Consider the following 136,040-nt stretch of genomic DNA (forward strand, 5'->3'; position numbering starts at 1 on the left):
TCCGGTTTATATCCCAGTAGGTCTGGTCATAAAGCACCGGGTGATTCCCTACCGCTAATTTCTCCTCCATGTTTTGGAATATGAGGAAATGACCTGCGGTATGTCTCTCCCAGCATACACGCCGTTTGATTGGCTAGAGCTTGAACTGTCAGATTTGCGTACACAGGATTTGATTGGCTGACGCTTCCACCTCAGCCTCAAAAGTTGAACATTGCTCAACTTTGAATCCTCAAAATCGAATGTGTCGAATAATCGATTAATATTCGCCAGGGCTGTCCGATTTTGATCATGGTCAGTTTCTGGCATCCCTAGTTGTTACCAGTTTGTGACCGGGCAACTGTCGGTCAGAGATAGTTATTGTTGTGGGACACCTGGAGCATCCTTCTCGGGGTGTAGATACCGTAAGCGACAACAACTGTGATCCAGTGTCCCTCAGCTGTTTAGTGTATCTATTGAAGAATGTTGATTATTACACTCTGAACTAGTTCAAACCTGGAGCTACAGGAGGGGTCTTCAGAATGTGGCATCTCATCCGTGTGGTCAGATCGTGGCCCGTGACGTGTCTTGTGAATTCTCCGGCCGAAGCTCCAAATAAACCGTCAGTGTTTGCCATCAAAGCTCCAGCTCTCCATCGTGTCTCTCTGAGTCCTGACTCCTATTGCTTCAGAAGTTTCCCCCCCACACTATTTAATATCTTGATTCGGCCCCGACAACTGTTTCTGATTTGGTGTGGCAGCTTTGTCCAAAAGAGAAAGCAAATACTATAAATAAATATATATACTTTTGGACTGGTGATGAAAGAGAAGAGGAGAGTCTGCAGATTCGCTTCCAGGTGCAACTTGTATCAAAGTAGAACGACAGATTGGAGGAAGGCGGAAAGCTAGAATACAGCCAGACAGACGGAGAGTTCATCTCCAAACGCAATAAAGAAAACGATCCGGTTGTGTTAGCGGATTCTGCCAGAAATCGGTCCGTTTCTGGACCAGATGTTCCGATGGGCCTCCTTCCCATCATAGTGGAAACATACAGTGGTGAAGACGGTCAGATTTTTAAAGAAGCTATTTCAATTGGGGGAAAGCGCATTTCATCGTAATTAATCTACAGATAAGAATAAATCTGAGTTTAAATGAAGCGTTCTTTCCACGAAATCACTAATAATCCTGTAATCAGACCCACATTATGCACTCCTTACTAGGAAAATAGCCAGAAATCAAGACCCATTAGACAAAAAGCAATCCACAGTATCTGATAAAGATAATAACTCATGTGTTTGGAGGATTTTCTCTAACTTCTTCTGACTTTTATTACATTATATGTCCCAAGTGTCCGGGGTTTTTTGCACCGCAGCTTTGATATATAACTCTGAAATCCTGCTTGTGTCTCTTAATACAAATGACACTCCACAAAACCCCTGGAATGTTTCAGCATCAGGACGGCACGCTCCGATAGCTCTGCTGTGTGGCGTACTGCTGTCTTTAGCCAAAGAAAAATAACAAAAAAAAAAAGATTCTTGGCTGCAGCAGAGGCTTTGACTGAAGAGCGAAAAAAAAAAGCCAACGCTACATACCAGTCAAACTCCACGTCTGAATTCCTACACTTTTTTTTTTACGTGAGTCAGGGTTTGAAAGGAAATGCTGGAAAGGTTCCCTACTTGCACTGAGGCATCATCACATGCTACCAGGATGTCAGACTGTTGTTTCTACGCCATGTTTCTCCTGTCATCGTGTCAGAGGAGAGCAGATGGTTTTATAGCAGGAGTCTCAGCAGAGCCCGACAACTTTATTAGTTATTATTAGTTATATTATTAGTTAGTTATTAGTTATTAGCAGATTATATCTGCTATTTAGAAAGTACTTGTTAGAGCCAGTATTTTTGTTTTTATAAGAAAGGCCACCTAATTGTGACGTCTGTAGTCAACACACTATAAAAGGACTACAATTCCCACGGCGCCTCCTTTAAACCTCAGGAGAAATCACTAAAACTGTGACACAACTTGACCAAATCCAGCTTTTAAAACACAAACACATTTTTATTAAACCCCTTCTCCTGCACTGTTTTATCTCCTATATATATATATTGTTAAAGCCAGTATTTAGTTTTTATAAGAAATGCCACCTAATCGTGACGTCTGTAGTCAACACACTATAAAAGGACTACAATTCCCACGGCACCTACTCTAAACAGTGATGGGCAACCTGCTAGAAAGACCCCGTCGAGACACAGTTTTTAACCGTTCAATTCCCCTTTAAGCTATCAAGTAATATAAGCCGTATCAAGCCAGAAAGAATACCTAAGTTGTTTGTTATTTTATTTTAGCTTTGCCTATTTGTTTTGACTATTGTAAAGGCTTCTTTTCTTTGTTGCATGTATAAAAGTTTGTGTTTTTTATTTCGAGCAAACACATCGCATAATGTCATCCAAACCATCGGAGGCCAAGCAACTCAAGCAACTGTGAGTAATATAATCAGGGTATATGCAGGAATCCTGAAGTCAAATGTAATCCCTTTTAAGACCTTTTTTAAGACCCTTTCCATACATTTTAAGACCTCATCACCACTTTGAGTTCTAACCGGTTACATTGGCGACACACTTTACCTCACATTGACTATATACAGTATTGATTGTCCTTCCTCCTTATCTTCCAACCATTTGGACGCAGACTTGCATTTCCCCATAACGATGTTGCTTAACAACCGGCGTAAACGGACCTTTGCGCGCTATCAAGCAGTGAGCGTGCGATGTCCTGTTCAGATGACGTCAAACCCAACGGGATGCCATAAATAAACTACACAGAATCACACTACACACCTACGCAATGATTACATTCAGGCAGACTGTAGAATACAACCTGTTTGGACAATTCATATACTTATTGAAAACAAGCTACAAAATGTAATACCTTGGAAAATGCCCTTTAATACTTTTTAATAGCCTTCATTTTCGCTACATTTATTTATCAACTTTTAATACTTTTTAAGACCCCGCGGACACCCTGTATCAAGGAAAGAAAACGAGTTAGAAATGTCTGTTTAAGGCGTCTAGTGGCTTGATAGAAAAACAAGGAAGGAAGCCACGACAGTACTTCTCAACTGAAAGGCAGTTACAAAATACCAAGAGTTGTCGTAGCAAAGGAGGTAGGTGTAGAAGTAAATGAGGTAGAAGAAGACGTGGTAGAAGTAGAAGAACATATGTCATTACAGGGAGAACTGAAGCTTTGATTGAGGGGGGAAATATGCCAGAAAAAGAGTACATACATTATTCTAATTCCAGATTTTACCCACAATGCTTCAGGCTTTGCTTCATCTGCTTATGAACACTTTGATCCACCCTCATGCTTCTGTGATTATATCCTGATTGATAAACCATATTTATCCTATTATTATTATTATTATTATTAAGCAAACGTTCAGGTATCTCGATCCGCCGATTGAAGGAAATCCAGATGTATTTTCGGGCTGATGCGTGAGTTTTTAAGGCTTCAAATTCAATGTAAAGTTATGCCGATGCTTATTTTTAAACACATGCGGTTGTGGAGAAGAAAGAGGAAGTGTTTCTCTCACCTCTACGATGTCGTCGTCGAACAGCAGCCAGAAGCCGTGGCTCTTCACGATCGTGATGTAGTGTCCGCGGTTTGGACCGCTGCAGAGAGGAAGAGGAGGAGAGAGGAAGAGGAGGAGAGAGGAACATCGTGAGAATAAACCCTGGAATACAGCGCTGTCACTTTGTTTGAGAAGTATGAATAAACTATTGTGTCTTGGAGTGGAGAGGACTTTGTTTTTTTAAATAAATGAATGAATTACAGCAACTATGCTTTCTGGCATTTTAGCAAAACGGAAAAAATAAATAAAAATATCAATGCTATAAGTGTAAAGCTAGATGAATGTACTTTTAGAAAAGTCAGACATCAAGTCACATGACAGTGTGACTGATGGGATAACTTCATAAAGGCAAATAGTTAACACATTCAATTATAAGAAGGCAATCTGACATGTAACTATTTTTATAGAAATGACTGAAAAATGGTTTTAAGGGATGTGATTTTTGGTAAAATTCGTCAAGTAAAATGATTTATATAATTTTAATATAGCATTATTTTCATTTACCAAGTGACTTGCTGATAAATTGATTGACAAATATATATCAGATTATCCTGGCTGACTAATGGTTGTATTCAAATAAAAAAATGTCTGTTTACTAAATAACAAAGTTAATCATTTTTTTACTGTTAAATAAGGTTCAAGGTTCAAGGTTCTTTATTGTCAAACTAATATAGCTACAGAGTAATTATGTCGTTGAAAATCTTAGGTCACAGGCTTCTCCAACAATGCAACATAATAATACAGATATACAAATAAATATAGTTATTTATTTATATTTATATAAATAAACCAAATTGTCAATTAAAAAATCAAATTGAAATCTGATAAATTGAGCAAATGTACACAAGCCACTACAGGTTCAGGTTTGACGGCAGAGGATCAGTGACAGTGATCAGGTTTTATGCTTCCACACATAATAAAGTCTGTTATGCATCTAACCCTAACCCTAACCCACAATGTCCAAGACCATTTAAGTCCATAACAATGTATACATGACTCCTTCAAAAGCAAACTGAAAACCCATTTCTTCGTATCTGTCTTCCTTGTAAACTAATTTCCATCACCGAGTTTCATCATTAGCATCACTTCAGTCACATGCTTTCATCACATGGCAATACGTATGTTGATGTATAATGTTTTTATCATTTGTATATACAGTAAAACATGGACAATGATAGTAGTGAGAATTGAAAGTTAACCCAAACTAAAAGTCATATTACAAATATTTTTTTTTTTGCTTTTAAAAATGTTCAGGGCATTTCTTATGATTTGGGGCTATAATACATTTTGATTTGATTTGATAAATAAAGTTAAAAAGAAGACCCCCCATTACCTGCCGCAGTGCACCACGACGGCCACCAGGTCGTACATGCGGTCGGGGTTGGTGGCGTCCCCCGAGGTGTTGAAGAGGCGGAGCTCCAGAGGGAAGACGACCCGATAGGACAGCTTGGTGTAGCGGTGCAGCTGGTCCATGTACTTGAAGCGCTTCAGGTGGAGGGCGAGGATCATCGGGAGCTTCTTCACCCTCATCCTGACGAAGAGGCGGAGATATGGAGAGACCATTAATGTCAAACACACTCACAAGAAGTTGTATGGAACATTTAAGTCAGTTGAAATGAACAGGAGGGTTTCACACAAAGGTTATTTTAAATCGGTGCTAAATCTGTGAACACTTGTGTGGTTAAAGCAAGAACAACCCAGTCAAACAGTTGGTGTGTGCTCCCCCCTTTTGATCAGCGTCGCAAACCAAACACCCACAAAACAAAAAGACATGATTGCATTTCTAAAAGGACAGGACTACATTTATAATACTGCAATTACTGTATTAGTTGATAATGAAAAGTTAACATTATGTAATCAAACAAGCGAGTAGATTAATTTTTTTTTTTTAATAGGATGTTTTTAGGTATTTTAGTAAACTCCCTGATCAATTTGAGCAACTTGAACCAATTATGAATTTTGACGGGACATTTTTACAGTATATGAATATAAAAATGTTGTAATAATAAAGAAACCCACCTCTTCTGGGCTTCCTGTTTGCTGCGACACTGCTCACAGTAGTATTTGTATTCACTGCATAACGTCTCTGTGTTGCTGAAGCCTCTGTTAGGAAAACAAAAAACACACATTTACCACCAGGGTGTAAAAAGTCAAAGTTATTACAGGGTATATGCAGGAATCCTGAAGTCAAATGTAAGACCTTTTAAGACCTTTTTTAAGACCCTTTCCATACATTTGAAGACCTCATCGCCACTTGGAGTTCTAACCGGTTACCTTGGCGACACACTTTACCTCACATTGACTATACACAGTATTGATTGTCCTTCCTCCTTATCTTCCAACCATTTGGACGCAGACTTGCATTTCCCCATAACGATGTTGTTTAACAACCGGCGTAAACGGACCTTCGCACGCTATCAAGCAGTGAGCGTGCGATGTCCTGTTCAGATGACGTCAAATCCAACGGGATGCCATAAATAAACTACACAGAATCACACTACACACCTACGCAATGATTACATTCAGGCAGACTGTAGAATACAACCTCTTTGGACCATTTATATACTTATTGAAAACAAGCTACAGAATGTAATACCTTGGGAAATGCCGTTTAATACTTTTTAATACCCTTCATTTTCGCTTAATTGATTTATCAACGTTTAATACTTTTTAAGACCCCGGGGACACCCTGTATTATACTTTCCATATCAGGTGAGGATAATAATAAAGGGTTAACAGGAGCAGTGTATACCTGAGACAGTGTGTGATGGAGGTGTTCTGCTCCACGTCTACAGACAGATCCAGGAAGTCTTCGTCTTTACTGCTCACCTGAAGCGTGGAAAGATACCCAATTTAAAATGGTTTCTCGTAATCAAAAGCACAAAAAGACAGTTTTTTGCAAAGCAGCATCTCCAGCCAGGTAAACATGTAATCTTGAGGTCTTACGAAAGTGTTTCCCATCTTTGTTTTAATGTCATAATGTCAGTATATCTTGAGTCTGGGTTCAGAAGTTAATTTAATGATACCATGTGTCACCTGAAGCGTGGGAAGACACCCAATTATTTCTCGTAATCAAAAGCAGAAAAAGTCAGTTTTTTGCAAAGCAGCAACTCCAGCTAGGTAAACATGTAAAATAAGTATTCTTAAAGTCTTATAAAAGTGTTTCCGGTCTTTGCTATAATGTCAAAATGTCAGTAAATCTTGAGTCTGGGTGAAGCTGTTGATTAATGAAACCATGTGTCATGTGTAGTTATTACATTATGGACAATTATAACTACATTTAAGGTGTTTTCAACTCTTTAAAAATACCACTTTAAGCCAAGTTTAAAACCAACGTGCTCTTGTTTTTGTGCACTAATCGATCCTAAAGTGAGATGCAGAGTTAATCCCGGGTCAAAAGCACTTTAAAAAGTATTGATTATATAATCTTCACTGATTGTTATATCATGTAAAATGTCTGTTTTCTTGTTTCTTGTCTTAAAAATACCTGTTTTTTTAAGTTGCTGGAAGAAAAAAGTCAGACTTGATCCGACAAAGTATTTTATAGTATCAGAAAAACTAATAAATGTGCACTAACTTCTATAAATACGCAATACAAATCATGATAAAAGTAACTTTTGAGGTGTTATATTGTGTGTTCCTCATAGTAGTTAAGAATTGAAAACCTCAAGGTAAAAAGATCATTATTTAAATCCCGAAGTTTTAAATCAACACATTTTTCAGTTTTCTTGCCTTAAATATCAGTGTTTTTTTTAAGTTGCTGCAAGAAAAAAGTCAGACTTGATCCGACAATGTATTTTATCGTATCAGAAAAACAAATACATAACCAAATATGCACTAACTTCTATAAATACGCAATACAAATCATGGTAAAGACATTTTTCTGTTTTCTTGCCTTAAAGTGGACCTATCATGCTATATTTGAATAATATAGTGTAGGACCATACCTATATAAGGCATATTTATACTTTTTTTTTTTCAAAATACCAAACAGATCATGCATTTTAGCCATGCCTCATCTCGCTCAATTTGACATTTTTTAGCTCTGCTCTGCAAGGGCTGATTCAGTGAGAACAGCACCATCTAGAGGCCTGGCATATGTACTACAGCGTCTCCAGCGCTTTCGAACGGCAATGGCCGTGGCTGTGTCCTCCTGATTGGTGGAGTTGGCCCAATAGCCGTAGCGCCACCGTCCTGACGTCAGGACAGTGTTCAAATCTGGATCAGTTTTTATCAGATCCGTTGCAGCCCCTTTTTTAGAGATTTGGGTATGGAGGAAAATAGAGAGGGTTGTGTTTTCTGACACTTGGTGAGTTCCCTGGAACACCGGGGACACATATTCATGTATAAAAGACGTACCAAAGTGCATTTTGCATGATAGGTCCCCTTTAAATATTAGTGGGTTTTTTAAGTTTCTGCAAAAAAAAAAGTCAGACTTGATCCGACAGAGTTAAATAACAAATAAATGTGCACTAACTTCTATAAATACACAATAAAAATCACGATAAAAGTCACTTTTTAGGTCTTAGGGTGTGTTCCTCATAGTCGCTTAGAATTGAAAACCTCAAGGTAAAAAGATCATTATTTAAACCCCCAAATAGTTTGAAAATCACACATTTCTTCCAGCGTGTCACTCACAGCTTCACAGTTGAGGCAGCGCGTCTCATTGGTCAGCGTTCCCTGGAAGATCTCGTGAACCCAGGTCTGTTGTGTTTCCTTGACTCCTTCCCCCTCTCCTCCTCCTCCTCCCTCACTTCCTCCTCCCCCTCCTCCATTCTGCACCAGTTTCCCGTTCTGCTGCCTCTCCTGGCTCTTCTCCTCCTGCAGCAGGTCGGCGATGGTGTTGAGGAGGTAGTTGAGGAACTCGTGGGCGTCCTGCTGCATGTAGTTATCAAACAGCTCTGAGGAGGCAGAGATACAGACAAAAAGGTAAGAGAAATAAAAAAAAATTGTCAATTTATGGAACATGTCAGAAACAAAACGTAGATGAGAGTAACACCTACGTCACTTCCGGGCAAAAATGACGGCTCCGCCCACTTTTGGGGGAAAACAACGCTGCCATTTGAATGGCGGTCAAAACTAATTCTGAAGTTTTTGTCAATCCGATCAGACATTTTTGAAAACCGTGGATTTTTGGATCTTCAAAGAGCCCGATTGCATTCCCAAACAATGACATGAAATCATTTGAAATCGACAATCGGGCTTTTTAAAAAACGTTCAAGGTGCAAAAAAACATTCAAGGTACAAAAAAATAAAAATTCTCAAATAGTCTCTGGGTGTTTCTCAATCTCGAGGACGCTTCCTTGGTAGGACATGTCTTCCGAGTCAGGTCCTTCAGAAGCGAGGCAAGAATCCTTCCTAGCCTCGGAAAACGAAGAATGGTGGAACAGGCTAACAGGTGTGCGTCCTATGCGAGGGCCACGCCTTAAATGGAGTGCGATTTCCGCCAAAGATTTTGGAAATTGGTCCGTGCGCAAAGCATTGTGGGGGATTTTAAGACCGTGGAGGATATACATGTGCAGTCTCGAAATTTCATGCAACGAAGTACGCCGGTCTCTGTAGAATTCCAAGTATGCTTGACATTGGAACAGTCCTTCGGCGGGACTCGATGAACAGAGAGTGGAGAAAGAGAAGACAGAAAATAATCAGCATGTGTTGGCCGGAGAAATCGCTCCAATTAAGACCGGTTTTTATCTTCCCTCCGCAGGATTTGGCGACAGCTTTATTTCCTCAGCTGTGAGATTAACGTGTCAGCTCAGATATGCCCTCCCTCTCTTCCTCTACTTCTCCTTCTTTCCGGCTCATCCCTTTCTCTCTCACTCATTTCAGATTTGAGAGCCTAACCCCCCGGTGGTGGATTGATGTTGAACACCCGGTGAGGAAATGGGGTTTGAGTTCCTGAAAGAAGCGACAGCTGCACATCCTGGCATCGCTGTGAAGCCGAAACCTTCCCCAAAATGCTTATTATTAGTCATTTAAAAAAAGCTGGAAGATATTTTTCTACTTTACTTGCAGTGCAATATCATACTGTAAAGATATCGAGAATTAACATGGTATTAATATGAAATATGCAGGGTTATATTGTAATTTACATGGAATATATACAGCATTTTTTTATTACATTTTTAATTGCACATTTTACTCTAACCTCTTATATAAATATCTGTATATTATGTAATCTTTGTATTGCACATTTGTACTATTATTTAAACAAATATTTTGATTATATTACATTTTTTAATGTTCATTTAACTTTTAAAATGTATTTAAATATCTTTATTTTATTTAATCTTGTATCTATATATAGCACAATTACTTAAACATATATACATATTTGTAATATATATATTTTCTTATTTATATGTTTGCTTTATTTCATTCTTAATTCAAGCAGCTCTCACAAAACCCAATTATAATTCTGATATTTACCATTTTCTTTTCTCAGTCTGGAGATGAATTTCTTGGGAGGGATGACCCCGACTTTCTTCTTCTGCGTGGCGATGCTGTTGAAGAGGTCGGAGAGGCAGGTGAGGAGAGACTCCTTACGACGAGGCTGCACCTGGAGGAACAACAACTTTATTTATAATGCTTCCATACAAGTCCTAACGTCAGAGATGGCAAAAGTACACACATCCTTTCCTCAAGTAGAAGTACAGATACTCGTGTTTAAAAATACTCTGGTAAAAGTAGAAGTACTGACTAAACTTCTTTACTCAAGTAAAAGTAAAGACTTTGAAATGTACTTCAGTAAAAAGTACCCATAACTAGCAGCTGTTTTAAAGAGTACCTGACCTCCCTTTATATTAATAGAACAATAATGTCATTGTTAGCTAATGAATGTTTCCATGCTGAACAACGGCAACATGACAACGTTTTCATTGGTCCCTCTTCTTTAGAGAAGACCAGGAAATGATGGATACACGGATCGTGTTCAAATCAATAGGCACGCAATGACTCTAAATAATAATGATCACGCCACCAAACACACATTCAGACTAAAGGAACCAGCCTGTTTGGAAAATGTGAGAAGTAGAAAGTACAGGTATTAGTGTTCAACATGTAAGAAGTAGAAAGTACAGGTATTTGTGTTCAACATGTAAGAAGTAGAAAGTACAGGTATTTGTGTTCAAAATGTAAGAAGTAGAAAGTACAGGTATTTGTGTTCAACATGTAACAAGTAGAAAGTACAGGTATTTGTGTTCAACATGTAAGAAGTAGAAAGTACAGGTATTTGTGTTCAACATGTAAGAAGTAGAAAGTACAGGTATTTGGGTTCAACATGTAAGAAGTAGAAAGTACAGGTATTTGGGTTCAACATGTAAGAAGTAGAAAGTACAGGTATTTGTGTTCAACATGTAAGAAGTAGAAAGTACAGGTATTTGGGTTCAACATGTAAGAAGTAGAAAGTACAGGTATTTGTGTTCAACATGTAAGAAGTAGAAAGTACAGGTATTTGGGTTCAACATGTAAGAAGTAGAAAGTACAGGTATTTGTGTTCAAAATGTAAGAAGTAAAAAGTCTTCAGAAAAATAAGTAGTGGAGTAAAGTACTGATACCAGGAAAATGTACTTAAGTACAGTAACAAAGTATTTGTACTCCACTACTTCCCACCTCTTGTCCTATATCATTGAAGAAGGATTGCATTCTTTAAGTGTGTGAACCCAGCACACCAACAACAATATATATTGTATATTAAGAATATCAGCAAAATATAACTCATATTCTGGATTTTTTAACACTTTTTTGTTTACTAGATAATTCCATGTGTTATTTTATAGTTTTGATGTCTTCAGTATTCATCTACAATGTAGAACACATTAAAATAAACTTCGAATGAGAAGGTGTGTCCAAGACTGGTAGTGTATATACATACTTAAATATATTTACATGTATGTGTGCCGGTAAAAAGCTAAATTGTGATACAGCTATGGTATCAGAATAACTTTATTAGTCCCACAGAGGGGACATTTGTTACAGCAGAAAAGAGCCAAAGACAGCTTAGTGTTACCTAAGAAGCATGCATAAAAATCTCACCTTGTACGCCAACACCTTCTCTCTGAACGGCCGACAGAAATACAGCGCCTGCAGCACTGAGTTACAGTAGCAGGTGTTTCCAAACTGGAGAACGAAACACACAGATTCAGGATTTAAAGAACTACATGTTACAGTTTACATCACGGGTGTCCAAACTGTTTTCACCGAGGGCCACATACAGACAAATATACGAAGGGCTGGGCCGCTCACTAAAGTCAAAGTCAGCTTTATTGTCAACATGTCTAACGTGTGTTATACATACAGACATCTTGAAAGACCGTTTCTCGCAGTCCCACAGTGTGACACATATACATTAAACAAGATACATAGATAAACGGGGTATAAGACTGAGTAATAGTGGTAATAAGTACTAAAAAAACACAATCCACAGAACATTAATTGACGTTAATGCAAGTATTTTTTTGTGCAAATGAGAAAATGATGTTTAAAGTACAGTTTCAATTCAGCAGCAGCGGAGATGGGGAGAAAAGTGACTGGTGCTGGATGAGGGAAGGCTGTGTGTGTGAGAGGTATGTTGCCTCAGTTCAGTTAGAAGTTAGCTAAACCAATCAGATGTAGGTGAATGATGCTGCAGCCTACATGACAGCTCTCCAGAGGGTTTCATTTATTTTGTTGGCAGCTCATTCCTTAAAACAAAAGCCTCAGTTTGATTATAATAAGAGGAAATGTGAAGGGTCTATTTCAAGGTTGTTATGTAAATAAGTTATTGGGCTTTTTTCTAATCAACTTAGATTTGTTAGAACATATTTTCAACTTGAATTGACTGACAGTGGTCTTATGAACACATGAACACTACTGTGTAATATATGTTTACAGATGTATTTAAGAAGTACAAGACAAGCTCAAGTTTCATTTGTGGGTCGTATTCCATTTTACTCTTTGAAATAGCTGATGGCCGACTCAAAATGGCCGTAGCTTGGACACCCCTGGTTTACGTCATCCACGAGCTGTTGATTAACACTTACGTTGACCAATCCAAAGTAGTGTTCATTAACGGGAAACTGTTCCGGTCCGATCTCCTTTTCCAAGGCAGAGGCATTGGCGCCCTGAAAGGAAGAAGAAGAAGAAGAAGAAGAACTATCATATGCTGTGTTTTCAAAGCAAAATGGCACAGCACAGCAACACTTATTTTACATAAAACGATCCGTCTGAATCGCTCCTTTGTCCCGATGTTTCCTCCTCATTGTTTCCTGTTCTCTCTGTTGAATTCAACCGTGTGTTTGGTGCAGCTGTGCTTCCTGCTTTATTTCCTCCATTTGGAGATTTACAGGCATCTTTGTGATAAAAACGTTAGATATTTTATCATCAAAGTTTTACCAGATTTAGTCGAGAAATCTTCCAAGTCTCTCTTTTTTTAGCAATATTCACCTTGATGAACAGTGACTGGTGGTCTATGTCTTTCTTCTTTATACATACACATCATTATGCAAACATAAATAACATACAATATGCCAGATATATCCCAGGACATGTGACAGAGTTTGTTACTAAAAAGGTCACTTCCTGATTTTGCAATGCAGAAAAAAAAGATACCGCCCGCAGCTCAGCTATGAAAATAAGTTTAAAAACAACAACAACAAGCTGTAGGGGCATTGTTTGATACGAGTGCAAACACATGAATATTCCATCCCTCACATACTTGTGTATATATAATACCTTGCTTTATATCTTGTTATTGTTCATTTGTAAATTCAACATGTATCTTTTCTACTTTCTTGTTTATTTCTAGTCTTTTTTATTTGTATTGTACAGTGCCATGTCTTTTTATGCTGCTGCAACACAAACATTAGGCGCTTTCACACCAAGTGCTTTGCCGTACTTAGTTCATCAGAACTCTTTAGTTCTGATGAACTAAAGCAGATCGCGTTCACACCGGAATAAGTCCCTGAGGGAGGATTAGTCAAATGAAGCCGCTGACGTCACTTCTTCTTCTTCTGCTTTGGGTTTACTGGCAGGCCGCAAACAACTTCACGGCGTATACTGCCACCCGGAGTCCCCGGCTGGAAGTCCCCGTAGTTGGGGACTGGCTTCAGTCGAAGCTGCTGGGACTCCCAGCAGCTTCGACTGAAGCCTTCCGAGTAAATCGCCAGAACGCCGACACCTCCTCATCTCCACCGCTCCCATGTTTTCTTTTGTGTTGCCATAAGTTAGTCTCTCTACGTTGGTGCGCGGGGCTAATGCTAATGCTAATAATGCTAATGCGAGCAAATAAAATGGCGGCTTCACAAAACTTTTTGGGAGTTTTACGTGGTTTGCAATCCGCCCAGCCAATCAGAAATGGGAACCTTTTGTCTCCCATGAAAGTACCTGCTCTCTAGCAGGGACTGAAAAGGGGGTGGAAAGGTTTTCATGAACTAAGTTCTAGTTCCGGATTTTTTTGGTGTGAACGAACATTTTCTGAACTATATCGGAACTATACTGGGAAAAGTACTCCAGTGTGAAAGCGCCTATTGTCTCTTGTTTTTAAGAATGTGACTCTTAGTGGCACTTTGTGATTTTGACGCTATTTAAGTGAAACAATGCCGTTTCGTCAACTTAAAGGATTTTTGCTTGTTTCTTGTACACCACACTTATCATAAATAAACTTTAATACATGAAACACTTGGAAGACAACTGGTAGAATATGAAGCAGTATGTAAGGAATTTGTTTTCTTTCATGGCAGTTTGTGTTTTTAAGACTGGAGACAATGCAGTTTTGAAAATTTTACAGATTTGTGCTTAATTCTCTCAAAAAGTTACTGAAAGATAGACTTTTATGAATAAAATCTTAAAACTGGAAAATGTAATATCTTATTTTATGTATGGTACCTATATGTGTGAATAAGTGTGTGTTTTCAAGTCTCTTAGTCATCATAAAACGTTAGTATTCTGGGTCATTTATGATACGAGTGCACATCAGTATAATAGCATGCATGGTAGGGCTGTGCGATTATGGCAAAAATCCTAATCACGATTATTTTGGTCAATAATTGATATCACGATTATTAAAAACGATTATCCATTTACTTTGAAAACATCTATTTATTGAAACAAAAATGTGAACAGTATGTTTTTAACAGTTGATTACCCTGAACTTTAAGTATAATTCAACTGAAAAACCACAAAAAAAAAAAAAAAAATTAAATAATAATTACATTTTTTTTTTTTTAATAAAAATAATAATCGTTTTATTTCGATTACGTTGTTTTCGTAATCGTTGTAAGCCAAAATCGTAATCGAGATTAAAATACGATTAATTGCACAGCCCTAATGCATGGTACCTACATGTGTGAATAAGTATGCGTTTATAGGTCTTTTAGTCGTCATAAAACGTTGAGCTTCTGGGTGTCATTCAGTCTAAGCTTCTAGAAATCTAATCCTGTATAAAAGGCAGGACTGAGAGGAAGAAGATGATGATGAAGATGATTCAGCTTTTCCTCCAGGCGTGAATGACTACACACTCAGATGTTACTCATCAGCACACTGCAGTCCATGTAAAGTCAACAAGACGAGAGCAAATGAGGCTCGGCTCGGGTTATTTCTCTTAACAACACGACGTCCACTCCGAACACCACATCGTTGTAAACAAATACCAAGGCAAGCTTTCTAATGTCGGAAACAGAGAGGGAAGCAAATCATCTGTCTGGGAAAAGAGATTTGTTGAACGTGTAAACACAAACGCTTGAAGTGATTTTCAGGTTTGTAGTGACAGCTTTGAAAAGACTGAACTGATGGAAATGAAAGTGCCAGCTGTGCAGCTTTAGAGGAAATAGACTTCAGACAGAAGGGCGACACGACTGGATTGTTATATTTATTGATGATGACTATCAATCTATTCTAGAGCAAGTCATGATGAAAAGGACTTGATTGATGTACATCTCAACATATTTGCTTCCAAATTACCTTTTCTTTCTGATTTGAAGAAGGCACATCCTTGTATCTTTAAGAAAATAAGCCGTACAACAATGTAAAATCTGTATGAAATGAGAAGAATTATGAATACTGAAAGCTTGTGGTGAGACAGTTGTGTAAACTGTTGTTTTTAATATCAATAACTAACAGGGAACTACCTTTAAGTGCTCATAAAATGTTTAAATTGAAGTTTAACAATGATATGAGAACGGCGCAATTCCTTACGACTTCCTACAAATCCTTTAATACTTAATGAGACTTTTTGTAGTTTAAAATGTGGCCTATAAACAGTAAGTTAGCCTAATTTGAACATAAAGAAAATTGGATAAATGTACTTTTAATTAGGAATATCCTGCGCACAACCACCTGACAGTTTTTGATACCCAAGGCTACAAACCCATATAAGTTGATATAAAAAAAGTATTCAGGATCAATACTTAATAGAAGCTCAATTCAAGTATTTTTGCATCATCATCTGTGATACTGGCTACCGTGATATAACTATAGCGTATGCTGTCTTTGATGCAGAATTGCTGTAAACTGATAAGACTACACTTTCACAAGACAGTCAAAAGTGGAATAAAAACTGCGTGTCTCTATTTTTCTTGTCTAAAAACATCAGCATTATTCCCCTGAATGCTGCTACATTATTAAAGCTGTCCAGTTGTAGTTTGTGCCGCCCTAACAAGGACTTTCACAGCTTCAACAGTGGAATTGATTTTGTGAAATACTTTCCGGGCAGTACCTGGTCGACTGCCAGAAACAGAGTGAACAAAGCCACCAGGGACAGCTAATATTTAGCTTTGATACTGTTTGTCTAGTAGCTGCTGGTAATCTGCCACAATGATGCTGGCCTTCACACTAAAAGGGTAACAAGGCCTGGGTTGCAGTCGAATAGTCCAAAAATCAGCTCCTAAGTTCTAACCCTATCGTCTATTCCTTGACCTCAGAGTGAAACGTCACGGGGTTAAGGGATAGTGGATAGGAGAATTCAAAAGGACTTAGGAGAAGAGACTGCGGTACTTTAGAGAATCCGACTGCACTTTCACTATCCGACGTGTTTATGATGCGCCAGCAGAGGTCATAAATGTGCGTCTGCTGCTGTGGGGAAACTATGGAAACTACAGTTTTCTATACAGCGGACTACAACATGGATGTTTAATAAGAACGAGGGACTACTGTAAACTCATCTAGAGACTCTGCACCGTGCTCTGATGCTGTTGTGCTTTATGAACGGGGACAACAGAGAAACATATTCTTCATGACCAAAGTTGGAATTGAAATAAAAAAGGAAAGTGAAACTTATGCTCGTCACCCTCTCCCTCCGGTCCACATTAATACAAATGATCCCAATACGTATGATTGTATGAAAAGATCTTAAAATCAATACAAATGTATTTATTATAAACGTTAGTCCTTAACATCTAGCACTGTGTATATCACCATTCAAACATTGCTGCAGCCGCAAGGCATTGTGGGGCTGCATGTTCTCCTCTCCTTTCGTAAAGTGATTTTAAAGTGTACCATGCATGCTATTATACTGGTGTTCACTCGTATCATAAATGACCCAGAATACTAACGTTTTATGATGACTAAGAGACTTGAAAACACCCACTTATTCACACATATAGGTACCATACATAAGATAAGATATTACATTTCACAGTTTTAAGATTTTTAAAGTGGTTCCTAAGCTAAAGGAAGTTTGAAACCTCCTTTCCTATCATCTAGACTTGGAACGGCACTTATCATGGCTGCCACTGACGTACTTCCGGGTCATTTCACTCCGTTAGGACGGTTCCTAAGCAAAACGGACTATTCGACCGCAACCCTGGTGTGTGGTCTTTAAAAACCTGCATGTAGAAACCACACTGGCTAAGTAAAAGCTTTCCGTTTCCAGCATATATATCAGTAGCAGACTGCAAATTAAACCTGAACTTTTGAAAGAACATCCATAACATTCATCTGTTTGCAACTCATATATATCAATATTCCAATGACTTTATACAGACTATTCTGCACTGTTTCTATTTTATTGTATTTACTTGTACTATTTCATCTGTTGTATTGTGTTGCACTGTTGGAGGAGACTGTGACCTAAGATTTTCATTGTCATAACTACACTGTAGCTATATGCACACATGACAATAAAAGCCTTGAAACTTGAAACTTAAAAGACTGCAGTAGTATGTATACTGTGAAAGGTGCAGCGGCAGGAAACAGGATAAATTACAGTCAGAAGTTAATCTCAGGGATTTAAGCTCACCTGCGTGTTTGTGTGTGTGTGTGTGTGTGTCTTAACTACGCTTCAAAATAAACAAACACTGGGCGGTCACATTAAGAGCTAATGAAGCCGTGTTTTGACCTGTTTCACCTTGACCCTATATGCCTAACAGGTTGTCCTTTAAACTGAAGAATCTGTGCTAAAGCTGAATGTTTACAAGCGTCTATCAGCTGATGGTGTTTTTGAGCAAAGCTGACCGTCACCTCCTAGTTTCTGTTCAGGGATCAATACTTTTAAACATCATTAAAGCCTTTTAAAATGCCATTTAGAGGCAGAAGACGGCTAAAGAGCGCCTTCTTTAAAAGCGTGTGCAGAGCTTAATACACAGGTGAACTAAAGGAACTAATATCTTAGGTTTAAATTAACCATCTTGTATTTACTGTAAGTTTATATTAACACCATATAGGCTTTTATAAATGAAAGGGTTTGTTGTTATTAGAGAAGCAAAACTACAACAACAGCCATTATTTACAGAGGCAACATCAGGGTGTAACCCATGACAGGAAATGCTGGGTTTCTCCATCAGTTACAGATAATTGACAGATAATGTCCGCTGAGGAAGTACTCAGATGTTGTACTTAAGTCAAATATCATCATCATTAACATATATTTAAAGTACCAAAAGTAAAAATACTCATTATGCAGATTGTCTAATATATATGATATGTTCTTATTATAGTAATAGATGCATTAAAGTGTTATCAAAGCTGCAGCTAGTTTTAATTACTTTGTATACTGCAGGGTAGCTTGTGAATTTACACCAGAACTAAAGTCTGATTTAAGAGTTGATTATATTTCACATCATTCATCCAAATCTGGAAAGTAACTAAAGGTATTCAATACATGTAAAGGAGTAAAAAGTACACCATTTACCTCGGAATTTTAGTGGAGTAGAAGTACAGAGTAGCATAAAATGGAAATACTCAAGTACTTAAATGTACTCATTTACTTTACACCACTACACCTGATAATTTAACTATGCAGATGATAACCTATTAATTCCTCTTGTATGTGCAAAAGGTATATACACGTAGCTTTTACAATAAAGGGAATACAAGTTAGGATTAGCATACAACAGTAGAAAACAACTTTGTCTTTTCAGCTAGCATGCTAAGCTAGCTAGTTTCGCCCTTCTTGCATAAACAAACTACAAGCTGGCTAATAATTAACAGTCAAACAAGCTGTGTTTTTACTCTGTTTTCAAACTAAACCAGTGGAGTTAGGAGCTGACTGTTAACAGGCTACAACTTTCTGGAAAACCCTGAATGTTATTATTATCATGTTAGCAGAGACGCTAGCTTTAGCTCAGCCATGGTTGTATAAAGAGAGAGAGGTGGATTCACCATTCATTCCTATGAGAGTTGCTCAGTGGCGGTTGAAGCCTAGATTAAAACTGTAGATTCAGAAAGTACCCGGATGCAGGCCCACAGAGCATGCGCAGTAGAGTTTTCCCTTAAGCCCCGCCTTCTATCCTCCTGCTCTCGGCTCAGTCAAACGAATGGATGTAAAATGTGTACACTATTATACATTTTCTTAAACCTAAAGATGTTCATACAGCCCTTGAAATTATCCTTATTAAATCAAAAATGACTCTGAATTCGGCTTTTCAGCACATTTTGCAACTGTTAAACCCCAATGATGCAAATAATATCTGTAAAATCTCAACAAAATAAAAATACGCTGATTTACAGATGTCACTTTCCTCAATGTAAGTCAATGGGGAAAAGTGTTTTAGGGCCAGAATGACGTCACGGGTGTGGTAGTGACACATTTTCGCCACCACGGCCATTCATAAAAAAATCTGCTTCAACGGCCGGCCACTTCCTGGAGGTTTGGGGCTAACAGGCGAACAAACACTAACATTAAGGCCGAAAATCAGCTCCTTACCATCGTACAAATCGAGGCGATCTTTCGGACTGTCATCAGTATTTCCATCCGTAAGCCGCCATGCTGGACCGAACCCCGATGTTGAAATTAAGAGAGCCGTGAAGGCTGCAGAGTTTCTGGAGAACCGTTTGCTTTCTGCCCGGTCTGTTACCATTACAGAGTAGTAACCACCACTTCCGCTTTTGGGATTTCAAAATAAGACACCAACTGGAGAAAGAAAATGAATGTGAATTTTTGTTTTGTTATTAATCTTATTCATTTATATATAAACGCTCATGTTAATTGTATTACTGATATACTTAACAACGATAACATATGTTAAGAAGGCGTTCAATTAACAAGACTAATACAGGCAGGATGAATTTCGAAGAAAACTGATGTGGGGACTGCTAAGTATATACATATCTTTTTCAAATTTGGCTATTTGGGTCTATACATTTCCTATTATAATTGTAACAAAAGAAAGGTGAACAAGATCAAAGTAAGGAACAGACACAATAACAGAAAAAACAAAAAAATAACCTTTAAAAAAAGCTTACCAATGTCTGTAATAAAGTCATAATTTAATTTGAGTGTCATATTTTGAAGGTAAACACTCAGCTTCCGGTATTTCTCCCGTCCGAGGGAGTGTCGCGGACGCACCACTCAGAAGCTCTTTGGTTCGCTCGATTCTTCTCACGGGGGCTAGACTCGGGGGCGGTGCATTGGTTAGCATTTCCCACTATTCCTTTATTAGGTTACACTTTGTGGGGTTAGGGAAAGGAGAGAATTCCTCATTACTAAAGATATGTAATTACTAAAAGTGCTGTATGAAACTAAACTGGACGTTCATTGTCATCAAGTAGACAAGAAAACATCAAGTTGACCTATGGATAGAGATAGACAGACAGACAGACAGATAGACAGATAGACAGATAGACGGCAGCTTCATTATTTTAAAGCTTAATTTCCTTGTTTATTGGCCCTTGTGATATCTGAGGCCAGGCTGGAAAAAGGAGCCCAGTTTAGACAGGTCTCGTGGGAATATTAGGGGACGGTTCAAAGTCTCCCTCCCTCCCTCCCTCTCTCTCCCTGATATCTGTCCGCAGTCAGAAGCATCTGGAATCTGTGCGAAAGGGGCTACTTTTTATCATATTATGTTCGCATTTTACATTTAAAACGGTGCTTTTGACACTATTTCAGTTTTTAGATGACTTCCTATTGCTGAAAGATCCTCGGAGGGATTAACACTTTTTTTCTCACTGGAGGAAACTCAACTGGAGAAATACTTGGAATATACTTGGGGAATGTTGCACCACTAAGGAAAACCTACTTTTTTCTGCATAAACGTCCAAGAATAAACAACCAGCAGTGTCTGTGGGATCATTATGGGAATATTGGAGTGATTTTCCTCGGTGTGGAGGGGGGGTTGTTGCAGGACTGTTATTCCCCCACATAGAGCAGATCTGATCCGGGGTGCAGAGGGGGTTTAAATGCGGCTGATTGGAGACCTTTCACCGGGAAACATGAACAGCAGCGGCGGGTCTGGAAACTTTCTGCTGGTTCCCATCCCGGAGTATCCCCTGCTGGACTGCGTGCCCAACAGGACCGCGAAGATCGTGGTGCTGGGGGCCAGCAACGTCGGGAAAACCGGTATGCATGTGTGTATGGAAGAACTGGGGAAAGAAAAAAACAACATTTAAGAGAATTATGAGTTTTTCCAAGCATTTAATGCAACTGTAATTCAGCTGTTTCCTTATAGGGATTACATATGCATGCATGGGTTTCATGTCGCTTCATAATAACACATGATAATAACCATAAGTTTAACCTCTTAACATGCAGCGTGTTATTGTTAGGAATGTCTCTGTGATATAGTTGTCTAAAAGAGGAGGAATATAAAAGGAAAAATCGATATTTTTAAATAAATACCAACCCTGAACGACAGGGGGCGAGATGTTGCATTCTGTGTAGCCTTTTAGGGTTTTCAAATATACTTTAATTTGTGTGGTGAAAGAAAGTATTCAATAACAATATAAAAAGACCCACAACTAAAAGCCCTGCATGCATACTGGTACTGTAATTAAATAACAAGAGATGTACTTAAATGATCATGTGTTTGCAGAATGAGATCTTTTAGAGTGTATAGTGTGGATTATTATTACTATCATTGATGGGTCAGCTGTATTTAAGTCACGTTGTGGAGTGCATTTAAACAATGTTACACCTTTAACACATTATACTTTAAAAGTTGATCATATGTCTGGTATGTTCACTGAAATACAAGTTGTGAAGTACAAATATACCTCAAATAATTTACCTTAAACACTATAAAAGTACAACAGAAGTAATTGTAGTTGCACCAAAGTTTTACGGTCAGTATGTTGTCATAATGATGTCATAATGATGTCATTAGGGTTAAGTCGGCCTAGGCTCAGAGAGTAAACATTTGATAGCAGAAAGTCTGCATTTCAATCTGGAGGTGGAGAGTTATTAAGAGTTAGCAGGCAGAGAAGGGTTTACTAAAAGAGAGTACCAAGTTGCATTATGGGAAATGTAGGATTCAGGGTTTTTTTCAAAGATCTTGACCCATATGGATTAAAAAGGTAAACATATCTCGGCCACTGTCTCATGTGATTCCCACTATTTTATGAAAATGGGAATCTTTACTGTGTAAAATTCACTAATGGGAATCAAAACCTTCTAAAATGAAACCGGCCTCACAAAAGGAGTCAGAAAACGTCGTCCAAAATCCCCAAAAAACAAGAGATGCATGAGACAATCATTTACCAGGACACAGATGACGCATGAGGGATTACAACATCACATTCAGAGTATTGGTGAATCAGTTTCTTGCTTCAGACTTTGGGCTTTCTGTTTGTTTAAATCATCTCTCTGCTACAAATGTCCATCAAATATGTGTCACAGAAAAGGGAAATTCCTGCAACACCTGCCAACGTTTAAAGGCCCCATGTCATGCTTTTCTGGTTATTGCCCGTCCCCTTGTGTGTTATGAAGGTTTTTCTGCATGTAAACGGTCTGCAGAGTCACAAACCCTCAAAGTACACCCTGTAGCGAGTAAAACTCTAACACAGAAAAGACCTGTCTATGCTGCCCCAGAACGCCTCGTTGGACATTTCTCTTTTTCCATTGTTTACTTATTGGGTATAGTGACGTATTTCGGGTATAGTGACGTAACGTAACGGCTCCGCAGATTGGTCCAAATGGATCGTTACGTTTGGACCAATCCGCGGACTTCCTCACACACACACACTCGGCGGGACGTTGCGAGGCTCGCTGCTGCGAGGAGCGGGACACTGTGAGCTGGCTCACTGGTGTGGGGTCGGCGAGACACCGCGGAACTCAGCCTGGGCACACACACAAACTCCCAGCCAGGCTGCGGGTGTGTGTGTGTTTCGCGGTGTCTCGCTGTCTCGGGCTCACAGGGAGGGGGGGGGGGCAGGAGCTCCAACAAGCCGTTTAGGACAGAGAGTGAATACACATGCTATACAGAGATGCTGTATGAGAAACCAATGTGAGTTTGGAAAATTGCACAATACAAATGTATTTTAGTAGACCTCAGCAATGGAATTATGATCAGTAGAAATGGCCGTGACATGGGACCTTTAAGTGTTATAAAGGTCAGCAGGTTGTCGTAGGGTCGTGCATTTTCCATATCTGTCTTTTTATTCCATGTCCATGACGTTTGGATGGCACATTTTAGAAAATCTCCTTACGTTTTCTTGTTTCTTTCCAGCTCTGATTGTCAGGTTTCTCACCAAGAGGTTCATCGGGGATTATGAAGCAAACACTGGTAAGTTTCCACACATCTGTCTGCAATAAAACGAGCATCATTTGTCACAATAAGCGGCAGAAACTAATCCTCCTGCTCTCTGGAAAACCCCCACCTATTGATCCTTTCATTCATCCGTCTCTTTTGCTCTCTGCAGGAGCGCTCTACTCCAGAAAGGTCACCCTGGATGGAGAGGAAGTGTCGCTTCAGATCCAGGACACTCCCTGTGTGGCGCTGCAGGTCACACACTCATTCAAATACAGCGTGTGCATCAAAACAAATACATGTTTATGAAGATTTTATGGGCTTTTTTAGTGATGGAAACACATTTGTCACAAGAAAAGGTCACTAAACGTATCACCTGTTTCCGGGATATACCTACAATGCACCTTATGAAAGTAATATTTCCCGGAAGAGTAGTTTTTCTCCTCATAGAAGATGTTCATACAGGCCTTATACCTTCTTACACTGTTGAAGTGGTTGAAAACGTATTTAGATTTAAGTAAAAGTACTAATACCAGAGTCTAAACATACTCCTTTACAAGTATAAGTCCTGATTTCAACCTATTTCTTAAGTTAAAGAACAGAAGTATTATCAAAAGTAAAAGTATTCATTGTGCAGAATGGCTCAAACGTGTTAACTTATAGTATATTATTCTATTTTTATCATCAGAAAAGACCTATACGAGTTTTTAATGTTGTAATTTGTCCATGTGGGGCAGGTTTTTGATAGTACTGAATACATTTGTGGTACATATTTATAGTCATATAAACACAGGTTTAAGTAAAAGTACTAATACCACAGTTTAAAGTATAATTCCTGAGTCAAACAGAAGTATAATGAGCTACGTGTACTCAAGTATCAAAAGTAAAAGTACTCATTGTGCAGAAAGGCTCTCCTAAAAGTGTTATCTTATTATAGGATAGTATATTATCCTATATAAGAGTTTTTAATGTTGTAATTTGTCCATGTTTGGCAGGTTTTTGATAGTACTGAATACATTTGTGGTAAATATTGATAGTATATCATATAAAACAACATTTTATGTATGTAAAAAGTAACTACCAGTGTCAAATATAGGAAGTGGAATAGAAGTACATGGTAGCAGAAGATATAAATACTCAAGTGAAGTACAAGTACCTGAAAATCATACTTAATCACTTGAGTAAATGTACTTAGTTACAGTCCACCACTGCACTGTTGGCGTCCAATATGAATCAGAAAAGCTACAAAATAAACCAGGTGGTATTTGCTGAAGTAAGCTTTTCTGTCAAACTATTATTGAGAGTTAAAATTCATTGCATTCTTCGTTTGTTTTGGCTAGCAAAAATATTTCTCTTACTAGCTCTGTAAGTATTTGTATTGCACCATCTACGGTTGATTCATCCAAATCCAACATCTGCCACACCAGCTGTCTGTGCTAACACTGCTGAGTCACTTGTTGATGCCAATAAGGCACAAACATTCCCCCAAAATGCCCATATTTCATGTAAAATATTTTAGTTTTGAGTTATTGGTTGACTCAACAATATAAACTAAGCTTAAGTTTCTATTTACAGTGAAATATATATGTCTAAATATGCTTATATCTTGAATTGAGTTGAGTTAAAAGGTTCCAAAAGTCGAGGTCTTTCTTCGATGCCATTGCCTGAAGATGAACTCATCAAAAGATGTTAGGAGAACTCTTCATTTTATCATAAAAGCCATTTGAGGAATGCATTTGAAGCAATAGGAAGTGGACCATATCCTGGAGGATAATTGGTGCAACGTGCCACTCCGGCGGTCTGTTTACAAAACCTCAGAGCCGCTCATTTCCTCCCTCCATTTGGGGAGATAAGGGAGGGTGAGGAAGTCTCTCCACTTCCAGAGATTAGACCGGAATAATTGGTGTGGAGGCAAAGAGGTGGAGAAGTTACTGAGGATCTGGAAGGTTGTTGAGATTTCTTTAAGTGTCAATAAAGTAAGGTTAATCCAGCACTAAAGGGGCACATTATCCCAAAAAACGGACTCATCTTCACCTCATGATAACAGAAAATGTTTTTCTCGGTAATAATGAGTGAAAGGAACGGCCCATCCTGAGCTGAGGACTGGGTGGTCTGGAGGGTCTGGAGTCAAAATGTCAAACCAGCTGCTGTGTGTCCATAAACACACATTTGTCAGTAAAGTCTGAAAACCACCTGTTAACTCACTTTAAAGGGAACTCTGGAATGTTCCACCTGGACACAAGAGATTTATGGTGACATACATTTTTGACTTTTGGTCTAGTGTCCATCCAGCTAAATATAAACATAATTAGACAAAACTGGCACTTTCCACCAAGAATTCAGAACACATGTTTCCCCTTCAAACAAGACTTTTTGAAAAAAACACATCAGATCAAGCTAAAGGGTACAGAAAACTAAATATATTTTCTCTGTAAGGTCCTTTTTCACACACTTAAAATAACAATTTCACCCGCTAAATGGCAAAAACCAGCAGCTTTTAATGAGACTTTTCCCCTTATCTTTGTGTTTTTAAGAGATTAATGGTGACATACATTTTTGAGTTTGTTTCAGCGTCCATCCAGCTAAATATTCAGACATAATTAGACAAAACCGGCACTTTCCACCAAGACTTTTAGAACAATTTCTCCCCTTGAAACAAGACTTGTGTTCAGATCAAGCTAAAGGGTACAGAAAAAGGTACTTTCCTATCTTTTTTCACACACTTAAACCAACAATTTGAACCGCTAAATGGCAAAAACCAGCAGCTTTTAATGAGGACATACACTGACGGTGCAGAATTAGGATTAAAATGCAGCCATTTCTGCGACTGCTGGAACCAATTTCAAGAATTGTTGTCCCCTTTTGTCACTTAGTCCCTTAACATGGGGATGAAAAGGGTCTAAGTTGGATAATATGGACGTTCAAGCTGCTTGGGTTGATGCATTTCGATGAATTTGGATAGTTGTGCACACTTCAGCAGTCTTTTTTAAATACAGGCCACTAAAAAAGTAGTTGTTTGAGGTTGGGAAAAGATCGTTTAGTGGTGTAATGTCTGGAGGAGACACTATGCTTATACTCTGCCAGTTAAACAGTGATTGATTGTTTGTGCTGAGCTCAGTCCGCTTTAGCTCAGAGGAATGAGGAAGTGTTTAAAAACAGGAAGTCAGTGTCCATCCCCAAGAGTAGTTTTTAAATCTTTTTCATTTCTTCAGGATGATGCTGAAGGCCTTTACTGTCAGGAGCAGATCAACAGGTACGATTCATTACTATAAACATTCAATAAACAACTAAATTAAGTGACTTCTGTGATAAATGTACAATACCTGTACTTTTTAAAGAACATCCATAAAGATTCATCTGTACATTTACTTGTATATTGACTCTTCTTGCACTATTGCTATTTTATTTGTATTTACTTGCACGTCTCAAAACATTCTCTTGCACTATTTTATCTGTTTTATTTGTTCTATGTCCTATATAACTTAACACAAAAAGTAAGGCAATTTGTGTTTATGATTTCTATGTTGTAACAATGCTTCTTGGCAATAAATCTTATACCGTAGGAAAGCCTGTTTTCTTACCTTTCCAATGGTACCACATTTGTGAAGAACAAGCATTTGATGGATGAGCAGCAGAGCTGAGTATGTGGGGTGCGCCCATGAAACATGTGAATCAAATCTCCTCTGCCAATGCCAAACAGCTTTTTGTTGCTGCTTCTGTTGTTTGGTGTTGTTTGGTGGATTGGATGATTGAAGTCTGATAAATACAGACATATTGGCAACAATTGGAAAGGTAAGAAAACAGGCTTTCCAACGGTATAAGATTTATTGTCAAAAAGCATTGTTACAACATAGTCATCTACCAAACAAATTGCCTTACTTGTTGTGTTAAAGTGGACCTATCATGCTATATTTGAATAATATAGTGTAGGACCATACCTATATAAGGCATATTTATACTTTTTTTTTTCAAAATAACAAACAGATCATGCATTTTAGCCATGCCTCATTTCGCTCAATTTGAAAAATGTTAGCTCTGTTTTTGCAAGGGCTGATTCTGTAAGAACAGCACCACCTACAGGCCTGGCATATGTACTACAGCGTCTCCAGCGCTTTCGAACGGCAATGGCCGTGGCTGTCTCCTCCTGATTGGTGGAGTTGGCCCAATAGCCGTAGCGCCACCGTCCTGACGTCAGGACAGTGTTCAAATCTGGATCAGTTTTTATCAGATCCGTTGCAGCCCCTTTTTTAGAGATTTGGGTATGGAGGAAAATAGAGAGGGTTGTGTTTTCTGACACTTGGTGAGTTCCCTGGAACACCGGGGACACATATTCATGTATAAAAGACGTACAAAAGTGCATTTTGCATGATAGGTCCCCTTTAAGTTGATATTCATGTTACGTGTTAGAGGAGCCTGTGACTTCAGTCTTTCTTTGCCATATCTACACTGTAATGTGCTAATGACAATAAAGCCTTGCATTGAAATTCCAGGTCTATTTACTGGGCGGATGGATACGTGCTGGTGTTCTCCATCACGGATCACAACAGCTACCGCACCATTCAGCCGCTTTACCAACACGTCAGACGCATACACCCCTCTGGAAATATCCCCGTTATACTGGTCAGTGCACCTGCCAAAAAGCATGTAAAAGAATGCAAAATATATCTAAAATGTTGGTGAACTTGTACAGGAAGTCTGTTTATTGTTGCTGTTTGGATTTACTGCTGGTAGACAGTTGCTTCACTCAGGTCTTAAACTGATAATAAGTGTTACCTCCTGACCCTAATCCCCTCTATCTGCTCTGTCCTGTAATCTGTAATCAGGTTGGAAACAAGAGCGATCTACTCAGAGCCAGACAAGTGCCGGCAGACGAAGGCGAGACGTTAGCTTCTTCGCTAGGTGGGAACAAATAATGTTTTATGTACTTTGCCTCTTTTTGTTTTTATGATATGTGGTCACTCTTCTCTCATCTTTTCTCATTCCTCTAGTAGTGGTTTTCCCAAAGACATCACACCATTTCTAATGTGTTAAACGCAGTATCATATTTACACAGATAACCTTTAGTAAAAGTATTTTTGGTACAGTTACAAGTTATGCAAAATCTTCATACACTTTTGAAGAGTTTCTTATGCGAGTGATGGTATTGCATTACATTACATTACATTACATTACATTACATTACATTGCATTACATTACATTACATTACATTACATTACATTGCATTACATTACATTACATTACATTACATTACATTACATTGCATTACATTGCATTACATTTAGCTGAGGCTTGTATCCAAAGCGACTTACAATAAGTGCATTCGACCAACAAGATACAAACTAGAAGAAAACAGAATCATATAAGTACATCAGGTTTCATGGAGCCGAAACATTTCAAGTGCTACTCAACTAGCTTTAGATAAGCCGGTCCTTTGTTAGTTTATAAGTGCTTTGTTAGTATTGTTATTGCTCGAAGTGGAGTTGAAAGAGATGAGTTTTCAGTCTGCGCCGGAAGATGTGTAGGCTTTCTGCTGTCCTGATGTCAATGGGGAGCTCATTCCACCATGTTGGAGCCAGGATAGCAAACCAACATGTTTTTGCTGATGGGAACTTGGTATCAAAACTAAGTACATTTTTTTCAATTACTGTGTTTAAGTACTTTGACTTTATTATTTTACTTTAATGCTACATTATACTACTATCTTTTTTAGAAAAAGAGATCTCTATGTACATCGTATGACTTTAAATTATTTGAGGGATGTATTAAATCCAGTTGACTAATGGATAAGGATAATCTAAATTGAACAATCTATACAATTCCTTTTGCATTACGAGCCATTTTGCGTTTGATATTTTGAGTACACGTTGCTGGTGGTGATACTCAAAAGACAAAATCACCTAAAGCAACCAATTTGTAGAAAAGTAATTCAAAAAGCAAGGACAAACTTACAGTGGGACACACACACACACACACACACACACACACACACACACACACACACACACACACCTCTATACATGTGAACTATATCCTGCATGCTGCCTAATGAAGCAGGAATGTTATCTGAGATAAACTCTGCTCACAGGAGGAGTTTACTTCGAGGCGTCGGCGAGAGAAAACCACGAGGGAGTTCACGCTGCCTTCCTGCATCTCTGTCAGGAGGTGAGAACTTTTTACTGTCGTTTATTAGTCAGCTTTAAAGAGTCCTCTCCTGCTGATGTTCAGGTGTATATCAGTATGTAGTGTCTCTACTTTAAAGAGTCCTCTCCTGCTGATGTTCAGGTGTATATCAGTATGTAGTGTCTCTACTTTAAAGAGTCCTCTCCTGCTGATGTTCAGGTGTATATCAGTATGTAGTGTCTCTACTTTAAAGAGTCCTCTCCTGCTGATGTTCAGGTGTATATCAGTATGTAGTGTCTCTACTTTAAAGAGTCCTCTCCTGCTGATGTTCAGGTGTATATCAGTATGTAGTGTATCTACTTTAAAGAGTCCTCTCCTGCTGATGTTCAGGTGTATATCAGTATGTAGTGTCTCTACTTTAAAGAGTCCTCTCCTGCTGATGTTCAGGTGTATATCAGTATGTAGTGTCTCTACTTTAAAGAGTCCTCTCCTGCTGATGTTCAGGTGTATATCAGTATGTAGTGTCTCTACTTTAAAGAGTCCTCTCCTGCTGATGTTCAGGTGTATATCAGTATGTAGTGTCTCTACTTTAAAGAGTCCTCTCCTGCTGATGTTCAGGTGTATATCAGTATGTAGTGTCTCTACTTTAAAGAGTCCTCTCCTGCTGATGTTCAGGTGTATATCAGTATGTAGTGTCTCTACTTTAAAGAGTCCTCTCCTGCTGATGTTCAGGTGTATATCAGTATGTAGTGTCTCTGCTGTGACATGTCTCCATGCTTTAACGTTCAAAAAGCTCTTTATTTTTCTCATCTGATTGGTTAGCTGACCGGCTCTGTTGTGATTGGTCAACGGCTTAGAGATGTCCCGCCCCTTAGCCCATCATGTACAATGTGTTGGTGTTTACATGCACTAAAACCTATAGAACACACTACATAGAAGAGAAAACCCCAAACAGCATAACAGGGCCTCTTTAAGGTTAAGAAAGGACAGCTTTATTTGGGTCTGCAGAAATCTTTTTTCACTTTCACTTTAAAGTCACTGAACTTTAGGGAATTTTCCCTTCCTGTGGGAATTATGATTACAGACATTTTCCCACTGATGCCCAGTGTCACCAGAAAATGCTATGTTTGTTATGTTTGGGTCAGAAAGCTGAAATGAGTCTGTGCGGTATATTTGTTTTTCTGATACAAGTCTCATTACATGCAACTGTGTTTGGTCTCTTTCCTTTTCTGGTGTGCAGGTTCTCAAACCAAGCTCAACTGATTAGGTGCTTTAAAGCTGCAACAATCAATCATTGTTAAATTAACATATATATTCAGTTCTACTTATTAGCATCTTGTCACTCAGTGTTTAGTTTTTTCGGCTCTGGTTTCCAACGGCTGCCTGCAAGAAAAAAGTCCAATATGCTAACTAAATGCTACCCTACTAGCATTAAACATAGGCACATACAAGGCTTGTGAACACAATGGAGCAACTAAAGAGACAGATATTCTCTGGAAGAGATGGAGGAGACCAACAATGCAGCTAAAAGGAGATTTTAAATTGGAGATATGTTCATTTGGTGGCATAACAATGACTCAAAATGAATGAAAATGTTGGTTATTGGTTGTTTTTGTTAGAAATGTTGTGTGATGAGTCTAAAAAAGGATTAAATGCAGCTTTAAAATGTACTTTTTAACAATTGTTTCTCGAGTAGATTGAGTTGTATTGACAGTGGAGTTTACAAATGAAATAAGTACAAAAACATACAACATAATTTAAAATAAGAGTACGTTTTGAACTTCTTATGCATGTTGTTTCCAGGGTGTGAGAAAACTACACATACTATCATTGCTGTGTAGAGTCCAATAAACATCTGATGCAGCTTTAAAGTTGAGTTTTAATACAAACGAAGAAAAATAAGAAAGAAAACAGAAATTAAATAGATATTTAAAGGTGAAAAAGCAGGTTTGGAGCTGCTTATGCAAAATAAACAATATATTTTCTTCAAGTCACTGGTCTCTCTGTTTTCTAGGTGATTCGAGGAGGGGGTAACGGTGAGAAACGAAGAGGAGGCCTTCATCTAGCCAGACCTAAATCTCCCAACATGCAGGAGCTGAAGAGGAGGTTCAGGCAGGTCCTCTCCTCCAAAGTCAAATCATCATCCTCCGCCCTCTGATCGAACAGAAACATCACGAAGATAAGAGCTTCTATGGAAATACAAAGACCTCCGTTTGAGAACTGAAGAGCCTCTGTGGTGATCGAAGCGTTTTAAAGAGTCCTCGTGAGAGAGATGAAGACACAGCTTTCTGCAGACTCAGCTGCTCTCTGTGTTTTGGACAAAGGGTCAACGGGACCTTCTGATGCAGCTCAGAGGGAACCGACTGATACAAAAACCGATGTATTGTGTCAGAAACTTTACCAACAAAGGACAGTGAGTGTGTCAGAAATACGGGTTTACTGCAAACTGACCCATGCCTCCGTTTTCTTGAGGCTGAAAAATCACTCTTAATACATCAACGGTAAAGAATTAACGAGACAATTAAAAGGACAGAACACGTTGTTTGTTATGTCCTGCTTGTAATTGACGTTTTTGCAAATAGACACGTTTTTTAATTGGGTTGAAAGTTGTTCATTCATGTGAGAACAATGGCAGATTTCAACTTGGCTGATACCAAATAAATGCACAGCGAGTCTCCATCTTCTCTCTTGCTGACTTGGTAAGAAAATAGTCTGAACCAAAACAGGAAACGACCCCAAATCGAACTCGTTCAAGGCTCTTCCCCCGAGAAAAATGCTGCCTTTTGACAGCCGGAAGGGAAGCCTCTAGTAACAAAACAAAGCAAGGACAAGTGGAAGTGAGCTGTACTATTTTTAAATTGGGTTTTAATAAAGTGACCAGAATCTTTTTTTATATTTCGTCTTCATTTTCATTCAAAATGTGCTTAAATCAGGACTTTCTATGATGCCTATTGTTTTATTTTATTTGTGTCACCCATGCACACACCAGCAAGAAGAGGGGTTTTTTATTCACATAATTAGAGTTACTACCTTCCATTTTCACCATTTATTTGTGTGTTTTATCTGGTATGATTATGAACACCAGAGACCATTAAAGTTCTCCTAAATGAACAGAAGCTCTGGTTAAATGGGTTTTAAATCCCTTCATTCAAATTCTCCATCACATAACATACTTTTGAAGCCATGTCACAATGAGACTCATTTACTAGCCTTACATTGCCTGTAATTGTGAAAATGTTTCCACTTAATCTCAGCACAAATAATGAAACTAAGGTGTAAAAGCAGCTTTAATGGCTCTCAGACTGAGGGGTATGTCATTTCAATTGTTTAATGTGTGGAAAATGTTAGTATTTTGTGGAGTTAATGTTGATCCAGAGGTCTTTTTCCCAACAATAATGATTTTGTGGGCGAGTCACAGCTCCAAGAGATGATGGACTTGCAGGAAAGAAAGTAACCAGTAAACCCAACATATACTGGTTTATAATCATGGGTCAACATCTAAAAACGTGTGTGTGTGTGTGTGTGTGTGTGTGTGTGTGTGTTTTTTCTGCTGTTCTCATGACCTCTCCTCTCAGTGACCCACTCAAAAATTCCCAGTAAAGACAAAATTCCTCGGCATCTGGCATTTGTTTCTCGGTCACTGAACCGCCACTCTAACCCTTTTTAAAACACACACACACACACACACACACACACACACACACACACACACACACACACACACACACACACACACACACACACACACACACACACACACACGCACACACACTAAATATTGTGTGCTGACCCTGACCCGTGACCTTTGTGACCCTTTGACCTTTAAAAGCAGCAGGGCTCCATCAAAGGTCTGGAAAAAGATGGGAGATAAAAACTCGGCTCGCTGTGTGACGAAAATTGAGATTTTTCCCACAATTTCCAGCTACTTTAGGTCTAATTTCCTCTTGTGTTTTCTTTCAAACTTCCCACACATGTCGCTCCTAAAGACCTGCTTCCTGTGTGACGCTGGATAAACTGCACTCTCTGATGCATGAATGCTGCTTTTCCTCCCCTTTTTTTCATTGAAAAGCAGCCAGAAATCTGGACGTTTATTGTCAGTTGTGTTTTATTGAGAGTTAATGTGACATTTATAAGGCCAGATTTAGAAAATGAACTCCACTAAATGTTCCCTTTTTTGGTTAGAAGGAGCGCACAAGGGAACTTCTGGATTAAGGTTTGAAAGTACGTTGATTTAAATGGCATTGACGTTGCTCCATAATGTCAAATCCTGCAGCATATTGTTATTTAATAATATATGTCATGCAGTCGAGACATGACATTATGCACAGATAAAAAAAAAGGCTAAAAACATCTAATAATGAGAAAGAAATTCACTGCAAGTCAGGAAGGTATTACGCTTTTTGACTTATCAGGTCAAATGTCAGACCAAAAGGGAAACGTCAGAACTTAAAATGACACAAAATAGTGCTCAATTTTGCTTATTCATGCACATGGGAAGTGTAGTTCACAACATAGCACGCTTCACAGGTAAAACTGAGGAAAAGTCAATAAAAAAAGCAATCCGTAAATCAGAAAAAAACACTATTAAGTCAATGTTTTCTAATCAAAATGTACATTTAGTGCTCCCTGTCCTTTTTAAAGACAAAAATGTGTAACCGGTGTGACTGCAAGACTACACTAGGATAAGTAGATAAATATAACATTTTATAAAACGGACAAGTCAAATCAAGCAATCTGATTGGTCCTTACCCGTGATATAATGAGCGTATATCACGGGTAGAATTGTAGTTACTTTTCACAACAAGTAAGTATCCCTCCGCGTCTGAGAAACAGCTACAACCGTTGCAGCTGTTACATTACGTCCGTTACGAAACTAACTAACAAACAAAGCTTAAGATGGAAGCATTTAAGGTTAACTTCGACCTCCGGGGTGGCCTTACTATGGAGGAGTGGATTGAGCAGTGCCTATCTCCAGAGAGCACCTAAGTGACGACATGCAGAGCGACGTGAAGAGCAGGTAGACCAACTGGAAAAGTACCCCCATTCAAAAGCTTTCTGATGCGGGTCTTGAAACAAAGCAGAGAAATGATGACCGTTAGTGGCCACAGGTGCGAAAGCTCTCTCCAGAACTACTTGCTTAAATATATCATAATATATGAACCAAGGAGTAATATCTCAGCTTGCAGTTCAAAGGATTCTCTCATCTGTTATCCAGACGCCTCTTCTTTAACGTGTGCTTCAGTAAACCTTCCCTTTGTATAAAAGACGACACCTTTAAAAACAAAACAGACGAGGACATGTTTTAACAAGCTAATGATGGAGCAGAGGAGGTCATCTTATCAACAGAGAACCACCCTGAGCAATGTGTGGAGGACAGAAACCAGCTGTGTGTGTGTGTGTGTGTGTGTGTGTGTGTGTGTGTGTGTGTGTGTGTGTGTGTGTGTGTGTGTGTGTGTGTGTGTGTGTGTGTGTGTGTGTGTGTGTGTGTGTGTGTGTGTGTGTGTGTGTGTGTGTGTGTGTGTGTGTGTGTGTGTGTGTGTGTGTGTGTGTGTTGTGTGTGCTTCAGTCTTTTATCTGTAGGAGGCAACAGGAAGTTAACATCTCGTCTGGGATTAAGTCAAGACCTTTGAAACTGGAGAGAGACACAAAAGGTTTCAAGAAGAATTAGGACTTTACGATGTAAAACAAAACGTAAAATAAATGTAACAGAAGACAGAGAATGAATGTCAACTGTCTCCGTGTTGAAGTGTTGACAGAAAAGTGTGTGTGACAGTCAGACAGATGAGAGATTATCAGTGTGTGTCCAGACGTAAAACAAATGTCTGCTTTCAGCTCAAGACCAGATACTAAACGCTGCTGTTAACGGACAACGCTGCGTATTGATGATAAAAATCAAATATATTAGGGCTTGATGGTTCGAATCTGCAAAGAAAACACTTTTTATGACATTGAAAGGGACATTAAGAGCTCCAGAAACATGTTGTTTTCATGACTGTACATTGCACATATTGTCTATCCCTTCATACGGTGAACTTTTGCACATTTCTTGCTCAATATTTCACACATTTAAGCTACAAACTGGTCAACTTGTTCATTTAAAAGCAGATATAAGACTATTTTATACGTATTTTTATTTAATTATTTCTACCTTGTTTGACATATTTCATTGATTCTCTCACCTAAACAATATGTATGTTTCTTGACACGGCTTTTATTTTGTATTTTCTCCTCTCGTGTGTATTGTAAAGCACCAAACAGCAGGACAAATTGCTCCAAAACCAACTCTGATGCCTAACCAAAAACAACAATTTAAATATACCCAAGAAGAGCCCAACTAAATACAGCCTGGTTCACAAGCTAGCTGGGAAACACAACTAAATATGGGCCGAAAAATATTTCCCTTAAACTGCACACAGAGCCATTAATAGTGCTTAAATACAAAGTGACATTACATACCGAGGATGCAAGGGACGTGTGCAGATGTTGATGAGTCAGGTGATTCCCTGTGACAGATAAAGAGGCCACTAGAGGGCATTCATGTTAGTAGAGCAGCGGTTCCGAACCTGTGGGCCGCGGCCCCCTAGTGGTCTGCAAAGGCATCGCAAGTGGGCCGCCAATTTTTTTTTTTTTTTGTACAGGCTGAAGACACAAACATGGACATAACAATAACATAATAGGAGATGACATTCCCATCTCAGACAATAACTAAACAAAAACAGAAGAAATAAAGATAGGTAGGATCACTTCAACATTTCACAAACAAAAATAGGTTGACAATCAAACACCACCAAAAACACAACATGGCAAGCATATGTATTGTTCCTTTCATCCCACTCTTCGGTAGAGCTCATTATTTCCCATGTCATGGCGTGTTGAGCCACCCTTTGATTTTATTGTGGCAATAATGTTTTCCAAAAGAAATTGTATTTTTAATCTACTCTTCAAACACCTTAAATTAAGATTACTCCTTGATTGACTTTTAAAAATATGTATATTAGCCAGAAGAATAGTTATATTTATTAACTGTGTGCGTCTTGTGTCTTCATCTAAAAGCCCAAATAAAATATTAAAGGGTGTAAATGTAAATTCAATATTTGCCGGCAATTCATTTGCAAAACATTATGATTTGTGTGAAAACATTTTCATTATTAAGATTTTCTTTATTTGAACCTCTTTTCCTTTCTCTTTCTCGATCCTCCTTAGCAACGGTTTTTACAGTCCTCGACAGCGGTCTGTTCTACTGGATTGACAACGTGTCACATGATCTGAATTGACCAATCAGAACTTTGTTTAGCCTCCGTATTGTTTATGGTTGAATGTGGGCTGCGAAAACATTTTTGATTCTTACTGTAAGTGGGCCCTGAGTCGAAAAAGGTTGGGAACCGCTGTAGGCTTTAGTAGAGGATTTAAAAATAGCAAACAAATTAGAAGCTCTAAGTTCAAGTCTTTCAAAAAGATTTCAAAGAACCACTGACACATCTAGCAGTATGGAAAACACTGTTTAACCCACTTTAAGTCAATTTAAATGACTTCAGTCCATGTGAGAACTCAATTCAAAAGTGTAGTTTCTTAAGACTTTACAATGGCAGAAAGGACATTTAAAGCCAGGTTTTTTTAATATTTAATTCAGCAATCAGAGGCTTGAATTACTTCCTATTGTGTTGCATTTAGCTTATAAAGACTTCCTCAACTCTATAAGACAAAAACAACCCATGTGACTTCTTTACAATCCCCCAAATGTACTTGGTAAAGTTTGTTTGGTCAGGATTATGGTCAAAAAACGAATTGTTGACGTGGGAATTTCACCAGGAAGTCCCTATATTATGTGTTCTGTAGCCATTATCTTTATCAGATGACAATTGCAGGTTTTCATAGGATAAATAAGAGGTATGCTCTCCACCTTTAATCTTAATCTCAATAATGGAGTTATTTAAGACTGTACGATGGCAAGAAGGACATTTAAAGCTAGGTGTTTTGATATTGAACGCAGCAATCAGAGGCTTGAAAGACTTCCTATTGTGTTGCATTTAGATAATAAAGACTTCCACGACTCGATAAGACAAAAACAAGCTTTCAAATCACCCAAATGTACTTGGTAAAGTTTGTTTGGTCAGGTTTATGGTCAAAAAACGAATTGTTGACATGACAAGAAGTCCATTTAATAGTGTTCTGTAACCATCATCTTCATCAGTAGATGACAATTGCCATAGGATAAAGAAGAGGTGTTACTAATCTGGAGCAGAAAACAATAATAGTAAGAATTGTTGTGTCTTCAGAGCTCTTTCATACATCATATTTAACTGCTTCCTGTCTCGCTCTCCACCTTTAATCTTACTTTTGGCCTTTTAGCCTCTTCCTCTCATTTCCCACTAAAGGTCTGGCAGCACAGAGTTAAGCATGAAGAATATCTGAGGTCTATTTTTGGCCTCAGGGCTCCCAGTGGATCACCCTTTTAGCCTCCCTCTCCTCTCCCTCCCTTTTCCCTCACTCCTCTCCGCCTCTACTACTATAGTACTTTACTCCACTACTTATTTTTCTGACGACTTTTTACTTTGACTTCTTACAAATACCTGTACTTTCTACTTCTTACATTTTGAACCCAAATACCTGTACTTTCTACTTCTTACATTTTGAACACAAATACCTGTACTTTCTACTTCTTACATTTTGAACACAAATACCTGTACTTTCTACTTCTTACATGTTGAACACAAATACCTGTACTTTCTACTTCTTACATGTTGAACACAAACACCTGTACTTTCTACTTCTTACATGTTGAACACAAATACCTGTACTTTCTACTTCTTACATTTTGAAGACAAATACCTGTACTTTCTACTTCTTACATGTTGAACACAAATACCTGTACTTTCTACTTCTTACATTTTGAACCCAAATACCTGTACTTTCTACTTCTTACATTTGAACACAAATACCTGTACTTTGCTACTTCTTCATGTTGAACACAATACCTGTACTTCTACTCTTACATGTTGAACACAAACACCTGTACTTTCTACTTCTTACATGTTGAACACAACACCTTTACCTGTTGAACTTACTTCTTATTTTGAAGACAAATCCTGTACTTTCTACTTCTACATGTTGAACACAAATACCTGTACTTTCTACTTCTTACATGTTGAACAGAAATACCTGTACTTTCTACTTCTCACATTTTGAACACAAATACCTGTACTTTCTACTTCTTACATGTTGAACACAATTACCTGTACTTTCTACTTCTTACATGTTGAAGACAAATACCTGTACTTTCTACTTCTTACATGTTGAACACAAATACCTGTACTTTCTACTTCTTACATGTTGAACAGAAATACCTGTACTTTCTACTTCTTACATGTTGAACACAAATACCTGTACTTTCTACTTCTTACATGTTGAACCCAAATACCTGTACTTTCTACTTCTTACATTTTGAACCCAAATACCTGTACTTTCTACTTCTTCCATGTTGAACACAAATACCTGTACTTTCTACTTCTTACATGTTGAACACAAATACCTGTACTTTCTACTTCTTCCATGTTGAACACAAATACCTGTACTTTCTACTTCTTACATGTTGAACACAAATACCTGTACTTTCTACTTCTTACATTGTGAACCCAAATACCTGTACTTTCTACTTCTTACATGTTGAACCCAAATACCTGTACTTTCTACTTCTTACATGTTGAACCCAAATACCTGTACTTTCTACTTCTTACATGTTGAACACAAATACCTGTACTTTCTACTTCTTACATTTTGAACCCAAATACCTGTACTTTCTACTTCTTACATTTTGAACACAAATACCTGTACTTTCTACTTCTTACATGTTGAACCCAAATACCTGTACTTTCTACTTCTTACATTTTGAACCCAAATACCTGTACTTTCTACTTCTTACATGTTGAACACAAATACCTGTACTTTCTACTTCTTACATTTTGAACACAATACCTGTACTTTCTACTTCTTACATTTTGAACCCAAATACCTGTACTTTTCTACTTCTTACATGTTGAACACAAATACCTGTACTTTCTACTTCTTACATGTTGAACCCAAATACCTGTACTTTCTACTTCTTACATTTTGAACACAAATACCTGTACTTTCTACTTCTTACATTTTGAACACAAATACCTGTACTTTCTACTTCTTACATTTTGAACCCAATACCTGGACTTTCTACTTCTTACATGTTGAACACAAATACCTGTACTTTCTACTTCTTACATGTTGAACACAAATACCTGTACTTTCTACTTCTTACATGTTGAACCCAAATACCTGTACTTTCTACTTCTTACATGTTGAACACAAATACCTGTACTTTCTACTTCTTACATGTTGAACACAAATACCTGTACTTTCTACTTCTTACATGTTGAACACAAATACCTGTACTTTCTACTTCTTACATGTTGAACACAAATACCTGTACTTTCTACTTCTTACATGTTGAACCCAAATACTGTACTTTCTACTTCTTACATGTTGAACACAAATACCTGTACTTTCTACTTCTTACATGTTGAACACAAATACCTGTACTTTCTACTTCTTACATGTTGAACACAAATACCTGTACTTTCTACTTCTTACATGTTGAACCCAAATACCTGTACTTTCTACTTCTTACATGTTGAACCCAAATACCTGTACTTTCTACTTCTTACATGTTGAACACAAATACCTGTACTTTCTACTTCTTACATGTTGAACCCAAATACCTGTACTTTCTACTTCTTACATTTTGAACACAAATACCTGTACTTTCTACTTCTTACATTTTGAACACAAATACCTGTACTTTCTACTTCTTACATTTTGAACCCAAATACCTGTACTTTCTACTTCTTACATGTTGAACACAAATACCTGTACTTTCTACTTCTTACATGTTGAACACAAATACCTGTACTTTCTACTTCTTACATGTTGAACACAAATACTGTACTTTCTACTTCTTACATGTTGAACCCAAATACCTGTACTTTCTACTTCTTACATGTTGAACACAAATACCTGTACTTTCTACTTCTTACATGTTGAACACAAATACCTGTACTTTCTACTTCTTACATGTTGAACACAAATACCTGTACTTTCTACTTCTCACATGTTGAACCCAAATACCTGTACTTTCTACTTCTTACATGTTGAACCCAAATACCTGTACTTTCTACTTCTTACATGTTGAACACAAATACCTGTACTTTCTACTTCTCACATTTCCCAAACAGGCTGGTTCCTTTAGTTTGAATGTGTGTTTGGTGGCGTGATCATTATTATTTAGAGTCATTGCGTGCCTATTGATTTGAACACGATCCGTGTATCCATCATTTCCTGGTCTTCTCTAAAGAAGAGGGACCAATGAAAACGTTGTCATGTTGCCGTTGTTCAGCATGGAAACATTCATTAGCTAACAATGACATTATTGTTCTATTAATATAAAGGGAGGTCAGGTACTCTTTAAAACAGCTGCTAGTTATGGGTACTTTTTACTTAAGTACATTTCAAAGTCTTGTCAGTACTTCTACTTTTACCAGAGTATTTTTAAACACGAGTATCTGTACTTCTACTTGAGTAAAGGATGTGTGTACTTTTGCCATCTCTGCTTGTTGCTGCATTTCTTGAGACTTCACAGGACCTTCATACCAAGGACTTATCAACATATCTTCACCACACAGATGCTCTTACATCGTTTTGATGTGGAAACTCTGGTCACAATCCAATCTCTAACTCTTCACTTCTTTATCAGTTTATTTAATCATTTGCTCTCTGTACTCCTCTTCCTTTATTTGGGCTTGCATCATGTTTTAAAAGATAAGCTAATGATTTTTGTAAATGCTCATTTCATCATAAAAGAAATTGTGTTGAAACCCACTGGAACATTTCAAGATAATCCACACACACTGCAATTTAAAAGCTTATATAGAAAGCCATTATGATTTGGATGACTCACATTTGAATCAAGGCTAATCAATAACATTATTTACATGTGTATTTATAATGTGTAGGGTGTCTTAATTTCAAAATCCTCAAAATCCACATCAAGGTGTTTAGTTGCAGTGTTTTCTTAAGTTTTAGACACTCATATCAATCTGACTTCCTAGAAAAAAATGCTTGTTTCAGGTTTTAATAAAAATGTATTTGCCCTCTTGAGCATTAAACATCTGTAGATCATGTGACATACTTCACTTTATCATACTCTGATCCAAAAGATTTTACATTTGAATCAAAGCTAATCAATTACATTATTTACTATGACCACTGAAATCCACATCAAGCTGTTTAGTTGCAGTGTTTTCAATTGTTTTAAGGCCCGGACACACCAAGCTGACACCAAAGAACTCACACAGACGGACCCCCGACTGTTGTGTCGCCTCACGTCTCCTATCGTCTTGGCCATGTGTTGCACTGGAACACACCGCAAAGACTTCAGCCGACGGCCAAGTAGAACGTACGAACTGCGCATGCGTGAGTGGCAATAACTCTCCTTACCAGCAGGCGGCGGTAGTGTGTATTCGTCATTCAAAAGAGGCAACAACCGGAAGACAGACTGCGTGATACACCGAGAGAAGAAGAACAGACTGCGTGATATAAACAAACAACACATAGCGTGTGCGTTCCATTTTCACTCTACAGCGAGAAGCTCATGGGGCTTTCCCCAACCTGTGTCGAGAGCTGGAGTTAAATGAAATCTCAGATTTGCCTTCTTAATAGTTTGTTTGGGTCCCTCACTTCCGTTTCGCTTCTCATGCACTGATTCGCTAGCTGAACAGCCAATCAGAGTGATTTCTTTTGCCGACTGCCTTTGGCCGAAAAGGCGTCGGCACGGCTGAAAAGACACGACGGTGCGGGACACACCAATCTGAGTAGGGCGTGTCGACGCTCATCGTCGGCCTGACGCCCACCGACGGCCAAAATCGGCTTGGTGTGTCCGGGCCTTTAGTCCCTCATATCAATCTCAACATGCTTGTTTCGGGTTTTAATCATACACATATTTAGCATGAACCCTCTGTAGATAATGTGATGTAGCTACACTTTATCATACTCTGATCCAAAAGATCTTTCACATACTGTACATGTCATGTTTTTACATAATAGCAAAGGTTGCATGTTTCAGTGCAGTGTTATGGGAGGAGTGAGATTAGAGAACAGTTTTAGGGATCTTCTAGTTGCCATAACAAATAAACAGCAACCACAGCAACAAAGTCAGCCACTTAAACTCGCTGCCTCCCGGACGCTATCTGATCCAAAAGTCATCTTAATAAGCCAAAAGGAAAGTCAAACATGAGGAAATTGGTTGTAAAAAAAAACAGGATTTGTGCGTGTGTTTGGAGAAAGTCTCAGTTTGTGTGTGCTAATAAATGTCTCCTCCAAAGAGGTGCAGGTTAGAAACATTACAGTAAGAGGGTTCTATATCTTTGTGTCTCTGCAAGATAAACAGGCAGAAAGGAGTCAGAGGATGAGTCACGATTACTCATTTATTTACTTTACAAACACATCCAGCACAGAACAGGAGATTCTGTGAGAGATGTTGACTTAAAACACGACAGATGTGTGTGTGTGTGTGTGTGTGTGTGTGTGTGTGTCTGTGTCTGTCTGTCTCTCTGTCTGTGTGTGTCTGTGTGTGTCTGTGTGTGTGTGTGTGTGTGTGTGTGTGTGTGTGTGTGTGTGTGTGTGTGTGTGTGTGTGTGTGTGTGTGTGTGTGTGTGTGTGTGTGTGTGTGTGTGTGTGTGTGTGTGTGTGTGTGGCCTTGCATTACTATCCTCGTGGGGACCTAAATCTGTTTACACAATCACGTGAGGGGACTCGCCTCGCCTTATGGGGACATATTGGAGGTCCCCATGAGGGGAATCATTAATTTTAGGGTGAAGACTTGGTTAGGGTTAGGTTAGTGGTTGTTTCTAGGTGGCAGGGTCATTTTCTTCATCCATTTTCATTCTTGTCACTCCGCTTTTTATGCATTTCTGACTTTTCAGCGTCCCTCCTTTCATGTGCGGTCAGATTACAGTCCTCATCAGATAAGGGAGATTTTCAAACTGGCTGAGGTTGAAAGAAGAAAGGCTCTGAATGGATGTTTCAACACAAGTCAATGTGGAATCGACTGCTATTAACACACATTATGTACTGTACTGTCAAAGAAGAAAACTAGGAGAGTAATTGTTGTAGTGTTGCAGTGTGTAACTTAAAAACTGACCTACTCATGAATCAAAATGAGTTGCAAAGAGATTTATTCACATGTTATTATCTTTCTAGTAGCCTATGATGAGTTTGGATTGGTGAGAATAACAAGTATAACCAAACGTTTGACTGAAATACTGCAAAAACCTGCATTATTATATTTTTGTCCCACCCTCAGAGCTTAAAGGGTCCCTATTATGCTGATTTTTGGGGGGGATTTGAACCTTTCAACCAACATTTTGACTGTAATGTTGCATAAACTTGTATTTAATATATTTTTCAGCGCCTCCTCTGGTGCCGGTCAGTCTTGGGAACGAGGGGCCCCTCCATCAGTGACCGCTAAGTGGCCGTTTCATAAAGATGAGCGCCATTGAGAAAAGAACGAGCTTGTGATCAATTCAAAGAGTCGCTTATAGAGACTGTCAACGCCTGGATATAAGAGGACGCTCCACATGTGTACAGTAACCTGCGGATGAACTCTGTGCGAGGAAGAAAAACTGACTTTGATGTAAAAAATTAAACGTACTAACAGTTGGAGTAGTCAGAAACTTTGTAAAGTATAACCTACTTTAAAAGACCTTAAGTTAAGGTTGTTTCTACTTTGATAATGCAAAGATTTTATGACTTAAAGGGTCATGGTAGAGGTTTAATGCCCCAAAAACTGCAATGTTTCCCCATCTTTTAGTCTCATGATTCTTAAAATAAAGCAGTCTTTTGGTGGCATAGTTTACACCAAAGTGTACATATAGTTTACACCAAAACAAACACAAAGAATAGTCGTTTTTGGTATTTTTTAGTGGCTTAGAGAGTGACATTTAAATCAGGTTAAACCAGGGGTGTCAAACTCAATTTCATCACGGGCCTTATCAGCATTATGGTTGCACTCAAAGGGCCGGTTGTAACTTTAAGACTATATAAAAATACATATACAAATATTTAATATATATTAAATAATGTATTATATTACATTATTGTCTCTGCATTGGATTATTATCAGATAGGGTAATAACTTCATAATTATCTACGTCTGAAAGCAGAAGTCCAGGGCAAATAATTGCAAGTCTCGTCAGTAAGAATGTCACAAAATGGTTTAAAAAGAAAAGCCAAATTCTGAAAAAAAAGTGAACATTTGAAGAAAAAAAAAGTGATTTTTTTGGGGGAAAAGTAACATTTTGAAGAAAAAAGTAACATTTTGAAGAAAACATTTTTAATTCTGAGAAAAAAAGCATATTTTGAAGATAAAAAGTCAAATTCTGAGAAAAAAGTCAAATTCCAGATGCATTGTGGGACATGTAGTTTATGGGCAACGTGCTTCTGTAAAGTAGCATGTAGCCGTATAATAAACATATTATATTCTTTGCAAGCTCTTATGGGGCCACAGAAAAGGAAGTCGCAGGCTGGATTTGGCCCCCGGGCCTTGAGTTTGACCCCCCTGGGTTAAACCATCTCAAACATCTCCATGACTTTGGTCAAACATCCTTATCCTAAGCAAACATTTTGTCACACAAAAGTGTTTTTAAATGTGCATATGTTAAAGATTTAAAGAGTGTTAAAGCATGTATCTAAATGTGAACTACAGAAATAATGGAGAGGTCAGGACTGCACATCTGGACTGATTCGTTATGGTTTTTATATAATGTTGGTAGGGTCAAGTTACAGCTTTCTCATACAAACAGTAATCCAAAAGTCACCTTTGGCCTCCTTATAGAAATGCATAACACACAGCAGTAGTTTAATCTCATGTATATGCTTTGAGAAAATCACATTATTGATACCTTTACTTTTCTTGACACTGTGATAATCTCATTGAATGTGAAGCATGTTTGAGTCACAGGAACCCCAAAGGAGAGGGTGAGCCTGATGAAATAAAAATAGCTAAAAGTGACGTTTCCTCTGCACGAATGCCACAATGTCACATTGTGCAACGCCTTGTAACTTTTTATCACCCTGCAGAGAGGGAAACATATCTGCTTTTTTTTTTTTAGATTCATGCTTTTCCAGAGAGCTCCACACACTTCAACAGAGGACAGACTGAAGTTTCTGTGTCATGCTGCCCTCTAGCTTTCAGAGAAGAACTGTCCTGTGTTTCATAGAAGGAAATATGAGGAAACGGACATACTTGCAACCGATGCATGACCAAGTGAAGCGATGACAAAGACACCATTTTCTACGTTTCTTTTCCCTCATAAATGTGTGATTCTTGTCTCAGAGATTTCAGATATTCTTTCCCCTCACAAATCTATGACTTGATCAACTTAAAGCAAATTCAACTTTTTTCTAGAAAGCCTACATTAACCCTCCTGTTGTCTTCGGGTCCAATCTGACCGATTTACTACTTTCATCAATCATAACTTTTTTGTTTTAGATTCGATTGCATCAAGGCTTTATGATATCCTTCACAGGAGACATTTGAACATATACAATTGCTGATCACCACTTTCATTGAGTTTTGGATGATTTAGTCAACTTTGTGACACCCATGGTGTTCCCGCCATAAAGAAAAGGAATTAGTCACCATCCGGATCAGATACAACATGCACACAAACACACACACACACACACACACACACACACACACACACACACACACACAAACACCCACCCACACCCACACCCACCCACACACACACACACACACACACACACACACACACACACACACACACACACACACACACAAACACCCACCCACACCCACACCCACACCCACACACACACACACACACACACACACACGTGTTCCCCCCTTATGTGCCCAATCCCCCCATGTGAATCACACCTGGCACACACACACACACACACACACACACACACACACACACATACATACTCTAGATGTGTTCCCCCCCCTTATGTGCCCAATCCCCCCATGTGAATCACACCTGGCACACACACACACACACACACACACACACACACACACACACACACACACACAGATCAATTTGACACATTTCCCGCTCTTATGTGCCCATCCCCCCACATGGATCACACCTGGCACACACAATACATGTTCAGTGTCTATTCTTTGTATATTAACTGCAGTTTTTCATGTATACCAGTAGTCTGATACAATATGTACAGTTTGAAAGGGTGTTAAATGAAATTTGGTGATGATTAATGGTTTTTGTGTTAATGTAATAGCAGTCAAAACAGGACCGGTCACATTTGACCGAGAACACTAAAGCAAGGGGGAAACAAAGACAATAGGAGGGTCAAAGTCAAAGTCAACTTTATTGTCAATCTCAAAATATGTTTGTACACACAGAAAGATCTAAATACTGTTTCCCACAGTCCTGAGGTATAAAACACTCACACATTAAAATGCAAGAACACTCAATAATTACAAAAAAAAACACAAAATAACCGTTTACTTCAAGTAAGCAGGATATATATAAATAATATGATGTACATAGTGCAAATGAGAGTGCAAAAAAGTGACTGGTAAAGAGTGTATTTCTCTTATATGTACCTTTTTAATTTCAGAGAATTTCCAAGTTTGTTTTCTTGTCTTATGCGCGAACATTGTGAGACATTATTATTATTATTATTTTGTTATTTCGAAGATTCAAAGTACTTGAAAGATAGTGATATCCAGAGATCAGCCTGATAACATGTTCCTTGAGTTATTCAAAAGTGATTCTGTTTCTTACAGTAAAAACTGATATAAATACCATGTGTTCATATAAACCGCAGTGTACCGCTGCTGCTGCTGCATTCCTCTCTGACCATGAGGCTGTCAAAATATAACATAAATCAAACATGTTCAAGTCTAACTGGACTGATCTGGCAGTTAAAACCTGTGTTTTCAACGTTGTACAACACACACACACACATCTGATATTATTATTATACACATCATCATTTTCACTTCACCTCAGACAGTGTGGCTTATATCGACAGAGGTCCTGATTGGATTAGATATAATCTGACAGGACAGGTCACACGCTTGTTGTAGGTCGTCTCTCACACACACATACACACACACACACACACACACACACACACACACACACACACACACACACACACACACACACACACACACACACACACTCATTCATCCTGATAGTGCAGTAACACTCACTTGCTTCCTGCTGCACAACTTTTCTACCTTTTGGATGTAAACACAAGAGGATGATCGCCTCCAATTTTCCTCGGAAAGAAACAAGACCTGTTCGTCTCATTGATGCACGGTAAGAGTCCTCAAAAAAGATAATCGACAGATGCATAATTAGAATTAAAAATGTAGGAATAAGACTATAGTTTCATTGAGTTTTAGAAGTACTTCCAAATAGACTTTCTTGGCTTCTTCTTCCACCTCTGACTTCTTGACAATAGCTTCTGATTTATAAACTCTAAAAAAGCTAAACTCACTTCCACTTTTCTCCACATCCTTCACATTTCCAGGGAAGCAGCATCTTCACATCATCTTCCTACAAAATCCTGTGAGCTCTGGAGGTTTTAAACTTTAAAATGCAAACACAGCGTTGTGCCTCCATCTTCTCCTCACCTCCTGACATTGACTTCCACCATTTAGCTTCTGTTTCCTCTCCTCTGCTCCCTCCTTTCCTCCTGAGGTTCCTCCTGCTCCTCCTTTGTTTCCTTCCTTGCCCAGTGCATGCATCCTTTTTCCGGGTAGGGATTGTGGGGCCATGGGGGTGCGACCCTCTCTTTGCAAAGGCTCTTCCTAATGTGGCAGCACAACTCGCCGTAAACCGCATCAACAAGGACCGCTCCCTGTCCTACGCTGCCACCTTCGACTTCACCGTGCTGCAGGTACGACGCTTAAATCAGCATCTGACAGAAAGTCATGTGCATTAAAGGTGTCCTATCATGCAAAATGCACTTTTTGATGTCTTTTATATATGAATACGTGTCCCCGGTGTGTCAGGAGACTCACAAAGTGTTAGAAAACGAAACCCTCTCTCTTTTCCTCCGTACCCAAATCTCTAAAAACGGGGCTACAACGGAGCTGATCCAGATTTGCGTCCGATATGACGTAATATCTGAAATGTGGCCCTATCAGAAACGTTGCTATCAGAAAAAATGCCTGACGTGTTTGGACGTAATATGGTCTTTGTTTACATTAGCATCGCTAACACTCAGAGCTAACCTGTACTGGAGAGAGCATGTGTAAAAAAGCAGGACATTAAAAAAAGGAACTCACCTTGTGGTAAACCCGTAAGAGAAAAAGCCTTTGAGCTCCATACTGTTTCAGAAATAATCCTTGATGTGGTTTGGAACATGATGGCGTTTAATCAGAATTTTGCTGAATCTGCCGTGTAATTCTGAGCAGGCATTAGCTCCGCCTCCTCCAAAATCCGCGTTTTTCTAACAGGGCTGAAATAGAGGGATATGAGGGATTTCTAAAATGCATGATCTGTTTGGTATTTTGAGAAAAACACATCATAGACATGTTTTTTATATATTTTTATATATCTGAGACCCATAATATAAGCCTAAAAATAGCATGATAGGTGACCTTTAAACTGCCTAATTCAGGGGTGTCAAACTCAATTTCATCGCGGGCCACATTGGCATTATGGTTGCACTCAAAGGGGCGGTTGTTACTTTAAGACTATATAAATATATAATATACATTAAATAATGTATTATATTACATTATTGGCTCTACATTGGATTATTATCAGTTCTGAAAATAACTTCATAAATAACTACGTCTGAAAGCAGAAGTATAGGGCAAATAATTGAAAGCAAATATTCAACAATTGTATTGTATATTATATTATTTTCAAGCTCTTGCGGGCCACATATATTGAGGTCCTTGAGTTTGACACCCCTGGCCTAATTGATGTATTGATTGTAACATTGTAGGAGCCATGTGAGACATCAAAGGCGTTGGAAAAGTTCCTGGGTTTCCACACTAAGGCTTCAGCGTATATTGGACCATCAAATCCAGGATACTGTGATGCTGCTTCGATGCTGAGCAAAGGCTGGAACAAAGTAGGTGTTTTAGAGGAACTTAAGGTGTAAATGTGAGTGTTTTCCAGACATGGCAAAAGTACACACATCCTTTACTCAAGTAGAAGTACAGATACTCGTGTTTAAAAATACTCTGGTAAAAGTAGAAGTACTGATTAAACTTCTTTACTCAAGTAAAAGTAAAGAGGCTTTGAAATGTACTTCAGTAAAAAGTACCCATAACTAGCAGCTGTTTTAAAGAGTACCTGACCTCCCTTTATATTAATAGAACAATAATGTCATTGTTAGCTAATGAATGTTTCCATGCTGAACAACGGCAACATGACAACGTTTTCATTGGTCCCTCTTCTTTAGAGAAGACCAGGAAATGATGGATACACGGATCGTGTTCAAATCAATAGGCACGCAATGACTCTAAATAATAATGATCACGCCACCAAACACACATTCAAACTAAAGGAACCAGCCAGTTTGGGAAATGTAAGAAGTAGAAAGTACAGGTATTTGTGTTCAACATGTAAGAAGTAGAAAGTACAGGTATTTGGGTTCAACATGTAAGAAGTAGAAAGTACAGGTATTTGTGTTCAACATGTAAGAAGTAGAAAGTACAGGTATTTGGGTTCAACATGTAAGAAGTAGAAAGTACAGGTATTTGGGTTCAACATGTAAGAAGTAGAAAGTACAGGTATTTGGGTTCAACATGTAAGAAGTAGAAAGTACAGGTATTTGTGTTCAACATGTAAGAAGTAGAAAGTACAGGTATTTGTGTTCAACATGTAAGAAGTAGAAAGTACAGGTATTTGGGTTCAACATGTAAGAAGTAGAAAGTACAGGTATTTGTGTTCAACATGTAAGAAGTAGAAAGTACAGGTATTTGTGTTCAACATGTAAGAAGTAGAAAGTACAGGTATTTGGGTTCAAAATGTAAGAAGTCAAAGTAAAAAGTCGTCAGAAAAATAAGTAGTGGAGTATAGTACTGATACCAGAAAAATGTACTTAAGTACAGTAACGAAGTATTTGTACTCCACTACTTCCCCCCTCCTCTCCTCTCCTCCTGCAGGCCTTGTTCTCTTGGGGTTGTGTTGGATACGAACTGGACGATGTTCGGAGCCACCCAACGTTTTCCCGCTCGATGCCGAGGCCCAGCTGGGTTCTGCTCAGCGTCTTCAACTACTTCAGGTGGGCCAACGTCGCCATCATCGCTTCCTCAGAGGACATCTGGGTGGAGACGGCCATCAAGGTGTGAATATCTCATTTTCAGTACAGTAGATAAATGCAATCCAATTAAAGTGTTAGATGGAAGAGGAAGCAACACTAAAGCTTTATTGATATAGTACTTTTCATACAACACGTGCAGCTCAATTTACAAAATGACACAAGTTCAAATCAAACAACAAGAAATTCCCCTCAGATTATTTGTTAAGAACTTTTAAAGGTACATGCAGCAACATATAACATTGTATCAGGTTAATAGACACAAGGAGGTAAAAGGTATGATAATACAAATACAATAAATAATGGTTTCTCACTGACAGATAAGACACAAGACAACTGAGTCGATGCAACAATATAAAACCCCATAAAACAAAGTGAACATATAGGTGCAACAGAAATACATATAAAAAGTGATGGGACATAAGATATCTAATTGTAAAGCCACGACCAACGTTTTTACTCGAACATGTAGGCTAAAATGCAGCTATCTTTTTTTAAATCTGCTCTCTTTTTCTGCTTTTCTCTTGTTTGATTTGATGGTTTTCATCTAGTCAGCGTGTGTTTTCTCTACTGTACAGGTATCTGATTCCTTGGGGAGTCATGGTCTTCTAATCTAATAAAAGTGTTAGATGGCAGAGGAACCAACAATGTGAAGGGACATTGAAGTCTCATTTAAAATTGTGCCAGTTTTTAATGTGTTATAATAGTTTCTTTTACTTGCATATTGACCGGTTAAAGGTAGGGTAGGTAAGTTTGAGAAACCGGCTCGAGATACACTTTTTGTTATATTCCATGGAATGCTCTTAACATCCCGATAGCAATGAATATCTGAAGTGCTTTGACAAAAAATATCCATAAATAAATGTCATCTGTGGAAGCCGTAGTACTGTAAAAAGCACGACCAATCATCTGAGCCAGCCCGGCTAAAATAACTGGATGGCCTACCTGCCTGTCAGCCTTCCATCTGTGCACAAACTTATCTCGTGCCCTCATTGGTCATGTGCGCGTTCGTGTGTGTTGGAGGAGGGGCTCTGTAAGGAAGTGGCAGATTTTCTCCGGTTGTGTATTTTCAAATTCTAGCGATCTCGAGCCCCACCTTTAATGTGCCATTTCATTTGTGTTTTACAGCTGTATTCCTCTGTCTGTATTGTTTTGTGTTCATTTGTTCTAACTTTGTTCATGTTGCCCTTCTTGGCTGTTTTCTTCATGGTTTTCATCTAGTCAGCGTGTTTTTTCTGTACCGTACAGGTATCTGATTCCTTGGGGAGTCACGGTTTTCCGGTTAGGTTGGTCAGTATTTTGGAAAACACGCCTCACAGCATCCGACGAACTCTGAGCAAGCTTAGAAAGATGAGAGAAATTCGAGGTGAGTTCAAATGTTTTACTGGTGACGAGACTCTCAAAAAGGAACCCAAGTTGTTCCTTTTTGAATGTGTTTACTTACTTGTTGTTTTAAATAAATAAACCTTGATTAAACATGTCAGTTATTCAGTGTTGAAGGTCACCTATTATGCAAAATCCACTTCTTCATGTCTCTTCTACATCAACATGTGTCCCCTCTTCTTCATGTCTCTTCTACATCAACATGTGTCCCCTCTTCTTCATGTCTCTTCTACATCAACATGTGTCCCCTCTTCTTCATGTCTCTTCTACATCAACATGTGTCCCCTCTTCTTCATGTCTCTTCTACATCAACATGTGTCCCCTCTTCTTCATGTCTCTTCTACATCAACATGTGTCCCCTCTTCTTCATGTCTCTTCTACATCACCATGTGTCCCCTCTTCTTCATGTCTCTTCTTCATCACCATGTGTCCCCTCTGTGGAAAGAGACTCTGAAAGTTTCAGGAACAAAGATTCTCTCTCTTTTTGTCCTGATCCATTTCTATAAAAACCTGTCTGAAAATGAGCTGATCAGATTTTGGCCACTTTATGATGTCATAACGATTTTTTTGTCTTGTGTAACCATTAGCCAATCACCAACCAAGGTAACCCCCCCCACACCTTATCACCTGAATCTCCTCCTAGAGCACCATTGAGTTCTTTGTAACCAAATCTCTCTCAGAGGGGCGTGGGGAGGGGCTCCTTATTTTCATCTAAAGTAACAGACAGAGAATCAGCACTTTTGAAACAGGGCTGAAACAGAGGGGATTATGGGATGCTGCAATGATCTGTTTGGTGTTTCAGCCAATCAGAGAGAGGTTCTGTATATATCTGAGACCTGTAATATATTGATGAAAAACAGTATCATAGGGGACCTTTAAAGACCCCCTGTTGTGTTGTAGTTGTGGTCCTCTGCATGCACTCTGCTCTGATGGGCGGTGGCGTCCAGAAGCAGCTCCTGGAGACGGCCTTTGACCTCCAGCTGACCGACGGCTCGCTAGTGTTTGTTCCCTACGACACCCTGCTCTACAGCCTGCCGTACAGAAACATCACCTACCCCGCTCTGAGGAGGAACAGCAAACTACTGAGGGCCTACGACGCTGTGCTGACCATCACCATCAACTCTCAGCAGGGGTCTTTCTACGAGGCGTACAGGGAGGCAATGGAGAGAGGAGAGGTGGCGAAGACGCTGAAACCTGAACAGGTGATTGTTGGGGAAATATTTTCCTGGGCCCATAACTTTGACCCAGTGTTACGCCCCCGGTCTAGGGGAACCTAGGCGTAGCATACAATTCACACTCTGCCCACTCTTCCCACTCCCAAGAAAAAGTAGGTACACAGAAAAATGTGTGTGTGTGTGTGTGTGTGTGTGTGTGTGTGTGTGTGTGTGTGTGTGTGTGTGTGTGTGTGTGTGTGTGTGTGTGTGTGTGTGTGTGTCCTGCAGGTTTCTCCTCTGTTCGGCACCGTGTACAGCTCCGTCCTCTTCGTGGCTCACGCAGTGCATCGTGTTCGGGAATCTGGAGTCTGGATGTCAGGAAGAAACCTGGCAACACACACCCGAAACCTGGACTTCCAGGTACGAAAAGGAGCGGGAATAACACACACGATATTGAAAATATACAGGAAGTTACAGGAAAAATAGCTATCATCTCATTCAATTTGATTATGTATGTTGGAATTGTCCATTAGGAGTCCAACACAGGGTTTATATTTTATAACAACGATATATGTAAGAATGAACAAAGCGACTTACATACTCAATACTGTGGGAAATCCCCACAGGAGCAATTTTGGGTGAAGTGTCTCAGGGACATAACGACATGCAGTGGGGTTTGAACCTGTGCGCCCCTTATCCCAACACCAACGCACTATCCCACTGCGCCACACGCCTCCTTGGCAGTTATTTTCAAACAAAACATGTACACTTATACTGTTTATTCTTTTATAGCGCATGGTGGAAAGGAGCAGGGAGAAGAACATCTTATTTTACCTGCCCCTTCTTACAAAACAATAACAACATCAAAAAATGAAATAACCATAAAAAAGTTAAATAAAATCTTTCTTATTTTCTTTATACATTTTCTTATTTTGTATTTTCTTTTCTTATTGTTTTGATTTAACTCACATGTTTTGTATCCAAACAGAACACTCCAAGCTTGATTACATGATTAAATTACCAAACATCATAATATCAAAATGATAGCTCTTACTACATATCTTACTTTTCTTTGCAGGGCTTCAGTCATCCGATAAAAACCGATGCGTCCGGAGCAGTTCTGCTGGAATACGTCATCCTGGATACTGACGGACTATCCTGGGAATTAAAGCCTACGTACAGGTATATTAGCACTGAGGACAGAGAGAGAAAAGCAAATAGATTTATGAGGTGAGGTAAAAGAAAGTCAAAACAGGCTTTTATTTAAACTTCAAATATACTCAAGTTTTGTTGAGAAATATCACAATGTTGAGTTTAAAGACCACACCATGACGTTTTTAATGCTGTAGTTTGAGTTTGTGTTGTATTTTAAGGTTTGTATATATTTTTAACTCAAAGAATGGGTTGTATTATTGTTGCCATAGTAACTTCTTTGCATTGATTACTGTCAGCATCGACATGGAGGCCGGTATGGTGCGTTTCCTGGGTCGAGAAATCCACTTTCCTCGAGGATACAGACCCAGAAAAGACGCCTCGTGCTGGTTTACTCCTGGAGTCATCTGCTCTGGAGGTCAGACACACACACACACACACACACACACACACACACTCAGAAACACACATCGCACTGTGCATACAGGCGTTCATGCCGTTTAGACTTTGAATGGCTCTAAAACAAATAAATATATTACTGCATGTGCATTCCATACAACACACACACACACACACATACACACACACACACACACACACACACACATACACAAACACATATTGTGTATACTGTACAGGCGTTTATGCTGGTTTGTGTTTACCATTTAGACTTTTAATGCCTCTAAAACAAATAAATATATTCCTGAATGTGTATTTCCCCCAAAAATGTTTATGTCTTTGTGTATAAATATATTCCTTTAGGTGCAGAGTGCAGAGTTTTCATAAGAAAAATTCTTTCATTTCCTTTTAAAACACTTAAAAATGTCATGCATTCAATCAGAAATTAAGGAAATGTTTTTCTTGTTCAAGGCGTGGATCTGTTCCCGACCATCGACATGTTTTTGGGAATGATGGCCGCCTCTGTGTTTGGAGTGGCTTTAATTTACTGCATCAGGTACACACTGGATTATCTGAATCATCATCAACATTCAAATGCACTATATCCATGTGAACAGTTTTAATAAGAACACTTTCAAATATGGTGTTGCTTGCAGTCTGGACATACAGCCTTATTATATAGATTAAAAATACAATGTTTATGCCACTTATAGAAAAGAACTTTAGTTAAAGTCAAATGCACATTTTAAAGACAAGGTTTGCATGTTGTATTCCTTGTTTAAAAAAAATGCTCATTGGCAAATATTGACTAATAGTTGACCGACTGATTGATTGGCTGATTGGTTGATTCATTGATTGATTTGCGTGTCATGTGCCAAACTATAATGGGTTACCAAGACACCAACAATACATTTTTAAGGTAAGAAATCACAGGTTATCTGCTGCTTATAAGCTCCTTTCTGTATAACGGTACGTCCACACGGTTCCGTCGCGTTGAAGCTTGCCTGGTGGGCGTGTCTGGCGTGCGACCAACAACCAATCACATTAATCTCCCGCCCCGGACACACAAGCACGCGGTTTGATTGGCTAGCGCTTGTACTGGCATATTACATTACATGTCACTTTTTAGACGCTTTTATCCAAAGCGACTTACATACTCAATACTGTGGACAATCCCCACAGGAGCAATTTGGGGTGAAGTGTCTCAGGGACACAACGACATGCTGACTGCAGTGGGGTTTGAACCTGTGACCCCCTGATCCCAACACCTACGGACAACCCACTGCACCACACGCCTCGCCATATGATTTGATTGGCTGGCACTAACGTCGACGCTTGAAAAGTTGAACTTTCGAAGCGAGCAACGCGAGCAAAGCGATGCGACGGAACCACAATGCAGTTCGGCAAAGCGTGACGTCACCCCATTCAAAGTGAATGGGAAGCGTCTCCGTTGAAGCACGCAACGCTGCCGTGTGGACGTACCGTTAATGTTAACTGAATAGACTAAGAAACCATCCAAATCAATGCCAAATAAAAATGAAGTAACCTTTGAATCTTAATTTTAACCTAAAATATTTTGTATATATTATTAGTTAGTTAGTTTGTGACTCCATTAAACTCTAGCACCTGATCCTGATGTCTCTTGTTGCCTAGGCGACGCCTCAACCAGATCCGATTGGTTAAAGGTCCGAACAGGATTCTGCTGACTCAGGCTGACGTCACATTCATCAACCCGTCACTAAGCACCAAGGTCAGACAATATCAATATATTCTGTACGAATGAAAAACGCTTTGATTTGAGTTCGTTAAAAATAAAACTCCAAGAGGAAATTGTGATGTAGTTATTTAAATTAAATAAATACATTGTTCTCTGTTCGTTGATATGTTTCTTAAAAATTAGATATTGTTCCTGAGGTACTAGTTGAATATAAAAAGCACACTTAGTACTGTACTTAAATACAATTTTAGGTTACTTTTTTAGGGTTTTGTTACTTTTATATTCACTTCACATTACATTTACTTAATAAAAATGACAGAAAATGTTAATAAATATTGTACTTTTACACAGTTTTCGATACTTTTACAGAATAAATTGCCAACAAAGAAATATTCATTTTAATATTACATTTTTAGCTGTATTTTATATAAAGAAGTTAAACTGAGCCCCAACTTTAGTGAGCACCAAGGTCAGACACTCTACTACTGTACGACTGAAATACTCTTTAATTTGAGTTTGTAAAAAACAAAACTGCAAGAGGAAATTATTATGTTATTATTTAAATTTAAATCTATACATATGTCTCTATCTGTGAAGACGACCAGAGGTACTTGTTGAATATAAAAAGGACATTTAGTACTGTACATTTCTTTAGTAGTGATGCTCTTCTTGAGTATTTCTACAGTATTTTATGTTTTGCTTAATGCTTTATTCACTTTGCAGTTTCACTTTATTATGACCAATAAAGAAATATATAATGTAATAGTATAGGTTTAGTTGCATTGTATACAAATGTGTTAAATTGAGCTCCTACCTTTAGTGATAAACATGTTATTGCATCAATTTATAATAAAATGGTCCATTGATAATGAGTACTATACCTTGATGCTTATGGACATTTAGTATATTAAGTATCATTTTGAATACAGGAGTAATTTATGTTGCATTTAAAGCTAGTTCCCCCCCCCTGACCTCTGACCTTACAGAAGCTGAGTCAGGACGACAGCAAGGCGAGTCTCATGAGGAGCAACTCGCCCGTCTCCTCCCAAACACCGGCCACCTACGAGAACTCCAACATCGTCATTTTCCAGGTGAGACACTCACTTTAAAGGTCCCCTCAATATATCACAGGTCTCAGATATATAGAAAACATGTCTCTGAAGTGTTTTGCTCCAAACACCAAACAGATCATTGCAGCATCCCATAATCCCCTCTGTTTCAGCCCTGTTTCAAAAGTGATGATTCTGTCTGTTACTTTAGATGAAAATAAGGAGCCCCTCCCCACGCCCCTCTGAGAGATATTTGGTTAAAAAGAACTCAATGGTGCTCTAGGAGGAGATTCAGGTGATAAGGTGGGGGGGGGGGATTACCTTGGTTGGTGGTTGGCTAATGGTTACACAAGACAAAACATCGTTATGACATCACAAAGTGGCCAAAATCTGATCAGCTCATTTTCAGACAGGTTTTTATAGAAATGGATCAGGACAAAAAGAGAGAGAATCTTTGTTCCTGAAACTTTCAGAGTCTCTTTACACAGAGGGGACACATGTTGATGTAGAAGAGACATGAAGAAGAGGGGACACATGTTGATGTAGAAGAGACATGAAGAAGAGGGGACACATGTTGATGAAGAAGAGACATGAAGAAGAGGGGACACATGTTGATGTAGAAGAGACATGAAGAAGAGGGGACACATGTTGATGTAGAAGAGACATGAAGAAGAGGGGACACATGTTGATGTAGAAGAGACATGAAGAAGTGGATTTAGCATAGTAGGTGACCTTTAAAGGTGGGTTTGGTAAGTTTGAGAAACCGGCTCGAGATACACTTTTTGTTATATTCCATGGAATGCTCTTAACATCCCGATAGCAATGAATATCTGAAGTGCTTTGACAAAAAATCCATTAAAAAATATCATCTGTGGAAGCCGTGGTACTGTAAAAAGCACGACCAATCATCTGAGCCGGCCCGGCTAAAATAACTGGATGGCCTACCTGCCTGTCAGCCTTCCATCTGTGCACAAACTTATCTCGTGCCCTCATTGGTCATGTGCGCGTTCGTGTGTGTTGGAGGAGGGGCTCTGTAAGGAAGTGGCAGATTTTTTTCCGGTTGTGTATTTTCAAATTCTAGCGATCTCGAGCTGGTTTCTCCAAAATTACCTACCCTACCTTTAAGTGGCAGCATCATTTTAGTTTTATTGAAAGTTAAAAACACTTTCTTTAATCTCTCCTGCAGGGTGACTGGGCCTGGCTGAAGAGACTTCCTGATGGTTCCTTCAGCCGCATCAACCCCAAAACCAGTTATGTGTTTGAACTGGTACGTGGCTTTATTTTGTTAAACAAAGAAAAGCCCAGCTAACAGAAACCAGTGTCTTAAAGCACCTTATTTGTTCAACAGATGAGGGACATGCGTCATGAAAACGTGAATACGTTCCTGGGATACTTCCACGATTGCGGCGTCTTCGCCATCGTGACAGAGTTTTGCTCCAGAGGAAGTTTGGAGGACCTGCTGTTCAACGAAGACGTGAAACTGGACTGGATGTTCAAGTCCTCGCTGCTGCTGGATCTCATTAAAGTCAGTTTGGGGGGAAGAGGAAGAGGGACTGAAAAAACTGAAACGTTGACTTTAATTAAATGTATTTTGTCAACAGATTCCACATAACGGTATTAGGTTAATTGAAGCCAATAATTTCAGGTTTAAATAGGTTTAACTTAATATTATTGCTCTCCATTAACATAATACAGTTATGTGAAATAATTAAAGTCAACGTTGCAGTTTTTTCAGTAGGCGGATTTGACATATTTAGGATAGCAAGGATGTCATACATGGACGCATGCTGGTTGGTGTTTACCGTTTAGACTTTTAATGGCTCTAATACAAATACATATATTCCTCCATTTGTCTTCCCAAACATTTTTTATATCTGTGTTTGTAAATATATTTATTTAGCTGCACAGTCCAGAGATTTTCATTAAAAAGTCTCAAAAAGAGTTTAAGCATGCACTGATTTTTTTACTGAAGCAAAGGTTGAGCAATTTAAAGTCATGGGAAATGTTGACAACTCATTTGTATTCTTTCATTTCCTATAAAAACACATTAAAAATGTAATGTTTTCAATCAGAAATCGACATACTTCTGAAACTCAAGTTTGGCCTTTTAAAAGTGGAAACTGCAACCAGTGTTGAAGGAAGTATTTCGATTTGTTGACTGTATAGATATTATTTTACAAGTACTGTATTGAGATGTAGTATAGGCAGGAAATGCAACTAAACTATTGAAAGTACAAAAGTCCCCTTTGACTGTTATACTATATGTTATATCATTAGCAAACATTTCCCAAATTGGGATCAATAAAGTAGAAGAAGTAGAAAACATGGCTGCTGTTTTTGTATATTTTCTGTCTCAGGGTATGAAGTACCTCCATCATCGGGGGGTGTCTCACTCTCGTCTGAAGTCTCGTAACTGTGTGGTGGACGGACGGTTCTTACTAAAAGTCACAGACTTCGGTTACAGGGAAGTTCTGGAGGCTCAGAGGTTCCCCTACACAGAACAACCTGCAGAGGGTGAGAGAACATCTGAGTATCAGCAATAGATTCAAGATTCAAAGCTTTATTGTCATGTGCACATTAGCTACAGCTTAGATATGGCAATGAAAAACTTCACTCCTCTAACAGTGCAACATGAATATATATAGGACAAATTAAGCAAATAAAATAGTGCAAGAGAATGTTTTGAGATGTGCTAGTAAATCCAAATAAAATAGAAATAGTGCCAGAAGAGAGTACATTTACTCAGAGGTGGGAAGTAGTGGAGTGCAAATATTTCGTTGCTGTACTTAAGTACATTTTTCTGGTATCAGTACTTTACTCCACTACTTATTTTTCTGACGACTTTTTACGTTTACTTCTTACGTTTTGAACACAAATACCTGTACTTTCTACTTCTTACATGTTGAACCCAAATACCTGTACTTTCTACTTCTTACATTTTGAACACAAATACCTGTACTTTCTACTTCTTACATGTTGAACCCAAATACCTGTACTTTCTACTTCTTACATGTTGAACCCAAATACCTGTACTTTCTACTTCTTACATGTTGAACACATATACCTGTACTTTCTACTTCTTACATGTTGAACACAAATACCTGTACTTTCTACTTCTTACATGTTGAACACAAATACCTGTACTTTCTACTTCTTACATGTTGAACCCAAATACCTGTACTTTCTACTTCTTACATTTCCCAAACAGGCTGGTTCCTTTAGTTTGAATGTGTGTTTGGTGGCGTGATCATTATTATTTAGAGTCATTGCGTGCCTATTGATTTGAACACGATCCGTGTATCCATCATTTCCTGGTCTTCTCTAAAGAAGAGGGACCAATGAAAACGTTGTCATGTTGCCGTTGTTCAGCATGGAAACATTCATTAGCTAACAATGACATTATTGTTCTATTAATATAAAGGGAGGTCAGGTACTCTTTAAAACAGCTGCTAGCTATGGGTACTTTTTACTGAAGTACATTTCAAAGCCATCTTTACTTTTACTTGAGTAAAGAAGTTTAGTCAGTACTTCTACTTTCACCAGAGTATTTTTAAACACGAGTATCTGTACTTCTACTTGAGTAAAGCATGTGTGTGTTCTCTGTATTATTCTCCTCAGAGCTGCTGTGGACGGCTCCAGAGATCCTGAGGAGCGCTCAGCCGGCGCTCAATGGGACTCCATCAGGAGACGTGTACAGTTTCGCCATCATCATGCAGGAGGTGGTGGTCCGAGGACCCCCGTACTGCATGATGGACCTGCCCGCCACAGGCAAGATAACACACACACACACACACCTAAAAGAAGCACACACACGATACAATACTAATAATGAATAATAACAGATTACATTTGTATAGCGCCTTTCAAGGGACCCAAGGCCGCTTTACATGGTGAACAAACAAACAAACAAACAAACAAACAAAAGGGGCAAATAATAAAGTGAAACATGTAATACTGATGCTATACGTTTCGATACAATGCGAATGATACGATAAGTTACTATAAGAGAAAAATAATGATACGATGTGATACGATGCAATACGAAAGGATAAGGTACCATACTATACGATACATTTATGATGCGATGCAATACGTTACGATACGTTACCTTACATCATGTTACGTAACGTTAGATTACATTGTGATACGATACAATATGTTACGATACAAGATGATACTATACGTTCCTGATGCGATAGTAATGAGAAATAATACGAAACGATATGTTATGATATGTTACGATACGATACAATATTTTGCAATATGTTACAATATGTTAAGATATGTTATAATATTTTAAGATATGTTACGATACGATATGTTACGATACGATATGTTACGATACGATATGTTACTATAAGTTCCTGATGCGATGCGATAGTAATGACAAATAATACAAAACGATATGTTACGATACGATACAATATGTTACAATATGTTAAGAATAAGATATGTTAAGATATGTTACAATATGTTGCGATATGCTACGATATGTTACGATACGTTACGATATGTTACAATACAATACGTTGCAATAGAATACAGTTCGATACGAGCCACATGATACTAAATGATACAAGATAATATGCAATAACATTAGATTCAACTTCATTGTCCGTTAATGTCTGACATTTTTCTTGCATCCCAGCAGCTCCATTTGCAACATCAACAAGGACAAATATTAAGACAAGAAACAACTTAAAATGTCACATTTACCAAATCAATTTAAAGGGGACCTATCATGCAAAATGCACTTTTTTATGTCTTTTATACATAAATATGTGTCCCCGGTGTGTCGGGGAACTCACGCAGCGTCAGAAAATAAAACCCTCTCTCTTTTCCTCCGTACCCAAATCTCTAAAAACGGGGGTACAACGGAGCTGATCCAGATTTGCGTCCGATATGACGTAATATCGGAAATGTAGGCTGGCTTTACACCCCCGGCCCTATCAGAAACGTTGCTATCAGAAACAATGCCCGACTGTTTTGGACGTAATATGGTCGGTGTTTACATTAGCATCGCTAACACTCAGAGCTAACCTGTACTGGAGAGCATGTGTGTGAAGAAGCAGGAAATAAAAAGGAACTCACCTTGTGGTATAACCGGCAAGAGAGAAAGCCTTTGAGCTCCATACTGTTTCAGAAATAATCCTTGATAATCCATGGTATGGCGTTTCATCACGGCAGCATTTAGTTTAGACAGTAGCTGCCGGGTCCCGCATGAGCTCAGACCCCTACTTTTTTATTTTGTATCAATTTTTTAAAGCTTTATACCCAAAATCAGCACTTTTGTAACAGGAAGTGAAATAGAGGGATACGAGGCATGGCTAGAATGGGTGATCTGTTTGGTATTTTGAGCAAAACACTTCATAGACATGTTTTTTATATTTCATATAATAAACAATATATACATATCGTATATATTTTTATATATCTGAGACCTATGCTATTGCCTAAAAATAGCATGATAGGTGACCTTTAAGCTGTTCTAGGTCACTAGAGAGGCCTATCATTGTAGCTAATAGATGTCTAACTATGTGTGTTTCCCTCACTGATCAACACTGCCATCCCTACACTAAACTCTGTAATATTTCTGTGTGTTTCAGAGATATTAGAGAAGCTGCGTAACCCCCCTCCTCTGTTTCGCCCGGTGGTCAGTCCAGATTACGCTCCGTTAGAGTGCATCCAGCTGATGAAGCAGTGCTGGAAGGAACAGCCAATCAACAGACTGGGATTTGAGGAGATCTTCGACCAGGTTTTAACTACATTTTGCTTAATTTTGCACAAAAGAACTCAGAGTAAATGCTGTAAAACACTTTAACAGCCGGTATTGAACTGATATATGGAATTTTCTCTTAAACAGTGTTGATCTGTTGGTGCTGGTGACTATTATTAGTGGATTAAATCATAATTTAAAGCCCTATTTTAGTGTATAAAATCAACCAACTGCTGTCCCTTTTACTTAATAAACTGCTCACATTTTTTAAATGGCATTTGTCATGAAGATTTTAAGTATTCTTCATGATGTTGTTACATGGTTTTCATATCCTAAAATAACCAAATAACATCTTAGATTAAAAATGTTGAGTTTTTTCCTCGGTAAACTCTATTTTAAGATCAATATTTTTGGGGGAATTAAAAGAGTTTAAGTTTTCTTCATGCTGTTTTAAATGGTTTTCTAATTCTAAATAATACAATAATCAACCAATGAGCATCTTAGATTCAAAATGGTGAGCTTTTTCTTTGGTAAAAAAAAATCATTTTGAGAGTCAATTTTGTTCAGGAATTAATACATTCTGATGATTTTGGTGAGGAAATACCATTAGGCTCTTATACTGGATTGATGTGTTGAACTTCAACTTGTTATATATTTTCTTTTTCCTCAGTTTAAGAACATCAACAAGGGGAAGAAGACGAACATCATCGACTCGATGCTGCGGATGTTGGAGCAGTACTCCTCGAACCTGGAGGAGCTGATCCGAGAGAGGACGGAGGAACTGGAGATCGAGAAGCAGAAGACGGAGAAGCTGCTCACCCAGATGCTTCCTCCGTGAGTCCACGAGAAGAAACGTCTTCTAGCAGTTATTCTGGCAGTCGTATTTTGACCTAGTAATAATAATAATAAGTTAAATATATATATATGTTTAATTTAAAACACACACACGCCTACAGATTAAAAACACAGATGGTTTGACTCTTTCTCTATTGTATAGGTACAACAGAAATAAAAATAAAAAGATAATAGTTATAAAAACGTCATAATTCTAATAAATGTTAGACGATTAAAATATTTTAAAAAACGAACTTAAAAAGAAATTTTGCTATTGAAACTGTTAAATAAATAGTTTCAGTTAACCTACAGAAAACACACCTACAGATGCTTTGACTGTGTCTCTCTGCTGCAGGTCTGTGGCTGAGGTTTTGAAGGTTGGAGGCACAGTGGAGCCGGAGCACTTTGACAAAGTGACGCTTTACTTCAGCGACATCGTGGGCTTCACCACCATCTCCGCCAACAGCGAGCCCATCGAGGTGGTGGACCTGCTCAACGACCTCTACACAGTGTTTGACGCCATCATAGGAAACCACGACGTCTACAAGGTGCTCAGCTTCAATCTGTTCATATGAATACAGGAAATCAGTCAAGGCAATAACACTGGCAGAGAACACAAATATGCTCCCAGAAATATTCAACACCATTAACTTTCAAAGTAATTATTGGGGTATTTAAGCCTTAATTTGGTTAGTACAAATATAAAGATGATGGTAAATGAAACATAATGTAAACTACAGACTGGTTTGTAAAGTTCTCCCAACACCTAAAATACACTTTCATTAAGGAGAAGAAAGGAAACAAAATATGTGAGGACACTAGAGAAAAAGGAGATGTCAATAAACATAAAACACAAGTGCATGCTGGACAGTAAACAATATAGAGATGACTTAAAGTGGACCTATCATGCTATATTTGAATAATATAGTGTAGGACCATACCTATATAAGGCATATTTATACTTTTTTTTTTTCAAAATACCAAACAGATCATGCATTTTAGCCATGCCTCATTTTGCTCAATTTGACATTTTTTAGCTCTGTTTTTGCAAGGGCAGATTCTGTGAGAACAGCACCATCTACAGGCCTGGCATATGTACTACAGCGTCTCCAGCGCTTTCGAACGGCAATGGCCGTGGCTGTCTCCTCCTGATTGGTGGAGTTGGCCCAATAGCCGTAGCGCCACCGTCCTGACGTCAGGACAGTGTTCAAATCTGGATCAGTTTTTATCAGATCCGTTGCAGCCCCTTTTTTAGAGATTTGGGTATGGAGGAAAATAGAGAGGGTTGTGTTTTCTGACACTTGGTGAGTTCCCTGGAACACCGGGGACACATATTCATGTATAAAAGACGTACAAAAGTGCATTTTGCATGATAGGTCCCCTTTAAAATGCACCGAATATAAAGCAGTGACTGTAGTTTCCTTTAAGGAGAAGGAAAGGAAACAACAGAGGACAGGAAATGAGAAAAGGATCTACAAGAACTCACTCAGGTTCCACCTTTCTATAATCATGAATCATGAACAATCTCTTCTAGGTGGAGACTATCGGCGATGCGTACATGGTGGCGTCGGGACTTCCTGTCCGTAACGACGACCGCCACGCAGCAGAGATCGCCAACATGGCGCTGGACATCCTGAGTGCCGTGGGAACTTTCAAAATGAGACACATGCCCGACGTTCCTGTCAGGATCCGGATAGGACTGCACACAGGTAAGGCAGGAAGTAGGGAAAGAAAGAAATGCAAAAATGACTGGGGGTGTTTCTCAATGTCGAGTACGCTTGCTTGGTAGCACATGTCTGCCGAGCATCTTGCTTCAGAAGCGAGGCAAGAATACTTCCTGCCATTCGGAAAACAAAGAGTGGAACAGGCTAGCAAGTGTGCAGGTGTGCGTCATATGAGAGGCCCCGCCTTACATCTTCCGCCACAGATTTGGGGAAATTGGTCCGTGCGCAAAGCATTGTGGGGATTTTAAGAACGCGGAGTCTACTCATGTGCAGACTCGATATTTCTCCAAACGGAGTACGCCGGGCTCGGTAGATTTCCAAGTATGCTGGAGATTGGAACAGTACTTCGGCGGCACTCGATGACGTAGTATGCTTGAAATAGTGGCTCTGCAGCAGCTTTACTCGCGATTGAGAAACACCCTGGGTCAAAAAAATATAAAGCCTATATATGTTTAATTGAATTAATTTGGATTTAATTATGAATGTCATATTTAGATGTATATATCTGTTGGGTGTGTGTTACAGGTCCCTGTGTAGCAGGGGTTGTGGGTCTCACTATGCCTCGCTACTGTCTGTTTGGAGACACCGTCACCACTGCGTCTCGTATGGAGTCCACAGGGCTGCGTAAGTACAAAATAACACAGTTTATGAGTTAAAATCAAGCAGCTATTTCATAATCATGTCACTTATTTGTCAGCCTACAGGATCCACATCCACCAGAGCACAGCCAAGGTGCTGCGGGATTTAGATGTCGGCTACAAGATCGAATTGAGAGGAAAGAGTGAAATAAAGGTACAGTATAGACCAGCGGTTCCCAACCTGTGGGCCGCGGACCCCTAGTGGTCTGCGAAGGCATTGCAAGTGGGCCACCAAATCATTTTCAAAATATTATGATTTGTGTGAAAACATTTCATTATTACGATTTCTTTTTATTTGAACCTCCTGTCCTTTCTCTTTCTTGGTCCTCCTTAGCAACGGTCATTACAGTCCTTGACAGCGGTCTGTTCTACTGGATTAACAACGTGTCACATGTTCTAAATTGACCAATCAGAATCGAGTATTCAACTAAACCGTGTAATACAAATGTCTGTTTGTTACTGATGGCCAGCTCCTTTTCTAATTGAAATAAAAAGTACCCTGAGAACTTTATGTATCTTCCATATTGTTTATGGTTGAATGTGGGGCGCGAAAAACAATCACAAAGCATACATAACAAAAATAAACACATAGGTACATATTTTAACTACATAACAGATGACAAATACGAAAATAAATAGTAATAATAATATTACAAATAAAAGAATGGATACATTATTAATACTCAGGTATACATTCATTATATTGTTCTATACTTGACCCATGTTTCCCACCTTTCCTCAAAGATGTGCCTTTGGTTTCTAATCTAGTTGTTTTCTCCATTACATAGATTTCATTTACTAAGTTACTCCATTGTGAGTTTATTAAGTTATTATCTTTTAGCCAATTCCTTTTCATTTGTTTGCTATTCTAATGACCAGAAATAGATAGGAATCTTTTTTTTGTATTTCCTCTGGTGTTTTCCCCATGGGGATAATGGGTTTTTGTTGAGAGAAATGCCAAAGATATTGGACATTTCTCTTAAAACAATAGTCTGTTAAAACCTCTATGTGTCTCTTTTTGTCAGGGTAAAGGAGTCGAGGAGACGTACTGGCTCGTAGGGAAAGAAGGATTCAACAAACCTCTACCTGTTCCTCCAGAGGTCAAGAGCAGGTAGGAATAAAGTCAATTTCTCTTAAATGTTCTTAATATTTTTCCCTCTTTCCTACCATAACACATCATCTACTTTACTGTCCTGCAAGATTACAAATCATCCCCAAGAAATTCTCCTTGTTAAGCAATCTCATCTCAATCTCATCTGCTAGACCAGCGGTTCCCAACCTTTTTCAACTCAGGGCCCACTTAAGAATCAAAATGCGTGGCCCACATTCAACCATAAACAACACGGAGGCTAAATAAAGTTCTCAGGGTACTTTTTATTTTAATTAGAAAAGGAGCTGGCTATCAGTAACAAACAGACATTTGTATTACACAGTTCAGTTGAATGCTCGATTCTGATTGGTCAATTCAGAACATGTGACACGTTGTTAATCCAGTAGAACAGACCGCTGTCAAGGACTGTAATGACCGTTGCTAAGGAGGATCAAGAAAGCAAAAGGAAAGGAGGTTCAAATAATTAAAAAAAACATAATAATGAAATGTTTCGACACAAATCATAATGTTTTGCAAATTATTTGGCGGCCCACTTGCAATGCCTTCGTGGACCACTAGGGGGCCGCGGCCCACAGGTTGGGAACCGCTGCACTAGACGTTTGAGCAGTGGCGGATATGTATAATCAAAATAACTACACAAATTAATCAACAATATCACAAAATATACATGAATATAAAAATAGTAGGAAACATACATCAAAAAATGAAAAGACATATGAGCTATAGAATGAAAATACTAAATTGCACAAATCTTTCAACACACAAACCGAACAGAACACACGTTAAATAACTTATTTACAGACTTAGGCATCTCTATAGTTAAACTCCCAAACTGCCCTCTAAAGTCTGACCTTCCTTGCCTTCTTTGATGCAGTTAAATAAAGCTTTCATTTCAGTATGCACAGTATAGGCCTATTACTTTTTCAGAATAGGAACTGTTAGAACAATAACACAACTTCCTACACTAATTATTTCTTGGCATAACATCTGAGTATTGACTGCGTTCAAACGTTGGTAGAAAACAGTCCCTGGCTTCTTATTATATTGCTTATCTACAGTATATGGTCTGATGGTGCATTTGTCTTATTGCTGCAAAAACAGATCAGTAAATATCAGGCTTTGGTGTCAGAATCAAAGAAGCGAGTTATTTTTAAAGTTGTCATTTGCACAGACTTTTAAAAAGGCAGAGAGACCATATATTTGTATACTGAAATATAAGAAAAAAGACTTGTCGGTGTCAAAAACAGAATAAGAAAAGCGAGGTATTGCTAAAGTTAGCATTTGCACAGACTCTCAAAACTTGCATTGAGATTATTTCTTTGAAAAAAGGCAGATACACCAAATATTTTGATGCTCAAATATAAAAACAAAGACTTTCATCCTTTTACATCTCTACAGGGAAATGGCCCAGAGTCTGCAGATGGCTGAAATCGCTCTGAACAAGAAACGGAAAGCCGAGAAACTAAAACAGGAACAGCTGGCAAAGAAGAAATAATGAGGTTATGATACAGTGTGCATTTGAAGATATATCTTAAAGGGGACCTATCATGCAAAATGCACTTTTGTACGTCTTTTATACATGAATATGTGTCCCCGGTGTTCCAGGGAACTCACCAAGTGTCAGAAAACACAACCCTCTCTATTTTCCTCCATACCCAAATCTCTAAAAAAGGGGCTGCAACGGATCTGATAAAAACTGATCCAGATTTGAACACTGTCCTGACGTCAGGACGGTGGCGCTACGGCTATTGGGCCAACTCCACCAATCAGGAGGAGACAACCACGGACATTGCCGTTCGAAAGCGCTGGAGACGCTGTAGTACATATGCCAGGCCTGTAGGTGGTGCTGTTCTCACAGAATCTGCCCTTGCAAAAACAGGGCTAACAAATGTCAAATTGAGCAAAATGAGGCATGGCTAAAATGCATGAAAAAAAAAGTATAAATATGCCTTATATAGGTATGGTCCTACACTATATTATTCAAATATAGCATGATAGGTCCACTTTAAGTTCGAGTCATGACTCTATAAACCCCAAAAGACATGATCGACGAGGGCCATCATGAACGACAGAGGCTATTGAAAGTGTTAATTCAGATTATCCCAGTGTGTGTGTGTGTGTGTGTGTGTGTGTGTGTGTGTGTGTGTGTGTGTGTGTGTGTGTGTGTGTGTGTGTGTGTGTGTGTGTGTGTGTGTGTGTGTGTGTGTGTGTGTGTGTGTGTGTGTGTGTGTGTGTGTGTGTGTGTGTGTGTGTGTGTGTGTGTGGTGACTCAGCAGAGCAGGGATCTACAGAAAGTGTCTGTCAGCAGCAGATAATCTCTCTCCTTCATTTCCTCCTCCGTCGCTTCACCGTGTCTCCGTTTGACGAGGAGAGGAAATTAAGAAGGGAAGGAGGCGAGGAGGAGAGTATGGATGAATCTGGGATGTTTGTTTTGTGGTGCTACGGTTTCAATATTGGAAAAACCCAAATATTCTCCCAGAAATAATCAACACCACTTACTTTAAGAAGTACTTATTGGGGTATTTAAGCTTTAATTTGGTTAGATAAACTACAAAGAGGATGCTAAATGAAACCAAATGTAAACTAGAGACTGGTTTGTAAAGTACACCAAACATACATTATTATTAAAGGTGGGGTAGGTAAGTTTGAGAAACCGGCTTGAGATACACTTTTTGTTATATTCCATGGAATGCTCTTAACATCCCGATAGCAATGAATATTTTAAGTGCTTTGACAAAAAATCCATAAAAAAATGTCATCTGTGGAAGCCGTAGTACTGTAAAAAGTACGACCAATCATCTGAGCCGGCCCGGCTAAAATAACTGGATGGCCTACCTGCCTGTCAGCCTTCCATCGGGGCACAAACTTATCTCGTGCCATCATTGGTCATGTGCGCGTTCGTGTGTGTTGGAGGAGGGGCTCTATAAGGAAGTGGCAGATTTTCTCCGGTTGTGTATTTTCAAATTCTAGCGATCTCGAGCTGGTTTCTCCGAAATTACCTACCCCACCTTTAAGGAGAGGAAAGGAAACAAAAGACGTGAGGAAACTAGAGAAAACAGAGATGTCAATAAACATAAAAACAAGTGCATGCTGAATAGTAAACAATAGAGAGGTGACTCAAAATACACCAAATATAAAGCAGTGACTCAAGTTTTCTTTCAGGAGAAGGAAAGGAAACAACAGAGGACAGGAAACGAGAGAAGGATCTTAAAGTGTGTGACTGATAATAACAGATTGTGGTCACTTTGAACCGGGTGACTCCTTTGAGAGTCTGTTGCTATTTTGTTTACAAAGTTGGATTTGGGGACTTCCTCTTACTGTCTGTTGTCAATAACAACATCTTGTTTAATCTTACTTTTTAAAATGATTGAGTTATCTTCAACTCTTCAAATCATCTTGATGTGCAACATAACTTTTCTTCTAAAAATGTTCCCCCTTTGTTGTAGTGTTTTCTTTAATTATAAATAAAGTTTATTTTGTGCATACAGTTGGAATAATCCTTGTACTGTACATGTCGCTGTGTGTGTCTCACATTAAAGTGAATCAATGATGTGATTTGTAAACTAACCCACAGCGCCCCCTAGCGATGTAACAGAAAATAAACTTTGTTCAAACTACAGATGGCACCCTGGAAGATCTGCAGGATTATCCCTTCTGATCGTGTGTGTGTGTGTGTGTGTGTGTGTGTGTGTGTGTGTGTGTGTGTGTGTGTGTGTGTGTGTGTGTGTGTGTGTGTGTGTGTGTGTGTGTGTGTACACTATAAACTGTAGTTTACAGTACCGCACTTTCATATATGTTCAAACTGACTCCCACTCACACACACTGTCGATTCTATCAAGGAATAAAAGGCTAAAACTCCTTCCTTAGAGAAAACTCCCCTCACATTAAAAAATGCACAAAATGCATTAACGTGCTTTAACCACTAGGCGGTGCGGGTTAAAAAAACAGTGGTCTAGTTAATAAAACATAATAATATCAGCGATTGAAATTCTGATTCCATAGATGTGTCTCCCATCACCCAAAACCCCTGACTATTCTCTCAACTCAGTATTTACATTCTTATATTCAAAGAAAATCAGTAATATCTTTAAAAACTAGTCCCTAGTCCCTTTCTATCAGCTGTGCACCGTTATGGTGTAAATATAACCTATCTACCAATTGGATCAAATATAAAAGTCAGCCGAATAAGTGTTGATACTGCAAGGAGACGTATTGTGTGAAAAGAAATGTAAGATGTTGTTTAATTGCTGATATATTTATGATCCACGTCAAGTTTTCAGTTTCGGCGGCAGTGCTTCCAGTTTGTCCAGAAGTCTTCTCATCAGGGCTCTATAAATACAGAACTACGGCAGATATGTAATATTTAATGCAGCCGAACCGTGTATTACAATGCCGTTATGTGATGACTTCCAAAGAGAAAAGCAAGAACACTCGGAATAAAGTATTATTTTTTTATGTTTTCCGATTTCATATCGCATAAACACCAAATCCCGACGTGCATTGCGGCTAAAACATCCAGGATTATGGGTAGTTCGATGTTTTAGCCTATCAAAACCTCTGAAAAAAGAAATGTGCCTCTCAGAATCTAAAGGGAAAAACCTATGGGAAAAACACAAAAGCATTGTACACAATTTAAACCAATTAATGTCGTGTAATTAACAAGGATAAACTGATGGTTTTTACACCAACGCACTACTCCACTGCGCCACACGCCACGTCTTCTTCCTCTGTTCTCTTTAGTGTTTACTTCCTGTCTATCTTCTTCTGTTCATTTCTCTGATGTCTTTTGAAATCTTTCCTTCTCATGCGCTCTTTTTTTATTTTCTTTACTAGGGGCAGTTCAGCCATCATGAATCCAACGTTTTGTGCTGTACACAAATATAAAAATGATGCATGGTGTATCTGATGGAGAAAAAAGATTGTTGTGCACATCTGGCGATAAATTGACCGGACTTCTTTCTGTGGATTGATATGACTGCACATAGTCCCCTGATCCTCTTGTAGCTACGGTCTGTTCTCATTAGCAGCGGTCTCTTAGACAAACATCAACAACCTCTGGTTGACCAATGAAAATTGAGTATTCAACTAAGCTGTTTGTTGATACAAGTTTATACGATTGTTTAAGAACAATTACCGTTTATTCAGTCTACTGTAGACCATTTCACTTTTATTTTTAATCAAAGTGTTTATAGACATTAGAGCATCAAGAGTTCCAAGCATAAAAAGACAAAATGACTCTTTAGAACAATTGTGTAAATAGGTTCGATCAAAACGAAAAAACAACAACAAAAACAGCTGATTTAAAAGAAAATATTTTTCTTTTTGAGGTGTTTCTCTTCTCTGGTGGAGATATTTCAAATGCTTCAAACTGTGCTTCAGTTTTGAATCCGGCCCTCTGATTGGCATCCAATCTGGAAAGGCACAGACAAAAGGTATTAATTCAATAATGTAAAACTGATCAAATATAGTTAAAATAATGAGCCGTCCGAGAATAGCACTTACATAACGATGATCATAGCTCGTACAACCTAGAAAGAATCCAATAACAACAGAACAGCAGTGAATATTTCAGAACATAATCTTTTTCACACAAACTGCTCTAATTGAATTCTCATTCACTAAAGTTTGCATGTCTACCCTAGTGTTAAAGAAGTCCAAGAAAATGTGTAAAAATCTGTATTTTTACAAGTTATTAAGGTCGGGCTACAGTACACATTATTTGCCAACTTTAAGACCCAAAAAATAGAGATAATTTTAAAATATTTTTTTACCAACTCTGTTTCCTGCTTTCTGGTGAATTTTATTTAACACAAATATCAAAATAAGTGAAGTGTAACAGTATTGACATTACAATACATGTTCTTAAGTTTGAATTCTTGTTCTGTGTGAAAATGACTCCGTATACTTACAGGCGGAAGAATACATTCTTCCATGAATGCATTGAACACGGCGGGTCCTATCAATCCAAATACACGGAATAAACTTCTGCAGTCCTTCCTTTATGTATTCAACTGCAGATAGTTTAATATCGTACATAGTCGTTTGAGCAGGATCTATGACACAGAAAGCCGCTGCACAGAAAGAAAAACGTATGTATAATTACTCTGGTAATATTTGTTGGTGATATATTTTTAGGAACAAAAACTTGTCGTTATGACTTGTGTATACCTTTGCAGGATGGTGGTTCTGTCCACGTGCCATTGCTTTGACACGTCACAATGTCTGGACCCTCGAGTGTGTACAATTCATTACATCGGTATTTCAAAGATATTCCGTTCACTTGCACAACATCTCCGTTTGGAACACTTGGGTAGTCTCCACAGTTGGCATCTAAAATCAAAAAGTGGCTTTTTAATATTGTCATTTAATTTTAAAAACAGGCCGGTCAACATTAACGTGTTAACGCTTGAGATTTATCTGGAAACCTAAACGTTGCTAGTGGAGCCTCGCAGCGGCGAAACTGTGGCGCGCTTACACTGTAGGAAGTGCGCTCCAAAATATTTGTTGCTCTTGTTTATTGGTATTTATTATTTTGATATTATTTATTTAAAGTTTTTCAGTTGAATTATACGTTCAGGGTAATCAACAGTTAAAAAGATACTGTTCAAATTATTATTTGTATTTGTTTTAAAGTTCAATAAATGGATGTTTTCAAAGTCAATGAATAATCGTATTTAATAATCGTGATATCAATTATTGACCAAAATAATCGTGATTATGATTTTTGCCATAATCGCACAGCCCTAATTCATAGTGCTCAGAGCAGCAACATTACAATTTGTTGGTATAAAATAAACATTGTGAAATCAGAAAGAAAAAAATGCTGCAAACAGGCAATCTGACCTCTCAAAGCCTATTAGTACTACTGTTTTAACTTAAATGGAATTAATTGTTCAATGATTATCAAATAGTTTTAATTCAATCTATATCTTGGGAATTAATTGTGCTGTTGTTGGAGACATTCAGAGCTTGACCTGCCATGCCTAGTTGGTTTGTTATGCTCTCTTTGGACAGTTGCTGTCAAGGGAGGTGTTAAGAGAGAGGTCAACTGTTTCCTTCTGCATTTCATAAAAAGTATTTTAATCTCAGAAAATGGTCTACTCACTGCACGTTGGGCCTTCAGTCCAGTTGCCTGAGATGCAAGTGATTGTTTTGGTGTCTGATCCCTCTGCAGTATATCCATCTTCACATTGATACTGAACCGTTGAATCATTTACAAACACCTCCTGGTATTCCCGATTAATGATGACTGCATGGGGGATTTTAGGGGGCTCAGCACATGATTGAGTAATCTCTGTGAAAATAAGATCATATGTTATTAAAAAAGAAGAGGTTAGGAATGAGTGGTTGAAATGATTGGTGTAGCGTGTGAGAACCCAAACGTCATAATTGTGTATTCACTTTACAGCTAGATAGAGACTGACTTTCTCTGACAGACTGGAACAGAGGACCATTTTCTATTTACACACTGGCCTGTTTTTGGATTCATATCCTTCATCACATGTTATCCTGATTGTTTGTGTGTCTTTATACCAACTACTTTGGTTTTCGATATAATTTGCATTGGGTATATCTGGCAGGCTTGTTCATCTGAGGATGAAAAAGAAACAAAAAAGTAGGAGAAAAAGTGCCCAAAAGGCTCAATATTGAATTAAAAAAAACTATTTTATTATCATGTCAGTCTATAAACTATTTATATTTGTAAGTGTAATTGTTTTAGATATGTTCAACTTTTAGCTTTCTAACTTATTTTAGTAACTTATTAAGCTGTGCCTTCTCTAAACTTTCTTATTGGGAGAGATTTTGTTAGTTTATTTCACCCTTGAGTTCTGCTATTTGCATTCAAGCCACCGCTGCGCAGCAACCGCACGTGCCTTGTTTACATAAGGGAGAAGCCAATCGTCCTAACGCTAGCTAGCATGGTGGCTATCCCCACTAAAATCCGTAGAACGACAAAGAGGATGCTTGGTAAACTGAAGAGACGAAGGAGGCGAGCTGGGACCAGATTTATAGAAAACATTTGATATAAACTGCGTCTCCCCCCTCTCCTCATGGTCAAAATAAAATCACTGGCTAATAGTGGACAAGCTACCAGCGGCAGCCAGGGGTCAGACAGAATATCTGGAGTGTAGTTTAATGTGCTTAACAGAAACATGGCTGCACCAGGATATATCTGAGGGCTGCGTTTCCATTGAAAGCTTCCGGACTGTTTGGGCTTCACAATAACTTCACCATGTCTTCATCTTGAGAGGGACTCTGTGCTGTGGAAGACGTCCTGCCTCGTTCCTGTGGCTGAGACGCTGTGTCCCAGGCTACAAGAACTCTAATGCACATTTTACTTCAACTTATGTTAATATATCAAATGTTTTTTATGGTGCAACTTTCACGAAACTTAATTCACCCCCTGGGATATATAAAGTATTTTGATAGATTAAATGACTGATTGATTATTTCCAAAGATTTATTAAAGCAACTAACATCTTAAAGCTAAATCAGAATTTTCATGTATTTTTTATTGTTTGAAAAAATACCTGAAAGGTGACAGACACCAACCAGTGTCTCAATCAAACAAACAAGGGGACGTAATATAGAAAACGTACCTATACATTGGGGTTTAGGAGACCAATTGCCATTTTGACACCTGCTGGTCCCCCACCAGCCCTTCCCTGCTGGTTTAAGTCCGTCATGACAGGCATAACTGAGCGTGGCTTCATGATTATAAGCTGATTGTCCAGGGGAAAAAAACCCGCCATTCAGACTGGGAGCAGGACAAGGCTGAGCTGCACTTTGTGCTGAAATATAACGACAAACATAACTGTCAAATAATATATATCCAGACAAATTAAGAAGTTTTTAAGTAACAGAGTTGAATTTCCTTACCATGCAGCACTTGTGGATTCCAAACCAGGAGAAGAAAAACAAGATATCTCACGCACATTTCGTCAGGAATGAAATAATGAAGCCAAACGGGTTTTCAGTTAAGATCAGGACCAGTTAATAATTGTTGAGGGCAATCAGCCAAAAAGCAAAGAAGTTAAGAAATAGTAAACATTCAGCTGAGTTACAGTCATCATGCTGTACACACAAACAGCCTCCGTGGACTTCAGTATCCAATATTGATGCTGAATATCATTTGGAATCATACCCTTACTTATTTTGTGAACAATTATTAGAAGTGAGCACCAGTACTCTGTAATTTCCTGTTCAAGGACACATTTTATGATGAGAAACATTCTGTATCTCATATATTTTTATCTACATCTGAAAGTTAGGATTCCATTACCGACTGTATCTGAGTGTTGAATGCAGCGCTTGTTAAGTCAATAAAAGCAATTTGGCTATAACTTCATTATCAGAATATAACATAATAATATACATTTTCCATTATCGATGAAGCCATTAGAACCACATCATCTGCAAAAAGCAGTGGTGCAATCCTTAGCCCACCGAACTGCAGACCCCCTCCCCCACGACTACGCCTCAAAATCCTATCCATGAATATTACAAACAGGATTGGTGACAAAGCGCAGCCCTGGCGGAGGCCAACCCTCACCGGAAATGTGACTTACTGCCGAGGACCCGGACACAGCTCTCGCTTTGGGAGTACAGAGATTGGATGGCCCTGAGTAGAGACACCCTCACCCCATACTCATACAGGGGGGCCGTTCCTCCCAATCACGCCCCTCCAAGTGTCTCCATCATTGCCCACATGTGCGTTGAAGTCTCCCAGCAAGACTAAGGAGTCCCCTTCAAGAGCCCCATACAGGACTCTTTTCAGGGTCTCCAAGAAGGCTGAATACTCTGAACTGCTGTTTGGTGCATAAGCACACACAACAGTCAGAGTTTTCCCCCCCATAACCCGTAGGCGTAGGGAGGCGACCCTATCGTCCACTGGGGTAAACTCCAACAAAGAGGCACCCAACCGGGGGCTTGTGAGTATCCCCACACCCGCCGGGCGCCTCACACCTTGGGCAACTCCGGAGAAGAATAGAGTCCAACCCCTATCCAGAAGTAAGGTTCCAGAGCCGACGCTGTGCATAGAGGTGAGCCCAACCAGATCCAACTGGTAACGCTCCACCTCCCGCACAAGCTCCGACTCCTTCCCCCCCAGAGAGTTGACGTTCCACGTCCCCAAGGCAAGACCCTCTGCTTTCACTGCCACCCTTCTGGCAGCGCACCCGACCCCATCGCGGTTTCCCGTAGGTGGTGGGCCCGCGGGACGGAGACGCGGAGGTGTTGCCCACGTTGCCTTTTCGGGCTGTGCCCGGCCACCAGACGCTCGCTGACGAGTCCCCTTCTGGGCCTGGCTCCAGAAGGGGACCCCGGGCTTCCTCCGGGCCAGGTCTTTGAACCAATTTTAGTCTGGCCCCTTGCCTGAGACCAATTTGCCATGGGAGACCCTACCAGGAACACAAGGTTCCAGACAACACAGCCCCCAGGTTCATCAGGGCACACAAACCTCTCTACCACGGTAAGGTGCTGGTTCTTCAGAGAGGACCCTGACTTGCTTAATAAGAATTTTGTTTTCTTCTAACAATTTAAGTGTTTTGTGTTCAGTAACATTTCTACATAAAGTGTATTTTTAATGTATTTAAATATTTTCATAGTCTAGTAGAGACATTTTCTAATGCTTTTCACTATTTGAAATGGCCATGCATCAAGTTTATTTTATTATTATTTCTAATTATTGTTGAATCAGTAGTTGACTTCACCTTAAATTCTGCCATATTTGGTTAGACCATGGAAGCCATTTCATTTTGGACAAGGGTCATTTGTAACATCTTATAATTCACCAATCCATAATGACACAGAACTAATAAAAAGTATTCTTATTGGCGCATTTCTCAGTAAATTGTCAACTTACTGCACGTTGGGCCTTCAGTCCAGTTTCCTGAGATGCAAATGATTGTTTTGGTGTCTGGTCCCTCTGCAGAATATCCATCTTCACAATTATACTGCAGTTGTGAGTTTACAGCAAACACCTCCTGGTATCCCTTACCAATGATAACTGCATGGGGGATTTTAGGGGGATCACCACATGATTCGGTACTCTCTGAAAATGAGAAAATAAATAAGAGATAGCAAGGAAAAAGTGTCTCGATGTAGAGTTCTATGATTCTTAGAGTTGGTGACATTGATTTTAAGATTTAGACAAGGATTTGATTCTGACAACTGTTGTTTTTTTGTTTTTTTTGACTGACTTACTTACTTTCACAGATTGGGACAGAGGACCATGCTCCGTTTATACACTGCGCTGTGGCGTCACGGCCTTTGTGTTCATATCCTTCGTCACATCTTACCCAGATTCTGTCTCTCTCCCCATACCAACCATCTGTGCTTGCATCATAGTTTCCATTTGGGATAGTCAGTGGCACACAGGCTTTTTCATCTGAGTTGAAAAATAAATTAATAACATTTGAAATAAAGTGCAGCACACGACAGCTCCTATGCATTGTCCTTTATTCAGTGGACGTTAGGACCCCCAAATACTTTTTCAAGATCAACAATGAAGAAAAAATGATACCATCTTGACAGTCTTTTCATTTTTAAAAAGCCATTATTTGAGTGAACAATATCTCTACGGTTGTATTAACCCTTATGTTGTGTTATGGGTCTCCCGTGACCCGTTTCAAGTTAAAATTATATAATAACTACGCTCTAGTTTTTTTTATCGGAACAAGGCTTCATGATATCCTCCACAACAGATATATAAACAATACAAAACTACGGTGGCCCGGAAGTGCAAGACACCACAGCATTTCAGAAAACACCACAGCATTTCAGAAAACACTACAGCATTTCAGAAAACACTACAGCATTTCAGAAAACACCACAGCATTTCAGAAAACACAACAGCATTTCACAAAACACAACAGCATTTCAGAAAACGCCGCAGCATTTCAGAAAACACAACAGCATTTCACAAACACAACAGCATTTCACAACAGCATTTCACAAAACACAACAGCATTTCACAAAACACAACAGCATTTCACAAAACACAACAGCATTTCACAAAACACAACAGCATTTCACAAAACGCCGCGGCATTTCACAAAACACAACAGCATTTCACAAAACACAACAGCATTTCACAAAACACAACAGCATTTCACAAAACGCCGCGGCATTTCACAAAACACAACAGCATTTCACAAAACACAACAGCATTTCACAAAACGCCGCGGCATTTCACAAAACACAACAGCATTTCACAAAACACAACAGCATTTCACAAAACACAACAGCATTTCAGAAAACACCACAGCATTTCACAAAACACAACAGCATTTCACATTGGACGGAAAGGGTATTCCTTTAGGGAGAACACTTCTTGTTTGTGATTGGACAGAGCCAGCCAGAGAAGCACTGCTGTGATTGGTTGTTTTTGCTGCCAGTCAAGAAATGACGCTTCGTGATCGGTCAGCAGCCGACAGCGCAACATGTCCGAACACATCAACCGTTAGCTGTTAGCACTCAGAGCTCACAGCTCCTCATATCTGTTCAGAAACTGGACAAAAGTTAAACAAGTACAAACCACAGACTGTCTATGTCATGGCGAATACAGTCGCTGCTTTATTTATGTCTGTATGACGCTGTTGTGAGTGTGGACGGAGCAGCTACAGGTTAGTTTAGCCTGATCGATCCGCCCCCTCTCCAGCACGTCTTGTTTGAATGACAGGAGTAAACACTGACAGCTGCAGTGAAACTCGAGCGATTAGAGCGATGCAAAAAAAACATGAATTAATGCTTTATTAATTCATGGTTTTTAAGGGGCTTATCTCCATGTAAATACTATGGTAGACTACCCAATATTCGCATCGCTCTAATCGCTCGAGTTTCACGGCGGCTGTCAGCTGTGTTTGCTCCTGTCATTCAAACAAGACGCGCTGGAGAGGGGGCGGGGCGTATCTCCATGTAAATCCTATGGGAGATACCAACTACAACAAAATGAACATATTGACCGTGATTTAATTGTAATACACGTTTCAAAGTGATGCCGAAGTAACTACATACTGATACCGGTTAGTAAAAACCATGAATTAATGCTTTGACAAGTCTGCAGACAAGACGGCAGGCGAAAAGCTTTTAAAATGCTTGTTTTCTGAATGGAATCGGATCGATCAGGCTAAACTAACCTGTAGCTGCTCCGTCCACACTCACAACAGCGTCATACAGACATAAATAAAGCAGCGACTGTATTCACCATGACATAGACAGTCTGTGGTTTGTACATGTTTAACTTTTGTCCAGTTTCTGAACAGATATGAGGAGCTGTGAGCTCTGAGTGTGTGCTAACAGCTATATGTCCCAACACATCAGCCGTTAGCTGTGAGCACACACTCAGAGCTCACAGCTCCTCATATCTGTTCAGAAACGGGACAAAAGTTAAACAAGTACAAACCATAGACTGTATATGTCATGGCGAATACAGTCGCTGCTTTATTTATGTCTGTATGACGCTGTTGTGAGTGTGGACGGAGCAGCTACAGGTTCGTTTAGCCTGATGGATCCGATTCCATTCAGAAAACACGCATTTTAAAAGCTTTTCGCCTGCCGTCTTGTCTGCAGACTTGTCAAAGCATTAATTCATGGTTTTTACTAACCGGTATCAGTATTTAGTTACTTCGGCATCACTTTGAAACGTGTATTACAATTAAATCATGGTCAATATGTTCATTTTGTTGTCGAGTTTCACCGCAGCTGTCAGTGTTTACTCCTGTCATTCAAACAAGACGTGCTGGAGAGGGGGCGGATCGATCAGGCTAAACTAACCTGTAGCTGCTCCGTCCACACTCAACAGCGTCATACAGACATAAATAAAGCAGCGACTGTATTCGCCATGACATAGTCAGTCTGTGGTTTGTACTTGTTTAACTTTTGTCCAGTTTCTGAACAGATATGAGGAGCTGTGAGCTCTGAGTGTGTGCTAACAGCTAACGGTTGATGTGTTCGGACATGTTGCGCTCGGGTGCTGACCAATCACGAAGCGTCATTTCTTGACTGGCAGCAAAAACAACCAATCACAGCAGTGCTTCTCTGGCTGGCTCTGTCCAATCGCAAACAAGAAGTGTTCTCCCTAAAGGAATACCCTTTCCGTCCAATGTGAAATGCTGTGGTGTTTTGTGAAATGCTGTTGTGTTTTGTGAAATGCTGTTGTGTTTTGTGAAATGCTGTTGTGTTTTGTGAAATGCTGTTGTGTTTTCTGAAATGGTGTAGCGTTTTCTGAAATGTTGTTGTGTTTTGTGAAATGCTGTGGTGTTTTCTGAAATGCTGTTGTGTTTTCTGAAATGCTGTTGTGTTTTGTGAAATGCTGTTGTGTTTTGTGAAATGCTGTTGTGTTTTGTGAAATGCTGTGGTGTTTTCTGAAATGCTGCGGCGTTTTGTGAAATGCTGTTGTGTTTTGTGAAATGCTGCGGCGTTTTGTGAAATGCTGCGGCGTTTTCTGAAATGCTGCGGCGTTTTGTGAAATGCTGTTGTGTTTTCTGAAATGCTGTTGTGTTTTCTGAAATGGTGTGGCGTTTTCTGAAATGCTGTTGTGTTTTCTGAAATGCTGTTGTGTTTTCTGAAATGCTGTTGTGTTTTCTGAAATGCTGTGGCGTTTTCTGAAATGCTGTGGCGTTTTCTGAAATGCTGTTGTGTTTTCTGAAATGGTGTAGTGTTTTCTGAAATGCTGTTGCGTTTTCTGAAATGCTGTTGCGTTTTCTGAAATGCTGTTGCGTTTTCTGAAATGCTGCGGTGTTTTCTGAAATGCTGTGGTGTTTTGTGAAATGCTGTGGTGTCTTGCACTTCCGGGCCACCGTACAAAACAGATTTTGACCATTTTTGACAAGTCTGAAGGTCTCTAAAAAAAAAAGTGTATAATTTGGTATTCGGGTCTGGGGAGACCCAGCAGAATTGTTTTGGGTGACTCGAGGTCAAATTTGGCCCAATCAAGATTCATCTTTGACTTTAGACACCCCTCCCCCACCCCCTTCATCAACTGTAACAATAATTTTTCGCAACATGCACCTGGTCTCCCCGCCCTCTGTCCCCCTCCCCCCACGGGAACTCCACCTTTCTCAAAGAATATGTACACTCTAACACTTGAACCTGAACACACACATGCACGTGTGCAATATGTGGTGTAATGTGTTTTGGGCCATAACATTAAATTACAACAGGATTGTATGGTTATGAATGCATTATAAGTTAGTTATGATGTAGTTAAAACAATATTGGATGATAGTCTTTTTTGTGTGTGTTTTGGACTGAGTGGGTCATGGGTCAAAAGTGACCCGCGAACACCATGAACTGTCATAGTGTTATGTCACGGTTTTAGTTTTGTCTGTCTTGTAATGGGTTTTATTTTGCTATTCTGTTCTCCCTGTCTCTTGTTTTCCTTCCTGTGTTTTTCCTCCTGTGTCTGATTGTCTGATTGTGTTCACCTGTTGCCCTTGTGTTTCTGCCTCCCCTGCCCAGCTGTGTCTTGTCCTGTGATTACCCCTCTTTGTATTTAGTCTTGTCTTCCCCTGTGTTCCTTGTCGGTTCATTGTCTTTCCTGTCTCCTTCCATGTCGGTCACGGTCAGTTTTGGTGTTGTTGCTACCTTGTGCTACCTATGTGTTTCATGTTAAAGCTCGCTTTTTGTTTCTAGACCTTTTTACCTTTTCTTGTAGTCTGCATTTGGGTCCTACCTTTTCCACGCATTCTAACATGAACGGTAACAGCTTTTGAACACAACACAAGTTAAACCAAACATTATTGTAAAATGTAACCAGAACTCATATATTTATTTCATTGTTTTATATTAAATAAGTTCGGCACAAAATGAACCAGTATCTGAAATAAAAAGGAATCTTTGACAACTCTTTAAATGTTATCCTAAAATATGTGTGTGCCGCCGGGTTGTGTTGGTGTTTGTATAATTCATATCTGTTTGTTGGTGACATTGGTGAAGATGGATGGAGACATTTAACAAAAAGCTGACTAATGTACAACAAATATATCATTAAACATACCTGACATACAGGTACAAAAGCAGGACATTATCCTTTAAATCCCAATCAGAATGAAATGAAAATAAATCTTTGGGCAGTACTGAAAGGTTTTTCCAAAAGGTATAATAAAAAAAAGAAAAGTATAACACTGTACACTAAAAAACACAACGTAGAGTGGCTCATTTAAACAAACCACCAGAAAAACTATAGAAAACGTACCTATACATTGGGGTTTAGGAGACCAATTGCCATTTTGACACCTGCTGGTCCCCCACCAGCCCTTCCCTGCTGGTTTAAGTCCGTCATGACAGGCATAACTGAGCGTGGCTTCATGATTATAAGCTGATTGTCCAGGGGAAAAAAATCCGCCATTCAGACTGGGAGCAGGACAAGGCTGAGCTGCACTTTGTGCTGAAATATAACGACAAACATAACTGTCAAATAATATATATCCAGACAAATGAAGAAGTTTCAGAGTAACAGAGTTTAATTTCCTTACCATGCAGCACTTGTGGATTCCAAACCAGGAGAAGAAAAACAAGATATCTCAAGCTCATTTTGTCAGGAATGAAATAATGAAGCCAAACGGGTTTTCAGTTAAGATCAGGACCAGTTAATAATTGTTGAGGGCAATCAGCCAAAAAGCAAAGAAGTTGAGAAATAGTAAACATTCAGCTGAGATACGGTCATCATGCTGTACACACAAACAGCCTCTGTGGACTTCAGTCAGATCAGTCGCATTTTACAAAAGCACTTTGCTTTGTTGAGATCAACAGTGTGTACAGCTGTTTTTATCATTATCCCGCTTTGGTTCACACATTTATTTATTTTTATCAAATTAAATCCTAAACCTCCAATATTTATGCTAAATATCATTTGGAATCATACCCCTTACTTATTTTGTGATTTTGTTTTAGAAGTGAGCACTAGTTCTCTGGTGATTTCCTGTTCAAGGACACATGTTATGATGAGAAACATTCTGTATTGAGCTTCTTCTGCCTGCGATATGCTCCCAATCTCATGTTTTATTCATATTTTTATCTACATCTGAAAGTTAGTATTGCAAATTACGATTGTGTTGTCAAACCAACTTTAAAATTGCATTCCACTACCGACTGTATCTGAGTGTTGAATGCAGCGCTTGTTAAGTCAATAAAAGCAATTTGGATTTGTATTATGGTCCAAGAGTTTATCAACTATAACTTCATTATCAGAATATAACATAATAATATACATTTTCCATTATCGGCCGGAACATTGTCTTTACAGGATAATCCCATTTTATAAACACTAAAGCTGAACATTGTATCATCTAATGTACAGTATGACTACATTACCTCCATCTGCTCCTGGTGTTACTGGTTATGATTAAATAATAAGTACAGTGAGTTCCGGTTTGGCGAATGGCGGAGTAAGCTGCTAGTCGGAAGAGCTCTGTCACCATTTAACATTTATTTGTCATTTGCCCTACTGATTTCCCATCTAAACTTGCAAGGCCTGCTTCTAAGAGTGACTTTGACTTGGTTTCGACTGTACGCGGTTTGTCATGGGGAAGAAGACCAAGAAAAGCGACAACAATGAGAGCGACGGCGGGGGACGAGGAGGGCTGTGGGTTAGCTTCACAAGCTAGCAACAACTCCGCACATGGCGAGGCCGGCAACCAGGCGCTGTCTCTCTCTGACATACAGAAGCTACTCACCGGCATGGAAGAGCGTATAATTGGAAGCTTGACAGCACAAAAAACATCCAACCACCACGCCGCTATAATCAGGCACGATGAACAAACACCTCCCCTGAAATCTCTAATGCCACACTGTGGGAGACCCTTAAAGTTTACCTCAGAGGGCATAGTATAGTTTACTCCTCTAGAATCAATAGAGGAAAATATTCAAAGCTACAAGAGATACCCCATCAAATCGCGATTATTGACTCGAAATATGTTCTATCTCCAACCCCAGATCTTTATAAGGAGCGTCTAAAACACGACGGTGCGGGACACACCAATCTGAGTAGGTCGACAGGACGCTCATCGACGGCCAGACATCTATCGACATCTATCGACGGCCGAAATCGGCTTGGTGTGGAGGGGCCTTAACTGAGCTCCAACAATCTGTGCGTGTCGTGTAGAGCTGAGATTATGGAGGATTTGCGCTGTTATCCAGGCGTTAATGCCAGTGTGTATGGTTTGCAGGAAGAGGTCAATATAGATTATGATATAGTGATATAGGATAAGGAGGAATATGGATCGGAAAGATTATAGATATATTGAGGAATGGGGGATTAAGTCTGGATTATTCATGTGAATGTGATCTGCTGCGGGGATATTTGCTTCATATATACATCAAAAGTCATAGGGAATAAACTAAATGAGGAATAAAATACATTAAAGGTAGGGTATAGGTAAATTTGAGAAACCGGCTCGAGATACACTTTTTGTTATATTCCATGGAATGCTCTTAACATCCCGATAGCAATGAATATCTGAAGTGCTTTGACAAAAAAATCCATAAAAAAATGTCATCTGTAAAAAGTACGACCAATCATTTTAGCCGGCCCGGCTAAAATAACTGGATGGCCTACCTGCCTGTCAGCCTTCCATCTGGGCACAAACTTATCTCGTGCCCTCATCATTGGTCATGTGCGTGTTCGTGTGTGTTGGAGGAGGGGCTCTATAAGGAAGTGGCAGATTTTCTCCGGTTGTGTATTTTCAAATTCTAGCGATCTCGAGCCGGTTTCTCAAATGTACCTACCCCACCTTTAAATGTGTTCAAATGAATACGTTTGCATGATATTTAACTATGAGGAACGTATGTGATACTTTACGGTAAGAAGTATGTCATAAAGGTTTTTAAGCAACTACTGTAGCTACATTTTAGGGAATATTTTAAACATTTTTGGGAAGCCATTATGTTAGCATAAAGACAGGAAAGCATGGAAAAAAATACTTTTAAAAGTGTTACAAATATGCCCCTGTGTACACAAACACCCATGTGATTATAGGGTTTAAAAATCAGACATTCAAATTTAACAGATTCAAAATAAACCTCGTGAAAAATAAATATATTTGTAGTTTTAGACGTAATAAATGTACATATTTGTGCTGCAATGACTTCATGTTGTTGAAGGTTGTTTGTTTGGTACCAGAACTGTATTTTGAATTTAAAAGTCAAGAAAGTAAATAGGTGCATCAATGTTTTTACACTCTACATATAATATACAGTGTTTTTTGTCTTTCCCTCTGCTTTTTCCAATTGTTTACTTAATCAGGAAGGTTTCACAGGGAGGCCCTCATTTACCAGAAGTTCTTTAATTAAAGAATCAGGTTTATTGCAAAGTAGGTTTTAAACATACAGGGAATGTGTCTTTGGGTACATGGAGTATACATAAAAACAGCTAAAGAAGATAAAAAGTAAGAAAAACAAACATAAAATGTGATAAAAACAATTGAAACTATTATACGTTAAGATGTGAGAAATGATTTACATTAAATCTGAATATACTAAAAAAAACTGCGTGCAGTATACTGTTGCAAAGTATTTGGAATAATACAATAAAATATGTGTAGTATTATAATGGAAGTGGATGATAGTTTACAGATGTGCAAAATATTTGGAGGGTTGTGCAGAAGAGGCAATATTTAAATAAAATAAATACAATGGCTAAATTAGACTCTAAACACAAATATGAGAATCCACCAGAAATATAAAATACTAAAAACTATTAAAAATGTTCTTTTAGTAGACAACAGTTAGGTTTTATGAAGAAAACGACTGGTCAGAACAATACAAGTGTGTGTGTGTGTGTGTGTGTGTGTGTGTGTGTGTGTGTGTGTGTGTGTGTGTGTGTGTGTGTGTGTGTGTGTGTGTGTGTGTGTGTGTGTGTGTGTGTGTGTGTGTGTGTGTGTGTGTGTGTGTGTGTGTGTGTGTGTGTGTGTGTGTGTGTGTGTGTGTGTGTGTGTGTGTGTGATGGAGGTCAATTCAGTTCAGATGGGCTTGTCTCCTAAGAAAGTTGTTTTGATTAAAGTCCAGGGCGAGACTGCAGAAAACCCAGAGACCTCCGACTGCTCTTTTTCTGTCTTCACGTCTTTCTCAATTAATATCAATGGGGCTTTGGCATAGGAGACATGTTTAATGATCCTAAAAACAACACAGGGTCTTTTGTTGTTGTTTTGAACATGTGCATTCATGTGTTCCCGGTTAAATAAATATATAAAGTGTATGTCTGTTTAAATTGCATTGTGGTGCAGTGTGCCTGTTCTGTAATAACAGAGTGTGTGTGTAACAAAGGGAAGCATGCTCTCCTTTGTGTTTCCTCTGAGTGTGTTGCAGCTTTGTTGGCTCTGCTCCTTTGTTGCAAGTACAAAAGAAACAGAGAGAGACTGAAGGGCTGATCCAGGACCAGCAGAGGGCGCTGTGTCACGGTGAGAATCAAGAAAAGGGAGAAGAGCAGGGTCTGTAATTGGCTGTAAAGATAAGAATAAACAATGGCTAGGCTGGGAATATTGTCATGTGTACAGTAGCTACAGTGCAGATATGGCAATGAAAAACTGAAGTCACAGGCTCCTCCAACAGTGCAACATGGATATATATAGGACATCAAACAAATAAAACACATCAAATACAGCAAGAGAATGTTTTGATATGTGCACCACTTTTTCACATGGTTGATTTTGTCCCAATTACAATTTCAAAGCATCTTTTTTTCTGAATAATATCTTGCAAAGAAATCTATCTCTCTACCTGTCTGTATCTATCTATCTCTCTCTCAATCTATCTATCAATACCTGTCTATCTATCTATCTATCTATATATCTATCCATCCATCCATCTATCCATCCATCCATCCATCCATCTATCTATCTATCTATCTATCTATCTATCTATCTATCTATCTATCTATCTATCTATCTATCTATCTGCACAAGACGTAATCATACAATACAATGTAAATATAGAAAAAACAAACATGCAAACATTATATATATATATACAAAATTGACCAATAAAACAATACAATTCTGGACATAGATTCCTGTTATTCGCAATTTCCCTATTGCACTGCGTAAATTGTATACTTGAAAGACCATTTACCAATCTTTCAGACTCCCTATGACCTTTCCACTTTTCAAAACAAAGGGACGCCGTTGTAAACAATACACGCAGCAAAATAAAAGCTAAACAACACTCTTATGTGATTCTGCAAATGTGGCTCTTTTCTACTTTACAGAGGAGCAACATGGCTCGCTCCTATAGGCTCTTATTAGCTATTAACAGTACTTTTAGTACATGTAAAGTCTGAAAGTAGAGCCTAAGAAACCCTGCGATGCATCACAGAGCGATCTCACAAAGCAACTTTACAAATGACTTGATTTTGCGGGTTGAATTTGCATCATTTAACCGACAACCTAGCAACCAGTTGATACGCACACTTAAACACATGCAAACACGCACCTGGGCCTGAACACACACACTCCTTTTGTTCTCTCGCTCATGTCAAATAACATGTGCCGCAATCAGTGTCTTAAGTCTCACGAAACCATGATAAAACAGCTGGTTTTACTCAAAAACATGCTGCTCGACATGACCGCACCTATTGTTTCGAAGACAACGAAAGCACTGAAACAATACGCCTGGGTGTTTTTCTAAGGGTTGAGAGAATATGACAGGAATTTGGGATTCTGCGGAATTTCAGACGTACAAGAACAACCTCAGATGCTCCTAGTTTAATATTGAAGTGAGACAGAAACCAGGCTGAAGGTTGGAGGCTAAGTGAGTCCAGATATTCCCACAGTTAGCAGATGAAAGGCTCTGGTGCAAATGCAAATGCATAAAACTTAAAATGTGTGCATCCAAAATATTTGCAAAGGCATGCAAGAAAACTGACCTAATAACAGTTTATAAGTTAAAGGGGAATACAAATATTTAACTTACAGTAACACTATTTTCTAAAGTATAGCAGTGATAAAACTCACAGCGAAAGCATGTTGTGACAATAGAGCAGTCCTTCATCTTCTCAAGAGAGTGGGGTTGAGTATATTAACTCAATATAATTAGTAGGCATCAAAAAAGGAGTGTTTTCAAAGCCTATAAACATACCAGGAATGTTATGGAAAAGGGCATACAAACTCTTCTGATGTAACGTGAGGTTAAAACTGAAAAGGCACATTTTTCTAGATGCTTCTTGTTTACTATTAAAGGTCCCCTATTATACTGTTTTTCATCAATATATCACAGGTCTCAGATATATACAAAACATGTCTCTGAAGTGTTTGGCTCCAAACACCAAACAGATCATTGCAGCATCCCATAATCCCCTCTGTTTCAGCCCTGTTTCAAAAGTGCTGATTCTCTGTCTGTTACTTTAGATGAAATTAAGGAGCCACTCCCCACGCCCCTCTGAGAGAGATTTGGTTAAAAAGAACACAATGGCCGCTTTCACACCAAGTACTTTGCCGTACTTAGTTCCCAGCACTTAGTTCCCAGCACTTAGTTCCCAGCACTTAGTTCCCAGCATTTAGTTCCCCCATGGAACTAAAGAGCAGATCGCGTTCACACCGGAATAAGTCCCTGAGGGAGGATTAGGCAAATGAAGCCGCTGACGTCACTTCTTCTTCTTTTGCTTTGGGTTTAATGGCAGGCCGCAAACAACTTCACGTCGTATACTGCCACCCGAAGTCCCCGGCCAGAAGTCCCCGGAGTTGGGGACTGGCTTCAGTAGAAGCTGCTGGGACTCCCAGCAGCTTCTACTGAAGCCTTCAGAGTAAATCGCCAGAACGCCGACACCTCCTCATCACTCCACCGCTCCCATGTTTTATTTTTGTGTGGCCATAAGTTAGTCTCTCTCCGTTGGTGCGCGGGGCTAATGCTAATGCTAATAATGCTAATGCCAGCAAATACAATGGTGGCTTCAAAAAACTTTTCAGAGTTTCACGGGGCGTGGTTTGCAATTCGCCCAGCCAATCAGAAATGTGTACTTTTTTCTCCCCAGGAAAGTACCACCTCTCTAGCAGGGACTAAAAAGGGGGTAAAAGTTCTCATGAACTAAGTTCTCTTTTTGGTGTGAACGCAAAATTCCAGGCACTAACAGAACTAAACGGGAAAAGTTCGGGTAAAAGTACTCCGGTGTGAAAGCGCCTAATGGTGCTCTAGGAGGAGATTCAGGTGATAAGGTGGGGGGGGGGGGGTTACCTTAGTAGGTGATTGGCTAATGGTTACTCAAGCCAAAACATCGTTATGACATCATAAAGTGGCCAACATCTGATCAGCTCATTTTCAGACAGGTTTTTATATAAATGGATCAGGACAAAAAGAGAGAGAATCTTTTTTCCTGAAACTTTCAGAATCTCTTTACACAGAGGGGACACATATTGATGTAGAAGAGACATGAAGAAGTCGAATTTGCTTAATAGGTGACCTTTAATATTAAAGTGAGACAGAAACCAGGCTAAAGGTTGGAGGCTATGTGAGTCCAGATATTCCCACAGTTAGCAGATGAAAGGTGGGTCTGACTGACGGAGGTTAGCAGAACCGGGCTTCCTTTGAAAAGCAGCTGACAATTCCCCGGGGAGAGTTGGGTTTCGACTGGCAGCTCTCATAGTGGGAGAGATTGGGAGGCCTTGGCTCTCACAATGCTGTCCAGTTTTTTCCGTAACAAGAGGTTAAAGAGGTGAAAGAGTGATAGAGGGAAACAAGAGGGTAAATTATAGCATGGTCTTGCAAATTACTTGCCCTTCAAATCGCCAGTTTGTTTTGAGTCAGGCTAATTTCATACGTTTATTGGGCCGATTTTCCCAAAATACCTCAACTTTTGGTGCATTATAGCGTACTGATGTTATACTCCTTGAAACCTACGCTCTTAAATTGGTGGACAGAACTTTTTGAGTCTGTGATTTGGTTTTTAACTGCATTTATAACATCCATCTCCCTTTGTTCTTTTGTAATTTACACTGTAAAGACGGCCCTTTCCAATCTCTTACAATAAGGGCCCTTGAAACCTGTGATGCCTTATGCTAAGCTAACGAGTCTTAGGCAATCTCTGAAGTGAATTCCCAAATATTACGTTGGTATTGATGTTGCAAATGACCTTGAAAGTAATAGACAAACTCACCATTAGAGCAATATTGTGTAATGCTATATCAAAGGTCCAGAACTGCAACTAATTTGACTTTTTGGTTGAAACGTATCTTAACAAGAAAACGTATTTCTAGAGAAGTCAGGAGAAGTCAACTTCATTGTCAATCGTTCAGTTTGTGTGTACAGACAGAGAGATCGAAATACCGTTTCCCACAATCCCGAATACAAAAATACAAATATATATAAAAATATGTATACAAATATGTATATCCTATATATACACAATCAACAGACACATTTATACATACAGTATGCACACACTTAGACGTGAAAAAAGCACAAAAATCAATATATACAAATTAACAGTCACTTCTATATCTTTGGGAAATGTACATTAGTGTAAGATTGTCCATAGCAGCGTAAAAAGTGTCTGGTGTTGGATTTGAGTGTCTGAGTGTGTATTATTGTATAGTTGTCAAATTGTAGGCCAATGCATGATGTATTACAAACACATTGGAGAGAATACACAGTATAATGCATGAGGACAGAAACAAATTACCAATTCAATGACATTTAGCAGACAGGTGGTCGAGAGTTGGTAAAACATGGCAGTGTTTGAAGGGTCTGATTCCCAGCGGGACCAGCTGCGCTTCACATGATCCCACTCCAAGGTGTTTGGGATAAAAGTATCCAGCAGATTGTTGCACGCAGAGTGTAGTAGAGGCTTGGGAGGCCGAGCGTGGCATTCTCCGAGAAGTGGAGGAGGAACTCAGATCCTCCGCTGGGAAAAGGGGGGGGGGGGGAGTCCTGCTCGAATGCTTTAGGAACCAGAGGTGGGAAGTAGTGGAGTACAAATACTTCGTTATTGTACTTAAAGGTGGGGTAGGTAATTCACGTCAGAAACCCTTTTTGTTATATTCCATGGAAAGCTGCATCCCGATAGCAATGAATACATTAAATGCTTTGACAATAAATACATTAAAACATGTCATCTGTGGAAGCCGTAATACTGTAAAAAGCACGACCAATCATTTGAGCCGGCCCGGCTAAAATAACTGGATGGCCTACCTGCCTGTCAGCCTTCCATCTGTGCACAAACTTATCTCGTGCCCTCATTGGTCATGTGTGCGTTCGTGTGTGTTGGAGGAGGGGCTCTGTAAGGAAGTCTGAAGGAAGGGGCAGATTTTTTCCGGCTGCGTATTTTCAAATTCTCGCGCACTCGAGCTGGTTTCTCCATTCTTACGTACCCTAGCTTTACTGTAAGTACATCTTTCTGGTATCAGTACTTTACTCCACTACTTATTTTTCTGACGACGTTTTACTTTTACTTCACAAATACCTGTACATTAAACATTATAATACATTTTTGTGTACAGACAGAGAGATCGAAATGCCGTTACCCACAATCCCGAATACAAAAATACGTCTAAAAATACATCTAAAAATATGTATATCCTATATATACACAATCAACAGACACATTTATGCATATGCACACATTAGAATAGATCCACATTAGCCATTAGCTTAGCACAAAGACAGTTTCGTTCAAAGTTTTCAAAGCATCCTGATGTGAAATACTTTTTCAAAAGCGTGACGAATGGCAGATGCCGTGGAAGGCTGGGTGTAATGAAACGTGGATTTGATCTGAATTCACCGCAGTGTGCCAAGGAGGGGATTGGTTTTAGCGTTACAGGCCGTGTGAGGTCACACCAGCTGGCCTGACCCTCGCTGACACGCTGGCTGGCCGGTTCCCAAACTCTCAAGCGGAGTCTCACATGACCGGAGAGCGGCTCTGTGTGTTTTACTAAACCTCAGGCTTTGCAGGAAACCGGTCCAAGATTTTGGGGAGCTGTTAATATCCTCAGGGCGTGATCAGAGTGATCTAAGGTCACTAAATTAGCTTTTACTTAGAGGTGGATGAGAGAGAAATGGGATGTTAAACAAGGTAAAAAAAAACTACAGGGAATAGTGTCAAGTGAAATGCGCAATTATCCATTCAAAATTGAAGTTACTGCTTTGATTTTTGATTTTTTCTTTTACAGAGGAAGTCTGTTTTTTCTGCATTTGTTTGATATAGGATTTTACACGGACAACATTGATTAAATCATGATTAATTGCCTAAATGTGGCCTTTGTGGATCCATTACATTTTTCTACTAAATCTTGCTCAAAACTACATTCAAAATTATACTTGGTAAAAAACAGTAATCTTTTAACATTTACATACACAATACAAATATTTGTTATACTATATTAATCCTTCTTAGATATGTATTTAATTGGTTGTCTCTCATTTCATTTACTTTTTTAATGCTCATATTTTAAGCATACATCTTGTTACTTTTGAATATTTTTGTGGATCATATTGGATTTATATTTTCTATGAATTATGATATATTAATGAAAGCGAGAAATGTAAAAGTAGTATTTCTGATGCAATTATGTGTAAGCAGCTGTTATTTTATTTTATTTCAGGGTAATGGCTCGTATAAAATACCTGAAGGTCTGAAATATATATATATTTTTTAAAACCTAAAGCCTGACCCCAGACCTGTCTGCTCACAGCTACAGGGGGAAGACTCCGGGGGCTCTTTGGTTCGTCTGCATGTCTGGGATCAGCTTTCTACTCAAAAGAATAGCTGTAAACCCTAACAACAGACTCCAGATCAGCCCTGAAGTCACCGCCTTATTTTTAACTTCAATAAAACTCTCTGCAACGTGATTGGTGGCAGCTATTGACGCAAAAGCACCAATACCCTCCACCGATTGGCTGACATAGCTGTCATGTAACGTCAATCAAACCGACGGACCAATCAGAGCCCGTGTTTGCGTCTTTGTTCCTCCCGTTTGGAGTGTGACGTGGAGGGTCATGTGTTGACGCAAAAGCTCTAATATCCCACAGCGATTGGTTGCCACAGCCTTCATGGAACGTCAATCAAACTGACAGACCAATCAGAAGCCGTGTTTGCGTCTTTGTTCCTCCCGTTTGCTGTGTGACGCGGAGGGTCATGTGTTGTTTGTGCTCTCGCCCGTAGAGATGTGTTAAGGAGGAGAAGGGGACGGATTGCTAACCCGAGCTAGCCGGATCCCTCCCGATTATAGAAAACACGGCAGTGCGTGGTCATGCACACACGGTAGGATTAAATCCGTGAGAAAAAAGCACGCTTTGGAATACAAAATAGGGACGAGAGGACTACTTTTCTGGCGGAATAACAAAGCCGGTGTGGATTTTGCATTAAAAAAATCTGAGCCAGCTGGCCTAGCCGGACTCTGGGAGCTCGTCTCCCAAAAACAACAAGAATGGGGTCTAGCTCCACTCCGAATAGCTAGTAAAGAGTGATCTTTGATTGCAGAATGGCAAATTTCACGAATTACCAGGAGGGTAAAGCAGTGATGTTGATGGTGGAGGCGCACGGTACAAATGGAGACGGATCGGTCGGGGAACCCCCTTCCCAGTTAATTAATATCGGAGGTGGTGCTGGTGGTGGTTCTCGCTTGCATCAACATCTCCCGCCCTCCAACCACCACCATCACTACCAGCTGGCCCCACAGCAGCAGCATCTTTCCGGGGAAAACATTGCAGAGTCTCCAGGCTGCAGGAAAGCCTCTTCTTCTTCCACCGCGGAGGAATCTGCCGCTTCGCCCGCCGCTAGCGGCAGCCATATCTACGCGGCGGTGAGCGTCACTAACACCTCCGATGTTGTGGATGATATTCGCAAATGTGGCTATTTAAGGAAGCAGAAACATGGACATAAGAGGTTTTTTGTGCTCAGGGCTGCCAGTCACCTCGGTCCGAGCCGCTTGGAGTATTATGACAGCGAGAAGAAATTCAGGAGCAGCCTGCGCTCTGCTGCCGCTGCTGCTGCCGCGTCTGCTGCAAGCGGTGGAGCGGTGGCCGCTTCTCCCCCGAAAAGGGTTATTTACCTCTACCAGTGCTTCACGGTGAACAAAAGGGCGGATTCCAAAAACAAACACCTCATTGCGCTTTACACTAAGGATGAATATTTTGCCATTGTGGCGGAAAACGAGCTGGAGCAGGAGGACTGGTACGTGGCTGTCAGTGAGTTGATGTGTGAGGGCAAAAAAGGGCATGTGGATTCAGATGATTTAGATGATGGATATGGTACTGTCACCCCTGGTACTGTGTTTAAAGAGGTGTGGCAGGTGAATGTGAAACCTAAAGGACTGGGTCAAACTAAAAACCTCACAGGTGTTTACCGGCTATGCCTCTCAACGAAAACGGTTCACCTGGTAAAGTTGAACTCTGAAACCCCCTGTGTTAACCTCCAGTTGATGAATATCAGACGCTGTGGACATTCAGAAAGTTTCTTTTTCATTGAGGTGGGCCGCTCCTCCTCTATCGGGCCCGGGGAGATATGGATGCAGGTGGATGATTCTGTCGTGGCCCAAAACATGCATGAAACCATCTTGGAGACGATGAAAGCCCTGAAAGCTTTTGCAGAGTTTCGGCCCAGGAGTAAGAGCCAATCATCCGGCTCCAACCCGATGCCCTTCATCACAACACGGCGCCATCTTGGAAACCTGCCTCCAAGCCAGACGGGACTCCAGCGGCGGTCGAGAACAGAGTCAGTCGTCGGCACGCCACCGTCGAGTAAAAGCTCCGGGGCGAGTGGTTATCGCTTCCGAACATCCAGTGAGGGTGAGGGGACGATGAACCGGCCGTTTCGCTCTGCCACAGGAAGTCTGGTTCACCTCAACTCTGCACGGGCCCATCATTGTCGTCAGGAAGGCGCCGGCAGCAGTGGTGTCGCTACAGGAAATGCTGGTACGAGCACAGGAAGTGGACGCTACGTCAGAGCCATCCAGGGGTCGTCGTCCGCTTATCATGCCCGCTCCGCCTCACTCCCAGTCTCCCACTTCCCCTCCACCACCAGCCCAGTTAGCGTATCCTCCAGTAGCGGCCATGGCTCCGTTTCCGACACACTAACCCGCCCATCGAGCGCCTCAATATGCGGCTCTCCATCCGACGGAGGCTTCAACTCATCGGATGAATACGGATCCAGTCCCGGCGACTTTAGGTACTTCCGGGTGCGGAGCAACACGCCAGACTCCCTCGGAAACACGCCGCCAATCAGAGAAGAGAACTGTCTAAACGACTACATGGCGATGGGCTGGAACCGGGAAGTGTTCGGCACCAGCTCTGGAAACAACAGCGGAGGAGACACGCCACGAGACGAAAGCACGTCGACGACGGAAGACGACCGCTTTTCTTCATCGTCGCTGAGGAGGAGGACGCACTCGTTCTCCAGAGCGGCTGCTGCTGCTGCCGGTGGTAGTGGAGCGACTGGTGGTTCTGGAGTAGCAGTTTACCAGAAAATGACCCAGACCAACTTCTCATTGGATGAAGGGTCGGATATCGTGTTACCGTTTGGCAGTGGGTTGCTTCGTGGCGGGCCTTCTTCCTCTTCTTCATCGCTACGATCCGACTACAGCTCCTGCTCCGATCACAGCCAGCAGAGCCGACCCTCCACTCTCTCCCGTACTGAAACCAGCTCTGATCGCCCTCCTCCATCTTCCTCTTCCTCTGCTAAAGAAGACAGCGGCTACATGCCTATGATGTGTGGCGTGGCTTCATCGTCGCAGGACACTCCCCCTGACTACATGCCTATGCAACCCGGCTCTTACCCCCACCCCGCCTCTAATTCCCCGCAGTTTCACAGTCCAGCTTTAGGTCACCGTTCAGCCCACCAGCTCCAGCCCCAAGACTCCCACGGCTACATGATGATGCTCCCAGGGGGCGGAGGCTCTCCTTCCCCAGGACATCCGGCCTCCCCCAGCCCTCACAGTAGCTCCAGCATGCCCGGTGGGAGTGACAGCATAGCAGAGAGACCAGAAAATGGAGAATATATGGACATGTCGTACTGCAGCGGTGGGTCACGAAAGCCCCCAAATGAAGGGAACGATGGGTATTATACACCTGGTACACCTGAGGGCACCCCAAAGTCTTACAGCCCTTATTTCTCCCTCCCTCGCTCCTACAAAGCCCCCACCAGAGAGAGAGATGAGAAGGAATATGGGGAGTATGTTCCCATGAGTTCTCCTGCCAAGCCAGTTTTTTCATCCATTGCCACAGCTTCCATGTTAACACCAGAGAAAAGGGGTGGGGGAGGCAGTAGCAGCAATTTAACCCCTTCGCACCCACCTCCGCCTTACGGTGCTCATCACACGACCGCAGCGATGGCCGACAGACGCGCCGAGAGGCCGAACCGCCTTCCTTTGGGCCGAAGAAGTTTCCACGGTCCACTGCGGGTTAGTGAGCCCCCCACGGCGTCTTCAGGCACCTCAACATCTGTCCCCGCCACCGCCAGCTCCTCCGAAAGACCCTCAAGTCCCGGAGAGTATATTAACATCGAGTTTGGCGATCATTATCCTCACCAACAACAGCCCCCCGATTATCCCCACACTGTCCAAGACGAAGCGCCTTCTTCAAGTGACCGCCGCTCCTCCCCTCACCAGGATTATATGAGTGTGGAGGTGGGGGCAGATAAGCAGGACTCCTCTGGATGTAAAAAACAATCACCCAGACCCAGTCTAGTCGCCCCCTGGAACCCACCGAGCTACATCCGACCCCTGGCTACCAATCCTGGGGCCTCTCCTGGAGCCGGGGATCACTGGAGGTCGATGGGCGACGACTACACGGACATGACGTTCAGCAAAGGTGAGAGGACTCAAACCAGTCCGACAGCCATGCTGCAGCATCTCTGTGTGATCGAGGGACGTTACGGCCACCCTCCCCCCGCCTCTTCCTCACCCCCTCTCCTTCCTCTCACCCCTTCGAGCCCAGGAAGGGTGCAGACACAACAGCTGGAGCCCAAGGTGGTTCGAGCCGACCCGCAAGGCCGACGGAGACACAGTTCAGAGACTTTCTCCTCCACATCTTCCTCTAACTCAACTCCCTCTGGACTTGTACCCTCCGCAAACCCCCCAACACCGGCCAACCCCACAGCCCCTTACCTAGCGGAGGGTCAGGCTTCCAGGTGGACCAGCTCGGCGTCGTTTGACAGCATGTGGGTGTCCATGGAGGGCCTCGGCGGGGAGTCACCGGTTCACCATGCTCCTGTAAGATCCATGGAAATGGGTGCAGCATCTGCATCAGCGTCAGCGTCCTCTGGAGGCGGCAGGATGTGCAGGAACATGTCTGTGGGATACCAGAACGGCCTGAACTACATCGCCTTGGAGCTGAGGGAGGATGGGAGTAACGCGGGAGTAACGTCCGGAGCCGGGAGCAGCAACGGGGGTTTGGTGTCGACGCCGGGGACGGTGCCGACGCCGGAGAACGGAGCCTACGCCAGCATAGACTTCACCAAATCAGACGGGGTCACAACGACAACGAAGGGTGAGTATGCAAGTGTGTGTGTGTGTGTGTCTAAAGATGCTGCATTTTGTCTCCATTGACAGGCATTAGTCACATTTTATAATAACTTTATTTATGTTGCAACTTTCATGCAAGATGCAGCCCGTAAAGTGCTTTGCAGAGCAAGAGAAGATCCATAAAAACAATAACAATGCGTAAAAAACATATTTTGAAATGAGTTCACAAAACCACTAAAATGACCCCGAATGAAAACCCAAATGAAATAGTTCATTTACATTCCAAGGGAGATTGCTGTTCTAAAATCCAAAAGGTTATTCTCTCCTTTCATAATTGTATATCTTGGATCTGCAATCGTTGTATTGCTTTACTACAGTCTACACACACATTTGACAGTGTGTGTGAGAAAATGAGTGAAAGAGGATATTTTCTCCCCTCCCTGAAATCTAAAATAACCCTAAGTGCCGCATGCTATTATTAGTCGTATTTTATCTCGCAAATCTATTTTGGATGGAGTCTCTGTGATCTTGACAAGGCTGCGTTCGGGCGCTTTGAGCAGCCAGAAGTTACTCCTTTGAAGGCATCTATCCAGGGAGCTGAAAGTCTCGGGCTATAACAGGAAGTGGCACCAATATATGGTTCATGTTGAGGTCTGTGTGTGTGGTGTAGTAGACAATTAGCTCGAGGTTCATCTGAGGTCAAGTGAGGGCTGAATTTCCCCCCAAAAAAGGGCCCGACTTCCTGTCTTTTTGTAGTGTTTTCTCCGTCTGAGCACGTGCCGCTGTTTTCTTTGTGTCGGCATGTTTGCAGAGTGTACTTAGTGTGTGTGTGTTCACAGCCTTTTGTCTGCTGTTAAGGCTGTCACTTGAGACATCGTTCAAATATATATTTATGTATACAGAACAGGGATGAGTGCAGTAGCGGTTAGCATATTGGCAAATGCATAAAACAGTGCTGTGATTGAATGGATCTTGATAGTGTTTACTTTTTGCGGTGTTGAGTAAACTCAGTAGCCTTTGAGGACACACGCTGACCACTATCATCATTTTTATGTGTATATTGTGCAAAAAAAAATGGCAGCAAATCCTCATAAAAAGGCACCTTGTTTACTTTACATACGTTTTGATTTGTTGCCACTGTTATCGAATATCACTTTGAATGAAATATATATTGATAATAGGACATTGTATTGAAATAGGAGCTGCAGCTTGCATTGAGACGTGAGTTTGCTGCAGTCTTAAAAAGCCCAGACGTGGATATATATGTGTGTGTTATTAACATTTAGTGCTGAGGTTAGGTCTGCAGTCAGTGTGTTGGAGATCAAGAGGAATACAAGAGGATGTTATGACTCAGTTTTCAGTCTTTCCTTTCCCCTTTTTGATCGCCTCCTTTCCCATATCGTGTCCTCTCTTTTATACTCCCTGCTTTCCCCCTCCCATCCTCCCTGACTCTCGCTTCGTGTGTGTGTGTGTGTGCATGAGTCAGGATTCTCTGCAAACGCTGGCTGACTCATTTGTTTATCGTGTGTGTGTGTGTGTGTGTGTGTGTGTGTGTGTGTGTGTGTGTGTGTGTGTGTGTGTGTGTGTGTGTGTGTGTGTGTGTGTGTGTGTGTGTGTGTGTGTGTGTGTGTGTGTGTGTGTGTGTGTGTGTGTGTGTGTGTGTGTGTGTGTGTGTGTGTGTGTGTGTGTGTGTGTGTGTGTGTGTGTGTGTGTGTGTGTGTGTGTGTGTGTGTGTGTGTGTGTGTGTGTGTGTGTGTGTGTGTGTGTGTGTGTGTGTGTGTGTGTGTGTGTGTGTGTCAGCCTTTGATGTGGCGCTGTAATTTCGGCGGCAGCGTGTCAAGGCACACAGTTGGGAGGAAACGCATCATCATCGCTCAGGAATGCACTTCCTGTCAGCTGCGATGCGTGCACACCTGGATCCTTGACCCAGAGGAGAGAAAAGGGAGGTTTTCTGTCAAGATAATTCAGCCGTAAATATTAGATAAAACGTGAATTCAGCTTTACGGGATAAACAGACTGGAGATGCCAGGGGGAGAAAAATAATGGACGAAATATTAGGACTTTGTGGGAGAAATAGCACTTTTGAGTTGCGCTGCACGATTTGGAGAAAATTGCTTATTTTGTTTAACAATGCAAATCAGTTTTGCAGGAATTGATCATCTGTGTCATTATTCTCATGATCCTTTTTGCTTTTTTTTAAAAATATGTATTGAAGACAGTGACACACAGAAAATACATTTGGTACATTGATAGGTTGGATTGAACAGTTCAAAGTGTTCAGCTTAGTCTCTACTATTGTACATCAATTGACAATTATTCTCATTATCCTTGTATCATATTTAAATTGATCATGATTGTGTTTCATTTTAAAGAAGTCTTGATGTCTCTGCAGTTCTACAAATGTTAACTTAAAAATAGTATTTTTTTAACATATCTAGCCTTTAACATTATTATTATTATTTGGATATTATATGAAATTAGTTGCGATTTTGATGCATTTTCTAACCCTAACAACAGGGGTTATGGTTCATTGTTTAACCTTGTTATAAAGACATGTAGTATTGCAACCAGTCATACTTTTAATAACTTAATTAATCTGCATTTTGCAACTTTCTATAGCCAAAGTTGGTGTGTTCACAGTCCAAGATTAATTAAGAAAACGTGCAAAAACCTGTGTTTGAGAAATCAAAACAAGACTATATGGTTGTGTTTCAGCTTCAACAATACACCAGTTATTTAATGGTTTCATCTCTGATGGTTTGCCAAGCTAAAGAACAGCATGTATTAGCTCCATGTGTACTTTCCATCTCCATCCCCATCATTTCCATTTTTTAGTTTCAACTTTTGACTTCTGCTCTCTGTTCTCAGAAACGATGCTCTCTCTCTCGGGAAAGTTTGATCGCTAAATATCCCGTTTTATTGAATAATTAAAAGAGTTTTATATAATCTAGCTGGCAGTCCTTATCTTAAAGTACTTGAGTAAATGTAATCACTTCCCACCTCTGGAGAAGATGGTACAAGCAATACTATATTCTGTCAAACGTCAAAACTCATATAAAAGAATACACAACTAAGATTCTTTACTTTGTGGACTTGTAATATATCTTAACCAAACATTAAATGGTTAAAAGCTGTGTCTCCACGGCGTCTTTTGCACGATCTCTGTCTCTTTCAGTGGATTTTTCAGGCTCTTTTTAACAAAACAAAACACTTTACTAACTTAAAGTACTGGAGTAAATGTACTCGGTAACCCCCCCACCTCTGGAGGAGACGGTACGCGGCTGCCCTTTCCTCTCGTTCCCACCTCCTCTGCCAAACCCTTCTATATTTACAAGTCTATTTCCAGACTGACACCAGTTTATGGGCCGGTCCGAGGCACGCTGGTAACAGGACCCCCCTTTCTGCTCAGAGGGCTCTCTCTCTCTCTCTCTCTCTCTCTCTCTCTCTCTCTCTCTCTCTCAAATAGCCTCATATATTCACCCACAGATGTTAGAGTTATTAACCATCATGCATTGCACACAAGGCCATTTACTTTCTGACCGTCACAGGAAAATCCCACTGTTTTCTGCAGAGGTTTTGTTGTCAAAGTGTCAAAAGTACTCAGATCTGGTAGTTAAAAAGTAGAAATACAAGAGTGTAGGAATAGTCTGTTACAAGTACTGCATTCATGAGGTGACTCAAGGTTTATATTTCAGTTGCATTGTGTAATCAATGATCTTTTGCTCATGTGATAGTAAGCTAGGACTGCATGATTTGGAAAAATTGACGTATTTTGCAAAAAATAAAAGGGATTTTTTCTACTATTATTATATATTTTTAAGAGTATCCGTCCCAAACAAAGCTAGGATGTCTCACAATAATTAATATATATTGATATTCTCTCATATCGAGGCTCGCTGCTGCGAGGAGCGGGACACTGTGAGCTGGCTCACTGGTGTGGGGTCGGCGAGACACCGCGGAACTCAGCCTGGGCACACACACAAACTCCCAGCCACGCTGCGGGTGTGTGTGTGTTTCGGGCTGGGTTTCGCTGTGTCTCGCTGTCTCGCAGACGGCTACTGGGCTCACAGGAGGAGGGGGGGGCAGGAGCTCCAACAAGCCGTTTAGGACAGAGAGTGAATACACATACTATACAGAGATGCTGTATGAGAAACCAATGTGAGTTTGGAAAATTGCACAATATAAATATATTCTAGTAGACCTCAGCAATGGAATTATGATCAGTAGAAATGGCCGTGACATGGGACCTTTAAGACATTCAAATAGTGCGGAATTGATACAGTTATTGAACATAAAGCTTATATGCAGCTCCAGATGATTCGATGCAAGTGAACAGCTGTTCTTCTCCTCTACAGAAAGGTCTTAAAACCTGCTGGTCATTCATGTTTTACAAACTATCTTTGGAAGTCATGCAAATGGAAGAAAGAGTTATTAATTGAGCTCCACATGCAGCAGGGCTCTCTCTTTGGGAAGTGTTGTGTCTCGTCAGAAATACAGTCTCCTACACACTGCCAGCTATGTGCTCTGCAGACTTCAGTTACTGTGAAGTGTGGATTTCAGAGGTTTTCGTTCCTCAATCACTCCGGTTCCTCTCAAACATGCAGGAACTCCCATTTTCTACCTTCATGTTTCCCTCTCTTTCTTTCTCTCTCGGACATACGGTAATAATAAAGCAGGGTTTTACTAGAGAACCCCGAGACTCACTGGAATGTGACGTTAGATGTTTTACAAGAGAAAGTCTGTGTGTAAAAAAAACGACAGCGTTTGTTCGACTTATTTATCCTGGTTTCTTGTTTTTTTTTACATTTTGAACTACCAGCAAAATCCAAAATGTCTACAAGCTGCAGGGGAATAGTGTTTTGAGCAGAAATGTCAGACGTTTTTACCTTTTTCACAATTTATATGACTAGAAAACATCATAGAAATATCAAGAAGTGTTGGATTATTTCATCAAAGTTTGTGTGTGTGTGTGTGTGTGTGTGTGTGTGTGTGTGTGTGTGTGTGTGTGTGTGTGTGTGTGTGTGTGTGTGTGTGTGTGTGTGTGTGTGTGTGTGTGTGTGTGTGTGTGTGGTGTGTGTGTGTGTGTGTGTGTGTGTGTGTGTGTGTGTGTGTGTGTGTGTGTGTGTGTGTGTGTGTGTGTGTGTGTGTGTGTGTGTGTGTGTGTGTGTGTGTGTGTGTGTGTGTGTGTGTGTGTGTGTGTGTGTGTGTGTGTGTGTGTGTGTGTGTGTGTCCTAAGAAAGTTGTTTTGATTAAAGTCCAGGACGAGACTGCAGAAAACCCAGAGACCTCCGACTGCTCTTTTTCTATCTCCACGTCTTTCTCAATTAATATCAATGGGGCTTTGGCATGGGATACATGTTAGCGTTGCCAAAGTAAAGATAACTTAAAATAGCCTTTTGAAAAATGAATTTGTTTAAGTAAAGATGTCTTAACATAGAGAAATGTAAACTTTGCAGATATATAACGGAGACATCTTTTTTATTTTCAATGATACGTGTTGCAACGTCACTTTTTCTCCCAAGTAAAAAGTGATTCTTTGGCAATGCTCTTGATTCTACCGTGAGTCTCTTGGGTTGCCAGGTTTGTCTGCATCCTTTAGTTGTGGTCACCTTCCTCAGGCTATCATTTGGTTGATGTTTGGGCCAATGCAACATATTATTTCTCAATCTGTGACACGTGTTTTTTTCCTTACGTCAAAGTCTTGGTATTTGAGTTTTAGTTCGGCAATGCTCTTCCGCTACCTCAACTCTTTTAGGGTTGCCAGGTTTGTCTGCGTCCCTTAGTTGTGGTCACCTTACTTTGACTATCATTTGGATGGTCTTCCTCTTCCTTCTCTTCCTCCTCTCTGTGTGCTCCTGTCTTTTTTTCTATCCATCTTTTTCCCTCCATCCCCCCTGACAAACATTCGCAGCAGCATTCCAGCCGTGCCCCCTGTCAAAGCGTCGGTATTGTGGCGTGCCGCTCACATTGTTGTTTCGCACAAAGCCTCGCTCTCAGTGGAATAACCCAGCTGGACTCCGGCCACGAAACCCAGGGTCACACGAGGCCAAAACGGCCCGTGATAGCAGGCAGGAAACAGACTTAATGTGTGTGTCTGCTGGCAGCCGCAGAGATCCAAAGTTCACCGGCCACGCTCACTTATTTACCGGGCAAACACGTTTTTTTAATCAGCGAGTAGAGAGAGCCAAAGCCGCCGGGTCTCACATGTGTGGGGCGTCTTTTTTAAAAAGCTTTCAGACCCAATGTGACTGTGATTACAGGACCAGAGGTTTGTTTCCATGATTGTTGATGTTACAGCAGTGCTAAATAACCTCCAAGAGTGTACAGAACTTATTTACAAGTCTGGTTGTTGGTCAGGATAGTTTCATTACTCATCTTATCTTTATGTAAACTAATGATAATTAAGATAATAGTCATTATAATTGTATTTCAGGTGGGAACATTGCATCTTGTTATAGTTTTGTCAATTAACTATAGGCCCTAGAAAGTGTGTGTGTGTCTTTTTTACTAACTTTTTTTAGTAGCTTTTTAGTTTTGAATACTCATTATTTTGACCTTTGATTAATACAATGGTAAGAAAATAGGGATGCTCCGATCGTTATCGGCCGATATTCACTCCGATCAGGAGAGCCGGTCACATGACGTAAAATACATGACACTTTTCTCTGCGCGGCAAAACAAGCTCGCCAAAATGGCTTCACCGGTCTGGCAGTAATTTAAGGTGTCCGAAAAAGACAGTAAAATAGCGGTATGCAACGTGTGTGTGAAGCAGAAATCCTGCAGCTCCGCCCGCTGTGACGGACCGGTGAGCGGAGCAGAACACACATTAAGAGTTAGACCTAACACACTTAGCCATTTTATCTACCTCTGGAACAAGATAAACTAGTTATACATATATTTATTCTTCACTGTCGGGTCGCTCATTACTGGATCAGTGAGCTGCATGAGACGATACTGACAGGCTGTCAGGAGAGGGAGAGAGGGGGAGAGAGTGTTATTATCCAAGGTTAATGTAAACTTGAATAATGTACTTCATTTGAATGTAATAATTATGTTTTTTGTGGAAGCGCATCATGTATTGAAAAATGTATCTGAACTTTTCGATCCGTTACGATTATAAACTGAAGCAATATACAAATGAGCCCCATTAACTGAGTTTTAGACATCACTTTAAATGGAAGATCCCCATAGGCCCCGCCCACCCTATGATCGGATCGGCGATCGGTATCGGCCGATACTGATTCCGGTGATCGACGATCGGAGCATCCCTGGTAAAAAAAGCTTGCTAAATAACCTCTTAAGAACGTATGTGGCTGATGGTCATTTCAGGTGGAAAACGTGCATCTTTTTATAGTTTTGTCAATTAACAGTGGGCCTTAAAAGTGTGTGTCTTTTTACTAACTTTCTTTTAGTGTTGAAAATGTTGACCATTGATTAATACAATGGTACAAAACAAACGTTGCATGTTTCTTCCTTGACTTTTAGGCTAGGTTCTGCACAATTTATCAACATTTCAATAGTGTGTGTTGGAGGAAACCCCCAAACTGAGGGGACCGTTGTGTTTTTTTTTCGCCTTTGCAGACCATTGACAAAAACCTATAAAACACTACAGGAGAGAGAAAACGATAATAGGGCCTCTTTAAAAGCTTCTGAAGGCGGATTTCTGACCTCTTCTCTTTCATTTTCTCTTACAGACTGAGCGTCGGGATAATGGTTCCCCTTCTTCCTCCTCATCTCTCTGGTCGGGGCTCTCGACCTTTGACCTCTTCAGAAAAACAACAACAACATCAGATGACTAAAATGCTTGCAGTTTTTATAAGTGTATTTCATCATTATTTTTGTGTTTTTTATGCATATCTTGTCCTGTTTTTTCTTTTTTTTTATAATTTCCCCCCTCTCACAATCAATGCTGCGAGTGTACGCTGCTTTTTCAACAGACTTTGGTGGAGGGGGGGGGGGGGGGTTAAAAGAGCCTCATTATCAGGCTCTCCATACGGTATTAAAAAAGGGACGCTGGAAGCAACGGCATTGATGGTACGGACTTTTATGTTGCGTTGACTTTAAAATATGATTTTAATTCTATTTTTTACCCCCCATGCATTATCCTTCCTCAATATGGTACCGCACAGTTATTACATAAGTTGGAGTAGATTTATTATAATAGATTACCCAAATAAATGGTACAAGCTCACAGGTACTGCGATTGTTCCCAAATACCATCTTTACCACAGTGTACTGAAACAACCCTCCTCATGTTCTGTAGCACATATTATATATTTATTTGTTGCAATAGGTACAAATATTCCGGTACATTTCTTTGTTTGCTTTCACTACAGCGATGGTACTCGGCAATGCTGGAAAGTTTTATGGTTTTTTATTCATTACTGATGTGTTTAAAGGGGTAGTTTTGGCAAAAGCTATGAGGCTAGTTAGCTTAGCATAAAGACTGGAAGCAGAGGGAAACAGCTAGCCTGGTTCTAAAGTTCAAATTGGACATTACAATATATTTTAAAGCTTATAGTTTGATATTTTATAACTTGTATTGTTTAATCTGTACATAAAACCCAGGTGTAAAGTTAATAATTCATGTTTTATGGGCGGTTATTATGGAGGACAATTTCCTGAAGTCTTGTTGTCCATCCCTCTCCTAAATACATTTCGTAAAATACCGAAATGTCTTAAGTACCCTTTGGCTTTTGTGCAGGTTGAACCAAAAAGATATCGCATCATTATTGAGATCTCGAGTAACTGACAGGTGGATTTTGTTACCTTTAAACAGAGCTAGGCTAGCTGTTTCCCTCCATCTCAAGTGTTGATGCTAAGCTAAGCTAGCATCATCGAAAATCTGACACGCAGAAAACTATTCCTTTAAAAAAAAATACATCAGGAAGTAGCTTTAAGTTTTGGAAACACGACTTTGACTTATCCGAAACTAAAGCAGGTGTTTTAATTTTTTCTTTCTTAAGTTTTACCTCATATGGTCCGTAGCACAGTTCAGGTTAGCGAAGGAAAGACACACACACATACACACACAATCACACTCTCATACATACTCGCTCACACACACCACAACACTGTAAAAGGTTAAAGTACAGATGCTGAAACTGGGATGCAAACATAAGACTTATGCACACATAACATATCTGCAAGTGAAGTGTGTACCTTACAGCTGTGGCATTTATATACACACACACACACACACACGTCATAAAGACGCATGTCACGGTCATGTGGCGTCTCCCATGTCTGCTCTATTTAGGCCCCCATTTTGGCTCTTTGTCAATGCTATTGACGCACACACACACTTGGTGACGTAAAGGGGTTTCCAGTAACCTGAGCTTCAGCCCCAGGTGCAGCGCGCTGGTCATACTTGCCCCTTTACAAACTCACACACACCCGTATATGCACACGCACACACATTCGGACAGGCAGTGGACACACACATCAATCACAGTCCTATCTGAATGCTTGCTGCCTCTTCACACACACACACTTTAACAGACTGACACGCCCATATTTAGCATTTCTACGCTTCTCTCCTATTTCTAGACTGACAGCCCGCAGAATTGCAATTTTTTTTTCAGTATTCGCTCATCTAATGCTACAAATGCCCTGATTGTTCCCTTCTTTTTAATCCTCCCACTCTTTGTTTTGCTGTTTTGAATTCATTTTGACTGAAAAGGCCTGTCACTCTCGCTGCTCTTTTGTGTGCGACGCATCACTGTGGTGCCGCACAGCAGGAAATCTGAGCGACTGAGCCGTGTGTCTTTTAATAATCCTCATTTGGAGACGGTTTTGTGTCGAGGTTTAAGCGGAAAAACGTCGGTACAGAAACTCCACTTCCCCTCCCTGATCATCCACATTTCAAACGGTCTGATTTCAAACCCACCAAATGCTGTTTTTAAAGCCTGTGACGTGTCTTATGTGTACATTACGAACAATTTGACATACTTTTCATTTGCCCCACTTGTCGGACGATCAAAGAATATTAAGGCTGCTGCCCAAGAACATTTTCTTATGTTTTGAAAAAATGTTTTGTGTACTTACTATGCTACAGCGAAGTGTTGCTTTTATGAGGTTTATTTTATGGTAAATGCAAGATTTCTGGGGGGGATTTTTGAAAGAAGCCTCTGTAACTTATTTGAAGCATTATTCAAAAAATGGCTAAATGTTGTTCATGTCTGATTGCCTTCATGTTGGATTTGACCCCCTTTTTTTTAAACCATGACCATTAATTAATTTACACAGAATCTGTGTTTATTTTGGCAACTACTCAACCTCAAAACTGTCCTCGATTTTACCCATTCTGATGTTGAAAATCAGCTGTTGTGAATTTTTCTTGTTGGGGGTGGAGAAATGAGAAAGAAGACCTACGTAATATATCATTATATATATATAATCCTCGCAGAGAAGACTTAGGGTTACTGCATCATTATGCAATTTCCTTTTTCCTCTAATATTTTGGTTTCTTTTGTATTCTAGTTTACAGAGGGGAATAATCATCTTATTTTTGGTTGTTTTTGTCATACTGGGGCGACCTTGTTTCTCTGAAAAACAAAGCAAGGCTAGTATTTTTCTTTTTTAAGAGTACATAGGCATTTTGCAGTTATTTGTATAAAGAAATGGGTAACAACCTCTGCCTAATGTTTATTTTTTTGTAACTATATTACAGTTTATTTGCTGCTGTGTAGTACAGTTAACGGTTGGAAATGCTGTCGATGAAGATGGAGATGATGTTCATCGCGGGTCCGTATTTTTCCCAGAATTCCTCTGGGGATTTGGGAGGAGGGGGATTGGGAAGCAGATCTCCTGTGTTCTTAGTTTCCGAGTTGAATGCTGTTGTTTATTAGCTTTACAGGAAAGAGAAAGAGTAAAAAAAAATACTGTGGAGGTGTGTATCCTTCGTATGTGCATTATTTTTCAGCGACGTACGTCCCATATACGATAAAAGAAGAAAAAAACGAGTTAAAAAATGTGTTGGAAATGGAAAATCCTCCTTCTGTAAATAACGAAAACTCAAGTTGTCGCTTTTTTCATGTTATGATCGGCGCCTCGGCAGGTGCCCCCCCTATTCTTTTGTTTTTGTGTTACTTCCTTCTCTCTTTTCTTTCTCGTTTTTCCTCGTGGAGGGAAAGGGGGGCGGGAGGAGGCGATTTGAGCATCGGCATAGTGTTTATATTTATCAAAACTTTTTTGCTTTCGATAGAGCTATTGCAATAAAAATGTGTTCATGTAACTGCTGTGGTCTCACTGTCTTCTTTACTGTGTGAGCGTCGTGCATCTTCATTTAAAGTGGACCTATCATGCTATATTTGAATAATATAGTGTAGGACCATACCTATATAAGGCATATTTATACTTTTTTTTTTTCAAAATACCAAACATGCATTTTAGCCATGCCTCATTTTGCTCAATTTGACAGTTTCTAGCTCTGGTCAGATTCTGTGAGAACAGCACCGCCTACAGGCCTGGCATATGTACTACATTGTCTCCAGCGCTTTAGAACGGCAATGGCCGTGGCTGTCTCCTCCTGATTGGTGGAGTTGGCCCAATAGCCGTAGCGCCACCGTCCTGACGTCAGGACAGTGTTCAAATCTGGATCAGTTTTTATCAGATCCGTTGCAGCCCCTTTTTTAGAGATTTGGGTATGGAGGAAAATAGAGAGGGTTGTGTTTTCTGACACTTGGTGAGTTCCCTGGAACACCGGGGACACATATTCATGTATAAAAGACGTACAAAAGTGCATTTTGCATGATAGGTCCCCTTTCATTTAAAGTATCTACACAACCAGTGGTGGAAAGTACATTTACTCAAGCACAGAAGTAAAAAGTACTTTAAAAAATGTCAAATGTACACATTGCAGCAGTGATATTAAACCAAAAGCATTATGTAATAGTTACGGTACATCTTACTGCATAATAACTTTGTTTTTCATATTTTAAGCACGTGTTTTTACTTAAATATGGGTTACAATGCAGGATTTTTAAGTATTTGCACTGTTGTATTCATACTTCTATTTAAGTTAATACTTCTTCCACCACATTTGATATTACTTCACACGTCTGTTTTCTCTTAACTCGAATAGCACTTCCAATCAAAGTCAGTGGTGGAAAGTACATTGAATCAATTTAAATGCATAAACATTGTCAAGTGTACACATTGCAGCAGTGATATTAAACCAAAAGCATCATATATAATCGTTAAGGTACATTTGTTTTTCATATTTCCAGCACATGTTCTTGATAATACCTCGTGTTTTTACTTAAATATGGTTTATAATGCAGGATTTTTAAGTATTTTCACTGTTGTATTCGTACTTCTATTTAAGTTAATACTTCTTCCACCACATTTGATATTACTACACACTTCTTTTTTCTCTTAACTTGAAAAGCACTTCCAATCAAAGTCATTGAACGTAGATATTTTGGTGTACAGAAATGTTAACGTGTGTGTTTATAGCGACTCTCGGGCTAATTTTGACACAGCGACTGTTTGAGATGTTTCACACACTTTGATTGAAGCAAAAAAACTACCTCAGAAACAGGAGGCGTAGAACAGAAAGTCTAGTATGCAACGTGACATTAATGTACTATAGCGAAGTAGTATAATATACTATGATATATAAGAAGTTGCCAGTCTAAAATGTGAATTTGCTCGTAAAATAAATATATATAATTGGACATTTGCAATTTCCTCAAATGTCTGACACCTTTATTAGACAATCCTTTTTTGGCACATGTACTTTCTCCGCCAAAAAATGAGAAAACATTTGGACTTTTGCGCCAAGATATGTGAAGCTTGGCCTGACTGTGAACATATACCATGTTTATTAAAATAAAAAAGGTTTTATTCTTTGTACTCTGGTTGTTTTTCTAGGAAATCTCAAAGTCATTGACACATTGTTTAAATCTGCACATGATAAAAAAAAATTGACAATTTGTTAATTTAAAGGTGGGGTAGGTAAGTTTGAGAAACCGGCTCGAGATACACTTTTTGTTATATTCCATGGAATGCTCTTAACATCCCGATAGCAATGAATATCTGAAGTGCTTTGACAAAAAATCCATTAAAAAATGTCATCTGTGGAAGCTGTAATACTGTAAAAAGCACGACCAATCATCTGAGCCGGCCCGGCTAAAATAACTGGATGGCCTACCTGCCTGTCAGCCTTCCATCGGGGCACACACTTATCCCGTGCCCTCATTGGTCATTGGTCGGGTTCGTGTGTGTTGGAGGAGGGGCTCTGTAAGGAAGTGGGAGATTTTTTCCGGCTGTGTATTTTCAAATTCTAGCGCACTCAAGCTGGTTTCTCCAAAATTACCTACCCCACCTTTAAGTTGATAATACGTCCACTTGTTGTAGGTATATGATTGTTTTCCACTTGCTTCTAGTCTGTTTGCTAAGCAATACTTATAATATATTATGAATACTGCTTATAATAGCATGAGAAATAACACTAGAAAGAAAGCTAGCCTTGTTTAATTTCCGGCTTCTTTTGTTATAGTAATAGGGATGGGTACCGAGCCCCGGTATTAAACGGGCCACGGGGCTGAATTATTGAAGACCGTGGTACCGTTAAGCTCCAACGTTATCGGTCTTTTTATCGGTACTGGAGACATGTAAAAAATATGTGTCATATGTATTATTGCTACAGAAACATTATATTGCAGTTTTAGTGTCGCCAACTCCGTTTCCAATATGCAAAAAGACAGCAAAATGCGTCTATGATTATTTTTAGTATTTTCGATCTTTCAATCCAGACGAGAGATCTCTCCCCCGTCTGTGTGCGAGGGGGCGGGGCAGTTTACACACACGCGGCTGCGACATGCAACACACACACGCACACACACACACACACACGCACACACACGCACGCACACACACGGAGGAGATGGCGGAGAGAACGCGCTCCGAGGTGTGGTTAAACTTTATCCGTCTTGAGGTGGACAATGCTCGTTACCAAAAGTGCAATAAGAGTTTAGCATGTAAGGGCGGTAACACGAGCAATTTGTCTAAACATTTAGCAAAAGTGCACCACATTCAGACGGAGGAATGCACCGGGTTCGACTGTCTTTTTTTGTTATAGTAATTAATAGTACAAGAGTCAACATTTACATTAGGCTTCATATTCATTAATGGAAAATAAAGACCTATTTTAGACTTTTTATCACCTTGTTCTTATCTATATTGTTTGCAGTCTTTGTTTGATTTCATTCAGTGCTCTTATAAAGGGAGGGACTGTCTTATCTAATTTGTTTGACTTCCCTGTGAGCTCACTTTAATTCCCTTTGCTTCCTGGATGACGGAGCAACACATGACTGCAACATGTTGTTTTCTGACTGAATTGATAATCATTTGTGCATTTTACTGCCTCTCCTGAGTCCTGACCCTTTGGCCTCTGAAACCTGTTAAAAAGATGGCTGTCGACGTGAAAAAAACACTCTTACTTCCTCGTTCCTGCAGCTCTTTCGGCAGGTTAGTGGTTTTTTCGCTGTGTTTATCCAGCTTCAGGTGACCGGCCGGCATCTCAAAGTCCAACCGTCAAAACAAATTCAAAGTTCACTTTGTGTATGAGAGGTCAGCTGAGAGGATCTACAACTCGGTTTTTCTGGTTTGAATCAATGGATTAACAGCTTTTCACATTTCATTGTCATTTCAATTTGTTCATAAAATAATTTCTGTTAAATTTCATACATACAGTAAGTTTTAAAACGACTATACATACTGTACATCAAGTTCCTCACTGCAGCTGTTCCCCACATTCAATGCAAAACATTGTACACACAGTTCATATTCCTCTCAAGTTACACTATACAAGTAATACTTTCAATTTATTTGAGAGACTACAGATTTAAAATACCCAATCACACCTACAATTTTTTGTTTTTGGACACACACATTCTAAATAATCTTAAAATGTTTGCATTTTTTATATGTGGTTGCAAAACTGACTGATGGGGTTTCTGCCTGCTAAAAACCTGCAACACTTCCTTTTAAAAATCTACTTTATTGCAGGAAAACTTGAACATATCATGCCCAAATTAGCCCTTTGTCAGGTACAGAGGAATTGGACTTTAAACATGAAACATGGATAAGTCCTAAACTAAAGTGTATTTGGATTTAAACACCTTGGTTGCAAGCAAGTCTTAGAAAGTGGATTGTGAGTCAATGTAAAAAAAAATCTTTACAATTCCTCTACATCCCATATTTTTAGAGATAAAAGGGAAAGCAAACTTTCCATCAATCATTTGAAAAAACATATTTGATGTTTTCTTTGGAGCATCTATTCGTGACAAATGTCTTACAATAACAGGAAGAGTTCACTGCTCCATAAAATAAATGTGGTTTGTGAGGATTCACCATTAAACACTTCCAGATTCTGTAAAACAGTTTGAAGAGCGGCTGTGTTTTGTTATTTGAAGACGTGCTGCCAAAACCAGGGTGAATTACTCTTTGGCAAAATGTCAAATTGTGCTGGGAATTCCCTCCTTTCAACAAGCTTTCTGGAAACTCAATGAAGAGCTGAGGTTTAGACATTATACTGACCATAGAAGTTATCAGGAATCGGTAATTGGATCATCTAATAAGATTATCTTTGAGTCCCGTTTTAGGCTTTTTGGTCTTGTTGACAGAGGTGGGAAGTAGTGGAGTACAAATACTTCGTTACTGTACTTAAGTACCTTTTTCTGGTATCAGTACTTTACTCCACTACTTATTTTTCTGACGACTTTTTACTTTGACTTCTTACATTTTGAACACAAATACCTGTACTTTCTACTTCTTACATGTTGAACACAAATACCTGTACTTTCTACTTCTTACATGTTGAACCCAAATACCTGTACTTTCTACTTCTTACATGTTGAACCCAAATACCTGTACTTTCTACTTCTTACATGTTGAACACAAATACCTGTACTTTCTACTTCTTACATGTTGAACACAAATACCTGTACTTTCTACTTCTCACATTTCCCAAACAGGCTGGTTCCTTTAGTTTGAATGTGTGTTTGGTGGCGTGATCATTATTATTTAGAGTCATTGCGTGCCTATTGATTTGAACACGATCCGTGTATCCATCATTTCCTGGTCTTCTCTAAAGAAGAGGGACCAATGAAAACGTTGTCATGTTGCCGTTGTTCAGCATGGAAACATTCATTAGCTAACAATGACATTATTGTTCTATTAATATAAAGGGAGGTCAGGTACTCTTTAAAACAGCTGCTAGTTATGGGTACTTTTTACTGAAGTACATTTCAAAGTCTTTACTTTTACTTGAGTAAAGAAGTTTAGTCAGTACTTCTACTTTTACCAGAGTATTTTTAAACACGAGGATCTGTACTTCTACTTGAGTAAAGGATGTGTGCACTTTTGCCATCTTTGCTCGTTGATGAGCGACAACAGTTCAAATGACGGTCAAACTCAAGGGTCCTAATCAAAGGACCACATCTGATATCTGCACATATTATCAGTAAACCTCAATTTATGACTCTGCCCTCCGATTGAACTGCGATAGAAATTTGGGAAACTTTCTCTGACGATTTTGGGGCTTTACATACGTCAGCACGGATATTTATTCAAGAGGATTCATCCCTTCTAATTCATTTACATTTCCATTTGTTGACATTATGAGTAAACGGAAAAGCCACAAACACTGAGATAAGAGATACAACAGATGCTGTGGTGGAAGGAATATTCAGATCCCTTTCTTGAGAAAATTACTAATGCCACACTGTGAAATACTCCACTATCTATGGGTAAAAGTCCTGCATTCAAAACCATACTTAAGTAAAAGTATGCAAGTATTATAAGCAAAAAGTAAAATTATGAATTGCGCTCATTTTATTGTTATGCATGATGCCATTTGGATTAATATTACTGTTGTATTGTGTTGCATTTTACTACTGTAGATATTAAATGTAATGTATATTATTGCGTTGAATCCATAGCAATGCATAGGCCTACTCATATATATTTGTAGGTTTGTTGATGTCCAAAGTCAACTTTACATTGAGTTTCTCTGAAAAGCAGCTGTGACGATGCACTTCAAGCCGAACAAAAAGCCTTTTTTTCTAGAATTAGTTAAGCCTAAGAAGTAGAATCCTATTTCTGAAGACATTAGGAATAACTGCATCCTTTGTTAATCACAATCTAGAGGTACATGGTTTAATTACTGGACAAGAAAAGGGTTGTTGTAAAACTGTAATCTGAACTAAAAAAGCTGTACAACTACACAACCCAGTCTCACGGCATTTCGTGTTATTAGTCATTTTTTTCGTGTCACACAGAACGATTTTAAATGCAATGTATTTCTATTGGTAGTATGTTTCGTGCCTGCAACACGTGTTTTTGTCCGGTCGGGTCTTGGAAGACCAGAAGCTGTGTGGTTCATAAAAACATGTTCTTACTCAATATCTTACCCTAAGCCTAACTCTATCCCTTTTATTTTAAATTGTATAATGTCTGAGTTTTTTTGCCGTCAGTGAGGAAAAGAAATGGCTCAGAGCCTCAGAATACTGACATCTGTATTTTATGTCATCTTTTTTTCCTTCTAATTTGTTATTATTTGGTGCAGGCACGAAACATACTACCAATATAAATACATTGCTTCTAAAATCGTTCTGTGTCAGAATACTTAAATCTGTATTTTTTTAAATGTCTTTTTCCTTCTAATTTGTTATTATTTACATTGCTTTTAAAATCGTTCTGTGTGACACGAAAAAAATGGCGAAATCGTGTTGGTGAACACGAATCAATAGATTAATTTCGTGACTATAACACGAAATGCCGTGAGACTGTGTTGCAACCACAATATGCTTTTGTGATGTATTGGAGTAGAAAAAAAGGCTGAATAAATGTGTATTGTACAAGAACCTGTGTTGTTTTTAAGCTAATGTACTTTACAGTAAAACAAAAATATCTTGTAGTAGCCTAGCTATGCTATTTATCATGTGTCAGGGATTAGCTATTAGCACTGGATGCTAACCGCTAAGCACCAGACAGCAGACAAAGTTAGCTAGCTAGCTACAGTATGCTAGCTCTTGAACATTGTTGAGCATTTAGCAGCCAAAGAGTCAAATGTGTTTTTCAGGAATACAGAAATAAGAGGATAGTATTTGAGTATTTAATTTACGTTCATCAGTAGGAAAGAAAACCACACAGAATTGATGCTAATGTTGCTCTCTGTCTGCTGGTTGTGTAGCAGCTCTTTGCTAACATCATCAACAGGTGTTTTCACTTATTTCACTTGATTAGTCCTCTCTTTGTGTGGGCTGAATTGAACACCTCCCTAATTGTCTTGAAGGCACAGTCATAACAGATTTGTGTTGTTGACCAATAGAGCCACAATAAAAGAGTCATTTACCCAGAAATGAGTCAGCATTTTTAGACTTTCAGTTCCCGCATCTCGAAATAAATTTGTTTTTATAATGGGTTACTCCTAAAATGAGTCATGCAAGTTAGTAGTGTGCACAGGACACTACATTCATTAAATAATACGAACAGAAGTATCTGATTAAGATAAGATAAGACTTTATTTATCCCGATGGACATTGTTGTGCCAGAGTTAGAAAAATACAATAAACACAGCAGCATAGTAAAACTGTACACTAACAGTGCAGTAAAAAGAGCAATTTAATATCTACAGGAAACATAGACGGTCACATAAGTAATGTAAATATTAACAGTATTTAGTAGTGCAAAAAAACCTAGTGGCAGATACGTAATTGCACGTTATCATAGCACATTATTAATAACAATAATATTGCACATGTTATATTGCAGCGAGTGTTTTGTAATGATGGTAATGATATTTATATAAGACACTTTTAAATTGAATTTGTTAACATCCTGTAGGCCCAAAGTAAATCCCAGCCTAACTCTGCTCTTCTTCTACATGAGCAGAGATCTAATCAGCCTTATCTCATGTAGGTGTACACCGTTGAATTGAATAAGGTAGCTAAAAAAAAACAGTATTCCTAGAAATCGTGCCGATGACTTGTCCTCCGTGTTATTGTTGGTAGCTTCGGCATCTGCTTAGGTCCACGAGTTTATCCACTAGAGGGTAAGTTACATCATTAATTAATAAATTCAGACTTCCACATTAAGGTCAGCACAGATATGATGATGAAATGTGTGTGTGTGTGTGTGTGTGTGTGTGTGTGTGTGTGTGTGTGTGTGTGTGTGAGGGTCACGCCAGTGGAACAAGCGAGGGGGCATTTCAACACCAGCATGTGACCCATAGCTTCCATTACTGATGGACGAACCATTGGGCCCACTGGGGATGTAAATTGGTGCTCGAGTTTCAAAACAACAACCAGTGTGTGTTGCTGCGAGTGTGTGTTTTTGGGCCAAGGATTGGAGTCCAATGGATTTTCAACTATTAGTGCAGCTATTCGTAAGTGAGTGTCTACGAATCCTTCTGCTAACCCACACAAACACAAACACACTTACAGATGGTTTCCTAATGAGCGAGGATGCGTCAGAGTTGAACCCGACCGCATCTTGTTTCCATGCGGGAGGCCTGACCTTGTTGACGCTCAACAACAGCATCTGTCTTCGAGAAAGAATCCCTCGACGTGGCCTCCGTGACTCCTTCTCACATCCTAGAAAGTCTCCTTTTTAGGTAAATGGACTGTACTTATATAGTGCTTTATCCAGTCTTTAAGACCCCTCAAAGTGCTTTACATACTACATGTCATTCACCCATTCATACCCATTCATACAGAGCAGTCTACCGAGGACCTAACATTCACACACATTCACACACCGTTGGCCATCGGGAGCAACTCAGGGTTAAGTATCTTGCCCAAGGATACATCAACATGTTGACTGCATGGGCTGGCATCGAACCCACAACCTTCTGGTTGAAAGACGACCGCACTCCCTCGCAGCCACAGTCACCCTGATAGGTGGCGAGTGAGAGTGCTTTCCAGGCATCCTCCAGACGTATATAGACGATAATCGGATATCTACTGGAAGGAAAAGCGCCTGACCTACAAAATAATTAAATTCCTGTTCCACTTAAGGGTTGGATTCTGATCAGCTAACATTAAGTTGTTATATTTGTCATGCGCTTGCTATCGGACACAACATCAGAGCTAAAACATTATCAATGTTGTATCTTGGTTTAAGAAAGGTAAGACAAGATACATTTAACTTATAATATCAAAAGAGAACCCAACTGCTATGATCACGTTATGAAGGTTGCATCATGTTTTGTGCAGAAAGGGTTGAATGAGTCAAAGTCAAAAGTAAAAGTCAACTTTAATGTCAATTTTTCTGTTTGTTTGTACAGACAGAGAGATCTAAATAACTTTTCCAACAATCCCGAATACAAAATACAAAATACAAATATACAAATATGTATAAAATATGTATATCCTATATATATGAGCATCGTGTGCTTCCTATTTACAGCATATTTGTACAGATTTCCCATATATTTGGTGCCATACCTGCATTATTCAAAAGTAAACTGCACATCAGGTCTGAACATTTCCCGACAAACACCAGGATATAGAACTCGTGATTTTGCTATGCTAACAGCTAGCCAGTAGCCTAAATGTCTAGGGTTTTGTAAAATATGTCCTTAGGGGAAAGCTGTTTTACCTGTTCGATAATTTTGATGTTTTATATTTAAACTAATCTGATTCTGGATATATTCTGATATTCAACCATGTTTGATTTGGTGTTTAAGAGATAGTAGGTTGGATTTCGGACACAATCTGATCCTTTCCAAAGGGACCAAATGTGCACCATTGTTGTTGTTTGGTTAAAAGCCAACAGCCCTATACTTTATAGTGTAAACTTCTTCTGATGTATGGATTCTGGACACTTTGGGCTTCCCAGAAGGACCATGCAATCTCTTCTTTGGTTATGGGATGGGCTCTCTTATTAGATATAGAGATAGTTCATGTATTGTCTTGGTAGGACATTCATGAACTTGTAGGTGGGATTCTGTACAAGTTTTATCCCATCCGATGTGGACCAAATGTGCACCATTGTTGTTGTTTGGTCAAAAGCCAACAGCTCTATACTTTATCTTGTAAACTTCTTTTGATTAAGGGATTCTGGACACTTTGGGCTTCCCAGAAGGACCACATAATCTGTTCTAGTAATGGGATGGTCTCTCTTATCACCAGGGAACCTCCCATCCGTTATGATATCATGCTTTGTTGCTCATCTATGGCAAGCCGTTTGAGTATTTATTCCATATCCTTGATATCAGACGGCAGCTGCCTACACTAGTTGGCTCTTTGATTTCACTTGTTAGATATATGGTCACACTAGTTTGGCACTCTGTGTTACTAGTTGAATAAAACATTTTTCAGCAACTAGTGGCACTTTTGTCCGACTAGTTCCTACATAAGACTTACTAGTGACGCCAGGAGCGGCACTAGTAGCACCAAAGTCCCAACTTGTAAGCTTTTTGATGAACTAGTGACCCTCTGACTGTACGAGTGTTTCCATCGGGAACAGCTTAGAGCTCTGAGGGAACACACAGACCACCTCACCTCCGATCTCTACACACTTTGAGCTTCACAACGGCTCCTCAGAAACCAGAGGGTGAAACAGGGACAACGTATCTAAGCCAATGCCATTCACAAAGTAGATTAGTCAAAGAAAGCCTACAGCCTTAAACAGATTAAGAAAACAAACAATAGCTGCAGCTACAACACGGAGAAACAGAAAGGGAAACATAGAAACACTTGATTTCATGTTTTTCCATTTGGTTTGTGCACTGTTATCTTTAACACATTGGTACGGGACAACGCTGTCTGTGTTTGAAGACGTTCTTTATGCATTTATAAAGTGAAATAGTTAACTTTTCGGACTACTTTCACTCCACACATTGGCCACCTTTTGTTTCTGTTCACTTGACCAATGAAGGGATTGATCCTTATCCCTTCCTCTCATCCTTTCACTTTCTGACCTCAACATTATCCACATCCTCTCATCCCTCTACATCCCTTCACCTCTTCCACCCCTCACCCAATTCCCTTCATTTATCAACTCATCGACCTCTTCATCCCTTTCATCCCTTCCTTTTTAACCTGTGCATAATTCTCTTATGTCTCATTCTACCAAGGGGAACGTAATCAGCTTGAATCGGAAATACTCGGAGTCTCTCTCTTAGTTATCATTATTTCACGTCCTCCTACGGTGGCCTAAAGGTCGTCATTCTTCATCCCCTTTTTTTAAATTGTCTTTGTTATAAGTGAAAAATTGGTCATATATTGTTTATACCAATCAGAATAAATGTACTTGCATGTTTCATATAAGGCAATTTACTTGATCTTCTGTAATAACAATTGATTTTAGTGTCTGAGTCTTCATTAATAGATCTAAGAGATTGTTTTTATTCATATTTGTGAAGATGTTCTTTCTTTAGGGGCTCTAGCGTTGTGTTTTTACAACCTGTGGATTCAAAAATATGGTTTTTTTCAGGTTGTGTACGATGGTGTTTTAACATGCCATTATAATGGGGTGTAAAAAGCCAAAAATCAGTACTTTGATCATATCAACTTTTCATTTTATGTGTGTTTTCTGGGTATTTTAAGTGTGTGTCCTTGACTCTGTGTGGTGCTGCCATCTGCTGGTTACTGGCTGTGAAAGGAGACACCTTTAAAATATAGTTTTGAGTTGAGAAATCCCTCCTTCAAGGTAGGGTAGGTAATTCACTTCAGAAACACTTTTTGTTATATTCCATGGAATGCTCTTAACATCCCGATAGCAATGAATATATTAAATGCTTTGACAATAAATACATTAAAAAATGTCATCTGTGGAAGCCGTGGCGCTGTAAAAAGCACGACCAATCATCTGAGCCGGCCCGGCTAAAATAACTGGATGGCCTACCTGCCTGTCAGCCTTCCATCTGTGCACAAACTTATCTCGTGCCCTCATTGGTCATGTGTGCGTTCGTGTGTGTTGGAGGAGGGGCTCTGTAAGGAAGTCTGAAGGAAGGGGCACATTTTTTCCGGCTGCGTACTTTCAAATTCTAGCGCACTCGAGCTGGTTTCTCCATTCTTACCTACCCTACCTTTAATACTTAAACAGTAAAACAACAATTCAAAAGCAATTCAATCTCTGAAATCTCACTGACATTAATTAAGGGTTGGATTTTGACGCCCTATAGACGTCTTAAGCCCCTTTGGAAAAGCCTTCACTCCTATATATATTTATTTCAAATATATTATATTGAGGAGATTATAAGCTTGCATCACACCGACTGATATGTAATGTGTTTTTTTTATATTTTAAGAATTATGCTAGGCTGCAAATCACACTTTTTCTATAAATTATGATTGATAATGTTGGTAAAATAACCCTAAAACCTTCATAATGTTACAAATGTTCTACTAAAATAATACATCTTCACAAGACAGCACTTTGGACATAGTATTTATTTCAGTCTTAAAAGTTTATAACAACTTCTGGATAACATAACATGAAAAAAAAAACGAAAAAAAACAAATACACATTTTTTAAATCGCCCCCCCCAGGTTGACATAATTAGAATTCATAAAAGCAGTTTTGAAAAAATAAAAATAACAATAAAATCACAGGAAAATAAATCTTCTCCCCTAAAACAGCTCTTAGACTTTCAGTACGTCAGGTTTGTGAACGCCTGGCGTAACGGAAGCGTCACATCAGGGACTGAAACACCTGATAAATGTACAGACACTTGAACTTGTGTTTCCACAGATCAGTGTGAACACTTTAACTGATTTGGGAACAAAATTCAAGCCAGTGAAAGTGGATTTGAAGTTTTCTTGGGTGCGAAAACAGGCCCCCATCAAACCTCAGGAGGCCCTCTTTTTTTACAAGTTAAGCCCAGCACCTGGAAATGTTAAAAAACACAAAACATAAAAATGGAGGTTTCCTAATCAAGGAGCCAAGATTTAATTCAAATCCTTTTCTTTTTTTTTTTGCACAAATATTTCCCCCTAATCATTAGACTACCTAAAAAGCAATCCCCTTTATTTATCAATTCTACAATTTGAATACAAAAGCGATTGGCTTTGTTAATATCATACAAGACTGTCAGGGAAACGGCTCTGTCGGTGTTCCGTAGTTAGATATTTTTTGTGTGTGTTTGAAAACAGTGAACAATCTCCCCCACAGCCGAAATAAAGTTTATATACCTTTTAACCTCTTTTTCAAATATATATTTATTATATATAAAATACTGTTTCATTCATAAAAGCCTTACTTTGTACAAAAAATCTGAGTGGATGTGTGTCAGTGAGTGTTGAATGTGTGTGTGTGATAGTGTGAGCTAAAAAGAACCTGGAAAAATGGTCGTATAACAAACAGCTGGTACCGATTCAGGACCTTAATACACTAAAAACAAAAAAGGTGTTTTACACAATATACACATTGTATTACTTACAAAAAAAAGGAAGAAGGTGTAGTGTGATGTTAGAGTTGGGCTACAGCAGGGTTAGTACCACCAGACGTTTGAGCGACAGAGAAATGACGCGGGAGGAGAGACAGGGTGTGAGTTTTTAGTAATAAAAAAAGGCAGTCTCACTAAGGAAAGCTCATCGTCAGTGCATCTCTCATCTTGGATGTTCCGAAGTCAATGTGCCGATTTGGTAACCTCCTCATCAATAAGGCCAAAAGAGCACTTCTGTGTAGACAATGGTTACAGTATCACATTTTTGTCGTCAAAAGTGGCTTTCAAAAAAGGAGAGAGAAAGGAAAGAAGGGATAAGAGTTGAATGTTTGTTGTCACACATCCATCATGGCACCATTTAGTGGATCATTTTCCTTTTTTGAGGTACTTCTTAAGAGGAACAAAGAATAAAATGTAAGATTTTTTTTTTTTTAAGCTGTGTTGCACAGTAGCACCATTGTTTAAGATGTAAGGTTGTTTTTAGTTTTTTTTATCCGGGAGACAAATCCACCGTTGGATCCACCTTGTCGTCATGGTGTCGATGTGAGTAACGCCCCCCCCATCATCCAATCATCGTGTTATTGATCGTGTGTCCCCGGTTACAGGTGTTGCCGTTTGCCGTTACGTCCTCTTCATGCAGACCACGCAGCGGCTCACACGAGTCCGCAGGTTACCCGCCTTCAGAGTCTCAGACTGGGGCTTCCTGTGGGGGAAAAGGGGGGAGATATGGTTCAAATATGGAGATGGGTGTAAGTGTTTTGAGATATATCATCATGTGTAACTTTCAGGCTCCTGATATGAGTGAAATACTACTTTATTGGAGAAAAAGTGGAGTAATCATGACCATTATTAGTAGCTAAAGTCACCTGGGATGTATATATGTATATATATATATAGGGGAGATATGATTAAAATATGGAGTTAGGTGTAAGTGTTTTTAGACAAGAGTCACGACCATAATGAGTAATAAAGTCACCTGTGCTGAAACGGATGCACAGTGTAAGAAAAAAGGGTTTAAATACCATAAATGATATAGGCTGTATTTTGAAAAAAAGTCCATGATTTTAAACCTGCTACTTGTACCTCTCAGGATGTGAAATAAGACTTCATAGCCAGTCACAAGAAAGCAGTTTTATTTAATAATAATAATAACGTTATTAAAACCATAATGAAAAATATGTTAGTCCTAAATCTGTCTCAATGGCTTCATCATTTAACGTGTCGTAAAGTGCTTATTAAAACTTGATGCCCCTGACAATAAGCAGATAAGATTAATGCTCTTAATGTCTTTCATTTTTGTAAAGCACTTTGAATTGCCTTGTGTTGAAAGGTGCTATATAAATAAACTTGCCTTGCCTTGCCTTGCCTTGCCTATAACTATTACACATACAGCATAGATTGAGATGTGTTTGATGTGTTTGCGTACCTGAACATCTCGGAGAGTAGACCATATTTATAAAAGAGGGTCTGTTTGATGTGTTTGCGTACCTGAACATCTCGGAGAGTAGATAATATTTATAAAAGAGGGTCTGTTTGATGTGTTTGCGTACCTGAACATCTCGGAGGGTAGATAATATTTAGAAAAGAGGGTCTGTTTGATGTGTTTGCGTACCTGAACATCTCGGAGGGTAGATAATATTTATAAAAGAGGGTCTGTTTGATGTGTTTGCGTACCTGAACATCTCGGAGAGTAGATAATATTTATAAAAGAGGGTCTGTTTGATGTGTTTGCGTACCTGAACATCTCGGAGGGTTCCACCGTGGCCAGCCAGAAGCTGTAGGAGTTCCCGTAGTAGTTGCATGTTCCTCTGCCGTGGCACTCGATGAAGGGAGCGCTGCGAAACTCTTCCAGACAGGAGCCGGGGGAGGCCAGAGCCTGACCCGAACCCTCTGCACCTGCACTGGTGTGCTGGGGAGAGAGAGAGGGGGAGAGTTAGGCATGTAAGAGGGGATGTTTACCGTCATATGAAGGGGAATTCCTCTCTATATTTTGCACATTTCCGCACAATCATACCTAAAACTGTTCAGCTTTTCTACGACTAAATTCAGATATATGTTGTATAATATTTTGCTAAAACAAGATCAGGAGTCAGAGCGTTCAGAGCTCCCTTTCTCTGGAACCAACTTCCTGTTTTAATCAGAGAGACAGGGGGTGTTTCTCAATGTCGAGGACGCTTCCTTGGTAGGACAAGTCCCTCCGAGTCACTTCCTTCAGAAGCGAGGCAAGAATCCTTCCTAGCCTCGGAAAACGAAGCATGGTGGAACAGGCTAACAGGTGTGCGTCATATGCGAGCGCGATTTCCGCCAAAGATTTGGAAATTGGTCCGTGTGCAAAGCATTGTGGGGATTTTAAAAACCGCGGAGGATACACATGTTCAGCCTCGAAATTTGTATACTTGTTTGAATATTTATATTTCTTGTAAACCTTTCCTCTGATTTTTTTGAACAGTTTTTAAATAGTTGTTATATATGCTTGTTCCTTGTTACATCTTACCATCATGAAGGAGTATCCGATCCACAGAGCCTCCCAGTTGGAGGGGCAGGCGGGGATCTGGATGGTTTGACTGTGCACTGCGATCACCATGGCTGGAGCTTCACAAACCGAACACCTGCACACAGAAACACGTCACATTAAACACCTCGTATTTCCCCTCGAGTCAACTGGTTATTGGGTTTTTTCAACAGCATACAGTTATTCTATCAGAGCATGTATCAAAAGTAGGTACACAAATCTTCACTCTATAGAAAAATAGATAATGTAACGTTGACTCTTTCCTCCTTCTCGTCTCCTTCCCTACCTGCTGATGAAAGGCTTGATCCCCTCCCCGGTGATGGGGGCCATGGAGCTGGGCATGGGTTCGGGTGTGGACAGCCAATAGGAGTAGTCGTTGCGGGAGGCGAAGTTACAAACGTTGTTGATGTTGCAGAACATGAAGGGCATGGTGCTGAAGCGGCGCAGACAACTGCCGGCCGAACCTGCGGAGGAGAAGAAGAAGAAGAAGAAGAAGAAGAAGAAGAAAAGAGTCAAATTTAATGTTGAAGAATCAGGTTTTTTCTACATCCAGGACAGAGTCAAATCATCTTCAGCACATGCACTTATTGAAAGCTAATGTACTCGCAGGATTCTCCCTTTTTTTGATGGTGTTATTGTGCTCATGTGTGGACTGCAGATGAAAATTGGTTACTAAGGTTACATCTGTCAACATGATGGACTCAAGAGCTCATGTTAGGTAATGAGAATGTGACACTGTACTTGTATGCACTTGTCTTGTAACTCCTATATCACTAAATAAATAACTAACTAAATAAATACATTTAAAAAATCAGAAATCCTACATATGTATTCTGTATTTTGTATATTTTGTAAGTAATTGCTGTTGTCTAATTTTTCTTTTTCTAATGTACTTCTTGTAATTTTATTTTACATGTTGTGTATTAATCAATAAAAATGTGATCACAACATTTTAAAAAGCAGAAAGTGTCCGTACCGAGGTCCTGTCCGTGCGCGCGCTCGTTGCCCTGCACGTAGAGCAGAGAGTATCCGTCGTAGATGGGGCTGGTTCCCTCGGGGCAGAAGGGCACTTCCTGTCCCTGACTGTGACGAGTGATCAGGAAGCCGTGGGCTGCAGACCCTGATCCTGGAGGACCGGGGAGACCCTGAGGACCGTCAGAACCAGTGGGGCCGGGGAAACCACGCGTGCCTGGGATCAGGGGAAAAGACATGGTTTAGAAAAGTGGGAGCAGTGGTTCAGGATCTTCATTTATAACCACCACGGCCCCTGGTAGACCCCCACACACACACAACAACACAGACTATAACGGGGGTTACCTTGGTTGCTGATTGGCTAATGGTTACACAAGCCAACAAATCGTTATGACATCATAAAGTGGCCAAAAATCTGATCAGCTCATTTTCAGACAGGTTTTTATAGAAATGGATCAGGACAAAAAGAGAGAGAATCTTTATTCCTGAAACTTTCAGAGTCTCTTTCCACAGAGGGGACACATGTTGATGAAGAAGAGACATGAAGAAGAGGGGACACATGTTGATGTAGAAGAGACATGAAGAAGAGGGGACACATGTTGATGTAGAAGAGACATGAAGAAGAGGGGACACATGTTGATGTAGAAGAGACATGAAGAAGAGGGGACACATGTTGATGTAGAAGAGACATGAAGAAGAGGGGACACATGTTGATGTAGAAGAGACATGAAGAAGAGGGGACACATGTTGATGTAGAAGAGACATGAAGAAGAGGGGACACATGTTGATGTAGAAGAGACATGAAGAAGAGGGGACACATGTTGATGTAGAAGAGACATGAAGAAGAGGGGACACATGTTGATGTAGAATAGACATGAAGAAGAGGGGACACATGTTGATGTAGAAGAGACGTGAAGAAGTGGGGACACATGTTGATGTAGAAGAGACGTGAAGAAGTGGGGACACATGTTGATGTAGAAGAGACATGAAGAAGAGGGGACACATGTTGATGTAGAAGAGACATGAAGAAGAGGGGACACATGTTGATGTAGAGGAGACATGAAGAAGAGGGGACACATGTTGATGTAGAAGAGACATGAAGAAGAGGGGACACATGTTGATGTAGAAGAGACATGAAGAAGAGGGGACACATGCTGATGTAGAAGAGACATGAAGAAGAGGGGACACATGTTGATGTAGAAGAGACATGAAGAAGAGGGGACACATGTTGATGTAGAAGAGACATGAAGAAGAGGGGACACATGTTGATGTAGAAGAGACATGAAGAAGAGGGGACACATGTTGATGTAGAAGAGACATGAAGAAGAGGGGACACATGTTGATGTAGAAGAGACATGAAGAAGAGGGGACACATGTTGATGTAGAAGAGACATGAAGAAGAGGGGACACATGTTGATGTAGAAGAGACATGAAGAAGTGGATTTTGCATAATAGGTGACCTTTAAATTTGTTAAACTTCACTCACCGGGGCTGCCGGCGGGGCCCGTGTCTCCCTTCCTGCCGTTGGGTCCGCTGAAGCCAGGAGGCCCATCAGGACCAGAATCTCCGGGGCCACCAGGCTGACCTGAGAACAGCCAGAGAGAGGAGATGAACAAAACAAATCTGAACTACTTTTTGAGAGGTTTTTTGTGGCATTTGACCAATTTCTATATTTTTTCTTCTTTATTTATCTATGTGTGAGTGGATAGGGTGTTCACGTTTTCTATTGTTCGGTTTTCTTTTATTTAAATGTACTTTATTTTCTAGTACATGTTCAAAAAGTATATTGTTTTCCTTAAATGTTTATGAATTTACGTATAGATATCGTAAATACTGTATGTCATTATGGTAATGCCGATAAAGCTATTTGACTTGAATTGAATCGAGTGTTGTTGTAGGATTTAAAATGTAAAAGAATAAATAATAATAAACAAGTGATTGACCATAGTCTTAGAAATTCAAAGCCATTAAAAATACAGAAAAAAAAAACCTGGAATAGTACAAAGTAAAATAAAATTGAAAAAATAAAATACTTTTTTATCATTCCTCATGTCTCATTTTGTTAATCAAGAGTCCATAATCAATATTTTGTAAGTAATTGCTGTTGTCTAATGTACTTTTAGTTATTTTATTTAAAAAAAATGTTGTGCTTTTAGTTTTACATGTTGTGTATTAATCTCAAATAAAGATTCCATATTCTCTCACCTGTAAGTCCCTCACGCCCAGGAGAACCAGAAGTTCCTTGACCTCCAGGCAGGCCTGAGGGTCCGGGGGGTCCGCGCTCTCCCTTCATCATGATGGGATTCGCAGAAAGACCGGGTTCACCAGGAAGGCCTGAGAATCAAATGTTATAAAAATAAATCAGTTTGAAATAATTTTGCAATCCCAATTTGAGATCCCACATATTATTTTGAGACACTTAATTGGCATATGTAAATATTTCGTGTTAGATTTAATGACATTTCAGTTCCAGTTAAGACTGTAAATGTGATCACCCACCGGGGCCTCCGGCCTCTCCAGGATCTCCGTTAAGGCCGCTGCCGCCAGGAAGTCCAGAATCTCCCTTTGATCCTGGAAGAAACACGAGGATATTAATGTTGGGGCTTTGCTTTTGGTTATTCAACAAGACACAAATAAAAAATGGGCTTAAAAACTGTTGTACTCTTCCAATATCAGAGTCCACATGATAACAAAGGTATCCCAACTGTAGCTGTGAACATGACAGGATGTCTGATTACCTAGAAGAGCATCAGGACTGTTTTAGGCATATGATAGCTATGTGATTAACATGATGATTCAGCCTCTATGGAGATAGATATATGACAAGCATGCTCATTTCTGACGTGGAGCTAATCTGAAGTAAACATTGAATACTGCTTTCTATTCCTCCATCTTGTGACTGTGTAACTCCCTCTCTTGGATATCAGCATGTGAAGGACACTGTTCAGGAACTAGTTGATGCTCTGTATGTGATGACTACTTTTCTAACAGTTACAGTAGTCAAAAGAAAAGTGGACTAACCAGGGAAACCAGGAACGCCGGGAAGACCGATATCTCCCTTCGAACCAGAGCCGCCGTTAAGACCAGATGTACCCTGGGAAATAACAAGTAAAAACAGTTACATCTCCATCCCTTTTCTCATCCCAACTACAAGTGAACAGGATTAGAAAAATGATCTTACTGGGAATCCGGAACCACCACTCTCTCCCTTCTGTCCTCCAAAGCCTGGCTGACCAAGAGCGCCGGGAATACCCTTATCTCCCTTAATGCCGCCACTTCCTGGGGGACCACGAGGACCCTGGGGCCCACCTTGACCTTCATAGGCGAACGGAAGAAAGGAAAAAGTCAGAAACAATTTTTCAGACAAGTTTCATCTCATTCTATTCTCAGGATCAGATCAGCTTCCATTTATCTTGTCAAAAGTGGGATTTCGGTTATTTTATCAAAATATTCAGACGTTTTGTTGCTATTGGTTGACAGACTTAGCTTTTCTTAATGTCGATTAATAACTGAAAACGTTGTAGTCAACCATATTCTCACTTTTTATTTTGGAACTGTTTGAATGGAACTGAGCCTTTTTTCTTGATAAAATGCAGCAGACTCAAAGCCTGCACTTACTTTACAATACTTAATAATTATACATCTTAAAGGTAGGGTAGGTAAGAATGGAGAAACCAGCTCGAGTGCGCTAGAATTTGAAAGTACGCAGCCAGAAAAAATCTGCCCCTTCCTTCAGACTTCTTTACAGAGCCCCTCCTCCAACACACACGAACGCACACATGGCCAATGAGGGCACGAGATAAGTTTGTGCACAGATGGAAGGCTGACAGGCAGGTAGGCCATCCAGTCATTTTAGCCGGGCCGGCTAAAATGATTGGTCGTGCTTTTTACAGCGCCACGGCTTCCACAGATGACATTTTTTTATGTATTTATTGTCAAAGCATTTAATATATTCATTGCTATCGGGATGTTAAGAGCATTCCATGGAATATAACAAAAAGTGTTTCTGAAGTGAATTACCTACCCCACCTTTAACAAAAAGATAATATCATGTGAACTACAATTTAATTCAAGGAAAACTAGTTTCATAACCCAATTTTTACTGGCTAAGAAATTCATAATAGTAGATAAAATATCATAGTAATGTTACTAGTGAGGTTAGCTTCTTAACAAGATTATTTGTTTCCTGTAGAGCAGCTTTACCTCAGAGAAAACTTTATATATCAAACTTGTAAAAGAAAATAAAAAGACAAGAAAATAAATAAAACAACACAATTCTTCCCCATTAAAAATGGCAGTAAAACGTCCAAATGAAACTCATTAGTAAAACAATTGGAGTAAATTAGGATTATGAGCAGTCTTGAGTGTCCAGCCTGTCCTGTAGGGTAAAGAAATGGTAACAAACAAACAACACACCTTTCCACTTATTCTCACACACCAGTATACCACATATGACATATATAAGACAGCATGTATTAAAACCACCCTTGAGTCTAACCTGGAGGACCTAGGTTTCCCAGAATTCCCAGGTAAAGCGGAGCCGGGTTGACGGCACAAAAATTGCAAAAAAAGAAGAGGGGGTTTAGACAGAAGCAAGCCTCAGTACAGAAACACAAATCACACTAAACAAGATGCATTGCCTTTAAAAAGAGAGGAGGTATTAACTAAGGTTTAATGCTAAAGATACTGACACTGTGCAGCTGTCGTTACTTTTTTTACTTAAAAATAAAAGTGCTAAGGTAAAAGTGCTAAAGTCTCAACATTTGCTCCAAGCTAACGGTTAAGTTAATGAATTATATGAATCCCCTGGAGGTCACACAGTAGCAAAATATACTAATTTGTGTTCTAACATAAATAAACTATCCATCTATAGTGCTATCATGAAGTCAAAATGTATCATTTTGACCAAATAGCTGCAAAACCAGTGAGATTCCCCATCATCCTCATCCTCTGTTTAGTGCTAATTAGCAAATGTAGCATGCTAACACGCTAAACTAGCACAGTGGACAGGGGACATTTTACAGCTGGTAATCAGTAATTATTTTTTAACTGATGTGTAATGCCTGTTAATATGCTGCTGTGACACACTGCCAATTTGGAATGAATAACGTAGATCTAATATTATATAATCTAATCATCTGCATGTTAACATTGTCATTTTTAGCATTGTCATTGTTAGCATGTAGCATTTAGCATGATAACCTTTTGCTCAAGTCACAGAGTTGCTAGCGTGGATGTATTTTCTACCAAGTAACCCTCAGAAAGAACTGAGTTTGGAGAACATTTTGGATTTAAGAGATACTGCTTGTTGCTATTACTAAAACTTTAAAGTACCAGTATATTTAAATACAAATAATGCTTATCTACAAACAACACATGTCAGTGAAACAAAACTACAATTATAGTATGTGACAGTAAAAGTAAAATCATTGATTTTCAAGGTGAGTTAGTTTAATTATGATGTGGTTTTGTGCACAAATTACAAGATATTATACTGTATGCATAACACATTCTGCATATTAGATTTGGATTTTACAGAATGATTCATGTTAATCTTGCCAGAAAACTGTGAGTTTAAAATTACTACAGTGGATTATTGTTTTTTATCATGATTTATTTTCATAAAAAGGTGCTTACTTGTTAAAAGGGTGCATTAAACTACCATCAGAGTGCATGGAAAGTGAAAGAAAAAGGTCATTAGAAGGAGAAATAAAGGTAACTGCAGTGGGTAAAAGTCAGACAGTGGTTCTGTAAAACATGCAGCAGACGTTTCAACGTCGTTCATCTGACCTGTTGGACCTGCAGCGGCGGATAGTCATCACACGAGGAGGCGGGGCCACAGGAAACACAGGTGGTAAAATATACATAGCTTCATTTTGTCACCCGGACACCCAGAAAAACACTCAAGTGTTTTTTCAAAAGCCTAACACAGTGCTGGTGTGTGGACAGCGCTGACATTTACTTTCAAAGGAATTAATATTGTGAATAAAAGGACACAAGATATTAATGTTGAGGCTTATAGTGTGTTTGAGTTACTGAAAATATGACTTCTAATCTAATCTTTTAAGTTACATTTTATATTTTGTTTAGTTATTCATTCATTTTTATCTCAAAAAAGGAAATTTACTTAAATATTTTCTTTTTTTGTATTGAAACCCATTGCACTGGATGCTTGTATCTTCCTAAGGTGCGTGTCAGGGAGGTCCACCATTTCCAGCAGTGTGTTAGGTGTACCTTCAACTTTTATGTGTGTGTGTGTGTGTGTGTGTGTGTGTGTGTGTGTGTGTGTGTGTGTGTGTGTGTGTGTGTGTGTGTGTGTGTGTGTGTGTGTGTGTGTGTGTGTGTGTGTGTGTGTGTGTGTGTGTGTGTGTGTGTGTGTGTTGGGACAGACAGTGTCCATGCAGATGGCTGATTTGGTGGGACAAAAAACACAAGACAGCAGAGCCTGATGCAAACACAAAAGCTCAACTTTTAACTAAAGTTATTGTAGTAGAGTAACAAATATATCCGATCCAAAAGATAAGATAATTGTCTTAGTATCAACCAGTTATTTTGATTTCATGAGAAGTTTTGTTCTTTTTACATGACAGATTTCTGTATATCTTTTTCTTTGTAACTGCTTATCTTAGTTTTAAAGTGTTGCTAATTAAAACTTATTTTGATAGTTTCTTTGTTTAGTCAATTAGCTTTGAGATAATTGACAAAAGGGCGGCTGTGTACTGAATGTACAAAACCTATCTTGAACTTTAAGATGCAAGTAGAGTTTTTCTTTGTCTCAGGCTCAGCTGTTTCACACCAACATTTCAATGATCCAACACGACCACAAACACTGGACACACACACACTAGTTACAATGAAAACACACAAATGAACAGTACATCATGGCTGTGGAGAGATGGATGGATTACAGCTTTCCTTATTGTGGGATCGGGGAAAAGGGGACAAGGTGTGAGGAAGACATGAGGACGAATGAAATGGTGGATAAAACACAAATAACTGGATGATGTTGAGACAACAAAGTGCCGTAAACACATGCTCATTTTGGGGTCAAACTCCCGTGACAAACAGTGATTGGTGCGTGACGAGCACCACGACAATTCCTGGTGAAAATGGATTTTTGATCATCCGTGCTCAGTGTTGTTGACAATGACTCGACAGGTGGTGCTCAAACAGTGATAAAACGTCCCATGCAAATCAACTGACATGGAGATGAAAGCATTCACATTAACAAGTGCAGTTTCTGCCGTTTGCTGCCTGGTTTTCGCAGGTTAGGAAAACCAAATCAACTACTGTACATTTTAAATAATCTTAATTCAACGGTAATGTATTTTCTTTAGTTTGTAAATATAATGTTTGTATTGCAAATTACGTATACAGGATTCTGCTGGTTTTGTACGTTTGAGACGAATAACTGCAAGCTGCATACGGCAGACATTTATTTATCTATTAAAAAGAACAATCATAGCTTTTACACTTAAGTTACATTATAGACCTGTTTGTAATACACTCTAACAACTGCATATTAAGGCTATTCTAGGTGTCAAATATACAAAAATATCCATTTAGATATTCTTTAAGATTCGATCGGAATTTACAAGAAATAAAAACACAATTGTATGAGATTTTCTGTGAATCTTTGTTATAAATTTGCACAAAAAATTGTGTTTAATGTCAAAGAACCACGTCGAATAATTTAGCCAAGTTTGATCAACCCTATCTTTTCCCAGAGGCCATCCCAATTAATGCTTTTCTCTGAACATTACCAACCCTCAAACCAGCCCTCAGAATCAGAAAACCAGGCAGCAATTTTTCTGGCGGCACATGTGGAGACAAATACGTATTTTCGGATGCTTTACCTGCTCTTCCGGGGGGTCCAGGGAGTCCTGAGAGTCCTTTGGGGCCCTGCAGAGCTAGACCTGGAGACCCTGAAGGGCCACTGTTGCCTGAGGGACCAGGGTTTCCGGGAAAACCAGCATCTCCCTTAGATCCGGGAAAACCAGGAGTGCCAGATGGACCAGAACCACCGGAGTCTCCCTTTGAGCCTGAGAGGGAAATAAAGTAAAGATAGTTAGGGTTTTTCATATTTTATTCCCTTTTTATCACCACTGTGAAAAAGCGCTTCGAAATCAAATGTATTATTATTATATTAGGGCTGCTGTCCACAAATTAAGAAGGTCATTAGTTGGTGGTAAAATATACATGGCTTTTGTCACCCATTGTTTTTTCAAAAGCCTAACACAGTGCTGGTGTGTGGACAGTGCTGACATTGTCTTGCAACAAAAAAGTCAATATTGTGAATAAAAGGAAACAAGTTATTAATTTTGAGATTTAGAGTGTGTTTGAGTTACTAAAAATATGACTTCAAATCTGGGACAACATTTTTTATTACATTTGAAGTCCCAAAATATGATTTTTTTGTAATGTCTTTTCAGTGAAAACCATTGCACTGGATGCTTGTATCTTCCTAAGGTGTGTGCGTGTGCATGTGCGTGTGTGTGTGTGTGTGTGTGTGTGTGTGTGTGTGTGTGTGTGTGTGTGTGTGTGCATTATCATTCAGTGGGTTGTTACTCACCGGGCAATCCTGGAAGTCCGGAAGCGCCGGGTCCACCGTAACCTGGAAGACCTGGAGAAGACGGGAAACAGAAGTTCATTTCGTCAAAAATATTAGGGATGGGAATTTGAAAGCAAACAAAAAAGGTTTTAATAATAAATAAATGTTCAAATAATATAATTTGTCCAATTTATTGAACGGGTGACCACAGTTTGAAAACTCAAGGTTTCATGTATGAATTGTATGTGGTTAAGCATTGAGCTAGTTGACCTATGATACACTAGTTTAACTTTGCATAGTTTGCACTCTACACCGCCCTCACTAACCTGGTCGAAATATTTCCACACTTTACTCCGTTTTGACGCCATGTTTGTTGT

General features: G+C 39.6%; 6 protein-coding genes across 7 annotated transcripts in view; 3 read left to right on the plus strand and 3 right to left on the minus strand.

Moving 5' to 3' along the window:
* Positions 1–19,874, minus strand: part of usp12b (ubiquitin specific peptidase 12b) — a 22,892-nt gene extending 3,018 nt beyond the window's left edge. Inside the window, exons 1-9 of the mRNA XM_034149967.1 lie at positions 19,717–19,874; positions 12,620–12,700; positions 11,634–11,717; positions 10,029–10,158; positions 8,238–8,500; positions 6,352–6,428; positions 5,619–5,702; positions 4,933–5,130; positions 3,561–3,639 (exon numbers count right to left, since the gene is read on the minus strand). Coding sequence (XP_034005858.1) covers positions 3,561–3,639; positions 4,933–5,130; positions 5,619–5,702; positions 6,352–6,428; positions 8,238–8,500; positions 10,029–10,158; positions 11,634–11,717; positions 12,620–12,700; positions 19,717–19,764 — 1,044 coding nt within the window. The 5' untranslated portion in view covers positions 19,765–19,874. The remainder of the gene's footprint in view (positions 1–3,560; positions 3,640–4,932; positions 5,131–5,618; positions 5,703–6,351; positions 6,429–8,237; positions 8,501–10,028; positions 10,159–11,633; positions 11,718–12,619; positions 12,701–19,716) is intronic.
* Positions 19,875–20,392: 518 nt separating this feature from the next.
* Positions 20,393–32,489, plus strand: rasl11a (RAS-like, family 11, member A). The gene is made up of 8 exons (XM_034149968.1): positions 20,393–21,348; positions 23,453–23,509; positions 23,646–23,728; positions 26,686–26,726; positions 27,964–28,093; positions 28,297–28,372; positions 29,560–29,636; positions 31,609–32,489. The coding sequence occupies exons 1-8, from the start codon at positions 21,189–21,191 to the stop codon at positions 31,750–31,752; spliced, it is 768 nt and encodes a 255-aa protein (XP_034005859.1). The 5' UTR covers positions 20,393–21,188; the 3' UTR covers positions 31,753–32,489.
* A 15,891-nt stretch (positions 32,490–48,380) lies between these two features.
* gc2 (guanylyl cyclase 2) lies at positions 48,381–69,335 on the plus strand (the record flags this gene model as incomplete). Its single annotated transcript, XM_034149983.1, has 23 exons — positions 48,381–48,581; positions 49,641–49,769; positions 50,809–50,988; positions 52,212–52,329; positions 53,247–53,548; positions 53,789–53,920; positions 54,579–54,682; positions 54,952–55,070; positions 55,523–55,607; positions 56,705–56,801; positions 57,755–57,859; positions 59,004–59,084; positions 59,166–59,342; positions 60,175–60,331; positions 61,436–61,585; positions 63,424–63,572; positions 64,204–64,367; positions 64,723–64,915; positions 65,902–66,076; positions 66,617–66,715; positions 66,789–66,883; positions 67,755–67,840; positions 69,239–69,335. Coding segments are annotated over 23 exons (3,195 nt in total), but the record flags the coding sequence as incomplete, so codon positions are not given.
* A 3,801-nt stretch (positions 69,336–73,136) lies between these two features.
* LOC117497950 (complement factor H-like) lies at positions 73,137–84,401 on the minus strand. 2 transcript variants are annotated; one of them, XM_034149985.1, is made up of 10 exons: positions 84,319–84,401; positions 84,039–84,230; positions 79,050–79,229; positions 78,705–78,893; positions 76,441–76,632; positions 74,946–75,134; positions 74,009–74,170; positions 73,750–73,911; positions 73,343–73,368; positions 73,137–73,251 (listed from the first exon to the last, which is right to left on the minus strand). In XM_034149985.1, the coding sequence occupies exons 1-10, from the start codon at positions 84,374–84,376 to the stop codon at positions 73,216–73,218; spliced, it is 1,386 nt and encodes a 461-aa protein (XP_034005876.1). In that variant the 5' UTR covers positions 84,377–84,401; the 3' UTR covers positions 73,137–73,215. The 2 variants fall into 2 exon arrangements, with proteins under 2 accessions (XP_034005876.1, XP_034005877.1); XM_034149986.1 differs by lacking the exon at positions 76,441–76,632.
* Positions 84,402–94,923: 10,522 nt separating this feature from the next.
* Positions 94,924–110,461, plus strand: LOC117497935 (insulin receptor substrate 2-B). Its single transcript, XM_034149966.1, has 2 exons — positions 94,924–99,250; positions 106,920–110,461. Exons 1-2 carry the CDS (start codon positions 95,248–95,250, stop codon positions 106,922–106,924), a joined length of 4,008 nt encoding a protein of 1,335 aa, XP_034005857.1. The 5' UTR covers positions 94,924–95,247; the 3' UTR covers positions 106,925–110,461.
* Positions 110,462–122,615: 12,154 nt separating this feature from the next.
* col4a5 (collagen, type IV, alpha 5 (Alport syndrome)) overlaps positions 122,616–136,040 on the minus strand; it is a 63,405-nt gene continuing 49,980 nt past the window's right edge. The window contains exons 38-49 of the mRNA XM_034149965.1: positions 135,685–135,735; positions 134,969–135,154; positions 130,294–130,427; positions 130,134–130,206; positions 129,612–129,683; positions 129,318–129,446; positions 128,599–128,697; positions 127,117–127,329; positions 126,427–126,604; positions 126,123–126,237; positions 125,365–125,537; positions 122,616–124,331 (exon numbers count right to left, since the gene is read on the minus strand). Of these exons, the coding sequence (XP_034005856.1) occupies positions 124,250–124,331; positions 125,365–125,537; positions 126,123–126,237; positions 126,427–126,604; positions 127,117–127,329; positions 128,599–128,697; positions 129,318–129,446; positions 129,612–129,683; positions 130,134–130,206; positions 130,294–130,427; positions 134,969–135,154; positions 135,685–135,735 (1,505 nt within the window). The 3' untranslated portion in view covers positions 122,616–124,249. The remainder of the gene's footprint in view (positions 124,332–125,364; positions 125,538–126,122; positions 126,238–126,426; positions 126,605–127,116; positions 127,330–128,598; positions 128,698–129,317; positions 129,447–129,611; positions 129,684–130,133; positions 130,207–130,293; positions 130,428–134,968; positions 135,155–135,684; positions 135,736–136,040) is intronic.

The sequence above is a fragment of the Trematomus bernacchii genome, unplaced genomic scaffold (genome assembly GCF_902827165.1).
Source record: "Trematomus bernacchii unplaced genomic scaffold, fTreBer1.1, whole genome shotgun sequence".
In the NCBI taxonomy this organism is placed as follows: Eukaryota; Metazoa; Chordata; class Actinopteri; order Perciformes; family Nototheniidae; genus Trematomus; species Trematomus bernacchii.

Bases quoted from the DNA above. Each gene is read 5' to 3' on its own strand.
- rasl11a (XM_034149968.1), top strand. From the start codon at position 21,189: ATGCGGCTGATTGGAGACCTTTCACCGGGAAACATGAACAGCAGCGGC. The intron at 26,727-27,963 runs GTACGATTCATT...TTGAAATTCCAG, and splicing joins TGTCAGGAGCAGATCAACAG to GTCTATTTACTGGGCGGATG. The intron at 28,094-28,296 runs GTCAGTGCACCT...ATCTGTAATCAG, and splicing joins GAAATATCCCCGTTATACTG to GTTGGAAACAAGAGCGATCT.
- LOC117497950 (XM_034149985.1), bottom strand. From the start codon at position 84,376: ATGAGCTTGAGATATCTTGTTTTTCTTCTCCTGGTTTGGAATCCACAA. The intron at 78,894-79,049 runs GTAAGTAAGTCA...TCTCATTTTCAG, and splicing joins CTCTGTCCCAATCTGTGAAA to AGAGTACCGAATCATGTGGT. The intron at 73,912-74,008 runs GTATACACAAGT...CTTTCTGTGCAG, and splicing joins AGAACCACCATCCTGCAAAG to CGGCTTTCTGTGTCATAGAT.
- LOC117497935 (XM_034149966.1), top strand. From the start codon at position 95,248: ATGGCAAATTTCACGAATTACCAGGAGGGTAAAGCAGTGATGTTGATG.